Below are 104775 nucleotides of genomic sequence, written 5' to 3' on the forward strand. Positions count from 1 at the left end.
AGCGCGGCGGCCTCGCCGTGTCCCAGCTCACCTGCAAGATCTGCGTGCGTCAGGTGGAGGGGGAGGGGCAGATCTTCCAGCTGCACACCGACATCCAAGAGGTACGGCCCCGCCCCGTGTTCGGGGGGGACGGGACGGGACTATTGATCGGTTCATTGGTTCATTTAAAGTATTAGGACACTCTTTAGGTCTTTTTGTTACGGAGGTTTATGGAACGATTGACTCCGGTCTCGTTGAGGTTTAGTTTAGCACCTCTTTTACCTGGGAGGCCTGGAAAGAGATAAATATATATATGTTTATAAAGTCCAGGACAGCCATCTCCGCGTTAACATCCGTGGGAGATAGCCGCAAACTTACAAACAGAACAATAAATGACAGAGAAATACATAAAAAAGAACAGATGTTTCCTAGCTCAGCGTCAAACAACGTTAACCACTCCCAGCGTCTCCGTCCAACAGGGTTGTACCCGTCGATCCTAAGTCTTTGTGTTGTGTTGTAGCGCTTGAGCCCTACAAAGGCCCTGTGCATCACCATTTAAAGGCAGCAATGCACTTACTTGGTGAATGTTGTCGAACTTGATGTGAGTACGAGGGGGGGCTGTGAGAGAGAGAGGGGGGGGGTGTTGGAGGTTGGCGTCCATCATGTGACCACTTGACGGTACAGGTTGCCCCCCGTCGGATCGCTGGAGTTTGACTTTCCGAGTGGGTCTTGAGTCTCACGGTGCTGCGCTCGCCCGTTTGCAGACCCTGCCGCCCCACTCTCCCGTCCCCTCGGGAGGCTGCTGTCTGCCCTCCTCCCAAGTGGGACCGTATGCCTTCCGCCTACCTGCCTCCATCCGTCAGAAGATCTGCACCAGCCTGGACGCCCCCAGCGCTCGTGGCTGTGACTGGAGACTGCTAGCACACAGCCTGGGCTTTGACAGGTGTGTGTGTGTGTGTGTGTGTGTGTGTGTGTGTGTGTGTGTGTGTGTGTGTGTGTGTGTGTGTGTGTGTGTGTGTGTGTGTGTGTGTGTGTGTGTGTGTGTGTGTGCGCGCGCGCTTGTGTGTGTGTGCGTGTGTACGTGTGCATGCGGGTATGTATGTGTGTGTGCGTTTGTTATCCGTCGACCGGAGACCACGGTATTTGTGAGTCAGTGTTTGGCGGTAACATGTTTTCCCTGCTTTTGTGCTTTTTTTTTCTTTCTTGTGGTTCTGCCCGCTGACAGCATGTCTCCCGTGCGTCTGTGCTCTCCCCCAGGTACCTGAACTACTTCGCAACAAAGCCCAGCCCCACAGGTGTTCTGCTGGACTTATGGGAAGCTTGTCACCAAGGTGACGCAGACCTCGTCTCGCTTGCGGGCGCGCTGGAGGAGATGGGCAAAAGTGAGGTGCTGGTTGTCATGACAACAGAGGTGGATTGCTGATTGGTCAGGAGAGAGATTTATATATATATATATATATATATATATATATATATATATATATATATATATATATACATACACACAAACATACATATATATTTTTCTTTGCCACAATAATGAAAATGGTAGACGACCTGCCTCTGAATAAGCACATCCCTGCACAACTTATCACAGGACAAATCAATTTGGTTCCAGGATACCTAAGACCTCTGCCTCATCTCCCTCTCTCTGTGTCTCCCAATCACTCACTTTAGATATGTTTACACCGTCCCCCCATTCCCATGCTAGCCGTCCACTGATGGATCAGAACCAGTTTGAGCTTTGCAAGAAGTATATCGAGAGACATTGCATATTGAAAGAAAACCAATATGAAGATATGGTCGCCTGAGATAGGTGTCCATATATGTCTCTCAAGCACTGTCAATCATGTTCTTACAGAATTAACATGCTCTGCCGTCATCTGTGTATGTATATAAATATATATAGAATTGCTAGGAAGCACAAGACGAAAATCCAAGTATTGATTGAATCAAAACATGTTATTACATGCACACACACACACTTCCTCGTGCACACAAACACACACACACACACACACACACACACACACACATAATCAAACGCTATCTCATACCCATACTCTGGAAGCAGCATGAAAGTGCATGATTAAACACCTATTGGCAGGGGCTTTTGATTTGCAGCAGCCATGCAATGTCTTCATGTTCTCATTTTCCAGCTTTGTATTAAAGAGAGAGAGGGGGAGGGGGAGGGGGAGGGAGAGGGAGAGGGAGAGGCAGGCTGTGCTGAGCTGGGTCGATCCTGCTCATGGTATATCCACCACCAGACAGCAACACAGAAAAACTGGTCGTACGGAGACTGACTCTGAGCAAACAACATCAAGGAGAGAATTGTGTTGGGTGGTAGTGGTTATGATTTCGGCTGCATTAATAAAGGGGCATCTTTCCATGATGCAGGAGGTCGGATTGAAACATTAGTTTCAAGATGGGCTGGTGGTTTTATGTTGTATCGGCTAATGTCTCAGAGCTTTGGCACGGAATACCGCGATAACATTTTTGTTTGTCTCTCCGATGTCTATCTCTTGCTACCCTCCATTGCTCTGCCACATTCCTCCCAATCGGTCATGAACAAAAACCCTTTCAAAGTTAAGGAACGCTCCTTTCTAAGTTATTATCCATATTCGTGGATTGGTCTTTCCCCTCGTTTCTCCCTGGCCTTGCAGCGATTGCTCTGGTCGTTAAGAGTATCACTGCACAGCTCTTAGCATCGTCCTGCTGTTTAATCATGGAGTAGCCATCTTTGGCACACAGTGGCTTTCGGAGTTGCAAATAGAGGGTTATTTTTTTCTTTTCAAAACAGTATATTTATTGAAGATGTTAATTGTATTTGAAAACATGAGAGGTGGCATACATGTCCAGGTAGATATACTGTAAGCTATATTTTGTATACACTTTGCTTCGCTGTATTTGAAGCAATTCTCTATTGGTTTTAACGGATAATGTTGTTAAACAATGGATTACAATTGCCTTGTATCAACTAGCTATGGACCAGGAACTATACCTCAAGACCATTTTAATTATTTTCTACCACCCATCTTTGTATGCGTTTCTCAAGTTATACCCCCTTTTATTTCTATATGTATCTGCTTCTTTTATTTGAGATTGCTTCGCTTTTTACTAAAAACCACCTGCTTTTTGCTCAGGGTCCTCAAGCTATTTGCATTAATGCTTATATTCAAATGCTGTCATCGTTATCATCATTTTCTCCCCCAGAATTGCTATTTTTTATTTTCCTTTGAAGCAAAAAAAAAGTGTTAAAATCTCCCAACCCGAAAAACCAAAACACAGGCAGTATCCCTCCTCTATAACAGTGAGTCACTTCACTGTTTTGTGTGAATGAACTAAAAATAAGCGTGTGAGTGTTCTTGTGTGTGCGTGTGTACAAACAGGCACATGCAGACACAAGTGTGTTGGCTTTGACTTGTCAATTCTCTTTGTAAGTGCTATGCAAGTACAAAAGAACAGTGAAGCATTTTCTTTCTTTTGTTCCCTGAAAGAATAAATATATTTTTTCAGATCAGGACACTGACAGGGTTTTCTGATTGATTTGTAGCATTGAGTGGCTTAAAATGACAGTGTAACAAAAAAGAGAAAGGACAACACTTGTCGTCTCTTTGGAGACTCTCCAACTGCCTCTGAAGGAATGAACCACTAACCGAGGCAACCACAGACGTGATGGAAGTACGACAACTACGGCTGACGGAATGGCCACAAACATCACGAACAAACGCCTCCCTGAGGAGACCCCAGTAAAGTGGCTCGCAAGGTACCTTGAAGCCACGGACTGCCATCTCCAAAGCCCCAAATGTGGTGCAAAAGACTGGCTTACTGTAATCGTCAGTGTTTATTTGTTGTTGAGTTCTTGAGTACACATTGGATCTGTGGTCACAGCGTCGGGAGAGATGATCCGGGGGTTGAATCGATTTGCAATTTGCTCTTGCCTAAATGGAAAGATGTGCATTTGTTCTTAAAGTCAGTCCACAATGTTTTTACAAAACACAAACATAAAATTACAGGTTTCTGTTCAAATGTTTTCTCCCTGTAAAAACAAACAATTGTAAATATATGTCTAGCCTTCTTACCTGTATCTAAATACAATTTTTATGCAATAAATTATATTTCTTAGTTTAACAATAGTATTATGATGTGTGTTTTTTATTATATGAGCATGTCTTGATGTAAAACCAAGAATTACACAATACACGGAGCACTGATTTCCATATCCATTTGAAACACTGATTTATTTAGAAATCAATGAGCAGATACAAACCCTGAGTGGCTATTGGAGATATATGTCATTTATTCCACTAGGGGTCTTTCAATCAAAACAATAAAAGACGTTCTTTGAAGAAGTTGCACAGTGGCATGGGAACATGGGAGTTGTCTTCAGCACAATTCCAGTGGAAATGCATCTGACGTAAATCAGGCAAAAACCATGTTCCTGAACAAGATAATGTTTGAATGTCGTACTCAGGTTATGTTTTCTCGATCTCCTGCAAGTATAGTTCGATAACGTTCAGTAACGTTACCTTGCTAGTATACATCGTAGACTACCCATACAGCTGTAGCTATCGATATGTGGTGAACTAAATTGTCGGGAAACCCCGTGCTGTTATCTGTGGTCATAACAATCACACGTAGAATAGCTTTATGAACAATGCTGATATCTTACGCGTAAGCCTAGTGGCTGGGTAAAGGGGTCATGATGCCATTAATAGGCGACCAACTGAAACGCACCGTTACCAGATTTCTCTGGATTTACACATTGTTGGAAACATTTCGTCCCCCTCTTAAAGTAATGGCCTAAGTCACTTTTTTGCCAAAATGATTTTCTTGCCTAAATCAGCTCTTTGTGATGCTGGCCACCTCTGGTAAAATCCCCAACATCCTCAGTTGAACAGATCATGTGATCCTACCCCTTTAGTGTAATGGCCTATGTCAAGAGTGTGAATAAGGCCAATTTATTTTGCCTAAGTCACTATAGACAGAGTGACTTAGGCAATCTTATCATCATTATTTCTATATCAATAGTCATCTATTGTCATAACCTTTTGTTTGAAATGATTCATAAATATCCTAAAATCTATATATGGTTCAATTTTTTCTGTTTTCTGAACAACTTGAAAATATGACCTAGGCCATTACTTTAAGAGGGTGACGATTTGTGATAATGTAGCCTAATGATTACAAAACGTATCAAAATGTATAACACAAACAGTCGTTTTCAGATATTCGAATGTCGAAATGTTACACAGTCCTTCAAATGTATCTTTCCTTTGGGATATTAATACCTGAATTTCATTGAACATATTCTTTATAAAACCAAGAATTCAGTATTTTCAAAGCTACACCTGTAGGATAATTCAGCCCGAATAAACAAGATAATGACGCGGCTGTCATGTAACTTGGCTCACGCCACAAGATATGCGAGTCAATAGTGCCATCTGGTGGCCATATATATATTGTGCACTGTATTTCTATACTACTACTTTTACGTTGAAAGGGTCTACAAAAAAAACACACCAACAAAAACTTTTAATGACTCTATAAACAACTTTTAGTTTGGTAATGCTTTCGTTAAATTAGGATCATGGACATCGGTTAACGTAACGTTATGTCTTTGGAAGGATGGAACACGTTTTAACATCCTCTTTCATGCCTTGCCTTGCCTTCATTTGATAGGTTAAAAGATACTGGTTTACGTAAAGTTATATATTTGGGCTAGTCCAGTCCTCCTATTATATATTCAAAACAAAGAGACACTTGAAATTACTCAATCCTAATTGTATAGTATTTTTTTGTATTGTTTTGTAAGTGTCGTCCGTGTTTGTAAACGGAAGCTTTTATTTTGACATTGCGATACCGGAAGTAGCTGACAGCGGCGCGTCGCCGTGTTTCTGATTCTGAAGCGGCGAAAACAACTACAACGATGACATCTGTCAATGAACTAACGAAATAACCTGCAGTCATAAATTAAATACTTACATCCTGGATGGGAATCCGGTCGAGAGCTAAATTTGAATCCCGACGAACAAAGCCAGAAGGTAGTACTACTTTCAATATCCACAATGGTGTTCCTTGAAATTTGGAAGCCTTTTCTTTCACTAAATGTATTTAATATACTAATTAATCAATAGATTGTTGAATTTCTATGTTATTTTATTTGGAGCACAACTGTGATGTTGTTTATGCAAGAGCTACCTTATTTTTATAACCCTTCTTCTGGATCTCGCTTCCCGGTGAGACAATTTTAATTCATAAATATTGTGCATGTCATTGCATTGTTTTGCGTGTATTTGGTTCAATCAATGAAAACGACTGTCCAGTGGAAATGGGTTTGCTTCCTCCTCGGTACCAGCACATGACACTTCAGGGTTGCCACATCAGCCCTGCACAACTTCATGATTCAGTCCAATGATGTTTTGTCGAAAGCGGTAGCAACATCATGTGCACAAGAAAAGTACTTCCATAATAATTTTTGTTTGCTTGCTAATCCTGGAAGTCTCGTGTTTGCACAACGACCCAGTCTCTGTCTCCTGTTGCGTCACGGATTCTGACCGACTCATTCAATTGCTGACCTGCATACGAAGTGTTTTTCTGGTGAGGGACGACATTCAAAGCACTGTGACTTTGAAGCGGACAACATCTACCTTGAACATCACTTTGTTGTTCTTCTTGGGGTCCAATGCCCCAAAGAACCGCTGGTCACTGCTGAGTACAGAATTGTATATAACACATGCTGAGGTACACATTTCTGCCAAAGGACAGCAATTGTTTCACATCCTCTCATCCTATTTGTGTTGTAATGCTTAAAACAATGCTTTCAGCATTTGAAAGACAAATATAATATGTAAGATCATGGACAAGATTAAGTTCTTAAACGGTTCTGTGAGGTGGTGTACTGCAATGGTGCCCTCTTCCCTTTGTCTGTGTTATATGACATTTCCCAGCCTGGGTAATGTGAGAATACCAAATGACCCATCTCTCTGACTTGCTTGGGTCAGAAGCGACTGGTGTTTTGGAGACAATAGACTGACATGAGTGTTGTGTCTCCATAGCTGAGGATTAACTGTGTCCTCCTCAGACAACCAGTGTCCCTTGCACTCTGAAGGACTCCGACTCGTCGAAACGAGATAATAATGCTATGATTTCCCACCGGAGATAGTCAAAAGCCCCCCCCCCCCCCCCCCCCACGATTCACAAGTAGGTCTCCACAAGTAACGGGCGCTGAAAATACGGTTAAGCAACACCATTGCTGTGTCACGTCGAATTTCAACCCTAAACGCTCTCTTCCGTTGTGTTGCCTCTCACATCTCCCCCACGGTTCCCCTGGTAGACCCCTCTCCCTCGTCTCCCTTTTGAACTCACCTTCCTCTCCCTCCCTTCGGCCTTGCGTGTGTTTGTCGGGCGGGCCTCAGGATGGACAGCTCGCCGACCGCCCATCCCAGCGTCAACTCCGTGTACGGGGAGGAGGAGGACTGCGAGGACCCGGAGCGGACCTACGACGGCGAGCCGCTCCTGGGCAACGAGCAGTCGACGGCGGCGGGGCTGCCGCTGGCCGCGAGGCACAGCCCCAAGGACGCCTACTGCCTGGTGTACATCTCCTTCTTCCTGATGGGCATCGGTTCCCTGCTGCCCTGGAACCTCTTCATCACCGCCAAACACTACTGGATGTACAAGCTGAGCAACCACACAGCCGGCCGGGAGGCCCGCTCCGACCTCATCGTGAGTGTGGCTACGTTGACCAGAGATATTGATGCATATAGTAGGGCTGGGTAAAACAATTGATTTAATCGATTTTGGATCGATTTCATTAACATTTTGCAATATCGATTCATAGGGCACAAGATCGATGTAAAATTGCACTTTTGAGACTTGTGACAGTTTTGTTTCCAGCTCAAGTTTAAACTGTCTAAAAATGTACAAGTTTGCACTTAAAACCTGTTGTTTAAGGTGAAGAGAAAAAATAAAGTGCATTTGTATTTTGCAACACAGTTGAGCCATTTTCCTTATTTAAGAGCAGATTGAATCTAATCGAATCGTGATTAATTAATTGAAGATGAAACAGGCCAACTGGCAATATTGAGATTGTGCTGCATGAGGAATTTTACTTTTGGTCTGTGCACTCTTTAACTGCACACTATAATACTTATGTGTATACTATAATACACATTGAATACTGGACACGGACATGTCAATCTTTTTCGAAAGATTTTAAACTGGAATCTCTAAAGTGAATTTCTCTTAACTTTGTACACTGCCATCTCTTTGTGAGATGTCCCTGGAGTCTTGACATGGAATGTGTCTGTCTGTAAGGGTCTTATTCATTTGAATTGGTCACATTGCACACTAGATCACCGTCCAAGTCACCAGCAGATTTGGGATGCAAGAACGCATGTGTGCCATGTATGTATTTTGACAGCAGCAGAGACCCCATGACAGCTGAAACGGAGCGAGAGAATTAAGTTGAACTTCGCACATTAGTCTCCTAATTTGTATGTTCTAGAAACCCGTGCACCAAAATGTAAAACCAGGGGAAAGGGTTGAACAGTTCAACTTGAAACACTTGAAGTCCAAGTTAGTCCAGTCCTCCAAAGAAAAGCCAGTGCCTTGGCTTCTTGTTTTGTGTCTTAACACTGAACCCTCTAACACAGAGCAGAGGGAATTATGTGGATACAGTATCGTTTTTTTTTCCTAACTCTCACTTCCTTTTTTGGCATGTGTGTGTATTATAATGATTGTGTCGTTGCTCTTTGTTGTGTTTTCAGGACTACTTTGAGAGTTACCTGTCCATCGCATCTACGGTTCCCTCTGTACTGTGTCTGATTCTCAACTACCTCCTGGTCAACAGGTGTGTTGGCACAGAGCACTACAAAACCAAGACGCTACACCTGATATGCCCCTCAGACTTTGGGTGGATTAACATGAGCACTTCTTATGCATTTACTTTATTATTCTGTTGATTCCCTCATTGTGATCTCTGTCTTGACAACAAATGTGAGCGTGACACCTGGAGACGTGTGTTAAGCCCTAGCAGACATAGCCCACCTGAGGATCAAAGAGCTTTTTTGTTTGTTGTGGCACCCATTGCACTCCAAACCATCCCGGGAACTCCATGTTCCTTCCCTATGTTTTTGCATTGACAATAAAGGGGTCTTGCTCAGGGACACATCAATACTCAGCTATGAGGAGCTGGGGATCGAACTAGCGACACAAACTTTCGGTTACAAGACAACTGCTCTACCTCCTGAGCCAAGCCGACCTATGCCTTTTTGTTTTCCTTTTGTTATCTATTATTGAATTGTATTGTATGACAATGTTTCTACGTGAAGCACTTTGAGTGTGCCTTTTATGTGATAAGTGCTATAAAGATAAAGTTGCCTTGCCTTGCCTTTAAGGTCTACGTGAATAAAATGGCCTTTAGTCAAGTAACATTTTGCTGGTATTTGTTCCACAGAGTCTCCCCGCGAACGCGCGTCCTGTCGTCCCTGGGCGTGATCCTGCTGCTGTTCGTCCTGACCACGGTGCTGGTGGAGGTGGACGTGTCGGCGCACCAGCGGGAGTTCTTCGCGGGCACGCTGGCCACCGTGGCAGTGGTCAGCGGAGCCTCCAACCTGTTCACCGGCAGCGTGTTCGGCATCAGCGGCCTCTTCCCCATGAGGATCTCCCAGGCCCTCATATCAGGTATGAGGTCAGCCATCGCCACGGCCTCACCAGTCCGGCTGCTAGGCGCCCAAAACCCAACTGTAGGATGTAGGCCAGCAGAATGTTATATCATGTTCTTCAAGGAAAGAGGGGTCGAATCCAAAGGAATAGCTTTAAAGATACTTTATTTGTATAAAGTATTTTCGGTATGGTAAACTGATGCTCTGAAGTTAAGAGAGATTGAAGATGTGCCTTAGCACGTGCGAGAGTGTTCTCCTAGCTGGTCCAAGACATTAACCCACCGATGCCCTAGCTCAGCCTGAAGAATTCTCCCTGTCTCCACGATGTGGAGGCTTTCTTATGGACTCGGAGGGCCGGAAGACTTGGAGAAAACCGGTGGGACGTAATCCTCGGTTTTCCTCGCTTGGTCTGTGGTGCTGCCCTCTGTGGATAAAGTATCTATTGCAGCCTTCAGTAAGGCTCCCCTTGTGGCTATGTATGGTATTTACGGCTAATATGTTTGGTCTTCATTGGGTCTATGTGTGGGTAGCTTAGATTCTTAAAATACGTAACAGTTAAAGGGGACATATTATGCCACCAGGTGTGAGTGGGATTAGCCTTACAAGCCGTTTCGAAAATCTGCCCCATATGACATCACTAGTGGGCGTGTCCACCTATATCTGTGCTGGCTAGATGATCAACGTTTGCTACAGTCCACTGGGTAGGCTGGTAGACTGATCTATCCAGCAAAGATCTAGATGGACACGCCCTCTAGTGATGTCATATGGGGCAGATTTTCAAACGCCTTGTAAGGCTAATCCCACTCACACCTGGTGGTATAATATGTTCCCTTTATCACTATGGTTTTGAATGCTCAGGAAATTTGACCTTGTCTAAAATGTGATTGATTTTTATCTCAATGAGCCTCATGTGCTTCATTAAAAAGAAAATACTTTTAATGATGATAATAATATCTTTATTTATACAGCACACTTTTTTCAAAATAGAGTTACAGAGTGATTTACAAAACAACAAAACAATACAAATATCTAAGAACAAGTAAGTCCAATGTCAATACATGCATATGAATACAATGATACATTTGACAACAACAAAAATGCAATAGAAAAAAAGTTTACCAGGCAAAACATAGGGAACAACATTTTAACTTAAAGTCTTCAAAAGCTTTGCGGTACAAGTGCGTCTTCAGGAGGGACTTAAAAGATGTCACTGAATCGGCTAGGCTAACCTTATTTGCTCAGGCAGGGCATTCCAAAGTTTCGGACCTAAAACAGAAAAGGACTTGTCCCCTTTAGTAACAAGGCGGGACTCAGGAATTGCCAGTAGACCTTTGCCTACAAACCTTTATGTTCGATTGAGACAATAGGGCACTGGTATTTCCGTGATGTAGCAAGGCGAAAGGTCATGGAGTAAATGCAATAAAAATTGTACATTAATTCCCCAGTCAATTTGGAGCCAACGGAGAGATGCAAGAATTGGAGTAATATGTTCACTCCTGCTGGTTCTGTTCAGGAGCCTGGCAGTAGAATTCTGTACTCTTTGAAGCCTATGTATGGACTTTTGGGGCGAGGCAGGCGACGACTGTTGCAATGGTCCAGGCGTGAGGAGATGAAGGAATGAATGTCTAGAACTCATTTGTTTTTGAGCAGAAGCTTTAATCTAAAGTCACTGTGAATTGAGTTCTAGATGTGTCATTAATGAGCAGGTATGGGTTAGGCAAATTGGTGTTTCAACCCGGATGCTTTTGGCTGGGATGCAAGCAAAGAGTCAAAGTGTGTGTTGTTGTTTTTTGCTCATCATCAACATTATTAAGTTATGTTCATTTTGGAACATGAAATTCTTGCAACTGAGCCAGAGCCACCACAGAGACGAGACAATGTCACTCCCCCTTTGTGTCACACCATTCTTTTGGTTTTGATGAAGACATTGATGGGTTGTCTTGCTAACGTGCCTTCCCTCCCCCCTTACTCCAGGTCAAGCCATGGGCGGCACGCTGACCGCTGTGGTGGCCATCCTCGACCTGGCGGCCACGGAGGAGGTGACGGCCAGCGCCCTGGCCTACTTCCTGACCGCAGACGTCTTCATCATCATCTGCATCGTCACATACCTCCTGCTGCCAAGGCTAGCCTACGCACGGTAAGTGGAAAATATATAATTACAAATAAAAGATTTTCCTATTTTTTTGGTATATTTTTGCATTATTCATACTTTTAACACAACTTATCTTTTCATATATATATATATATATACATAGATAGGTATTTTATGTATCTGCTGCTCTTATAATCTCACAAATCAGACGATAATTATTACATCTTAAGTCTTATGACAGAAAGCTTGAATCTCGTTGATCGTCGCACATTCTTTCACTTCCTGTGTTTCGACCAATCCTGTGGCTTGAGGCAGGGCTCTATAAGCACGTCACTGGTGACACAAACTAAGCCAGCAGGAGTACGATGTAAAAGGTGTCTGTAAAGGTTTCAAAACAACATTGGGTGGACTGACCACTTTAGAAACACACACAATCCCATTCTGAAAGCTACTCTGCAGTGAAACAGGAAATGAGGCGTAAAGGGCCGAGTATGTTCCCATGCTCGCGCAACGACCACACAGACGCTTCGACGCACTCGTGACACCTTTATGGTTCTTCGTTGGGTTTTAGTAAGCGGACCAATCACAGCCCTTGCTGCGTCGCCTCGACGCACGTCAGGCCCTTGCGGTTGACGCAAGGAGGGTCCGCAAGGACGTAAGGGCTCCGTAACCCCCCTTGCGTTGCGGGAATGTGGGACCATAATCAGCCCTTAACCCCGCCCCTTGCAGTTTCTGGGGGGGGGGGGGGGGGGTGGATGAATAATAAAGTACCACTCTTTTACTACCTCACAGACACTACATGTCACTGGCCAAGTGCAGCGGGCCGTGCCCCCCCAGTGGGGGGACCCCCGGGGGCCCGTCCTCGGCCAGCAGCAGCAGCAGCAGCGTCTCTGTGCCCCCGCTACTGCCCATCCTGAGGAAGGTTTGGGTGCTGGGCCTGAGCGTCTTCTACGTCTTCTCCGTGTCCATCATGGTGTTCCCGGCGCTCTCGTCGGGCATCCAGTCGGTGGACAAGGACTCGGGGAGCCCCTGGACCAACACCTACTTCGTGCCCCTCAGCTCTTTCTTGCTCTACCAGACTGCGGACTTCTGCGGGCGGCAGGTGACGGCCTGGCTGCAGGTGCCCGGTCCCACCAGCAGGGTACTGCCCGCCCTGGTGCTCTGCCGCACCCTGCTACTGCCCCTCTTCATGTTCTGCAACTACCAGCCGCGGGACCACCTGCACACGGTGCTGTTCGACAACGACCTCTACCCCATCGCCTTCAACTGCCTGCTGGGCCTCTCCAACGGCTACCTGGGCACCCTGCCCATGATCTACGGGCCCAAGGTGGTGCCCCGGGAACTGGCCGAGGCCACGGGGGTGGTCATGTCCTTCTTTCTCACCCTGGGGCTGGCGGTCGGCTCGGCCTTCTCAGTGGTCATCGTACACAGCATTTGAAAAGACAAGAGGGGACTCGTACTTACAAGAGCCGTTCTGAAATGGTGCTGTGGCACCCCCTGCTGGACTTTAATGGAACAGTTTTTAGCACGGTACACGTGTATATAGTTTAATTGTTAAATTTAGTTGCAGATTCATGGTGTGAAGACAGAGTGCCTTGTAAATAAGTTATGACTGGGAATTCAGCACAAAGTCAAACTACAAAGTCCATTTATATTGTCTGCTCCTATGCCAGGCTTTAGAACGTGAAGGTCCTTAAATGTAGCATTAATTAAGCAAAGCATTTAAGTAAATGTTGGTACATTTCATATTGTGGGGTTATGTTTTAATGATTGACATGTACTTGCACGTTTTATAAAGATATTTTAAGTACAAAGTTAAGTCTTTGTTATCGGGATTCTTACGCTTGGATTTAAATGAAAGCAGGTCTTAAGTTTAGTTCTGGAACAACTCGCTGAACAACAACGATTGTCATGCACCCAGTCATTTTGTAACTAACTTTCAGCCGCAGCCCCCCCAAGTAAACTGAAACAGACCCATGTCAATTTAGATAAAGCAGTCTTCTGTCCCTAGGGTCAAAGAACACTTTGCAAATAATAGAAGATGTTAAACATTAACATTTTTCCCCACACATTCTTAAAGCAACGTTTTTGTATGAAATCAGACAATGGTCAAAGTGTTAAAAAGATGTTCTGAAAGTCCAATCCAATCATTTTAATTCAAGTGTTAAAATTTAAACCAATCACCTGACATTCCTCAAGATAAGACGCCTTCACTGATGAACGAACAAGATTCTTACAGTAAGTCAGAAATCAAATATACACACAGACTGTTGCAGGAACGTACAAACAGGAGGTGAAGGGTGGGCTGGGTCAGCGTTACCATATTCAACATCACGGCTGGACAACGAATATAAACAGTTGTTAACTCTTGGATCAGATTCGGTCGAACTGCTAAAACCTCAGACCCTAAACATTGTTAATTAGCTTAGCCATAAGCCAGCTATAAGGAGAGTTGTGGTCACAATATTACATGCCTTTTCTTTAGAATACTTCAGTGACAGACACAGACACTGACACACTAAGTCGTCCACATTGCAAGAAGCTAAGCTCCAAACCCCTACCCAGGGTCCCATCAATCAAAAAAACAAAGCTGCAAGCCTCCTCATTAAACGCCATTTCCCCCCCCCCCCCCCCCGAAAACCCAAACCTTCCCTCAACGCTTCAAGGCATTTCAAAAACAAGTGATGAAGACTTGGGATAAAAAAAAAAAAGATTAAAATTGAAAGCAGCTCTACAGTGTTTCATCTTTATTACCTAAAGACACAAAGTGGAAAATTCAAGAGTCTTCATCGTTTGTTACCAAACGTGACGCTTGCAGTGAGCCACCGCCTGAAAGACAAAAGCCAACGGGTTAAACACCAGCCCCACACCCACGACTTCACTGTTGAAGGACTGCCGCGCTGCCGCCCCACTACTCACATTGCAACGGTTCGCCGTCTCAATGTTCTTGCACCAGAAGGCAGGACCCCAGCTGCACTCCTCCGCGCCCAGGAGTTTCTGCCCTGCTTCCGGGCACGCCCCCACTTTCTGTTAAGGCACCACCACGACAGACATCAGCATGGCAATACACAAGCAGCAGCTGCCCAACACGCCTAGCTTATGGAGTCAATTTATCATGTAGTTGAACTCCCACCCTCCTGGTGATAATGCCACAGCACGCGGACAAGCAATTTAAATAAATCTCAAGAGACTATCATAGATTCAGGTTACTTGAGTCACATCCCGGTCCTTACCATGCACACAAAGTCTGGGTCCATCATCTGGAGTAGCAGCTGAACAAGCATGGGCTCATACTGCTGAACGAGCTGGTCACACTGTAGACACAGGAGGGGTCTTTAGAATCAGAACTAGGTACACACAGATAAGAAAAGCTCACAACAGAGAGGAAGGATAAGGCCAGGGCACCGCACCTCTGTCTGGACAGACTCGGGGAGGAAGTTGCACACTTTCTTCACGGCCGCTTCGATCTGGGCCTCGGTGGCGTTCTGCTCCAGGATCCCGTCCACGTAGCGCACGGCCATCTTGCACACGTCGCAGAAGCCCCCCGTCTTGTAGCTCACCAGGTCCAACGCTGCTGCACAGCCAATACACTACTCATGCCTTTTGTTTTACATACGCTCAAACGTTTGGATTGAGAAGAAATCCAAAATACTATCCAGTTTATGAATTCTAGGCCATAAAAAGAAAACTTTCAGTTCTTCTGAAAGTATTTCCTTTGAAATTAAGCCAACACTTTTAATGAATACAAGCTGCTACACATGATTAAGAAACAGGTTAGGCATGGACTAAAAGTGCTCTTGAACGCTTTCAAGATATCTCCACTGAATAGGGAGGGGTTGTGGACTAAATAAATATATACGTCATGAAGATTGATTTGAGGCAAGCGTGAGGCCGATACTAATGGACTTAAAAAAAGCTAGGGGTAACAAATAAGGATCGGAGACTAAAATCGTTTTTTTTCCAGATATCCATCTCTCCAACATTCAGATGAGCGGTGTGGGCGGCCATACTTGCCGAGATCGGTCGTGCAAATGGCGGCGTTCCAGAAAACATGACGTAGATGAACCGTATGAATATGTGTGACGCAGACAGATGCGCCCACATCATGTAAACAAACTTTTTTTTGTTTACATGACGTTTTTTTTTTATTGATTTTGAATGTTAAAACCCAAATAAATTGTTGACATTTCTAAACCGAAAGCCGGAGACTCCAACATTAAATGTATTTGTTTTCACGGTTATTCAGCTTCTTCTCCGCAAAAACACGACCGCATTGCATTGTGGTATACGGGAGTAACATGTAGGGAACATCGTATGCACACTCAAATTTTGGGTATTTTAAGTGCACTATATAGTGCATGAAATTAACCAGAGAATTCGAACACCACTACAAAATGGCGAGCACCCTATATACTGCACTTTATCCGTGACAGGGAACGATTTCGAACATAGCTAGGGAATCAAACCCTCTACCTTTCAGCTGGGCCTCAAACCAACCCTACCCACGTTCAAACCTCAGAACAGAATCAGGAAGAGATGGGAGCTCACGGATAAGGCTGCGGTGGGCGCCCTTGCAGAGTCCCAGCACGGTGCAGATGCTCTTGGGGTCAGCCTGCTGGACCAGCAGCTCGATGATGGCCTCGCCGTACGCCTCGATCAGGTCTTTGCACTGAGCGGTCAGGGTGGCGGGCAGCATGTTGCACACCTTCTCCACGGTGTGAATCACCTGCGCCTGAGGAGATCAGCAACAACAGGGTCAGACACACACCTACAATGGATGTGCTGCAGACATGATGCACGACAAGGACACAAAACCCACCTCTGTGGTCTCGTCTTCCAGCATGCCCTCCACCTCCTTCATCACAAACTCACAGACGGCACACTGGGGGGCCTCCTTGTTACGAACCATGGGCTGGAGGAGAAAGGGCAATGTTTAAAATAACCAGCCGAGGGCGACGCACACACTTTGAGTCCTAAAGGGACCACGAGTTTGATTAAATTTACTTTTTACATACATTTTCTTAATGTGGACGATTGCATTTTTTATTAGACCAAACCTGCCAGGATTAGTTCACAGCAGGTCAGATTCACAATATAATCTTTTTAAAACATGGCTCCATCGACATTGCCACACCTTTTTCAGTTTCTAAAAGGTCCGGGTGTGTCTCATGAGGAGGGCGTCACGTCGGCCACCCACGGACTTACCTTGGCCTGCTTGAGCGCAGAGTCCAGCTTGGCAGCGGGGACGAGCTTCTGAAGAGGAACGGCCCTGGCGGGCTGCAGCTTCATCATGGGAGTGGACTTGATGGACGCTGGGCAGAAGCCTACGTGGGTGCAGACGTCCTTGGGTTCCTGCGGGCAGGCGACATAAAAACATTAACGTCACCGACTCACCACAGAGGTGGACACGAGTGCCTCACCGAGTCAAGGGTCCCTTTAAATAAACCACAGGCAACCCGTCATGCAAGGAGCCAAACCCCGCTTTGTTAGTTAGACAAATGGCCTTTACATCTCCATCCCTCTCCAACCGAGAAGGCGCAGCAGCATGCAGTTCAAATGGGGAAAACTCACTCAAATACAAATATACCCCGTTAGTTACACAATCTAGGTCGAGTTAATCTAAATTAGTAAACCACTGTTTATCCAAAACCGGTATGAGTAGGGAGGGTTGGGTTTAGTAGGCTACAGTCGAAACTGGAACTCATGCAGGTTGGGGGTGAGCTGCTCTAATGATGTGGGCGAAGAGGAAGCGAGAGCCGAAGGGAGAAGATCACAGAGATCACAGAGAGACCTACCTGTTCCTGGGAAGCAGCAAACATGAACCCAGGAGGGAAGAAACAGAGCAGGAAGACGGATGAACGGATGGGTGTGAAAATAATGGTCAAAACAAATACAAGTGATTAAAGAGATGTCAGAATTAAAATAGAGAGGCAAAGGGAGCAGGGGTCTTGCAGTAACAGAATGGGCTTCATTTCACGAGCCATTAGTATCAGGAACCGTCTCATTTAGCTCAACTTAGGGTATTTCCGAATAAGCATACGTATCATTAAAAAAAAATCCAAGCAGACAAAGACCTACCATAGACAAGAGTTGCTGGATAACAAGTGGGGCGTATTGGCTGATGTACTGCTTGCACTGCAAAGAAAATAACCAAAATCCAGTGTCATCACACAGAGTAAACAAACAATATGGCCTCAATTATATCCCTCAAGGTTCAAACGAGGCAACAGTGTCGACTAAACGCTCCGGGCCCTTACCAGATCAGACATTCCTGGGCCCAGCAGCTCACACTGGCTCTCGATCTGCTCGATCAGAGAGTTGACGAAGCTCTCGTTGGCCTTGGCTTGCTGCTGGGTGTCGGTCAGGAACTTGACGCAGTCCTCGCACACGGCAGAATCCCCCTGAAAAGATACAAATCTGTTAAACGCCATTTAAAAATGGACTGCATTTACATAGCGCTTTTATCCAAAGCGCTTTACAGTGTGGCCCGACTTTGACACACCCAGCGGAGTCACCCGTGCAGGGCGACAGCCAGCTCGTCTGGAGCAGTTAGGGTTGGGTGCCTGCCTTGCTCGGGAACACCGCGACACTAGGCCAGGAGGAGCCGGTGTTCAAACTAGCAAACCCCTGCGGTCACTAGCCAACCCGCTCTACCTCCTGAGCTACTGCCGCCATGCACTCTCAATCCACACGCGACTGCGAATGGAAAGTCAGGGGGAGTCGTGTGCAGCATACCAGAGATGCGGCCTTCGGTGTGGGGACCTCCTGTTTGGGGGCCTCCTGGGGGAACAGGAGCTGGGGCACGTTGAGGAGGAAGGGCGAGGCGCGCTGGGCCAGGTCCAGCTGAGGGATTTCGTTGGACTGGATCTGCTTCAGGTACTGAGCCATGACCAGCTGCTGGGAGCGGCACAGACCCATGGCTGCGCAGGCCACAGCGGGGTCATCCTGAAAACACAGAGCCATGGGGGTGAGACCCCGCGAAGCACAGCCGGATCCGGCGCCGTCATGTCTGCCGACTCCGGTAGTAAACCAGTCCGACTTTATAGTGCTGCTCTATTATAAATATGACGAGTTGCATCATGTTAACAATAAAACGTCTAATAGAAATCATATTAAAGTACGATATTAGATGAGGCTCAACGAAGCAATGTCTTGCTGACATTACTGTATAATAACAACCCAAATTCTAGTTCAATATTGAAAGACACATTAAAAAAAAAAAAAAAGAAGTAAATATAAGGAACCAGCATAGAGTAGAATATCAGTCCACTAACACCCCAAGCTTAAAGAGCAGCCCATAGGAGTCCAAGATTTGTCTCTGCAGGTTCTAAACAAGGCAAGGTGTCCTCATGATTCATGTAAATATTTTCAGCACATTATACAAATATTTGACTGTGTGGGACATCTTATCGTAAGAAAGAAAGCCACATTGGTTCTGCAGCTGAGCATAGCAGAGATAACAAAAATGCTACAAACTGCATGAAACTCAAGTATCAAGTCTTTTTTTTTTTTTTTTATAAAGTTAAACTAGTTTGGTTTAATGGAAAAACACACAATTGTCCAACAGTGTCACAACGCTAAAAAGACAGTTAATCAACCGGTGCGATACTAAAGATTCAGGGGGAGTCACACACACAACGTTGTTAGTCATGTGCAGAAGCAGGGTTGCACAACAAGGTCCCTGTTTCCCAAGGAGAGGCCCGACTCACTTCTCCATCAATGGCCCTGATTCAATAGTATTCACTTCCCCTCACAGACACTTCTCCTTTCATTTAAGTGCCCCCCGCTTTCATCTCAATTGATGTGACAAAAAACTAAAATAATACAGGGGACGTAGTCCCTCATATGTCAAGAGGGCTGCCATGCTAGGACTGTTTTAAGGTATGGTTTACTCTCGATTCCTATTGAAAATACAGGGGATGGGTAGTCTAGTATTTGACTCTCAAATGAGGGGGTTCGTGGTTAGACACCCCATGTCTGCAGACCAGCTGCAGGCATTATTGAGTGGGAGGCCCCAGCCGCTACGTCCAAGACCGGCTGGTTCCTCTTGGACCTAGCCGGCCTTGTATGGCGGCCTTGTCTGTAACTCACCAGTTCTCCGGTGATGATCCCAATGATGATGGGATAGTAGCTGTCCACCAACTCCTTGCACTCAGCAGTCAAACCCTTGTCAGGGATCAGCTGGCATGCCTTCTCCAAGTAGCTCAGGATATCCGCCTGAAATCCGTTTTTTTTTTATGTTGTCAGACACCTTTTGTACACCCCACTTTGTGAAATTAAACATATCTCACACGTTAGTCATTAACTGACTCCAGGTGTTTTCAGGAGGACACTTCGCCCATCTCACCTGAGTGGCGTTGTCCTTCAGCAGCTGTTCTACCACCATCAACACTTCCTTACACAGGTCACATGGCACCGCTTTCTACAACACAAACAACAAGCCTTTCAGACCAACGACTGCAGCATAGCATAAAAACTTGTCAGTCGCTCAGTTACGAAGATCCTGATAGTTTAAAGCGTTGAAGAGACGCAAGCCCACATATGTATCAAAATACCACAGCCACTACATATACACAGGGTATTCAACATTTACAATTAGGGCATTTAGCAGATCCTTTTATCCAAAGCGACTTACAATAATGAGGTGGAACAATACATCGCAGTACAGTAAGGTATATGCATTGAGTTTCAACAAGAGTACACTTGTTAAACTGGGGCACGCCCATCACTTTATCACAGCTACAATGTGGGAGACGCAGGCGTGTGTCCCACCATCTGGGGCTGGTTCCACACGTTCTGCTGGCAGTGGGTCACCGCTCCGCAGATGGACGCAGTCTTGACATTCTGACACCAGTAGGGGGGTCCACGAGCACACTGCTCCATCCCGAGCAAGGGGGTGGCGACCGCTGAAGGGCAGAGGGAGATAATTAGCTTGAGACTCATGCAGGTTTCTCAGTTTATTCAAACGGGGAACCAGATGGGATAAAACCCTACTCAGCAGAAGGCAGGGTGTTGGTTTTTACATAGACAAACTCAGGATCATGTCACGTGCATGCATTTCTGGCTATGTAACCCCTGGCGAAACATCGACCGAATGCATGATGTGCAAATAGTATGTTTGTTGTGAACCCGTCTAGCAGATAAGAACAAAGGTTATACAATGACATTTGATTGCAACTGAAGGTTTAAGAGGAAGCAGGTACATGCTTGAGTCAACAAAACAATAGCAAAGCTCACATGACAACTACTCAACAAGATTGGTTCCCATTTCACCAAGAGAAGGATTATTACAAAAACCTTTAACACAAATGGCAAACTTCTAGTTTGAGGATGTAGCAATACAAATAAGGAACTACCCATCTTTCTTCAAAAAGGGGTGATTAATTTGGTAAAGGTTGAACTTCCTGGTTTGCAAAATGAATAAATAACTTGATTGGAATAAGTAACTAACACCCCACGCTTAAAGAGCAGCCCATAAGAGTCCAAGACTTATCTCTGCATGTTCTAAACAAGAGGTCCTTATGATTCACGCAAATATTTTCAGCACATTATATAAATATTTCACCGTGTGTGACATCTTATCGTAAGAAAGCCACATTGGTTCTGCAGCCGCGCATAGCAGAGATAACAAAAAAGCTCATTTAGAATCACAAAGGACAAACTGCATGAAACTCAAGTATCGAGTCTTTTTTTTCCTTTTAGAAAATTAAACTAGTTTAATAAACTGGTTTAATGGAAATACAGTTTTAAGGATTCTGTCTAACCCGAGTTTCATTATTGATGAAGCGACACTTCCTGTATTGTGGGAACATTTCGTTCATGCAGCTAAACCGCCGAGTAACGATCCTCCCTTTATAACCAGTTTCATCGAAATATTCCACATTATAGAAGACGATTCAAACAGGTGAATAGCCACTAGATCATTGTAATGTCCAAACTCTGAGTACTTGTTTACCGTCATTCTAGAGCTAATCAGCTCCAACCAGTGGCTAACGTTACTAACCACAGCTAACTGTTACTAACAAGCTCCACCAACGAAACCATTAAGGAAATATTAACTAACAACTTATTTAGGGCTCGACACTCTTCTGAGACTTTAAAAATGTATAAGAATCCTAAAAATCATTCGCGATCAAGCAAGTCAACAGAGCAAAAGATTGCGGGGGTTTCTTCATGGAACAAAAACAAGTTAGCTTACCTTAGCTTCCCAAACCACAATCACTGGCCGTGCTACGTTCACTGCTTTCCTTCACTAACCACACGTATCGGTGTTAAATTGAACACCATTAATTATATTTTTCTGTAGTTTCTATACGTTTATTACTTAACCCGAGTATCGCCCTACGGCGTCATGTTGTCGCACTACATAACCCCGGGTTTGTTACGCAACCACACGTTTATGAAACCCTTTTTTTTTCTGAACAAATTAATCAAACGCATCTCATATTACCTGAAGACACGAAAAGCAGAGCGAGAAGCAGCATGACTGCGCAGTGGTGGGGTGTTGAAAGGTGCTGTGGGTCGGGATGGACGCGGTCTCTGCAATGCAGCGCGGAGGCCTTGTTGTTGCTTTTATGATGGCTCACCGTCAGGTGACTCCGTCTCGAGACATGTGACGCGCGCCCCCGCTTCCATCTGTCTGGGGGCGCGCGCCATGGAGGGTGTGATCTCATCACTTTATCCCTATTTCGGTTTGAGAATGATTGCATGACCGATCGAGCGTGATACGAATGCATAATGGATGCAAATTGAACTAAACTTTATTTCTGCTTCTTCATTTTAAAAATCAGGAAATGAATACATTTGTTCTAAAAGATCACAACTGTAATACTGTTCAGCTTGACACTGTATATGCTGTGTAATATTTAAACGATTTTTGCAATGGTTTTGCAAAGGATCAACAGACCTTGTTTTACACTACGAGTATGTGCTCTTCGTTGCTTTATGCAGAATCAAGGATGATTAATTTCATGACATGATAGCTCCATTTACAAAGTTTATGTTCCATTCTGAAAGGATTGTCAGGATTGGTTTGAGGGGTATCTGAATCAAAGTGAAGGTTAAATTAGAAATTAGTGTTTTTTTCCTAAACTGCTCACAACTTATGTTAATTTAATATTTGGTTGATTGTCGTATTCTGCAGGGTCCACCGTGTCACGTCTTTGGAGTTTTTGGTTACATAACAAGGTCCAATTCCTTGAAAAGTGTTTGAAGACATTTTAAGATATATGGTTTGCTTCATGGACATTCTGTATTTACAGGCAAAACGCTGAACAAGAGGTGGATCTTGGTTCCTGTTATCTCAGATTAGAGGAACCTCTCGTACAAAAAAACCTCTGTGAGCTAAAAACAGAGTTAATGACCATGCAAAGAGGCAGCCATAAAAGCCGGAAAGGTAAACTAACAAGATCACAAAGTTGCACAACCTTTTTGTAGAAGTCTTCAAAATGAGGAACATTGAAGATTTAAGAATTAGAATATAGTTCACTTAAAATATCCAGTTTTATCACACAATACAACGAAAAAATACAACAACATAAGAGATAACTTGGATTCAAGCAATTTAAATAGAAAATATTTATTTATAACAACTTCCAATTCCAGCAAAAATGGTGTACGAAAGGAAGCAACAGAGCAACTGATCACGCAATGGCTCTTCTGGAGGTCACACCTGCAAAAAAACAACAAGTTAGGGCTATAGCTATACGGAAAACCACACTTAAAGGAGTCCGGCCACTCCTCTCATATCATTATTCCTAAAGATTCAGAAGCTGTTTCGCTTATTAACTGAGGTTACATTCTTTAACTAATGTTCAGTTGTCCTACACACACACACACACACACACACACACACCATTAATAATGTTTTTCACTGATCATTTTAATTGCTCTGGGTACTATAACTGGTTTCATCGCAACATTATAGTAGCCTAACGGTGCAATTATGTTATAATGCATATCATATGCCCTGTAGAATGAAATACCCATTGACTTGCTGGTGTATCAACATCAGCAGCTGCTTACATTCATCTATTTACTGACGGCTTTCTGGGACTTTGATGAATCGTCCCCACAGCAGGGTCCTTTGGCCACCACCTCATCCTTCTTCAAGAGCGTCGGTCTCACTACGTCCACATCCCGGTACAAATGATCCAGCAGACCCTTATAGATGTTAGGCGCTGCGTAAAAGTCTATCAAGAAGTATGCACCGCGTTCGTGCCGCTGGTTGTGTTTGGAGATCTTGTAGGGCAGCAGTCTCTCTCCCAGGTGCTCGAGGTCCCTGACCACGGCGCCGCGCTCCATCAAGGTCTCCACCGTCCGTCGCAGGGTGGCCACAGTTTCGGGTCTCTGCATCACCTTGAGTATAAGCGACAGTTCATAGCGAGGCATGGTTCGGTCTGTTTGAAAAGAACAACGGAGTAATGCACAGAACTCAAATGTATGATATATTTGGTAGCAATTCTAGTCGCAAGATGACATGACCATGGTTCAAAGGCGTCGGTTGTTGATGACGTACAAACTACGCGCCACTGTTTTGAACAAATAACATACAACAAGAACGTGGGCCATGGAAATGTTTGCATACAACTCTGCAAAACACGGATATTTTAAGATATATATTTATGGTTAAAACTTGAAAAAAAAATTGAAACTCAATACCCAATATCGTTATACGATTGTGTTTAAAGGACCGGCGAAGACGTCATAACTGGGCGACCAGTGTTTCGCGCACATGCGCGTGTCGCCAGCTCCAATGCCCACACGTGAGATCGACGCGTTCCTTCCAGACCTAACGTGGTGAAGATGGCGGAGAATAAATCAGTCCCCAGCGATCTTTACAAATCCGTGTACTCCTTTCTGCTGGAAAACAAATTCGCCAAGGCGGCCCAGCAGTTTCTGAAGCAGACTAAAGTGGTACGTGCCCAAGACTCATGTTCGGAGCCAGTAAGACGTTCGCAGCCGAGACTTGAGAGTTGCGACTGCGATGCAACTCCTAAGCTAGCTACATGCACACGTTTCCACGAGGGGTAGATGGATGTACTTGTATTGGTGTTGTATTTATGTATTCTGATAAGTCGCAACTAATTATAAATGCATACCGGCTTGTACTTGGAGGTAAAACGACTAACTGAAATATTAAAGATGCTTGTTAACAACAAATAAGTCACGACCCATGCATCTGTACATACTCTATACGGGGTAATATAAGACGGTACACAAAGTACAATTGCTAATAATTCTGTTTTTTCTTTAACTTTTAGAACCCGCAGGATGAAAATGAGGAGAGATTACTCGACATCTACAACTTTTGGGCAAAGTGAGTAGCTCGTTATTGTTTCCACTTTCTAACACCGTACAGTAGTAGTTCAATAGGTACGTCACAGCCTCACCTTACTAAAAAGAACATGTTCTGTTGCATGAAAAGTCATTGTCATAAGTCTGCTCCAGCAATGTACTATTATTAACGTCTTGCGCTCAAGCTGACCACTTCTTCACAAGATCTCACTATGTTCTTGTTCTATTACTAGGTCTCCCGAGGCAAAGAAACGAAAGGCAATTCCCGGCTCTGCTAAAGCCACCAACGGACCTGCCGCAAAGAAAGCGAAGGGTGCTGCAGAAAGCTCCAGTAGTGAAGACTCCAGCGATGAGGAGGTGGAAGCGGCTGCCGCTAAGACCACCCCGGCAGGTAAACGCAGTCCGGCGTCATCAGCATCACCCAGCCATTTTAAGCCATTTAAGTGGCTTTACCTTTTTTGTTCATTCTTTTCTTGCAGTTGTGAAGGCTGTGCCTGCTAAAGCTGCAGCTGCCAAAGCCGCATCGAGCAGCAGCGAGGATTCCAGTGAGGATGAGGCTCCACCTGCAAAGAAAGCTGCTAAGGCCACACCTGCTAAGGCCACACCTGCAAAGGTAGACTGAGGGGATTGTGTTGATTCATAAAGATCTGCGATGCACCCACTCTGCCCATGGCAGCCTCATGTGTGTTCTGTGGTGTTAAATGCGTGTGTCGCCTGCCTGTAGGCTCCAGCCCCGACTCCCGCGGTAGCAGCAGCAGCCAGGAAGAAGGACGCCAGCTCCAGCAGTGAGGAGTCTGACTCTGAGGATGAGAAGGCCCCCAAAGCCCCCGCCACCAGTGAGACATTATTACCCGAGTCAAAGTATTGGTGGCTGCTTCAGCATCACCGCTGATCTAGTTCGTCTGGGTTTTATATTTAATCTATATTTATCTTGTGTGATTGATTGACAGAACCGAAGGCTGCAGCAGCCACAACACCGAAGGCTGCTGTGGCGGCTAAAGCGACACCGAAAAAGAAGGAAAGCAGCAGCGAGGACAGCTCTTCAGACTCTGAGGACAAGGAACCCGCCAAGGTACCTTTCACTTCCAGGGCAATCTTTTTGTTTAGATTTTTTTTCAAACGTGTATTCTGGTCCTTTCATCCGGAGCCTTGGGACAAAATAAGCGTAGGCTTAACACTAAGAGCCTGGCCGTCGATCTTATCCACTGTATTGCTTTAGGTTGCGGTCAAACTAATCCAGTGTTACCCTAGGCTGCAGTCAAGCCGGCGCCTAAGAAGCCTGCAGCACCTGCTAAACCCGCTGCCGTCGCTGCAAAATCTAGCAGCGAGGACTCGTCGGAGGAGGAGGCGGCTCCTCCCGCCAAGAAGCCCAAAGCAGGTGTGTTCCCGCTCTTTGTGACGGATGCGTTGTCATGCACGGGTGTCCTTGTGGATGCTGACCAGCTCTATCGTGTTAGGAGCGTACAGCGCTGTCCCGCCACCTGCTCCCGCCGTCGCAGCAGCAGCAGCCGCCCCCCCACCCAAGGCCAAGGACGACAGCTCTTCAGACAGCAGCGACGAGGAAGAGGCGGCACCAGGTGAGAAAAGTACAGATGCGGCGTCGCTTGTGGCTCGGCGCTGGGTGCTTGCTTGATGAAGCTCGGCTAATGCCCCTCTTCTGCTCCCAGCTAAACCGGCCCCCGTCAAGACCACCCCGGCCAAACCCAAAACCCCTGCGAAGAAGGCGGCCAGCTCTGACAGTTCAGGTAAAGACCTAGCTCCTCTTGGTGGCTTCTTCTGTTGGACACGGCTCATTAGGGCTGTATCGAGATGCGTATCGAAATCTCGACACTCAAAGGCCACGAACCTGTCTCGCATTGTGTGAGAAGGCAGAAGTGAGTCACGCCCTTTCTAACTCCTATTATCCTCGAGTCCAGATCCAGCCACGTGATATGAGCTGTTGGTGCCCGGGTTTCTTTGTCCGGTAACAGAAAAATTTAATGTCAGACAAAATTGTATCTCTCCGGTCAAATTGTCAGATGGAAATTAGCTAATAATCTGTCTAAATAATAGTCTGCTGACACCGCTCCTCTTATCGATGCAGTAAATCTGCGACGAGATGCCCTCGCTGTGATGACAGCACTCCGTGGCTACGGAGGATTGAATTTATCCACAGCCTGCGAAGTCCTACGAGATATGAACGACATTTATCCAGAGTGGGCTAAGCGCGCAAAAATAGCCTGTGTGATCCCCTTCTCTTGTGTTTTGTGTGCTTTGACCGGCAGTTCTGCTTATAGGTCGGAATGAAGCGGCCAAAGATTATTGACAGGCTGGGTACTTAATTCTACCGGACTCGTTAGTTTCTTCACTAGACACACACACACGCTACTGCTCGCTTTCGTCGCTCGTCCACTCACTCGTTGATGTCACACACACACACACTGCCATTCTCGCACGCACACACATACCCTACTCGTAACACTATGCCTTGTTATCGCGAATCAGACCTTCTTTCCCATCTATTTGAAAGTTGGGCTGTTAAACATGTTGCATTTTATACGACCTGATTATGTCATTATTTAAGCTACATAGCCTAATAAGAAGCGATAATAGGATATTTGACCGAAAACTAATCCTATGCAGGTCACTTTGACCTGCACTGTTTGTTTTATAGCGGGAACGACAGTTAGTGCTACTAAACTATTCAAATTACTATCATTTATTTGACATTAATATATTCAAATACATAAGCCTAAACCACAAAACTAGTTGAGGGTTTTTGCCTACCTGCAAGCATCCTCCAACTGCAATCTTTGGTTATTTATTCATTTTGCTGTACTTTAATAGTATTCTTTCTGTTAAGTGTTCCAAATTATTTATTAAATGTTATATTAAGTTAATTCTTCTATAAGTGATAAAATGCTTTTCAAATGTTAAAAAAACGTGGGATGTATCAAACCGTGGTTCAAAAACGTGATACAAACCGAATCGTGAGTTGGTGTATCATAACAGCCCTACAGCTCATGCGTTACAAGTGTTTATAAAACAGTGGTCCATGCTTCTCCTTTCAGACTCCAGCTCTGATGAAGAGGAAGTGAAGAAGAAGCCCGTAGCCAAAAAGACCCCAGTGAAGACTACCCCGGCTAAGGCTGCTCCTGCGAAGGAAGACTCTTCCTCAAGTTCCGAGGAGGAAGAGGAGGTGAAGAAGACCCCAGCAAAGGCGACTCCTGCTAAAGCCGCCGCAGCTAAACCTGCGCCGGCTAAAGCCACACCTGCTAAAGCCACGCCCGCTAAAGAGTCTTCCTCTGAAGACTCCAGCTCAGATGAAGAGGAGGCGGCGGCGGCAGTGAAAAAGCCCGTGGCCAAGGCCACTCCAGCGAAGACCCCGCCGGCCAAGGCGGTCCCCGCGAAGAAGGACTCCTCCAGCGAAGGTGAGCCTTAATGTCATCTGTTTGTCGGGTGTTTTGCTCAATATGTTTTAAACACTATCACTCCCTTCTCAACTATCTTCCGCGTGGTCTATGCAATGTATTCAGAAACATTTCTTGCCCATCTATCAAATCTTCAACTAACTCAAACTCCATTTTGAATGTGTCCACACAGACAGCAGCTCTGAAGACGAGGCCCCAGCTAAGCCCGCTGCTAAGCCCGCTGCCAAGCCTGCAGCCAAGCCTGCCAAGCCCGCCGCCACCTCCACGCCCAAAGCCCCGGCCAAGGCGGCAGAGAGCAGCTCAGACTCGTCATCCGAAGAGGACGAGCCTGCAAAGGCTAAACCAGCCTCCAAGCCCGCCACGCCTGCCGCCGCCAAGCCTGCTGCCGCCGCCAAGCCCGCCGCCGCCGCCAAGCCTGCTGCAGAGAGCAGCTCTGACTCGTCCTCTGAGGATGAAGCTCCTGCTAAGGCCAAGGCCAAGCCCGCAGCGGCTAAACCAGCGGCCTCCAAGCCGGCCACCCCGGTAGCAACGCCAGCTGCTGCTGCAGAGAGCAGCTCCTCTGAGGAGGAGGAAGAGGCGGCCAAGCCTGCGGCCAAGTCACCTGCAGCCAAGTCACCTGCTGTGGCCAAGCCGGCGGCGGCCCCGGCCAAGAAGGCTGCAGAGAGCAGCTCCGACAGCTCCTCTGAGGAGGAGGAAGAGGCGGCCAAGCCCGCGGCCAAGTCACCTGCAGCCAAGTCACCTGCAGTGGCCAAGCCAGCTGCGGCCCCGGCCAAGAAGGCTGCAGAGAGCAGCTCCGACAGCTCGGAGGAGGAGGAGGAGGCGGCGGCGGCGGTCAAGCCTGCAGCAAAGTCATCTGCTGCTAAGTCACCTGTGGCCAAGCCAGCCCCTGTGAAGAAGGCAGCAGAGAGCAGCTCCGACTCCTCTGATTCTGAGACGGAGGCCCCGGCCAAGGCCACCCCGGCCAAGGCCACCCCGGCCAAGGCCACCCCGGCCAAGGCCACCCCGGCCAAGGCCACCCCGGCCAAGGCCACCCCGGCCAAGGCCACCCCGGCCAAGGCCACCCCGGCCAAGGCAGCAGCCAAGCCCAAGGAGTCTTCCTCCAGCGACAGCAGCTCCGAGGAAGAGGCGGCCCCCGCTAAGGCCACCCCGGCCAAGACCACCCCCGCTAAGGCCACCCCCGCTAAGGCCACCCCGGCCAAGGCAGCAGCCAAGGCCAAGTCGTCCTCCAGCGACAGCAGCTCCGAAGACGAGGCACCGCCGGCCAAGAGCACCCCGGCTGTCACTCCCAAGAGCACCCCGGCTGTCACCCCCAAGAGCACCCCGAAAGCCAAGGCTAAAGCCGCCAGCAGCTCCGAAGACAGTTCCTCAGACGAGGAGGCGGCGGCGGCGCCCAAGGCAGCCACGGCCCCCAGTACACCGGTCACAAACGGTAAGCCTGGATAAAACTGTTAAAGCGGGGCTAGAGTCGCGCCTAGCCACTGTCCCAGTGTCCTGGTGTGCTAGAGTGCTCGCAGATTGAACCTCTTTTGTTTATTCATTGGCTGCGGTCTATAACAGTGACCCAGTCAGTCACCAACTCAAGACGTACTTCCTGTCCACCTCCCTGTCGTACACTATCTGCAAAAAGTGGAGGTTGATCACAGATTTTATTATATTGTATATCCATCCACACTCTTAAGCCAAATTCGCTGTTTATTCAGGTTTATATCACAATGGTAAGGAAGGATATTTGCGATAGTAACAATAGTCCTTAAAGGTTGTTCTTAATGATTTGTGTCCCATGTGTTTTCCTTTTCTTTAATGAATCTAATTTGATATGCATGAGGCCACTGTCTCAATGAGGATAATAACTATGTTTTTTTTATAAAACAGGAATAAACGGTAAGAGTAAAGCAGATGACTCTTCTGAGAGTGAGGAGGAGGAGGAAGAAAAGACCCCCAAAACAAAGAAGGTCATAACGACGCCACAAACTTTCCCCAAAGTCCACGCAAAGGTATGATTAATCACTCGGACAAGTGATTGTCAATGCACACACAAACACAAACCCGCACACACACACGAATAGAGCACCGCATGAACCAAGGTGCACAGTGTAAAGAAAAAACATTAACTCAAATGAACTCTTGCCCTTGTCATTGTCTGACAGAATGTGCCTTTCCGTAGAATAAGAGAGGAAGAGATTGAGGTGGATCACAGACTGGCCAACAACTCGTTTGACGCCAAGGTGAGCGCCATTGCGTGGTCAGGTTTTCTCTCAAGCCCTCTGCTGTCATCGTTACTAATAGTAACGATGTTACTATTGGTTTTTTTTGGGGGGGGGGGGGGGGTTACTCTGATCTACTGATCAACTCACTCTAGCGTGAGTAAATCAGTTTGCTGGGACAACACGATACAGACTAAAGTGCATTTATGAGGATGTTGATTTGTCGACATCTCACGCAAAATATTTTTTGCGTCAACATTGGCGCCAGTCGTGTTGGTGGAACGTCGTAAGTGCCCTGATGGCACCGCGGCGTTGATTTAAGGCTCTAATGATCTCGACGCTCTAGTGCCAAACCAACAGTTGGCCGTGTGTCGGTGCCTCAAAATAAACACGGCGGGGACGGCCTGTTCTGGCTATCGCCACGCATGCTGGATAGGTCAACACACTTGGCAGTTATTAAGTTGCTTAATTAATAATAATCATCAACAGTGCTAGCTTTTGGTTTCACACTATGCGGGACGCCACACAGTAAAACGTGTATCTTGACGACGTGTCTTGCGCTCTCCCTTGTCCAGCGCGGCTCAAATGGAGACTGGGGCCAGAAGGCCAACGACGTCCTGAGGTACACAAAGGGAAAGTCCTTCAAACACGAAAAGACCAAGAAGAAGCGCGGCAGCTACTGCGGCGGGGCCATCTCCACAGGCATCAACTCCATCCGCTTTGACAGTGACTGAGGAGGTCCCCCCGCTCAACCGTCCAACCACACCTGAACTGTTTACCCCCCCCCCCCCCCACTAGAGTGAATCCCCATCATGGCAGGACTTGAAATATCCGAACCGAGGATTATGACACCACCCCCCCCCCCCCCCCCCCCCATTGGCTGCCCGTAGGCAACGAGAGACTCATCCTCCAAGATGACCCCATGGAGAAGGCTACAGGAGGGGTGCCCCTCTATTGTGCCTTACGTTGATGGCGTCGAAGAGTGTCACAGGTTCACACACTGCTGTGGCCACTAGGTGGCGGTAGGTCCCCAGTTAACGTTTAGTTTATTTTTTATAGTTTTTTGACTCTCTGTCCTTAATCATCCATTGCGATATCTGGAATGAGTTTATTTGTGTATATGAATGTTAAGAAATTAGCCATATATCATAAAACGTTAGTTGAGCCGGCATATAGAATGCCATGGATCTTTGTGTTAAATGGTCTGGTGGGGGAATTCAAATTAATTGATAAGTTTAACTTTAAAACTGGCTTTGAAAACTGGAGTTCTTTGTTTCCATGTTATACAGCTAGAGACCTGGCTTTTTATTTTTCAGTATTTATTGCAGTTTTAGTCCTGTTTTCTTTCCTAAGCATTAAGCAACCATGCTGAATTTGAAACTTCTATCAAAAGTAGGAGGGCCCCTCCCCACTCCAGATTGTTGAGTGGCGTACTATTGCGGTGTTAATACGTTACCATCCTGATTGACAGTCCTGGGGAATATAAATTACTTGACCCCAAGTATGTGAATTTCACGCGTTTGACCATAATCGGCCCATATCCCCCTTTCATTTCGTCTTTCTGTATTGTTTTTTGTTACTGTAATTAAAATCTTGAAAATTACGTCTTTGACGCTGTTCCTGATACGGTAAGGGTTAACGTTTCTCACTGTCTCCAGTTTAATTGGTTTCTCCCTGAACTGTGCTCACCGTGCAACGCTCTCACCTGACTGCACATCAGTCAGCATCCTGTAGTTTCAGATTGGTGCTTTATAGTCTGTTCACATCCACAAGTCATCAGCTCTGTTCTCCTTGCTAAATCAGCTGAGAAACCCAACAAATGAAAGATTCATCGTCTTGGTTTGACCTCAACCAAGTGTGTGAAAACTAATTGAGCTTGAATATGTAAAACAATGGATTTGATTAAACGTGGTTGCCCATAATTATTCTCTCGTCCTGGCATTGGCTGCTAAAGTCAGTCCCATACCTTGATTTATTCGCCTCTTCCATTTTTGCATAAACTATCCAGTCGTACTGCCCAAATCCTCCAGATGTAAGAATTCTGGACCATGGTGTGCTGCAAGCTTCTCTGCACACAGAGCAGGAAAGATTTGACACTTGTCAAGTCTGGTGTGCTCTCTCCTGGTTTACACGGCTGTGCTCTAGTCTGGAGCCCAGGGCTACCAGGCAGGTCAAAGCAGGAGTTGTAGTTGGTCAAATACTCACATTGGCTGTGAGAATCTCAAGAGACTCCCACAGCCAATGTGTGTTGCGTCTAGAATGCTTTTGAAATTCCAGATGTCCTCGGTTGTGCGGTCGCTCGGTTTCAAAGCTTTCAAAACTCCAACACCACGATTCCCACATTTGGGTTGAACCAACGTTGGCAGGGAATACTGAAGAGCCGAATCAGGCCTAATCTCATCCCCTGGCGATCGGCCCTGACAGCCACTTCTGGTCCGTCTGTCAGTCACATTGCGTGCGTGTGATTTAAAGGCGGTAAGTCTGGGGGTGCAAAGTGTACAGCACTGCTAATTTAAAGACTGAGCAATCTTTTAATGGCCACTACAAACGAAGGACTGCCCATCTTGCCCATGTCAATTAGCCACAACTGCTGACTACCGCTCTCTTTATGTGGCCATTTTCCCCTAGCATCACGTCGAGATCTTTTATCTAAACATCTAACGTTTATTCGACTGGATACAGTGACTAGTGGCCCGTGGATAAGCCTCACCAACAACCCTGTAGTGCACTGCTTGGGGAGATTAAAACAGAATACAGCGAGACACCGTACAAATTAGAACATAGATGCATCTATCCAAGAAGGCACGCAGCCACAAATGCAATGGATCATTTCTGTTATGAAAAACATTTTAATGGAGCATAACTTAGTATCAATCTTATAAAGTCACTCTGAAAGAAAGGACAACAATCACGCAGTTACACACTTTGAACGGAATATTGCAAGGAAATACAGCTGGGAGGTTGGGTCATTATATTGAGGCCCAATATTAAAAGGGAATAGTGTTGCCTTTTAAGCTGTTGGACTTACTAACCGATATACATAACATGTCGACTGTTCATACAGGTTTAAAGACCAAGATCCATAACTGTCCCTCAACACAAACCATGGACGATGTGCGGGGGCCTGGTGACTGTCGAGGGCCATCCCAGCTCCTTGACTTGATGGTATCCGTCAGACCCTTAAATTGTTATCAACAATGGCTATAAAAGTGCTCTTCTTATTCGGAACAAAAAAACAAAGCAAAGGTCACTCTCGGCTGCTAGGGTTGGCCCTGGGTTGGCAACCAAAAGGCCCAAAAGATAAATACAAAAAGTTTGCAGCGCCCAAATACCCATGATGCTTTTCCCCAGGGAACACAGAAGACGCATGAGAAGCCTCTGATTAGCCGTGGCGGTGTGGAGCATGCTAAAGGGAGCGCTGGTAAAGCTCTAGCCACACTGACATGCGCGGTAAGTAAGCCATCGTCTCGGGGCGGAGGGGACTTCATGTTACATATGCTTTTCTTTGTCCCGTTGTTTAAATTCCGAAAAAGGAATCCAGTCTTTGGTTTCCCACCCCGACGGTGCATCCATGACCCCCACCCACAAGTCCGTCCGTCCGTACCCGGGGATCTACTGCGTCTTGGGCATGGCGAAGTCCCAGGCGGTGTCCTGGGCGCACTTGCACATGGCGCGCACCAGCCGCGTGAAGCCCATGTCCTTGGGCTTCTCCAGGCCACGCATCAGACGCTGCTTCATGATGGCGATGAACTCCTTGTTGCTCAGCTCCCCGTTACCTAGGAAACGTTAAGCGAGGAGGAGGAGGAGGAGGAGGAGGAGGGGACGGGGGCAGGAGAGGACAAGGCAGAATGATAGAGTGCAGGGATGGGGCTTTTGCATTATCATCCAGCCGATTTTATTTCCATTAATAAATATAGATTTTTCCCCCGGCGAGGCCAATATGGCCGCCGTGGCGGGAGGGGGAGGGACCTACCGTCGCAGTCGAACAGGGCGAAGACGACGTCGCACACGTGGTCGGACAGCTCGACTTTGGCTACGGTGCGGGCCACCTGCTTCATGGTGGCTGTGGAGGTGTCAGAGAGACAGGTTGAATGGTTTGGAGTGGCGGTGGAGAGACACACGGGTCTAGGTAATAAGAGCGATAACAACTTTGAGGGCCTTTCATGAAACCCAAGGACTTTTTCTTCTAACAAAGGGCTAAGGGTGGAGAAGAGGAATTTATAGCTGACGAATGTATGGCTGACGCAATGTCTGTGAAGCGAGTGGACCGTCAATCCATGGCCCCGGTGTTTATAGTCTCCGTTTGGCCACAGCTGGCCACACCGTGGACTGCACTTCGCGCATTCTGCTCACAAACCCTGAACGCATCAGAGGTGAGCGACCTGCGACAGAACGCAGTATGATGTATATTTTTGGTTCACGACTCTAGAAGACCATAAAGCTAAGTTTAAGCGGGTAAAGAAATGCTGAAGCCTTGAGGGAGGGATATGCACGCTATGTATATGCGTGGCCAGGTGACGCAGGCGGAGAGAACAGCTGCATTAAGTGGGTCAAAGAGTTCCAACTGGGTGATTATAACTCGAAGCCATTACGTCAGGACTTCTGCTGGCCTTAGACAAAACACCCACAGAGGAGCCCACTGCAGCCAGGCTCACTTCATACCACGTATATAGAAAAGTGGGCATGTGTTTGAAACCTGCAGTGGGGCAACGGGACTGTGTGAGTGTGAGAGGTTAGTGAGCGAGTGAGGTATGAGCGAGTGAGTGTGAGTGAGTGAGTCTGAGAGGTGTGAGTATGTGAGTGTGCTAGCTGTCAGTGAGTGAGTGTGGCTAGCTGTCAGCAGGTGGGTGTGAGTGAATGAGTGTTTGAGGTGTGAGTTGTGAGGGAGTGAGTGAGTGAGTGAAGCGACCGTCCTGTGATGTGGTTCCCAGGTGACACATCACAAGGACGTCTAACCGAGGAAAATAAGGTTTGAGGGGAAGAGAAACGAGGTGCAGAACGGACGAGGGAGAAGGTACGAAGGACGAAGCTCAGGGTCAAAAACCAAAGATGATGAAAGGATAAAATAATTCTTCAGTACAAACTGTAGTTTCTAAGCCTTCAAAGGGGAGGGAATAACCGTGCCATAAATTGGAGCCGGCTCTGATAATGGGAATAGGGTCGCTGGTACTGCCCTTTAAAAGGGTGAGGGAAAAGTTTTAAAAAGTGCTTAATCACTCCAGCAGAAACACCATTAATTAGCAAAGCAAACTGCTGCTGTGGCATACAGAGAATCTGCTCCTGAACAGTAGCTGCGCTCGCATGTGTGTGTGTGTACACACTGGCCAAACCCAACATGAATTAATGGGCACCAAGTCGGCACACAAGCTCAGGAGCCATAGAGTGCAGATAAGTAATTAAATATACAGTCACACACACACACACACACACACACACACACACACACACACACACACACACACACACACACACACACACACACACACACACACACACACACACACACACACACACACACACACACACACACACACAGCGCTCTGTCGAGATGGCGTTGAAGGGATAGGATTATCTGGACAGACTTCAACCATCCCTCGATTCAAAGCACCGGCTGCCACCAGAGGAACCGGACCCAGGGGAATCCCTGAACAGGGACATCTGGAGCCCCGCATCCAGAAGCGCGCGTCGGCTAACTGCGAGCCCAAACGCCGGCTCGTAAAAACAGCGGCCGCATTACGCAGATTACTGCCACACCGCTCGCTCTAATTGGTCCGCGTGGCGGGGGAACGGGGCGCCGTGAGGAGTGTGAGGCGACCGCGTGCGGCAGCCCGGCTAACGAGAACAGCGTCTCCGGGCCTGACGCGAGCAAGGCGGAGCTCCACGCAGGGGGAGCGACGCCGTCTGCTTTAACGCGTGGAGATTTGACTTCATTAAGGATTCTCTTCCCTCGCTGGTGGGAAGAGGGCCGGTCTGACGCGCTCTAGCAGCAGACTGTGTTGGGCCTATCGACGTGGGCGTGCTGGTTGCACAGGGACCGGCATTGTACCGTCACCATGAAATGGGCGAGATGCTGGTGGGATGGACGGATGGATGGACGGATGGATGGATGGATGGACGGATGGATGGATACATGGGTGGGAGGACATATTAGAAAATACGGGCTGAGAGGAGGAAGGGGAATGAAAGCAGTTCCGAGGAGAAATACGATTCCGAGACTGAACTCTGGGAGATGCGGGGTTCAGCCTCAGACGTTAAGGACAAGGCTGGACATAATTTGGTTTGCTGTATTGCTGACACCTGCCGCGATGAGAAAGGGAACAACAGTGGCTACAGCGGTAGGTCGCTCGACTGCTGCAGGATGACTTTCACTGCAGCCTAAAGCACGTGGTCATAAGTCACACAGCTGCCCTGTTACCAGACGCAGCGGGCAAGTAGCCAAAAGCCTCCATCCCATCATGTGTCCAATATGATGTATTCATCATTTGTTTTCCCAACAGATATGTGTGACTGGCAAGCGGGGCGGATAGGAGTCACACGCACGGCTCTGGTACTTCAGTTACCTGGACTAACAGACGTTTACCGTTCAGAAAAAGAAACTGTTGATTTTGGCTGCTTACCGGAAAAGCCGACAATAAACCAAAGGCAATTACACCAACAGCATATTTGTTTTGCCCCGGAGACCAAGAACCGAAGGGCCGTCAGCCGGAGGACAGGACTCCTGCGTGCGTATGTTGAGCGTGCGTGCGTGCGTGCGTGCGTGCGTGCTTAGTACCTTTATCAATGGAGGCTCCAGCCATGTGGTAGAAGCTGAGCGCCGTGTCCACGTCGTTGACGTTCTTCAGGAAGGTGAAGAAGTTCTCCACCTCCTCGAACGTGATGCCCTGCACAGGGGGGGAGACAGAGGACACCTTACAGCCAGCAGCAGAGAAAGTGACCCTTCTTGGTCTGGTAGTGCCCTGTGAGCTTTGACGAAATCCGTCTCAAGGAGAAGCCCAGAAGACTACATCATCTCTGTGTTTAAGAGGCAAGAACTGAAGGAAGCCGGAATGGCTTCACTAACATATTCTCACACGCACCCACGCACAAACACACACACCCACACACACACAGACACATACACACAGACCTGCACACACACTCCGCAATGCTGATGAGCTCATTTGCAGAGATGAGGCGGAGGCAGCTGGCGTGCTGGTGTAAATAACGGTCCTCTCATTTATCTGGTGGGTGGTGTAGGGGACGACGGATGGAGCTGACGGAGGGTGGTGGTGGTGGTGGTGTAAAAGAGATGCAGTCGTTCTTCCTCTCCCAGAGCTCGTCTCCGTCACGTTTTTCGGGGTGCTAATCACCGCTTTTAAAACCATCCCTCAGCTGGGACACGTTGGGCGTACAACAGCGTTGTCGCCTTTACGTTGCCAAACAGCGAGAGGAAGGACACTTTGCTGCAGTGTCTTTGAGGTGTGCGTTGGTGTACGGCCAATTCATTGATGGGGCTATTTGTGTCAGCGCGGACCAGGCCCTGGCACGGGCGGAGCTACCGCCAGAATACTTATGAACGGGCCTTTTAGCGCACGCTGTTTAAACGTCACTGTGACTATGGAGTCATTTAGCCGACCCTTTCATCCACAGCGACTCACAGGGAAGTGTCGTTTTGTATGAGGAGCGCGAGTTCCGGGTGGGAAGTCCAGCTCGGGGATCCAGCTTACCGTCTGGATCCAAACCCACTAACAAGCAGCCGGGAGCAGAACAGCCAACCGCCGCATTGTCCTCTCCCCCCCCCCCCCCCCCCCACCCCAACACGTTATCTGTGCTCCTCCCTGAAGCTCCCAAAGTGGGCTGTCTTGGCTTCTGTGAGCTCATGTGACACACAGGCCAAGACAGCCCACTTGACTCGGCAGTGAATGGACTTGATGAAGGGAAGATGTCAGAGGGGTGAAGTGAGCACTGAGAGGGAGCCAGATAGCCGGGGCTGCAAGGCTGGCGAGAGAGAGAGAGAGAGAGAGAGAGAGAGAGAGAGAGAGAGAGAGAGAGAGAGAGAGAGAGAGAGAGAGAGAGAGAGAGAGAGAGAGAGAGAGAGAGAGAGAGAGAGAGAGAGAGAGAGAGAGAGAGAGAGAGAGAGAGAGAGAGAGTGTGATGGGCTGTGGGGGGGAGGGAGAGATGAGACTCCCCGCTGGGCCTGCACGGGTGTGGATATCCTGTGTGGGCCTGTGTGGTGCTGGTGGTGGTGGTGCTACACCCAGAGAGGGGGGGGGGGGGGTGGTGGTGCTGCGATAGTGTGATCAATCTCCTTGTGATGTATTGCCTTTCTTCCGGTCTCCCTCTCTTGTCTTTCTCGACAACAAACGCTACTGTCAGTTTCTTTTCGGCAAAGGCCGTCTCATATGGACAACCCCTCACTCACGGCGAGGGCATGTGTGTGTGCGAGAGGGAGTGTGTGCATGTGTGTGCAAGGGGGTGTGTGCATGGGTGTGTGAGGGAGTGTGTGCATGGGTGTGTGAGGGGGTGCGCTTGGGTGTGTGTGCGTGAGAGAGTGAAGAAAGGGAGGTTAGGAAGGGCGTGCATTAATGCATTATTACTATTGATCTTACATTCCGTCCGCGTTCCATAACACAACACATGAGCCTTGTTCCACCCACACAGTCATTAGACCGGGCTCCACATAAGCTTACCTGGGCATCTTTGAACATTTTCTTCAGGCCCTTCTGCATCTGCTTGAGCTTGCGGGACTGGACGCCGCTGTAGGCGAGCAGCATGCCTCCGAACTGCCTCTCACTGATCCGCCCCTCCGCAGGGTCATTCCTCTCAAACTGTACCAGAGGACAGGGGCGAGAGAGAGAGAGATTGAGTACCATGTGGGGGGGGGGGGGGGGGGGGGGGGGGGGGGGGGGGGGGGGGGGGAGAGAGAGAGAGAGAGAGAGAGAGAGAGAGAGAGAGAGAGAGAGAGAGAGAGAGAGACCAGGAGAGAGAGACCAGGAGAGAGAGAGAGAGAGAGAGACCAGGAGAGAGAGAGAGAGAGAGAGAGAGAGAGAGAGAGAGAGAGAGAGAGAGAGAAGGAGAGAGAGAGAGAGAGAGAGAGAGAGAGAGAGAGAGAGAGAGAGAGAGAGAGAGAATGTGGAGGATGAGAGATGGAGCGTTTAGGGGGGCTGCAGATGCCAGGAACAGCTAGCATATGGCTTCTGGTTGAATCATGAGCGGGCGTTGCCTGGAGCCATGAATTCTGGGATTTAGGGCTTGTGCATCACGGCGTCACGACGCTGGGACTGCCTTTATTTTGGAAGCAGAGCTTTGGGTTGTTTGTTATTGTTTTGTTGGTGGTAACGTTTTTTTGGGTCAGTGTTTTGTAATTACTCTCGAATTGATTTGTCATCACGGGGAGACTTTGTTTGGGTTTGAAACTGCCACAGCGTCTCTCATGCAAGACGTGGCTAAACAATGTGTTCATTAGCCTACGTTACAGTATATCTACGTTCATTATGGATCTTACAGTACCACTACAACTCTCCTGAGTCCTCTAAATATGGCGTGAGTAAATAGCCCAAAATAAATCCCCTGTTGCATCACCCAAAAAAACTATCCAAACATCTAGGTGGTACTTTTGATTTCACTAAAACACAGGAAAAGGCAGATTTTCCAAACAGCTTGTGATGGCTAATCACACTCACACCTGGTTGCATAATATCACCCTTTAAGAAACAGAGGCTACCTGCTTGGTAGGGTTACATCCTGGTACGTTATACAAAAGAAAAAGGAAAATACAAAAAATACACACAATACAACACACCTTACTCCTAACCAAACCACAACCCTCAAAATGCTGATTCTAGGTCTGACAGGAATGTCTGTTTGAAATGGTTTCTTCTGACTCAGTACAAGACTAATTTGCAGGGAATGTTCCGAGTGACATTCAGGAAGCACCCGGTACACGATTTGTTTTTGTTAGCCCTGCGAGAGAGTGAAGGACTGAAGGACTTCTCACGATTTTTATCAAGCTTACAGCATGCAGCTCCATTCCCAGTATCGTATAGTAGGGCTTCGCGATTAATCAAATTTTGATCGCGATTTCGTTTTTTAGCATCAAACGATCAAAAAACTAATATAATTGAGTTTTCTTTTTTTTCTTTTCATAAAATATTTTATAGAAAGTGAACATAACAGCTGGATACATCTGTACATTATTTTAGATTTGAACATTTCAAAGTTCTCAGTTACAAAGTGTTTTTTGCAAGACATGAATAAATACATGTTTTCAAACTCAAAAATAATCGTTTGAATAATCTTGATTTCATTATTGACCAAAATAATCAGGATTATGATTTTTCCATAATCGTGCAGCCCTATCGTATAGTATAGTTTTTAGGATAAAAATGATGCATCTACAAAACTGATGGGGTGTAAGTTGGAGGAGTTACACCTTACACCGTGAATCCAGATTCACCTTGAAAAGTAGTCATTTATCTCCACCGGGGGACTTACAAGTGATGGAGAAAACAAGAGAAGGAGATGAGGAGGCAGAGAGGAGCTGGCTGGTTATAGTACAGTAGAGTAGACAGAACTGCAGCGCTGGCATGAGAGACAGCCAGGTGGAGAGACAGCCAGGTGGAGAGACAGCCAGGTGGAGAGAGAGAGAGAGAGAGAGAGAGAGAGAGAGAGAGAGAGAGAGAGAGAGAGAGAGAGAGAGAGAGAGAGAGAGAGAGAGAGAGAGAGAGAGAGAGAGAGAGAGAGAGAGAGAGAGAGAGAGAGAGAGAGAGAGAGAGAGAGAGAGAGAGACCAACTGACAGAGAGGAGGGGCATAAGAGAGTATCCTTGCACCACCAGTAACAACAGAGTACTGAGATGCATTTTCCAACCCAAGTGCTCACGGACAGCAGTTTGTATCGAAAGACAGCGCGGCGGCAGCCATGCTAATTAACGGCGGCACGGTACCACTGACGGAGACGCAGTCAACCGCCCATCTGCTCCTCCCTCTCTGGATGAGGTGGGTGGTGTGGTGCCGGGGGGCCCACGGCGTGGAGACGCACGGGGACCGGCTCGCTAAAGACCGCGTCTGACACATCCACGCTCACGCCTTCGTCTGCTTCCCTAATCCTCCACTTTCCCGTCGCCCCTTCTGATAATTAGTGTCACTCGGCAGTGTTGCATTACAAACAGAAGGGACATGGGACACGGTTCTCTTGTGTCACAGGGATTTCCATCGTGTCACCAGGCGACAAAGCACAACCTGGCCCTAATTAGTAATCACATTCATGTAGATTACTCTCACTTATCCATTATTACCGCGTTTCGTCGTTTATGACTTGCATTACACTTTAGCATCGTTATCGTTGATTTATTAGGATGCTTTATTAGTACGACGATCTTAAAAAAGGGCTTGAGGAAAGGCGTGGGTTATACTTCTGCTCTTCTAAACAAGCAGAGACTCCTGCATACATTTACGATGTGCAACGTTCATTACACTCATCCATCAATTAAAAACAGACGGGTGGGTGAGTCTGTAGTCAGCGCTCATGCCTGGCTCCACCCCTGCACGTACCACACCCTTCAGCCCCCCCCCCCCCCCCACCCCCAGCCCCCACCCCCCAACCACAGTCCCCAAGCCTACCTCCAGCTTGAGCACGTTGTGGATACCCATGCATAGAAAAAAAAGACAGGTCCCGAGTCGGTTTTCGGGGGTTCCCGCCTAGCTCCACCCCTCGCTCCACCCAAGACCCCACCCCTCGCATGACCCCACCTCTCCAACCCAGCCCCAAGCCTACCTCCAGCTTGAGCACGTCGTGCTGCAGCTTCCTCTGGAACTCCAGGAAGCTGCCGATGGTCAGCTTCCCCTTGAGGTCGGCGCCGAAGAAGTAGGTGGTGAGGGCGGAGCTGCAGCCCGCCGTCTTCAGGGTGTTCCCCGTGGTGGAGCGGTCGCGGTGGCGCATGCCCATGCTGGTCTGGGAGCGGATGATGCTCTGGACCTGGGAGGGGGGGGGGGGGAGGAATGAGCGTGGAGAAGAGCGGCCATTTTGCGACGCAGAACCGGCCGTCCAAATGCAGGTCAAAAAGCCCAGCAGTAGCAGCAGAGAACCTAAATAAGAAATGTACCAATAGGAATGCTAGTTTGGTTGACTACATTTACATTCAGACCAATAGGAATGGTAGTTTGGTTGACTATATTTACATTGAGACCAATAGGAATGGTAGTTTGGTTGACTATATTTACATTCAGACCAATAGGAATGGTGGTTTGGTTGACTACATTTACATTTCAAACCAATAGGAATGCTAGAGTTTGTTAGACTAAATTTACATTCAGACTACAATCACATTCGAACCAATAGGAGTGGTAGAGTTTGGCGGCGTGTGTCCTGATAGGCTGCAATATTTGGACAAAGGATTGCACCCGACATGGGTAGGGGGAGTAACCGATTGGCTTAAAGTGTAAATCACGGTGTTCTACATCCACTGTGCTTTCATCAGCCAAACGGACAGGTCTCATCAGGCTCTCTGATAGGCTTCCAGTCATGGAACATAGAGTACAGCACCAAAATGCAGAGATTGTCGTCGATTTTCTCCAGTCTCCAGTCACAATGAGGAGCAGGGCCAATGCATCAACTGTATTTTACCCTGCGGCATTCCCATAATAGAAACGCTTCATGCATACAGGTTGGGGTTTTCCCCGGGATTCCATTCCCGACACACAGATCAGTCAGGTCGGCTGTTATTACAGACGACTCGGGGAGCAATAAAATAAGTCAGCTGTGATACTGTACAGATTCCATCGAGCCTTGTGGGAGTCTTATTGATATGGAGTCTAATTTGATTACACTTATCTCTTTCCCCCCCAAGACAAATCCCTGACAGCAATGCAGAAGATGAGCTTTATATTATAATATCAGACTGTGTGTGTGCATGTGTATGTGTGACTTTAAATCAAAGCTGGCTACAGCAGGTACTTCCATTCCTCTCCATCTCCGACAGACGTGTACATAGGTACACGACACGTATGTGCCTTATCCACGGTCCCCACCTGCTCAAACTCCTCCAGATCGACCTCTCCATCTCCGTTCAGATCAAACATCTTGAAGGCAATCTCAAAGTTCCTCTGGGGAGCTGGGGACACACAAAACACGCGCACACGCACACACACACACAACACAGATTGAGATCGTAACACAATGAATTGGATGTAGGAAAGAGTACACGTCAGATTAGAGGTTTAATTCCGGGTTTAATCCCGACTCCCTTCCGAAAATATAAAATATAAAATATCTAGATCGGAGGGTGTGGACAGAATCAGCTCAGAAGCCGACTACGGAGCCGTGGTGGGGCTGAGGTGTCAGGCTCAGATCAGCTCATCTTTGAGAATATGAAATAAGGCTCCCAGTGCGGCCTTCTGTCAGTCTTCTCACCCATCATTCACCCCTCCCACCCCGTCCCCAGTTGGGCCTTCTCGTCCCTCTGCATGATGAACGGCCGAGTCAAGCCGCCAGGACGGCAGCCCTCCGACTCTTAAGAGGGAAGGGCAGCCCCCCGTGTTATTGTCCTTTATCTCACGTCTAAAACAAAGCGCTCCACACTCCATCACCATCCAAACACTGCTGGCCCGACTTCAGACGCAGACGAGGGCCAGACGTATCCATCTGAAAACCCCGGCCGCCTCCCAAGGACACTGCGCCGGTTCTGTTTTCCTTCCACCTCCTTCAACTAGCCCAGCTGCCACTTTTGTCCAAACTTATTGGCAACTTTTGTGGCCCCATAGGGTCCATCAACTCTGCGACTTTTATTGCCTCGCTCTATATCAATTTCGTTTGCAGCGGGGAAAACGGCGAGAAAATAATCGTTTTGGACTGAAATGAATTGCTGCAGGTTTTAACCACCGACCCTTCACAGCACGACCTATCTGGCTAAAAAAAGTATATCTCTATGGATGATAACTATACAGCCTTCATGTTGACGAATTGAGACCGGTAACCCAGAACGGGCAGAACGGGAGATTGGAGTCCCCTTTCTTCTTGGACAGCTGGTACTGTATGCTGAGTGGAGCGGGCCCCACTGGCGGTCACTTACTGGAGAGGACGGTAGTTAGGAAGATGTAGTCGGAGAATGAGATGAGGCCACATTCTCCCAGCGAGAAGAATATACTGTCCTCGTCCGCAAACTTCTCCCGCTCCTGGGCTATCTTCTGCTCACCAGAGCGGAACGCACAAATGAGGGAGAGCCAGAGAGAGAGAGAGAGAGCGAGAGCGAGAGATTGCGAGCAAGAGAGAGAAATATAGTTTAGAACATAATATGTATGAAGCATAAGGAGCCTTTTTCTTACCAGGGGTCCCAGGGGTGATATTTGGGTGAATCTAGTCAGCGAGAGGCCCCTGGCCCCTGGAGTGTGCGTGTTTGATGTAAGTGTGTATGGTTGTGTGTGTGCCTGAGGGCTAAACTCGTACATCGTTTTTTCCAATGACTACCCGGCCCGGGAGAACTATGAAGAGTTGTGCGTTAGTTACACATTCAAAGCGTGCTGACCGGAAACAGTACAGCTGTCATTGTGCTAGTGTATAGAGACTAGCGTAACTGTCATTGGGCCAGAGTGTAACTGTTGTTACTCTGGCACACGTTGCAGCAAACTTAGGATTCACATAATGTATCACTCGGGGTATCTTTATGAGAAAACAGCCCACAGATTAGACTACCCTATAAATAGTACATTAATTAGATTTTCCCAAAACTTTCTCGCACTCGATACGAAAACTCCCCTTTTCTGCACGTTTTTTCCTCCCGGAACTGATCAATGGAAAAACGACGATAAACAAGATCAGCTAAGCTCAAACCCACACACCCAGCGTCACACACACACAAACACACAACAACAAACACGCACACACATAGCATCTCTACACATGTTACACCAACATGGCAATACACACCCGTTGATACTAATTCACTAGAGGGAACCACACACACACACAACAGGACAGCTAACACTATCATGCAAGTGCTGCATACACATGAAGCCAGGGAAGGGCAGGCGGCAGGCGATCACGTACTCACGAGGTCATTTAAGAGGAGCTGCTGTACTCACAAGTGTTTAATCGACATACAGAGCCAACACGATGTCACAGAAAGACTGTGGCACAAACACACACATGTACACACAAACGCCATCGATACACAACCACGTTGATTACATCGAAACAACCCCGGATGTATTAATACACAGCAATGTTACTATTCATTGTCGTGACTCGTTTCATCCGCTCTCACACACGCGCACACATACACACACACACACACTAAACAGCACTATTTTTGGTGACCATGTGTATATCCACAGCATTGCATGAGAGAGTGTCTTAATCGCATGCACATCGAACACTTGGGGTGACAACACTTGAGTCACAGAGATCAGTGCCCCCTCACTCCAAGGGGAGGGGGAGGGAGAAGGGGGCATAGTAATACACATAGTAATAGGGATTAGATAAGGGAAGGAGCATGCATGGGGGGGATGGGGGGGGGGTCACATGGCGTTACCTCCGTCTGTAAAAGGGTTCCATTTCACAAGGAGAGGAAGGGAGGAGAAAACAATTTTTTGAGTTACAGTCAAGAACGACCTCCGCCATCTTAGGCAGGGGCCTCTGGGAACAAAGAGACAACAGTGCCTTATAACAGGCACACACACACAAATACACACAAAGAGACAACAGTGCCTTATAACAGGCACACACACACAAATACACACAAAGAGACAACAGTGCCTTATAACAGGCACACACACACAAATACACACAAAGAGACAACAGTGCCTTATAACAGGCACACACACACAAATACACACAAACACACCCGCCCTTACAACTGGAACACAACGGGTTTTTTTTGGTGTGAATATCTAGGATTATACTTCTACACACGTTTGGTATAATATATCTCCCTGCATTCACCATCCATCATCTGACATATCTTTATCGCGATACTTAAATATATGATGGAAATCAATCAATCAATCAATCACATTCCCCTATGGGCACCCATCTCCTTCCCCCCCCCCCCCCCCCCCCCCCCCCCATGATATACTGGACCCGTCAGAGCACAGGGTATTGGTTTACACATCATCCGCGGCGCCACCGCCATCCCACTTGAGCCCCATACCTCCCCCGATTCAAAGATAGAAAATACACTTTCCACTGTAACATTAATTATGGATGTTCTCTTCATGCATAAGAGGTGGAGAGGGAGAGAGGGAGAGAGAGAAAGAGAGAGAGAGAGAGAGAGAGACGACGGGGCGAGGGAAGAAAGAGAGGGTTATTTCTGGCAGCAGTGCTCCTGTTAAAATATGCAAAACGAGGAGAGAAAAAGAGAGAGAGAGACGAAAGAGACGACAAGTGGAAGACGGTTGTTTAAAGCCGCTACGTGACGGTTGTGCATGTCTGTTAATGCGTGTTTGAGAACGAGTGAGAGAGAGAGAGATAAATGGAGTGTAAGTGAGCGAGTGAGAGCCCATAGCCCCGAGACCATCGCACTACCAAAGACAACGCAGAGACACAGCTCCGACCGTGACGCCTCCATCCCTCGGCCCCACCCCACCACCCACAATCACAGGAGACCAGACCACAGTGGGCCTCATTATAATGATGATCACAACAGTGGCACAGTGCTATTACAGCTCTCTGTACCGTGTCAAGGACAACCCCCCCCCCCCTCAGCCCCTCTCCCGCCTCCTCCACCCACTGGCTCCCAAGCCAAGTTCAAGGAGAGGCGATCCCAGAGATCAGAGCTAAACACTCATATTCAGTGGGGGGAAACCGACGCCACAGGCCTACAGACCCGCACACATTGACGGCAACGACAGCCTTCCAGCAGTTTCTCAATGAAATTAATGTTCCCTCTCTTTCAGATTCAGCCATTGCCCTGTGACTGACGGACTGAGAAATCGACCCTCACGCTCTTTTGGCAGATCTCCCACACACACTCACGCACACCCACACACGACACACACACACACACAAAAGCGCATGTACACGCACGTACACACACAAACGCATGTACACGCACGCACACACACGACACAAACACACACACACACCTCTGCATAATGAAAATGCCATGCAACGTGAAGCCCAGGAGCATGTAACGATTGAGTGAGCGCAGTTCTGGGAGGCATGCTCTCTAGACTAGAGCATTTCTCTAATCCGCAGAAGGCATTTCCCGCCATGCCCCAAAGTACGTGGGTCATTAGCAATTTTAAAGTAATAATTTCCTCCGAGACACAAGCTCTGCCTTCAGTACCAACAACATTTCGCTGCAGACCAGCCCATGTGCTGGTGCTTGTCTAATAAGCAAAGGATCTACAAATGGCTGTAATCCTAATTGTCGCAGCACTCAAGTTAATTAAACAGCACTTGGCTGTTGCCGAAGCCGACATATGTTTGCTGCGTGCCGTGTTTGTGTCCGGCGGGTGTGGGCGTATTGCGTAGGCGTTTGAACCAGGGCTGTAATAATTAAAATTAAGCATTGTTGGTAGAAACATCAGCAATGAATGGCGAACATCCAAACAAAAAAAATGCATCAGAGATTTTCTCTGCCTTCACACGCCGAGCTGAGCTTTACTTATTGACCGGCATGGTGAGCAAACTGCCAGCTTTATCAGTGCTCTTCATATTTCTTGACAAAATTACAGTTGTTGGAATATGTAGTGCATTCCAGTGTTCAAGGCAGCTTTTGGGCCGTCAAAATAGAAAATTGGTTTTAAATTGAATCATGTTTGCATCTGTCGACGCCTAGTGCCAACACATAAGCACATTAGCCCTTTTCCCCATCTTTGCTGGCATATGTGTGGGTGCGTGTGTTTTCATGTGCGCGAGTGCGTGCACGTTTCCATTTCTGGACCTGTCAGTCACAGTAGAGCCGGCCCTGTAGGCTGGGTCCAGTTTGACGGGGCTCTCCACAGCACTGCCACAGCACCAGTGGGAGCTGGGGGGGGTGCAGAGGGAAGGACAGAGCTGACAGGGCCCAGGCCGGGCCCCAGGCAGCCAGGGTCGAAAGGGTCAGACGGGGCTCATCCGCGGTGGACATGGGGGGGGGGGGACCAGGAGGCAGCTCAGCGTGGCTGGAATAACTCCCCTCCTAAACTTTTAGCGGGAGGTCGCATCAAAGGAGTCTCCCATGGTGAATGCAGCCGGCAGCTCGCCGTGCAGGAAGGGATGAGTCTAATTTCTGCTCATTTCACTTGAGTGGATTAGAAACCCTTTCCAGCCACACAACCCGCCATTCGGTTCGGAAACCCGTGTTGCGTAACAACTTGCGACGGGATTCAAACCAAGTCGGCGTTAAAACGCGCGGGGGTTCGGCGATATTACAAAATGATTCGGTTTCTTTGTATAATAAGTTGTGCAACGTTATGCAAATCCAGCTCCCCCCCCCCCCCATTTTCAGTGACTGCAGACAGAAATGGGCCGAGGCTTTTATTGCCACATCCCCGCGTGCCATTATTGCTTTGATGGGCTCTGTTATTCTGCAGCGGGGATGAAAGGCGACGCGTACATCGCACCGAGTCGTCCATGAAACGCACCAGACAGCTGGTCGAGCCGATTGAAATGGGATCCTCGTTAATTCGACACGACACGCCCTGCTATTCTTAATATGGGCGAGGGTTTGAACGCAGACAATCGAATATAGTAAATATACCATTCACCCCCTTTTCACCCGTGTTATTTCTCCTCCCGCCTTCATTATGGAGGCATGGCCTTTATTAATGGAGCTTGACCAGTTGTGTCCGTGTGCTGTGTTTTTTGGGGCCCTCGGAGCCAATGGCAGGGTTGGCTGGGCAGAGTGGCCGCTGTGGACATCACAAAGCCTCCTGTAATGCCCCATTCCCCTGCTCTGTCACACTTAATGGCCCCAAAGCACCCCGATAAGCGGAAGCGTTTAGAGGAAGGTGAAGAAGTGGGAGCGGGGAAACACACACCCTTGGCACACACCTTTCACCGGCCCCGTCCAAGATGGCGGACCGGGAGTCAAGTGGCCGTTAAAAGGGCGGATTATTTAACTCGGGGGAGACGGGAGGGGAGGGGAAGAGACTGCAGCCAGGCAGACAGAAGTATCTATTTTCCTCTTTGCTGGGCCCTGTGGGGCCCCACAGTGGGCTAATGGTCGACGCCTAGACCGACCCGGTCTCTGAGATGAAAACCTTCACTGCACAGAGAGGGGAATGGAGTCTGCCACTCCCGTTTCTGTCTCCACGCCACTGTGTGGGAATCTGAGCGGATCTATATGCAGTGCAACGTATACATGTAGAGTGAGTGTGCGTGTGCGTGCATGAATAATGGCTGCCCTAAAGCAGCCCAGCCCTTCTCCTCCGAGTACAGGTGTGTACGCGTGCACTACTCGTGTGTGTTAAACTCAGTGGTCCAGAGAGGGCCTAACGGGAAAGGAAAGCGGCAGGTGAAGCTAGGGCTAGTGACTGACAGGCGGCGCCGTGACAACAGAGGCGGACGGGAGCGGGGGCTGCTCTGGAGTTGCTGTATCTTTGGCAGGGACTTAAGTGGAAAAGGGGGGCAATGACCTATATAAGGAATCCTGCGGAAACGAGAGGAAGAGGAAGAAACTTGAGCCAGCGGGTTGGAGGATCAGGCCTGATCAGGCCAGGTAGGGTATCCCTCCCCCCCGCCAGACCTCCTGGAAAACCCACCCAAGAGTAATACATTAAAGCAAAAGGGAAATACTGAATTAGCCACGGGTCACCCCAGGGGTAGCGAGCAGCAGACGGGCTGTTAATAACGGGTGGATAATACTTTGGGGCGGAGTGGGAACACCCAAAAGGTATCCAAAGGCTCTATGCCCAATCGACAGAGATGGCCCATAAAGGGCACCAGAGGTCCCAGGAGAGAAGAGACGGTCACGTGGGTCAGCAGACCCCCACTAGGTACCCCGATGTACTGGTAGACGGTGAGAGGTATAGGCCTTGGTCTTTGTGTCTGTGTGTGTCTTTTGTCTATTGTGTTTGTGTTTTGTGTTTATATTTTTGCACAAGAAGGAATGAAAAGAAAATTGGATACACCAAAAAAAATAAAGAGAATCAAGTGAATAAAAACAAGATGGAGAAACAGAGAGAGAGAGAGAGAGATAGAGAGAAAGAGAGAGAAACGGAGCGAACGATGGTGAAACCGCCAACCGGACAGCAATCGCAGGCCAAACCCTGGCCCCCTCTGAAACACAAGGGGTAAACACGACGGTTGCCGTGACATCACGGCTGTAGAAGTCTCCCGTAGCATTCCTCGCGAGCGACAGGTGTCACGGGACACAGAGTCACGGGACCCTGCCATGGCAGCAGCAGCTGCGGCAGGACATGGACCCTGCCACAGACTTGGTTCTAAGGGCAGGCACACACACCAAAAAGTCCCGATGCTACAGAGGAACATGCTCCACAGTAAACATGCAGTGCTGAGGTCCAGGGCAGTCCAGAAGGAGGCGAATCAAGCACGATAGCACGACTAGCTCCCATTAGGGGGCCAGCTTCCAGCCATTTCCTGAGTCCAGACCGCCCTGCGATGCCTCCATGCGCAGATAGGGGGCGCCTCCTACAACTACTTTCCCCCGGTCAGGCACAGGCATTGAGCAGGACATGCTGCGGGGTGAGCGACAGCGCAAAAGCATGAGGGGGGGGAAAAGAGAGAGAGAGAGAGAGAGAGAGAGAGAGAGAGAGAGAGAGAGAGAGAGAGAGAGAGAGAGAGAGAAGTTTAGGAGGTAGGAACAGAACAAAGAGGAAGAGAGCTTTGCATCAACAGATACAAGTTAAGCTCCTCATGAGGGACTTCGTATAGCCGCCCGTTGCATCTCAGCTTTCTGCGAGACCCAGCGAAAAAACAAAAGTATAAGAAGACGTTTCAATAATTCAGCAAGTTCAATTCAGCGAGCGTAAGGCAGGCAGCTGTCCTCACCCAACCATACAATGGCAGTGGAGCGGTTTTGGAGCAATTAGTGTGCGTATTCAATGCACACAAACAACACAACACAATAGCGGGCGACGGCCTCCCTGCTATGGACAGGACCGGTTATGGCTCGTCTTTTTATGGGCCTGACCTACAGTCTAGAGTTCTTATTATAACAAATGGCCGCCGCAACAAACTCAATCAGCCACTCGGCCTGGCGCCTATAAATAAATAAAGTGTGTAGTCTCCCATTACACTTTATGTAACTAATAAAAGGACCGAAGCCTATATTGTGTACGTCGGTGTGGCATCGCTGGCCTACTGCTCGTCTCTTCTCATTATGGCACCGTTCGATCCCAGCCCTTTCCTCTCCTCATGGAAGAATGAAGAGAAATGTGAGGCAGCACTCGCGGCTTGCTTCTTGGCTTCTTGGCGTTATACGCGTTTAATCCATTATGTTGTGCCCTTTCTCCGACGTGCTTCTAAAGTGCCAATTGTGGAAATGGCTCTGCTTAAAAAAGACTTGAAGAAAAATGGAGAAGCTGAGATGCAATACTCGGGAGAAGGGCTCCTTGGCTCCTGGGCCCTGTTCCCTCTGGTTCAGAGCGGGGGGGCGGGCCTATTCCACGCCCCCCCGCTCTACACACCACCAGCACGGGAACAGGGCAATTGAGGAATAGAAAAGGCAGAGAGAGCCAGAGAGAGCCAGAGAGAGCCAGAGAGCCAGAGAGAGCGAGAACGACAGAGAGAGAGAGAGAGAGAGAGAGAGAGAGAGAGAGAGAGAGAGAGAGAGAGAGAGAGAGAGAGAGAGAGAGAGAGAGAGCCATAGTGAGAGAGCCATAGTGAGAGAGCCTGAGAGAGAGAGTCAGAGAGAAAGAGAAAGAGAGAGAGTCAGAGAGAACGCCAGAGAGGGAGAGCCAGAGAGAGAAAGAGCGAGAGAGTACAAGAGAGAGAGAGGAGTAGGGAGATCGGAGGTGGGTGGGCAACTATGTACACAGTGCAGTATTGTCATTCAGGGGCACACGCACGCATGCTGTTCGGCACGCGCCTCATACCTGCCAGAAGTCCTGCAGAGAGGGGGGGGGGCACAACCGCGAATGGGATGGGAGGGAGGGGGGGGAGGGAGGGGAGGGGAGGGAGGGGGGGGAGCACATGGACGGAAGAGGGGGGTGAAGTGATAGGTAGAGAGAGAGAGAGAGAGAGAGAGAGGAGGGGGTAGGGGGAGACAGCCACAGTAGTTGATGGGGAATGGTTACCACGGATGGGCGGGAGGGGGGAGGGAGGGAGGGAGGGAGTGGGAGGCGGAGGAGGAGAGAGAAAAACGGTGGGATTACTTGTTATATGACGGCGAATGGCGGCCCTCAAGAGCAAGAGAGACCAACAACTGTTAAAATAATAATCACAACGGGGAGGGGGGGGGGGGGGGAGTCACATGATGAGCGAATACACACGTCAGGGGGGAGACGGCACACACACACACACACACACATAATAGCACACACAAACACGGTTATGTATGTGTGCTCTGCAAGGGAGGAAAACATACACATTGAGTAAACACAACACTACATTAAAACAACAATATAAAAAAAGCAATACATAGATATGGTTTACCATAAAACCACATACACACAGTTTAATAATGTGGTCTACTCTGAGGGGGAGGGGGGGGGGGGAGGGGAGGGGGGCGGTTAGGGGAAGGAGGTTGCAACCTAAACAGTTTTCTTACACATTGAGCCGCCCATGCGTGGCATCACCGTATGGAGGAAGCTGCTGTTGTCTAACTCAAACCACAGCCAGCCACCGGGGCGATGGTGGGGTCATTAACGGGATAGTGCTATTTGACTCCTGCATACGCCGCCTTACCACACACACCCGCCTTTGGAAGTAAACTATTAACATGCAGGGCTGATACGCCGGCCTCACTGCGGCCGCTGTAATTGTATGCTCGGGATAATCGCTCGCTGAAGTGTTTTAATTTTAATTCACGTGCGAGTGGCGTGGCGTGGCTTCACGGGGAAAGCACTGGGGCGTCCCTCTCCTGCAGCCAGCCCCGCAGTTGCTACTTAGCCAATCAGGCGGAGGCATGTGTCAGTGGAGGGGAAGGGGAGAAGAGCCCTCCAGAGGGAGAGAGGGGGAGAGAGAGGGAAGGGGTGGGGGGGAGGACTAGGCTGGAGCTAGCAGGTCCTTGAGGCGATGTGGCCGTTGCAGGGAGAGTCCCGGGGAGAAAATCAAAGCCATAGATCAAGTTGCACTCCCTGATTTGACTCGCAAAACCAAGGCTGCGCAGAGCCCGGAGATATGGCCGCCATTTGCATAGCGCTGACCACAAATCAGGAGTGGTCCGTTGTAGCGACGATAGATCGTCTTCATGCCGGCTGCCCGCGGATGTTGATGGCCTAACAAAATCTGCCTTCACGTCTGAATTAGGATGTGATCCAGTAAGGGGGGACGCAGTGTGAGATACAACCTATAATAAAAGCATCTCTGCCATAGTAGGGCGAGCCTGCGTCTGATTATGTGCTTGGAAACGCAACGGGGCATGTGCCGATGAACGGCCGGTGCTAGGGGGGGACGTGGCTGAGGGCCGTGGGGCAGAAAGGCTCCCGGGTTTAAGGAACAGGGGGTGGAACGTTGCGAAATGAAAATCAATAGGCGGGAATGGGAGGGGAGAGGTTGGTATTGGATGACGGTGTCGCCACAGGGGGGCCGAGTAGGTCCAAGGTTCACCCTTCTGTGGTTGCATTTAAATAGGTCATTACAACTGATGACTAATGTTCGGAGGCCCTCTTTTAATGATTAAGTGTGAAGCCACACCTAATGTTGGTTGGGTTCTCTGTACCGGCTGCATTTTTAGAACTCTACTAGTACCAAACATTAATTAAAGCAATGATTTGGCTCCCATTGATTCCCAAGGACAACATTTAGTTTGTCCTCACCATGCAGACGTTTGACGTTGGTTGGGTTTAATCACATTTAAAGAAAGGAGAAAATATTTATATACTCAAGAAAGTTTAGATACTTTCTGGTGCAAGGGGTAGAACTTGCTCTGCACCACCAGATCCATTTCTTGGCTAACAGCTGTTTTAAGGAAGAACATAAAGCGAGGGGTCTAAGGCAATGACACCCCAGAGAAGAAGTCTGCAGAGTAACCGTTAGGAAAGAAATAATTACTTTTTAATAGAATTTCTGTGTTGCAGAGTATGGGAGCCGGTTAGGGGGCGGGGATAATATCTTATTAGTTCTGGGATTTGGACATTAGAGGAGATGGTCTCCACTGAGGGCACGCCACTGCCATTTTGGTGCGATTTATCCTTGCTCTAGCATGACAGAAGGCGTGTCAAGTTGTAAATCACCAGAGACACATAGCTAAGCACTGCTGCGGCTATTTGTCAAGGGGGCTCTTTGGTGGTATGTGTGCATAAGGAGTTGTTAGTAAGGCTGAGTATTTGTAAAAAGTATTTAAATTTGCAAAAGGCTAGTGATTATCTGTATTAGACTTTTGTTCAGTTTTATTCATTCTAAATTTTTAAAGATTTTATTTACCATCGTCAAACTGAAACGTTGAGCCCAGCAATAAAGCATCTTATTAAAGTTAATTGATCGTTTGTTTAAATTATTTATAGTTGGTTTAAATGACCACATAACATGAAAATAAATAATTAGGAGTAATTAATTGAGTAGTAAAGTAGAAGTTAAGAGTCTAATAAAAAGGGTAAACATATTTGATGATATCCATTTATCAGCCATGACAGGAAACAGCAGCCTCCACTTCCTGCCTCACAATTCCATTTAAATGACTTTGGTCTCTTGGCAAAGCGCCAGCAGCCGTCCCAACACAAACAAGGCCTACAACTGGTTTGATGTGTTGGGGAACAGAGCGAAAACCCATAATAAAATATAACCACAATGCAGCAGAATATTGTCTTGGTAGGAATCCAGTCAGCCATTAATTTTGGAGAATTGAGGAAAAACCAACGTGATTATGAAAGGTTTTTTTAATGAGTTTTGGATTATTCCGCTCGGTATCCCCTCTCTGCTTCCACATTGCAGCTTACCTTGCCATCGTAGCGCTTCACCATGAACTGGTCCAAGCCCAGACCTGTAATTAGGAGAGAACGACAGAGTGAGCGAATGACACTTACACACAAAAAAGTACAAAAAAGTACAAAAAAGTACCAAGACCAGCATTTTATAAAGAGGGCACCACTTTAAGATTTGGCTTTGGCTGAAATTTGCCTTTTTCTTTGCTTCGTCAACGGTCACATAAGCCAGGGTAAATTCATAAACTGATTGAAATTCCTAACACTTAATCCATAACGCAAACAGAAAAAAATCCAAACATTAAATAATAAAATGATAAACGGCAAGCCAGGGCAACAATAGAGGAAAACTTTGCACAGCTGCTGCTTTAACACAACAACATGTTTTTAATGTATTTTTTAAACGACATCCATGTTTTCACTTTAAAAGAGCATTACCACCGATCTTCACAGACAGCCACATGGCCCCGGGCATTTACTTAGAACTGGGGGAGACCCATTTCCATGATGTCATTAGAGTGACTCGTCGACATGTGCCAGAGATTAATATAAGCAATTTACAACTCATTTCCATTCTCCAATTATCCCCACCACACTGCATTCAGCTTTCATTAGTCTGATCGTTTATCGCAGAGAACTTCTAATGCTGGATATATTTGCTGGATCGCATTTTCTTAGCGCTGATGTAAGTGCGCGGTTCAGGATTTAGATGAAGGGAGGTGACGCGATCCACCGTAGCTCGGACAGGAGAATGCACTTGATGAGCTTGCCAGAGCAACCTAGACTAATTTATTAACAGTGGTGATCAGAATTAAAAGGTTAGAATTATATATTCCCAAAGTCAATGTCTTTATGCCGCATTAATAGAATGAATAATGTATCAGATTGGCCGTCGGGTCAAATTAGGAGGTTAATGGTCGTTCACATATTGTATCTTCCTCAATCCTTCACATCCATTTGATTTGACTTCAAAAGTCCCACACCCTTCTACCTGGGACCCCCGCGGTCATTGAATAGAGGAGGGAATCCCTCTTTAGTCGCTGCTCCTAAGCTATTGCGGCTTTACACACAGCAATCATGACACCATTGATTTTGAGCACCTTACTTTATCGTTCGGATGACCTTACTTTATTATTCGAACAGCCATCTCCGGTTTGGTATATCTATACATCCAACAGATTGAAAGATTTCAAATGTTCTGCTCCCGGAGGGAGAACATCCATTCAATAAAGTGCGACGTACACCGTAGGGACTTTCAGCTGTAGAGATCTTTAATCTCTATAGTGCATGTATTCATTACATTTAAAAAATGTCCCCATGTTATTGATAAATTATTAATCCTTTGGTTATCCATTGGTACACAATGACATTGAGATTTATCTGGCAAGGTGCCCTGGCCAATGCTATACATAGCATACTACATACTGCTATTGGTGATACTCCACATTGTGATTGAAGTTCAAAGAGAAAGATGAAGGGTGTGGACAGCGGACAATCATGTTCTACAGTATTTCGTGTCTCAGTGAAACATATCTTGTTTTTCTTGCCGCACGCAACTGCGTGCGGCAAGACAGCCGCACGCAGTCCACCGACAAACATAAATTTACCAACTGAAATTATACCCATAAGTTGAAATGAACCATTTGTATGCTACTTAAATATCACATTATATTGTAAAAAATGAACACCAAACACCTTTCTTTAGTTGAGCATATCGGGTGTTATTTAAAATAAAGTGAACGTCTTCTAATAATTTTACGATGGGTAGTCAAGATCAAATGAATTGACAACATGAATACAACATCGTCTGAAGCCCTTTAGTAAATGCATCTTGTTGTTTTTTTGGAAATAAATTCCCTCAGATATGTATTTGCATCATCGATTTAAAGGTGTGACTTGGGGAGTGTGCAGTTGTCCATTTTATGGCCGTCACTTGCTATTATGCTCAGAATAATTAACTAATCAAAATCAGTTGCAGTTCCAAGTCTTGGAATTGATTATCATAGTTAAGTGGATTGCAATAGGCTATAATTTCCTTGGGTATTGAGGAAATATCTTCCGATTGTACTGAAGACCTTGTAATCAACGTTTCTTTGAAATTTGGATCAGGCAAAAACCGTACATGCGCTAATAGGGGTCAGGTCGTTGCAATTGCATCAATCAGTGCAAAATCTCAATTATTCAAACCAAACGCCAATGGCACAATGACTATCTGTACACCAAATCAGAGTAGATCGTTAAAAAGGATTAATCATCGTGTCCGGGCTCGTTCATAATCCTTTTATCGTTTGATCATTCATTGATCATTTCATTTTCATCTATTTCTAAAAATGAGATGCCTCACTAAATGTTAGTAACACAGGCCAAAACTTTGCCAATAGGTAGTTGATAGACATGCTGCAAAGTGGATGAGCATTTCAGACCATTCCCAAATAATGTGTAAAATATCACAAACATACCGTTATAGCCATTATTGATACAGATGTTGTGGACACATGGACATGGAACTAATATGAAACTAAATAATAACAGGGTCCCAGTACCTCATGCTAGGAGCTCAATTAACGAGGCCAGGACTCTTCGGCTGAATGGTGCAATTAGTTAGCTGAGACGGAGGAGGAGTTGACCGCCTGCCAATAAGATGCACTGCGGCCTCTTTTTGGCGCCTTGTTCTGCTTATGTATGCCCTCCCTCATCTAATCCAATGGATCTCGACTCAGCGTTATGACATTCATATCGTTTTATAGGACAGGGCTTGGAAAAGGGTCACACACAGCTTGGAGATGGGTGTCTGGCCAATGCATGGGAGGCACTGTTGATGGAAGAAATTGCCACCACGGCGGCAGATTTAGAAGGCACTCAGGTGATGGAAGAGCAGATGCTGCCAGACAGCAGAGACGTGACGAGCCCGACCAAGATATGATTAGCGGAGCACATCGCAACAGACGGCTGCGTCGGTGGCTCCAAAGACGGAAAGGTAAAGTGACCGCATAGGCTAGCATCGAAGTTAGGAACAGTGCACGGATGTAGAAGATACTCGTATGCTACAGAGAGTGTCAGGGTAAAAGGCAAAAGCTGGTGCAGTGATATCTATGTTTGTATAAATATACACATATATAATTATATGCGCACACATGCGCACAAGCAGAGGTGATGAAGTAGTCAAGTGTCGCACTGTGGCGAACACGCCAAGTTCAGACCAGTTGCCTTCCCAAGCACTCCACAGCTTATGATCAGATATCTCTCGCCATATCTGCATGTGACACCAAGAATGTGCTTCGACACGCTCATTAATACACCCACTGCCGCGTCCTATTTCCCCCCCCTCTCCCTTCACCGCACCCGTCTGCCTGGCCTACTTTAGAATCAGACCCTCCCGGAGTGGGTCGTCCCCTGCCAAGCTGTCCCTGAATGCTCTCGACATTGGATGCGTAGGGAGGAGTCACATGACCTGTACATTGGACAGGGCGATGGATGATACCACCGACCGAGGAGGGGGGGGGAATCGATCCACTGTGCATTGCCAGTGGGGTACATTACGCCCTGGATAGTGGGGCCCATAAATCACCACGCTGCATGGAATTTCACTTGCGCGTGTGATTACACATGGACATACACACAGGCGCGCGCACACGCGCGCGCGCACGTACACGTGCACATTCACACAGACACACACGCACGCACAGAAGATGTATTCAGAACCGCTTCAAGGCCAAAATGAAAAGCATAAAGTCTACTTATTTGCAAATGAATTGACTTACTTTTTATTTAGCATAGCTACATTGTGGGTACTCCAATTTGCATTCATAATGTTACTGTATTTGTACTCTCTTGCTTGATTTGCACTGATCCTTTAAAGCAGGCAGACCAGAACATCTCTTCGGGGAAACATAACGAGTGGCCTTATGGTATATCGGCGGACGGGACCGGGACTCACTCTCAGGCTGCTTCTCGTTGGGGGTGATGGAGCGCACAAAGTCCTGGGGGGTCATGTACACCTCGGGGTCTCCGTGCTCGCTGATGACCTTCAGCGTCGCAAAGTAGCGGAAGATCTTATCCGGGGTTGAGTACGCCCTGATCCTGTTCTCATACTCCATCACCTGGCAGGCAGAGGGGAGAAAGAAAAAAATAATTGACTCATTAGTCACACGTCAACAGCGTTTAGATCCAGACAACGTGTGGATAACAAAACGGGAGCAGCATTGGTTTGGTTGCGATTCAGGGGTGAGAGGTCTCCCCCCTCCATCTATCCAAATGGCTTCAGAAAGGTAGGACGTCAATCCTGCCCCGGGGAGAGAGGGTGACCTTCCAGCCCCCCCGACTCCATTAGTACATCAACATGAAGGACTAAATCTATCTCCCGTTTTACCGTCTAGCGGGGCTGACAGGTTAACCTCTGGGGAGATCTCGGTCGCTCCCGGGTTATACTATGTCATTTGGGGAGAGTGAAGTAGATATTTGGGAATAAATCCCCCAACAGCACAGTTCAGATCGGCCATCGCTCAAATCAGGGCATCATGATGGAACACAGAGTATTGAAGTGGAGTATCACATGAAGGGACGGGTCATGGGGGGAGTCGGCCTCTCTCAAACTGGAGTCTTATTATCAGGTCTTTAAAGTCTTAATTTGGCCTCTTGATCACAAAGCATATTAGCTACATCATTAGCGACATAATTCCAGTATTGAGACTGGTATTAGCCGCTCTGAAATAGAAATGGCTGGCACAGAAGCAGCCATTTCTAATTATAGATGCAGCAATGGCATTTGACGTCGACATAAAAGTGTATTGTTTTGCTCAATCATGTAAGGCATAAAAAGGCCAGCGTGGCTAATTATTTGTCGGGTGCTAAAAGTCTGTGTAGGATGTTATCGGTTTTGCTGTAGCTCCAATGTGAATTACACATTTTGACAATGTTCTTGCCAAGAGTTTATCGCAAAACAATTCCTTAACACAGGGTGCAGGTTTAAAACACAGTCTAGGAGAAAGGCTCATGATGTTCCCTTTAAATTTTGCAAGCAAAAGAACATTGGCATTATCATTTTGAATTTCTCTCAGATGTAGGGAGGCTGTATCTTTATGTAATTTACAATAAAAAAAATTCTCATGATTTCACAGGCCTTTATGCTGGTCTCAAATTCTTTGCAGAAGGCATTGGCCTTCTCAACAAGATTTGGACAATACCGTATGGATGAGGGCGTTAGGGGACATTTGAGAAGAGGGGTTTCAACGAAGGCCTGATCGATTAAGGGCATGAGCAGCATTGAGATCGCTCTCATCTTCCACCCATCTCCTCAAATGTACAGGCCATTGATCGGGGCATTAGCAAAACCGTAGGAGATGGAATGTTCACCAACTAACTTCAGGTTTTTCCTCTTTATAATGTTTTTTGACATCTGACATACTTTCCCCATTGCGTAAGACATTCATGAATATTTACTTTTTTTCTAAAATAAACACAAAATGCATCCATGTGATGATAATGGGGCAGAGGACAATTTTCCCACAACACAGACACAGACACACACACAAACACACACACACACAGGGTAAAACTTCATCAAAGTGCAGCATCTCAGGGACACCTGCGATAGTGCTTGACAGACGGAAAACGCACTCAAACACATACAGATGCGTGCAATTTACACTCAGTGGACAGTATTCCATCAAAACTAGGCACTCTGTCTGACACAGACCTATATCCACCAAGACAAGTACCTACCTTACCTCAACTTGGATTTGCCACATAAGGGCAAACATGCTTTCAAATATCAATACAATTTCTGGCAGGTGACTGCTGTAGCCGCCAAGTTGATTGCTCTATTCATCTGCTCAATTCTCCAACGGCTCTTTTTGTAAATCTAGGCGCATAAGGCTGCCATGGCATTCAAGGTCTGGTTTGAAACATGGGGGCCTATTGTAACATCTCGTGACTTTCTCTAGCCCTCTTGCTGTTAAAGTAACGTGCCATCAGAGACACACGCCAATCCATCGTCACAGGCTAATTAAAACTGTGGTACAAATGTTAGCAGGTGGCACATATGAAAGTAGATTAGAGAGCAATTTCACAGCGGATATTGTTTGCAAATCTTTACTTAAGGTGCCGTTGTGTATAAAAAAAGGGTGGAATCTAGCGGAACGGACTTGGCAGAAAGGGAATATTATATTCATAAGTATATTTTAATTAATCTAAAATCCCATAAAAGAAAATAAATTGCGTTTTCGTTACCTAAGAATGAGCCCTTTATATCTACGTAGGGAGATATATGCACCGCCATGTCTCTATAGTAGCCAAGAACGTACAAGCCGTGTCTCTAGAGAGAACACTTTTATACAAAAAAGTATTTTGGACCAAGAATTCTAAGATGGGGGTCGTTGTGAAGGGGCGTTATAATAAGCAATGCTGTATATGAAATGCAACACACACCATGCCATTTTACTCTAAGTGTCCTACTAGCTTAACCCTCTCTTTGACGCGACATTAACACCTACCGCTGGCAGTACGGACCTCCACACATCTACACACACCGTGGTGTTATCTATAGGCTTTCTAAAAGCTTAACTCTCTCTTTGGCACGGCATCAACAACAACTACTGGCAACACGGAGCCCTACACATCAACCCACGACGTGTTGTTAGCCTAAAAGTGTCAGGGAAGCATAACACTCTCTCGGACGCGCCAAAACCGAACAATACCAGCCATTAAAGGCCGTTACAGGCCAGTACAGGCCAGTATAGGCCAGTACAGGCCAGTATAGGCCAGTACAGGCTAGTACAGGCCAGGTAGGCATTGGACAGGGAGGGGTAAGGGGGGGGGGGGTATGTGACTTGTGACCACCACCTCACCGCTAGTGGTCACATACAGCTTAATCCCCGCAAGTTTATTGGCCATAGATTAAGGCTAGTTATGAAAAAAAACGATAAAATACATTGTGGAGATAAATTAAACAGCAGACGACGGAACCGCCTCATGTTGATTGCCTATTGATTACCTTGCGGTCGCGGAATCCAGAGCGGATCTTCTTTTTCTTCCCCTCGCCGCCAGCGCCGCCCTCCTCCTCCTCCTCCCCTCCCTCCTCCTCCTCTCCACTGGTGGCCTCCACGGACTTGTCCGACTCCACGTCCGATTCGGCGTCCTTGGGGAACTCCTCGGCCTCGGGCTCCGCCCCCTCGGCGTGACGGACCGACGGGCCGGCGTCCGCGTACGCCCTTGGGTGTCAAGACCACAGAGACGCTGGGTGTCACTTACGCTGACCACAGGGTGTCCCGTGTCCACGGGGACCGAAGAGGTTAATGGGTACATGGGGATATACATTTCTCTGTTTGGCCCCAGAGCCGTAAGGGGGGAGTAAAAGTGTGTAAAAGCCTGGATGCCTCGCTGAGAAGAGGGAGTAGAGAGAGAGTGATAAAAAGCGATGATGAGGTTGGAGGGGAAGAAGAGCAAATGGAACGACAGTAAAGGAGCGCTGTGTTTTTCTTTTCTGCTGTGTCATGTTGTACGTTTGGGCATCTACCTCGGGCCAACTGTCCGGACTGAAAATTGCCGTTATAAGAATTAAGATGACTTCTCGGAGATTGCAGGTTTGAGGCCGTATAATTCAGTTTTACGAGACACTGAGGGAACACGAGGCAGGGAGCGTTCTCTCCTCAGCAGCCTCAAGACGTCCAGGAGGTGCCATCCATCGCACAGCGCCCTGTAAACACCGTCACTGCGTCTTTGAAGAACTCTCACCTCATCCTGACACCATTTGTGCAGTGAGTGCAAGTTAAATTAACACGCGACTCCGCTGTGATAGTGTGGATCATCACAAAGCAACGCTGCATAGGGGCAGTGGCTCAGCATTTCATGACCAACCCCAATGTAGCGGACAGCAAATAAAGGTTTGTGAATTTCAAAGTAGGACAGGAAGTGAGTCTTGTGTGTATGTGTATGGATGTGTGTATGGATGTGTGTATGGATGTGTGTGTATTTGTGTGTGTGTGTGTGTGTGTGTGTGTGTGTGTGTGTGTGTGTGTGTGTGTGTGTGTGTGTGTGTGTGTGTGTGTGTGTGTGTGTGTGTGTGTGTGTGTGTGTGTGTGTGTTTCAGTGTGTAAGTGTGTGCGCATTGGAAGAAAATGTGAACAACCATCCGTCTCCCCCTAATTGCTAGTGAAAGGAGCCGAATCGGGTGCCTTCATACCTTGTCCAGAGCAGTCCTGTGCTGGCCGATATCCCTGTGACCCCAGCCAGGGCTGCCAGTATCAGCCTCCGTCGGCCCTGGGTCCGCACCGGCCCACTGTGGTAGCGCCGAGACATCAGGGCCAGGCCCACAGAGGCCGCCGAAAGCGCCCGCAAGCGGAACATCCTGTGAGTAGAGTGACAGCCCATGGAAACCGAGCATCAGTCAAGATAAGGGGTAGGTGCATGCTGCAACAATGTTCAACATTTTGTTAGACTGTTAGAACTAAACTCTAGCACGGGTGGTTCTGCTGTAAAGGAGCCAAACTATTTAATTTTTTCTGGAGATCTGCCTTTCCCACTGGAGACACTAGAAATAACCCAACATAAATCGTATTTAAATTCACCAAACGTGTGCCCTGCCACCAAAACTTGAATTCTTATAAAGACAGTGATGTAATTCATTAGTGCCACAACCGAGTGATTAGGAAATAAGTGGGCTGCTGCCCTCATAGTCTGTTGATTTCCAGACTTAGAGAAAGAGGAGCTCCATCATTCTCACAAAAAAAAAGAATGATGGAGTAACCTTGTATTACCCATCAATATTACATGTGGCTATTAGGAGAGTCTTCCCCAATTTAATCAGCAAGATAAACATGCAAAAACAACATTGCTAATTGGGAACATTCAGTGTTCCGTGGCAAAGGGGACTAAGGAGGTCTCCTGAGTATGGGACTGAACGTGCTTGAATACGCGCTCCCTTCTTTCAATCTTTCCAAAGTCACAGACCGAGGCCTCTAACTGAAGTTTTGACATCAACCGAATGGACTGAAATCACTAGGAACTTTCTTCAGGCGTTCAAGCTAGAAATCGAAACAGTTCTACATCTGACATTTACAGTGTCGGCATTTCTGTCTACAACATTTAACGATAAGGGGTGTTTCAGGAGCAAGTTTGGCAACATAACCATCAAATCTCTCTCGTTTAACGGAGGTGTCAGTCAGTTTGGAAGGCTTCGCTCTGTGCAGCATAAAATCAATGTGCACAACCGAAACAAAATAAATTATTAGGATATGTATAATCGATACAACACAATGCATCCTACACTATTGCGCGGAGACAGCTCTATTGCATGGAGTATACCAACTGGGGTTCAGAAACATGTCTAGAGAGTGGGATTCATTATCTTCTAGCAAGCTTTGTACTGAACCCATTCATTTCCAGCTGATGGGGGATTTCAACTGTCTGTTCCAGGGAAAATCATTTCTGGTGTTGTTTTCAACTGAAAGCACAAATTTTTGCCCATCAGCCCACCAAAACGTTTCAACACGGAGTCCATGGAGTTTGGGAAATGTAATGGATATCCACAATGAAAAGCCACATGTCAACCTATAGGTTCAACACCATTATCTATAATGGTCATTGGTCAGGCTACAATCCCAAATTCTCAAGAGCAACTTCACATGATTAGCTTTTAATTAGGAGAGATCATTCATAAGACAGGTAGCCACTGCAGACATCTTAACCAGAAAGCTTAACCTAAAGTTTGCAAGTCAATTATCATATGGTTTTATTCGAAGGCTTTGAATTCTCTGATACATGGAATAGTGAGTATGGGGTCAGGCATTTTTCCAACAGCCTACAAATAGACAGGAACCATTTTTGTTTGAACCCATAACGTCTGATGGAAGTCAGACACCCAGCCTAACTCTATCATCCTGCCACCAATAATAACCACAAGACATGTCACCTGGGAGTCAAACCGCAGACACAGTAATAATACACTATCATGCAGCCTCCAATAATAATACAACAACCATAACACATTCTAGATGGAGGGGGAGCTTTTTAATCTGTAGTAATCCTCATTCATATGAAAACGTAACTGGTAGCATTAAGCTGGTACGTGAGGGGTTTGTAGTAGGCGTTGAGTGATACATAAAGAAACCTGCGGAAATATCTGACATTCGGGACATGCAGTCCTAAACAAACTTTGCATACAACTTAAACTAGAAGTTTGACGACTGTATGCAATAGACTAGGGGGATACCAACATGTCCCCCCCCCCCCCAACATCTGCTGGGCTGACAACAGATAGAGACACACACTCCTGCAACACACTACATTGCAAAATATGCCTTGTATGTCCCCACCGGATATCGTATGCTTCTACCAAGTGTTCACAATAACAATGTGAGAGATGCCAAAGCCAGGACTCACTCTCATGAAAAACGCAGAAGTGTATCGTGATATTGATTGAGGACCGACATGGTAACACATCAGCACACGCTGCAGTATGATGGACCTATACATGCACAGTATTCTAACACATATATTGTATGTGGTTGACTCGGGTGTCTGCCTCGCTTTAGGTAAATTAAGAGCATTACATGCCTGGCAGGACATGTCATACAGATATTTAAGACCATCGCAGATGTTAGCCTGCTAGCAAGCGAAGCAACCACTCCGTGATAACTGTGAGAAGAGAAGAGGTCATTTCGTGCATCATAAAATCGCATGAGCAGTCGAATATACGCATGGCGTGGGTTACTCACGTTTATGACAATAGGTTAAACCAAATATAGAGTTTCTTCGAAGTGACAGAAGATGCGTTTTCTTCTTTTCGCACTTCAACGACGAGTCCAAAACAACAGTTCCGTGTTACAGAATAAGCCCCGCCCCCTGAAAACGCCCCTTTCTGCATAAAGTGCCTTGGTTGGGTGTGGCCATAGGCAGTGGGACTGGCACACTATAAGCACATGCATATTATTTATAACAAGTGAACATTTAAATGCATTTTATTAATTATGTGTTAAAAGTTAGGCGGTCAAGATTGCTTGTGTTCTCACAATCATTAAAGCCCAAACAGAGCTACAATAAGTATGAGGGACAGTCAAGTGATGGTGATTCTAACAGTAACAGCGGCCTCACTTTGATTTCACCATTGGGCCTATCATCATTATTTGGCTTTATTCTTTATCTCTAGTCTTTTTTCATCCACGCCCATAAGTCATATACTCTCACCCATTCCTAACATGCCTTTAAATCATTCAATTGTATGTATTTGTATTAGCATTGTCTTCAAAGATTTGGTATATCTGTGTTGATTTGGTAAGAATATTTAATTTCATTTTAAACTGCACCGATTTTTATTGCTCAGACTTGTTAATCTGTTGGTAGTGCGCTCCCTGTGGTGAATTTATGATGAATACAGTGGACAGTTATGGACAGTGAATTATGTGATGTGTAATTAGTCAACAGGGAATGCCAGTGAGTAAAATCATGTTATGAATAACCATCTGTATTTGTTTCCTGCAGCATCTCTTGAAATGACAGTATTACTTACAACATATAGATTGGCATTTGCTTCTTAAAATGTACTGACAAGAATTACTTTTTAACTTCACTACTCATTGGTGGAATACTTGTGGCAGCTTGTTAGTGGATAAATGCAAAGATGCATATTGATTTTTGGATGGAAATGTATTAAAACAGAGAAACTGGTTATCGGCTGAGAATGTGTGATAAGTACATTTATGATTTAATGTACTTATAAAGGGAACTTTGACCTCTTTATTTTGAGACTTGGTCTAAATCAATAACTGTTTCATAAAACCGAATCAATAATTTTTTGTGTTTTTTGTTTGTACTGCTGTGTTTCTAACTGCTGTCAAGTGACATATTGCCAAAAAAAAAGGCGTATTTTTTCGTGAGCTTTTTGACCTAATTTTATCCTCGCTTCTTCTATCCAACTCCATGCTTTATCTTCATCATAATACATTTTATAATTATAATTACATGATTTGGTTAAGTAATTTTAACCATCTTTTACCAACTTGTTTCCCTCCGTTAACTCGTTACCCTCCAATAATTGAAGATAAGATAAAATAGTACTTAATTAATCCTAGAATGGAAATCAGGCATAAAGTAGAGGAAAGTAATGTGTAATTACGTTTTTATTTGGGTCATTCTAAACAGTGGAATGCTTTCTGACATGGCAAGCAACAAATGCATAGAATACATGAGCAAAACGATTACACATTATCCCAAATAAGGGCGGAAATAGGAATAAATAAAGTAACAACAGATAAAATATACACATATTAAAACACCAGCCATGGTGTTCAATGTTGAGCCATTGTCAGTGCAACTGACAATGGAGTGAACTTTCTGACCTCATGCAGGACATAGAATAACCCTGCCTTCTGGCCCTAGCGATTTACTCTGACTCTAACAGTACATTCCTTAGTTCTACTTGGTGTTCCACCACTGCGGAGCCTCATAGGCAAGGCTTGTTAGTAAGCGAGCAACGAGAACTGGTTAGGCTTGTCGCATGGAGCGGTTGGGTTGAACTAGTGCTGCTGAATGTGTTAACACTAAGAGACTTCCTTTGTAAACAGGTTGCGAAGCCGCGGGCACCGCCTTGCCGTTGTGAAAGGTGGGTAAGTGAGATAAGATAAGTCTTGCTTCACCTCGCATGGTACCAGTATATACACCACTATGCCATTACTTCTCTACTTCTCTGGACTATACGTAAATCTTTTCAAGTCGGCCTATCTCGGCCTGGATTGCTTCATTAAGCAAACATTTGTAAATTCATATGGGAGATATGCTGGCCTGCTGGTTTTACAGCAGGGAGTGGCATTTGCATGAACAGCTATATAAGTGTTGAGGCTGTATATGTGGGGGTGGGGAAGCTGCAGTGAAATGTGATAGATTGGCAGTAGCTGAGTTTAATGATGACACGTGGCACCGGTGAAGCCCTGACCTTGCATATGAAGAAGTATGTTTACTTGACAGACAAAATTCCTGCATTTCATATCAGTATGTATGTGAATGTATGACTGTGTGACTGTGTGTATGTGTGTGACTGTGTTTATGTGTGTGTGTGTGTGTGTGTGTGTGTGTGTGTGTGTGTGTGTGTGTGTGTGTGTGTGTGTGTGTGTGTGTGTGTGTGTGTGTGTGTGTGTGTGTGTATGAGGGCCTTTATATACATGCATATATGCACACACAACTCTAACCAAAGTAGTTTATTCGGCTGGATCATATTTGTGTGCAGAATGGGAATCACCTCATCTCAACAGCAGAGTGAGGGATGGTTTGGGTGCGGCCTTTATTTTACTCTTTGATATGGGCTCAGTCATATTTGAATGTAATTTAAATGCCGTGTCTTAGCTTGTTCCTTGACTACACAGACAGACGCACACCCACAGAAACACAAACACGCAATCAGACATGCTATAACCCTATTACAACAAGTTGTTGTACAAAGTAGAGATACACCTAAGTCACCCTAATGAATATAGACATAGTTAAGGAAACAGGTGTGAGCTAGCTAGCCAGTCTTTTTATAGCTCAATGGGGCGACTTGTAGGCCTAGTCAATAAAGTTAGGCAACAAACCACCGATATATCCTGTTATACCTGGCACGAATCCCATTTCATAATGGAACTTCTAACTAGTTTTTTCCATCTTCTGATAGGAGCTAAGACAATGGAGCAAAAACAGTGCCCACACGAGTGTGTTCAAAGCCATAGGGGAATTCCCCGCCCGCTAGCCATAACATGACACACTTTCTCTGTAAAATCTGTTCAGCCCACAGAGACCACGTCGGGTCATTGTCCATACAAAATAAGGGAGAAATTAGCATTTAAATGACATTGCCCACCCACGCAGTGTGCTGCACTGCACCTGAACCGGAGATGCCGATGGTGAGTTGAGGTGCAAGGAAGTCCTAGGCAATGGGGTCCCTGAGAAAGATAATATCGGAAAATCTAAACTGAGGCATGCTTATGAATGTAAACATATGCAAAACATATCTATTCGCTGTACAAAATATCTTCGTCAACCTTCTGCAATAAAACCGTTGAGTTGTTTACTATTCACCTTTGACCTACATGTGTTGCAGGTGTGGCAGTCACTCACACCCTTCTGGGACTTATTTGACTGCAAAATAACTTTTGGTAACATCCCTCTCACAGTTGGAGACTGGAAAAAACATCCTCCATATGCCCTATATCACTATGCTTACATCCGTGGCACTATATTTTATTCATGAGAAACATTATGCCCTCTGCTGCTGCTGCTTCTAATTTCTGCCATTTTTTTTGAAAGCCTTTTAAGTGGATGCACATTTCAGAAGGCAGAATACACCCTTTCAAAGTTACTGAGGATCAACACATTAGATTTGATCCACTATTCCTCAGTGATCCTCCACATGAGTGACTAGTGAAACAAACTAATAATAGGCCTAGGTGCAGTTAGAGCACTATATGGGATACAGGCCACAACTAGTGAGGCGTATACTACAGCTCTGCAGGACTTTGAGACATATCTTCCATTTTGGGTGGTGGAATTCCAAATGGAAACAAATAGTCTATATTGGTATCATATCGTATTAATGACAAAAGTGCTTAGTGTATTGATGGGCCAATTTAAGATAGTCATTGTCGCTATCTAATGTATATTGCTGATGCACCGTGCATATCCAACATGATATCCTCAAAACTCCGAATGGGCTCCGAGCCATAACGTGCCGTGTTTATCACCACTAGGTAGGCTACTTTATAAAGACGGCCTATCACTTGACTTTACCTTAAATGCAGATAATGTATCACGCCTGAAATGTGTGTAGGTTGTCTTTCAGGCACGATGCCGGAAAGTGCGACATATGTAATGCAACATTAATAGAACTGACGGCGTAAAGTGGCTTGATTTTGAATTCTGGTGCAACGCTGGCTGGGCATGTGTACGAAGCAGCACTAGTCCAGCCCCGCTTCCCGCCCACCACCCTCCCTTTTCCCCTCGGTCTGTCTCGGTCCGCCCGCAGCATTCGCCTTCTGAGCGAGCTTTCACTAGAGAGATGGCAGGGAAAGTGTGCAGATCGATGCTCCTCTTGTCCAGGAGCAGCGGAACGGTGGCAGGTAGCCTCCCCGCACTTGTTGTCTCTTCACAACGACACCATCAGCACATAAGACCGGTAAGTCAACACAAGGACCACCCCGGCGTGTGTGGGAGAGGTGTAGCAGCGAGCCGCCGGACGCCAGGAACCTTGGTGCTCTGCTGTGTTGTATTGGCTGGCTAAGGAAGTGAGGCTAACTAGCCCGGAGATCTTCGATTCTTGTATGGTTTGCTTGCTTCGCTGGTAGACCATTTAAAGCAGTTGTTCGTCTGTGTACGTGGCTCCGATTCGGGATCTTTCCATTGATAACTCTCACAATGGGCGCAATGCATTTTCGACAGTAGCAATGCAGATTTTTTTTAGGGACGATTTCTGGACGCCCTGTAATATCCCGCTGGCGCTGCCCCGCCGTGTACTGTACGAGGCTTTCCGACACCCTTCCTCACATATTCTGGACATCTCATGTTTCCATGTGCTCAACAACTTCTAGCTATGACCGTATTTGTAAATCGCTGTCCTGTCGGTGGTTCTGTTTGGTGTGATCATGTTGTTTTCATGGGGTTGCATTTAGTGTTGAACAACACTTATGTTAGAAGGGCATCTGGAACAGCTGCAATCGATCGGAGCTCTTTTTATTGTCAGAGGGGTTTAGGGCAAGGGGAGCAATAATTTGATTACATTCGGTCGTTCAACTATAATCCATAATGATGCTAGTTCTAATTCGCTTTTGGGTTGTCGCCGTCGTTTCTGAGATGCCTTCCTCAATCCGATGGGTTCTTCTTATGTTATGCCATCTCTCATACAGTATGTGAACTGCAGTATCTGTAAGAAGTGGTGCATCTGTGTGAGCTCAAAAATTGTGCAGTCGCTATAGAAAGAGGGGTGTGCGTGTGTTTGTTTGGCGGGGGGGGGGGGGGGGGGGGGAAGGGAGAGAGATTCAGTTAGAGACTCGCTCTTCATAAACACATCCCTTCACTGAAACATGGGAACCCACAATTTCATGATGATGATGTCAGACTCGCCAGCTAGCCCGGTATTGCCCTCCCCCCTCCATGAGGGTGTTTCCCCGTCGCAGGATCTCCTCTGCTCTCCTCCAAACTAGGGGCAATAAGCAAACCATTGTGGACGTACACCTAGCCACGCGAATTACAATCGCACGTAACCTATTGGGGGAGCAGTAATGGCTCTTGCAGTGCTGCTAATTATGTTATACAGTGAAATCATTGAATGCCGCCCGACTCACTGACCGACTCTTAAGATGCAAACGAGCAGATGTTTCACTGCTACCTGATGGAAACTAGAGCCCAGTATGTAAAAGAATGAGGAAGTGTAGAGTGGCAGGACGGGCCAGGCCACTTCACTACTGATTGGGAGATAATTACATCACTGCTGTGATTTGGAATGCCTCCCTGTTGACATCTTTTTTTTTTGTTCTTTCTCACACACACACACACACACACACACACACACACACACACACACACACACACCTCTTCAATTGTGAACAATCCGACCAGGTGGACCGGAGCTTGTCGTATTTTTCAGACTCGTACGCTAATAACTTTTTATTTAACTTTGATCTGCTTGGTTGTATTTCTGTTAGCCTGTCATATAGTTTGTCACAGCCCATCGAGGCGTGTCTGTCGCGGCTCCGTTTCGCGGCCCGTGACAAGCCAAGACGCCTCTGGTTCGCTTATTGCTCAGCTTCTGCAGTAGGAGAATTCTGGAATCTGTGTTTTTTGCGCCCTAAACCTTAAATATGCGGGGAGGAGTGAAGCCAAGCTAGGCTACGCTCTGTAGCATCAACTCTTAAAGACGACACCTCTTGTCACCTGGAGCTGCTTGTCTATCGCGGCGCTCACGCCATAACCCGAAGCCACACTCATTAAGCGACTCCCTTAATGACTGCAGCGCGTATTATGGACTCTAGGGGCAGACATTTAACCCGCGTCTGATCACTATTGACCTAGCTGTCTTATAAAACGGTCCCCTTTTCCGACGTGGCAGGAGGCTAGAGTCATTGTGAATAAACATAACTTGCAAAGATGCCCCATAACTCAGTTTTCTTTTTTAATGCTTCAACCAGCTTCCGTTTCCCGTCACATTTCAAATAGCCTGCTTGGTTCAAAGAAGAAGGCTGCTGCAGCTGCAGACTTTTCCTTGTTCCTTTTTATATTGTATTCATGTGGATTCATTACTCAAGATTTAAGTTATTAGCATTTACGACTGACATATTAATTAGAATGGAGCCTTAATGAATTTGTCGGGCAGCAGTCTGTCTCTGTAGGGGTCAGGACCTGCCACTGCCCCCTAATCCAATTAGGACGGAGGTAAACAAATTATTTCCACTCCCACCAACACAATGGGTTCTAATTTAAATCCGGATAAGCATATGAGAGCCAACGTCGACTCGTCTGCTTAGCCTACAAAGAAAAACAACTGCGCCCTGAAAAGGCGATAAGACATTGCAATGATTGATGAACCTGTCTACACATGCCTCCTCATTTGATGGGTGATTCTGATTTTTTTATTATCACTCTCACAAACAATGTGAGAGGGGGGGGGGGGGGGAGTGATTCCAATACACTAGCCCGATGTGCATGATTGATTGTAAATCAAGAGTTTAGTGAAGGGATGGAAGCTCTTTGTGACACAACATGATAAATGTCATGCTACATTGGCTGTGTTAATTAGGGTGATATTGGTTATTTAACGATTACTGTGTCAACTTCTTGTTTCATGGCTCTGAAGACGGTTTTTGCAATCTTGTCTTTCTCTGTGATTGATTAGTAAAATTTCAGAGGTCAGACTGTTTTCTTTATCGCCTCAGTTTTTTTTACGACTTGGTGCCCAGACCTGGGTACTAATTCTGAAATCCAATCATACCAAGTAGGCCGCTTGCTGTGGCCGAATCGGCTCCGCTCCACTGTATCAGAACACTGTGATCACCGGCTTTTACCCATAATATTCATATCATGTATTCATACGACCTTGGGTAGGCGTATGCCGATTGAATTCAACAGACTTCTAAAACATTTTTATGTGATGGTGAGATAGGGAAGGGAAGACTGCTTGGAAATTCATGAGTAGACTGGTTTGATATTTTCAGGGCTCGGAGTGTACAGTTACAGGAAGAGATTGATTAGTGTGTACATGAGCCACCATCTGATTGTTGCACAACCTTGTATGTGTTCCATGTTCTCTGCTTTACATGTTTTCATCTGCAACAAAGGCCCTACTAGACTTCCGAGTTAAAGTTGAAAAGGGATACCAGCATATTGATGTGTTTATAGATAGCAGTAATCTGTTGTTGTTCTGTTTTGAACAGAGCAGGTAGAATTATGCAATAAGATGATTGTAATATTAATCAAAAGGGAAAACATTTTCGTTCTCACTTCCTTGTGTCCGCGTTCCCCAATTAAAAAAACAATTGGATTACGGTATTCTTTTTTGAATGGCTAGATCTTTATTTAGTCCTCTGATTATTGAAAAATAGTTTAGTGTTTGCCTCTGCGTGTGTGCCGATGTGTGCATATCCACGCTCCGCCGAGACGAGGCATGAATGTGAAAGGCTTGCTGCATCGCCACAAGCTGTTAAACCATTGAAGTTCAGAGCATCTCGCCCTGCCCGTGTTTTTGCAGTCTTTATTAGTTTGTCCTGGTTTTACTTTTAAATAGGAGTGGACTGATTGATTTGACGTAAAACAGGGCTATAGACTAAGCCCATGCAGTGGCAGCCAATCTTATTAGATCGGACGGGTATTTTACGCTCTACTATGGCAGCAAATCACCACCCATCACAGGCTTTGCTGAGCGACCACTTTTTCATTATTCCATATTTTTAATGTCATCTGAACCCAGTTGACATGTGTTCTTTTTGTTAGGATTGGAGGATTGTGGAGAAGTTTAGTAAATATTACTTGTGGGGTTGAGTTTGGCTCACAATGACTTTTCATCAACAGCGGTTCCACACTAAAGCAGACTGATTCCTAATCCTCAACCATAAACAAGATTGCTTTGATCATTGTAGGGTTGCAAAGGTATCTTGCTCATCCCCTTGTTAATCTAAAAAACCTGTTTCATAATTCGATTGTCGTGTTTTTGCGATGTGGTTGTTGTCCTCCTAAAGTCTAAGACTAGTGCCGCAGATCGTATATGTGAATATTGGTGGCTGGTACTTTTCATGTATAAGCATGTCTGCTCTATGTCATTGCATAATGGGTATCAAATTGCATTGAATTGCTTTTTTAGTCTAGACCTTAAAAAATAATGTTGGGGAAAAAAGACTAAGAAAGGAAGCCTAGAAAAGAAGGAAATGGACCTGCTATGGAACAAGTAGTTTTCTACCAACATCATTAAACCCACTCCAAGAGCAGAATGTTTTAGACCTACGGTCTAAAGTTGTCTCGAAGTTGTTTCTGTCTCGTTAATTCACTGCTTGAGCGGCAACTCATTATTTCCTCTTCACACCGCTAGCTTTGGGCCCTGTTTCTGGCTGTTTCCTTAACCATAGGCCGGTGCGTGCCCGTGTCTCCCCCATGTCTGAGCTTCACCGTTCCCCCCGTGGTCTCCTCCTGCATCACACCTCCCCACCTGCTAAGAGCCTGGTAGTCCTTCTCACGCTCACCAGCTGTTGGCCCCCGTAGGCAGAAGAAGACTTCCTGAAGATTCACAGGGGCTGACTTGGAGTAGCATACATTCACTTGAGAATGTGCTCTGTGAGTAGCATTCACGGCCATTGTCGATAAGACAGTTATTATCTGAAATTCCCCCCCCCCCCCATAATTTATTCCCTCTTAAACCCGTCGATGGCTCAGAGGGCTACATTGTCAGATTGGTGGTTGCATGCTCCTATTTATTACAAAGTGGGGGTGCGGGGTAAGATCATCTTGACAAAGTCATCGTTAGTACGCAGGCATGGATTCTCCTCCTCGGTGTTGTGAATGACAGGGTGAACCTCTCACATCAGCTGCAGAGACTAATTAGGCCTCTTACCACCGGTGCTGTGTGGCCCAGTACTACCAGCCAGGCATCCAGTTATCACAGAAACGGGATGTTAATCTAGGCCAATGTGGGGATTGGACGACGGATGGATGGACGGACGCACGCTTGGTTAGCCCCACTCATCTGTCGGAAGTCGTTCCTCGGCGGGGGCTAGTGGGGTTGGTGGCGGAAGAGGGGAGGCAGGTGAGAACGGTGCTCGGTTTTGAAGGTCGTCCACAGCCAATGGCTGTGGACGACAAATCCCGGCTCTAATGGCTGTCAGCCATTAGAGCCGGGATTTGACGTCACTAAAGTGACAAGCGACAAGCACAAATCCCCCACAATGCCAGTTCCTCATCAGAAGGGCTGAGTCATCAATGGCAAACAGATTTGCTTAAGGAGCCCCCCGATTACAATTATTTTACCCATTTTTGACACCCTTTTGTTCAGTCCCCTCCCCCGTTTACACGATTGCTTCACGAAACAATGCTCATGTATGACGTGTTTGTTTCAGAATTGAAAATAATTCTGTGCGCCGTCCTTGCATTAAAAATTAATCTTGTGCTCTTTCATATTCTTCATACATTGTATTTGGAAGTCTTCTTGAAAGTGAAAAGGCAACAAAATACATTTGTAGAGAAAAGCTGTTTGAGAAAGTTTGCCTGATTTAAAAGTAAAGTTTAACATTTTAAGAGATTCTGTATTATTATTTATTTTGTTTTGTAAACCTATACTTTGTGTTGTTCCTGAGGCTTATAAGCCTCCCTAGTGTTGGTTTTTGTATTCTGTGTGCCCACACACAACCCCCATATTTCCCAACCATGACCCCACTGCCAGGCTTAGTTATCAAAACCGAGAACGACGTGCAACATTAAAGCTGACTGATCTAAACGTACTCCATTTCATAATTTCCAAATCTCTGCGCTTTGTGTATTCATTTCTTCTTGGTTAGCAGAACAGATGAGAACAGGAAGCAGATCGTGGGAGATATCTTTCGCTTTCGCGCCGACCAGAGATCCGTAGTGTTTTCCTATAATTGAAATTCGCCCTGCCATCGATGCTGCCGGTTAAAAAGCAGGGGAATATACACAGCAGCGGCAGGTTTGGTTTCCGCAAGGATTCCCCCAGCCCTAGGCTCACCTCTGCCTTTTGAAGACTGTCAGTGTGAGCAGGAGCCTTTACTCATTACGCTGTGTCTGCGTCTCCCGGGACAGCTCCATGGAGTTGAGGAGATCCCAGGCTCGGCATGAACTGTAGCAGCCCCATCGCAGCAACATCTTCACTCGACGTGAATTTCACTGCTAATTTTACCTGTTAAGAGGGCCCGGTCGGAATTTTCTATTCGATAGCACAGATGATGCTGTATCTTCTTTATTTCTACTTCATAACACTATACTACGCTATAATAACACATGTAGACTACTTGGAAAGCTCCCTCAGTCTAACAGCCTCTCTCATTCGCCTGCTAATGAGGGTGTACTCCAGTTAAACATTTATCCTTGTTGTTTGTTTTGCAGCAGCCATGACTGTGGAACACTTATGGTAATCCATCAGCAGGTTTCAATGTTAATACGTAGCCATTAACGTTTTCAACATGCCCTACACTGACCTTGGAGAGGGGGGGGGGATGACAAACCAAGCACACATTATTTGAACAAGGGGTGTTGGTTTCCTCTGTGTTAAGGTTGGTTGTTCATCAGTACTCCCGCTGACTTTGCATGTGGCTAATGGTGGGAGGGCGTGACATTTTGGAGCAAGTAACCTGTTACCTGCACTAACGATTCAAAGAGACAGGCCATTTCTTATTCCTCAACAAGCCAAATCTGCTGCGTCCTGTGACTTGCAGGACAGATTGCGGTGTGTGTCTGTGAACCACTTCCTCTAACCATCGCGTTGCAGACTAGGAGCCGGGACATACACTCTGCATTGAGGTCATTGCGACCAATATGGCCGAGGTCAGTGCGGCTCCTCTTTGGTAGTGTGGTCCCGGTGGTTCCCTGGTAGGGTGTTGCACCCTGGCAAGGGCTGACCGTGATGATGCTGATGTTTGACTGCCGCGTGCGACTAACTTAATCCATTGTATTCCTTGAAAATAAATATTGACTGGTTTTATGAGGCTGTGTTTGCTTGACCTTTTCCATTTCATATTGACTTAAGAACTCTTGGGGTAATCAACGTTGAAAAAATGCCCACTATTGGAATAACACCGTAAACAATAAATAAAGGAAATAAAATGCATGAGGTTCTAAAATGGCTTGTAAAGTGCCAGGTATTAAAGGTTATAGATTAGACGCATGCCAATAATAAGCCGATATGACCGGGCGTACCATTGCTGAAAAGCATGCTCTGTAACCGCAAGCAGTGTGGACGCATGCCTGTATCTGTATCATTTTAATAAGCCAGATTCCCCGGTCCTCATGTCTGTTCACTCCATTTCATCAACGTGTTCGAACAATACCCACGGGTCCAATCAGCCGAACGACTCTGTACTGCAAAGGTCATGTTCAGCATACAAACCGGGATTCTTCCACGTTTACCTCTGTTGATGGACCTTAACCAAGTCAGGTACCAGTCATAGTCCCTTTACCGGGGAAAGGAAAATCTGTATTTAACAGATGATTGATGTGGTGACCTGGGCACACAGTCGTAAACGGTAAAGTGGGTCTTCACCGTGATGGATCAGGCTCTGGGCGTCCCCCCCCCGGGGCCCTACCTCTCTGTTCCTACTTGCGCCCACTTTGTTTGTCTTGTAATTACACAGACCCTTGCTGTGCCATGCCAGACACACACGGGGGGATTCGCGGGGGACACCCCCCCCCCGTCCCCTCAGACAAACAGTGACAGACAGACACACCTGTGGCCAATGTCTGGCTGTCGCCGCCTGAGGCCGATGTGTGGGAGACTGGCCTTCCGTTTTCTCCATTTCCAACCCTTTTCTTTTTAACCTTGTGTTCTTCACTTTGTTTCCCATCATGTGTTGGTGTGGCTCAGGTGATTTTGTGTCCGTCCGTGCATGTCTGTTTCGTGTATTTGTACTTGGCGGTAGGGATGCACCGAATATTCGGTCACCGAACATGTTTGGGCGAAAATGGCCCAAAACATAATGTTTCGGTTTCGGCCGCATGAGTAAAAAGGCTGAACATAATACACCGCACATTTTTATTTATTTATAAAAAAAAAAAAAGTTTTACTCATTTATTTAAAGGTGCATTGTTCTTAAATTCTTGCTATAATGTCTGCCGGAATGTTAGAAAACGTTCAGTATTAAATAAATATTTTGTATCAAATTTGTAATTGTTTTTTTTTATAGAAAAGCAAGACAAAAAAGTTTATAAAGGACATTTAATTGTTTGATTTATGCAATGGTGAAAACTAAAGCAAAATGAATGAAAAACATTAAGAGCCACATTCGGTATTCGGTTTCGGCCTTCGGCCAACTGTTTCAGTATATTCGGTTTCGGTTTCGGCCAAGTATTTTCATTTCGGTGCATCCCTACTTGGCGGCATTACGGGAACTGTCATGCGCTGCATAATGAGGTTGCACCAATTTGCTGCAGTTTGGGTGCTTAGTGTCAAAAGGCCAGCCCTTGTGCTGTACGGCCCAATCCCTTTTAATTAACTTTTATTATGGTTACAGGAAATCAATGAGCAGAGAGGCATGCATTGAATAAGAATTGTGTGTGGAGGACGAGGAGGAGGGGGGGGGGGGGGGGGGGGGGGGGGGGGGGGGGGGGGGGTTAGGTGAGAGGGTGAACGGCTGAAGCCTTTTTTTTTGCTGCCTCAGCAGATGGTACCGAGTTCAATTGAGCTCCATGCCATCCATCAAAAGTCATTTTTACAGCTTAGTAGCACCGTAGAGACAGTGTGACCCTTTCCCTATAGGAAGACCGCGTGAAGGTTATTGAGCAGTGTATATATATATATATATATATGTATACACAAACGTAGTATGACATGTTATATTTGATTTGTTATAGCCACAGGCATTATATGAGGAGTAGAACAGTTAACTGCTTTGGGGGGCTTGGGTTTACATCCTCGCGACCGTGACTCTCTTTTGACTCAATGAAGTTGCAGCGATGCACCCAATAAAGGGTGCTGGCTGGGAGTCCTTCAGCAGCCCGCACTAAATGAAGACTAAATAAACAAAGCAGGCAGAAAAATGTATACAAGGCTTGTACTTATCCTATACTTTCAGCTTTAATGTATGATCGTTTTGTTTGAATCCATGGCTAAACACTCAACATATGATACTGAACGATTCTAGAAGAAGTAATGTAAACTGTGTAGCACGGTGAACATTGGTATCTGTACATAACCTTTGAAGACGATATATATCAGGTATGTTTTCCACGGGTCAGCAGAAGTGGATGGGTATCGTGGACCCCACGACACACGTCCTCCATCATCTGGCATCTAGTGCTCTGAGTGAGACGGCTGTACACCAGAATTGATTTAAAGGGAAATCCACTCTACATAATCAACATGCTAAAGCATCCCCCAATGTGTGGATATTGCCTCAGGACAAGGGAAAATCAATGAACTTCCAATACAATAGTATCCGTCTTGGTTGTAAAGTTGTTTAGTAACATGCATTATGCCCAACCTTATAGTGTGTTATATTATGTGAAGCCAAGTAAAAGTCTGTTTAAGTAAAAGTCTGAAAAAAATACAACGGAAAACAACGTGCCATGCAATCCTGGAGGGTCTCAAAAGCACCTCTTGGCAGGCAAGCAAATTGCTTATGTTAATAAGCGTACGTCAGCCGTGATTTATTGTCGCTGAAGAACCTGCGTGAATGCCAAACAAATAAGGTTTGAGGGTTCCTTTGTTTTTTTTGGATTAACAGGGCTCAGTACTTTACTCCTGAGTCCCAGAGGTGAAAATGGCTTTTTACCGTGTCTATAACTTTGAGCTTACTAATGTTGTTGTGTTTTTAAATAAAGGCCAAATGCGGGCTTGTTAGTGGTCAAAAGGAGCTAACTATCTCTTGCTTAACAACTGCCATGAGTGCTGCTCTCGATCATTGAGCAGACAGCATGCAATTTGTAAGAGGGGTTGCGCCTTAATGGTGTCAAAGCACTGTGGTGTAAAGCATGACATCCATGTAGCCTAATGCTAATTGCCAACATCAGGGCTTGAGAAGCACGATAAAGCCACTCCCTTGAGCTCATTTCAGACCGTAGCCGTCATTTCGAAGCCACTGAGGTGACGGTCTTTTCTTTTTGTCACGCTAACTTGGCAAGCTAAGAGATAGATAAATACACAGATGGATAGATAGATGTCAGGAGCAGGTCTGTGCTGTGTGTATTCGTTCAATCTTTTTGTGTGTATACCCATCATCGATAAACAAATAAAATAACCAGACAGTAAAAATAAATAAATATTGACATCTCTGAGCAACTGCTGGAAAGCCGGTGAGAGCTAATGAAGCCAATTGATCCATTTGCATTCGCACCCGAGAATACAAATGTTCCCTCTCCCTGCTCCTCCTTCACCTCACCCACCCCTCTCGCCTCTGATCTGTGACCGAGATGGAGAGGAGATAGGATAAAAGAAGAAAATGTCCTGTGTGGTTGTTTTTCCCCCACATTCGTATTCTGTGCACGAGAAGGGGCGCACGCGAGGGAGGGACTCCGGCAACCTTGGTGTCAGAGAAGGTTGCAGGACACCGATCGTCTTGCCTCTTCCCAGTGGCTGGACGCCTGCAGATTTCCGTCGTCTGTGCATATTTTTCCTGCAGCTGCAGCCCACAAGCTCTCACACCACACCCACCCATGTTAGTTACCCAGTTTCTGTGCTGGCTCCTTCCACATCTTTGTGTGTCCGTGTTATTGATGTCCTTTAAACTTGACTATAGAACCGCCTTTCAGGAGGCAGGAGGAGAGAATGTGTGTGTTTTCTCTTTTTAAATAAAGGTTGAGATGGTATTTTGGTCGTTTCGATTTCGCACTGCTCCCGTGCTGCTCGTCCCGTTGCCAGCGAGCTAGCATGACACCGCTCTATAAATAGGATGGAAGGAAGAGATGGTGGTGGAGAGAGGGGATTTGTTGAAACCTTCATTTCCATGGAGACAGGATTCCCAGTGCACCGGGCTTTTGGCTATATCAGTGGTGAGAGAGAGAGGAATCGTCACATGAACTGGCACGGCGTTGGAGGCATTGTCCCCAGTCTGCGTGACGATGTAACGGTCAGGGTAGTAACCCTGCTCCAGCTCTCGAGACATTGACCTTGGGGTAAAGCTGGTGAAGGCTCGGCACGGCCTGGCTGCTGCTGCACCCTTGCATTGTGCTGGAGCACTGTCAAAGTGGAGCGTGGCGTAGCCGAGAGCTGTTCGTCCTGCTCGTGTAGCCAACACACCAGCTTTCCTCACTTCCACAGACAAACATTCCCAAAGGCAAACACAAAATAATGGATTGGCCAAGATTTTGAGTTGTCAGAAAGTTTAAACAAAGGAGCAAACGGCTTGAATTAAATTTCCGCACCGTTGCCTGATGGGGTTTGGGGGCTGTCGACCTTTGGAGAGGGGAACAAACCGCCTTCCAGCCAGAGGGGATTGGACAATATTGGAAGAACCTAACCCACTTACTACAAATTTAAAGTGTGTATTGTCGTGCCAATTGTATGTGTGGCTGCTGTGTGCCTCAGTCACACCGGCCACCACAACACTGTGTGTGTGTGTGCACCAGTCTACCACCAGGGATCACATGCTCGAGCTATTAAACGTAATACGAGACGCTCCGTTTCAGCCCTTTGCTGTCGTTTTGCTTTTTCAACCAGTGAGGAGGACCGACCCAGCGCGTGACTCCTGATTTGGTAACTGGGTGGGGGGGGGCACCCTTTCATTCTGGGGTGTGGCCAAACTCAAAGGGTGCTTTGTTTCCACGGTAACTGGCGGCAGCATTAAAAAAAGAAAAAAACGGCATTCTCACGACCACTCACGCGACCGCCGGTCGGTATTTGGCAGGCCGGCTCCACGGGCCGTCTGTTGCCCATGCAGACAGCCACACAATCACCTGGTTGTCAGGCGTTTGCATTATTTTCCCTCCCTTGACTCGCATCAAAGGGATCCTGAACAAACATGACACAAACACCCATACAGACACACACACTGGCTGACTGTCACTTGGCTCAGTCAGTTAATCAGGTGTCTGGTCCTGGCAATTCCATCATGTTTTTCCTCTTTATTTTCTCATAACGCAGACCCCTTAGTGGGTAGGTGCCAGGGATGATGTGTGAGCTTCAGAAGACCTCAGTAGCTTCTCACTATATGTGGGGCGGGGAGGCACGGCATGAACCCACATTTATCCTGTCAGGGAACCCCAGGGATGCACCATTTTGTAAGGCGCGCCGATGCTGAATATGATGCGTAAGAGGCTTGAGGAAGTATCCTTGCATAATGAGGGGAAAATTGTGTGAAACGTTTTTCTTCACAACGTTATGGCTACACACGGGAGAGGTGGTATGTCTGAATATATACATATTTGAAACCACAGTAATTTTCTGTTGGCTTTTGGTGTTTTTCTTCTTTCTTTCGGTCTATAGGGAAGGAACTCAAATCTTTATCGATAAGAAATAACCGTTTCCTGATTATCTGTTTTATTGACATTATAGACTGGTTTGTAAGGCGCGCCAAGGCTGAATATGATGCGTAAGAGGCTTGAGGAAGTATCCTTGCATGAATGAAATTATGAAATTGTGTGAAACGTTTTTCTTCACAAATCACAACGTTAACTTCCTGATTCTCCTTTTTATTGACATATAGACTAGGAATGATGGATCAATTAAATGCAGAGCCTTTGTATTCGTTGCCCTCGAAGTTGACACTGTTGAATTAAGGCAATTGATCCAAATCAGTGCTCTTCATCGTTCTGAGGGGACCCTGACAGCCCCGCCACATCGATAGTGATAAAGATGTATCTTTGCAGTGCGAATTCCCGGTTGGGTTTTCCGTCGCAGGACAGGAGTTGAGGCTCGATGGAAAAGGGATGAACGTGATGATTTTACAGGATCCCTGACCTTTTCGAAAGCTCCCGAGAGCTGCCCAGGTGTTGCAGTTGCCTGGGTAACGTGGTACACTTAGAAAGGAGGCCTTTTTTTTTCTAGAACTGAAGGTTATCCGTCTCGCTGTCTCATAGTTTCCGCCTACACATGCAGCCCTTTAGTTCTCATGGAATTGCTTCAGCTCTCTCTGTGTGGCTGAGGTTGTTGTTATTTGTGTGGATTTCAGCCGGGCAGGAACAGAACGTCCACTTGGACACCGGTCCATCGGGCCTTACTGGTTACCGGGTTTCCTTCGACGTTGTTGTGGCTGCTGCTGTTGTTGTTGTTGTTGTGATTTGAATTATTGATTTACCGTGTCTCTAAACACGCCAATGTCGTAAGGAAACTTAAAAAGCTGCAAGAAGGAAGTTGTAGTATGTTCATCAAGCAACATTTTTCCATTAGTTTACCAAAGCCTATATAATCACAGCATATTAAAGTTTATATGCGCTTATACGGACTGTATGTTCTTGTAGCTCACATCTCGACTGTTCCCTCATGCAGGGTTCATCCATGTTTGCTTAGCGGCGAGTAAGATGATAGGCATGATAGTATTTGTTTGCTTTAACCAGCTAAGGGACTTGGGGGATGGCTGGTTTGTTGTAGGATCACATTCCAGCTGTGATGCATTGTGGGAAACATCAGTAGTAGTTAATACCCCAAAATAAGTGTGTGTGTGTGTGTGTGGCCCTGCGACTAGCCTCATGCAGTTATTATGAGCTTCTTTATTGTCTCTGTGCTATTAGCATACAATAGGCCCAGCTAGTGGAAGATGATACAGATGAGCTGTAATAATGCTTTGGTGTTCATTGTAGCTACGGAGGCGCGTGTGCCTTGTTATTAGAAGAATTAATTCAATGGTTTCCACTAAGACTACAACAAGTCTTTTGTCATGGTCTCCTTGACACCAACCACACACTCGCTACTGTCCTGTTTTCACAGCGGTGTCAGTTAAAAGAATCGTGTGAAAACCACTGAAAGAGCGCAAAACAACACTGTATATATCAGAGTTAGCATAAACAATGGGGTTTCTGTGGTGGTATTTCGGGTGGGCAACATAGTTCACACATAAAACCCTCACATTTCACAATCAATTATTTATAAACTGGAGTACAAAATGTAAAAAATACAGCATAGTTGTGGGCTCCGGAAAGCAAACAGACACGCTTGTGTGTTCTCTCTGTGTGTCCATCAAAAACTGTGAACGAGAGGTCTGGTTTCTCGTATCAATTAATCGATCCTGGGGCTGTCACGAGAAGCCCCGGGACACTCGGGACAAGAACCAAGATGGCTAACACCGGGCCGGGACGGGACCCATCTCGCGAGTCGCGACGAACCCTCGGGCTCTCTCAGGAGAACTGCTAGCGGTTGCACTTCCGACGACCGGCCCGTGAAACGGGAGATGGACGTGGTTAACTTGAATTACAGTCGGGAGAGGGTGCCGCACGACACGAAAAGTAACCCGAGTCGAGGATAAACGGTGGGGCGTCTCACTCAGGACCTTATCCCGCGGCGCGGTCGAGTGGGGCTAATGCAGGTGGGGGGGGGGGGGGGGGGGGGGGGGGGGGGGGGGGGGGGGGGGGGGGGGAGGGGAGGGAGAGAGAGAGAGAGAGAGAGAGAGAGAGAGAGAGAGAGAGAGAGAGAGAGAGAGAGAGAGAGAGAGAGAGAGAGAGAGAGAGAGAGAGAGAGAGAGAGAGAGAGAGAGAGAGAGAGAGAGAGAGAGAGAGAGAGAGAGAGAGAGAGAGAGAGAGAGAGAGAGAGAGAGAGAGAGAGAGATGCGGCCCGCTAGTAGCAGCTGGCTGACTGCTCTGACAACACAGCTCAGTAACAGCAGCAGAGACAGCGCCGCTGACACGGGGCTGTCACCGTAGTCCCTCGGGGTGGGGGGGGGGGGGGGGGTAGTTGTCATAGGGAGCTACCTTGCCGTACACACACACGGACAGCATCGACACACGGGTTGTTTTTTTTGGCCGTTTTGCATTTCAAACCTATTCATTGAGGACTGACGCAAAGGGGATACCCGTCAGACTTCTGCGTGACATGTATTTTTATTGTTTTATGAAACCTCCTTGTCCAATGGTGGGGGTAGAATACGAGGTGTATTTTTTTCAAGCGCAAATGCGGTATTGATCCGGTGTGCTGGGCCCTTGTTTAATCCGGCCGGTGCCTTTTTGAAACCGAGTCTGTACTTAAGCTGCCCGTGCATCGTTAATATGCAAAAAGAGGCTCAGGACTCTTTTGAGCACGTTTTGAGGGCCTGTTTTGGGCCCACCTCGATACTAAAGCTGTGCACACTGGACCGCAATCTCAGCTTCTTCATATGCTTCTGACGCCTGCCACATCCGGCCAATCTCTCCATGCTCATCAGCAGCTTTTATCTCGATATGAGAGGATGTGCCTGCGTGCTTAGCGGCGTGTGTGTGTGTGTGTGAGTGTGTCTGTGGTTAAATCAGAAGACGAGCTAAATATTTGCATGAATGGCTGCATCCTGCAGACTATATCCTGAGTCTAATCTATTCACCGTCTTCAAGTATGCATTGTACTTTTTTTTTTACACACAAAATTCACAGGAGACAGTGAGACATAGTTTGTGCAGTTGGCGTCCTAGTGTCTGCTATTTAGCGTCGGGTCACAACCAGAGACAGCGCCGCGTGTGTCGCAAGGCCTCGCTGTGTTATCTCATCGCCGGCATTAACGGCAGCTCTCTCCTCCTCACCCCGCTGGGTTTTATTTTGGGTAACAACCAGCGTTGATTGATCACGATTCCGTTCTTTGCGGTGCACGTCGTTCATTTTGTTGCAATACGGAACCACAGGAGGCCTAGGCCTTTTGGCAGCTGTCTGTCTGTCTGTCTGTCTGTGGCTCTCTCGCTCTCTCACTCACTCTCTCTCTCTCTCTCTCTCTCCCCCCTCCTCTATTGTCTTCCCCTCTACTGCCTGCTTTGCTGCAGTGCTGCTCGGCCGCTCAGACACCTGGGGGCCGGCTGCATTGTTGCTGCTGCTCTACTCCATTATGAATGAAGGCCGTTTGCAGCCCATTCATCTCCGCTGTGGCGGGAGATCTGTTAGCCCCCCCCCCCCCCCCCTCCCCTCGCCCATGCTCTGTACCCCCCTCCCCACCCTGCGTAGCGGGACTCTGTGTTTTTTCGATCCTGGTTTTTACATTTCAGTTGGGAACCCCCAGTGCATTATGCCCAGTGGATGTGGCATCACAGCAGCTTCTCCCTGGCCTGGGGGGGCGGGGGGTGGGGGGAGGGGGTGGCAAAAAAAGGAGCAAAAATAAAATGCCTTCAGCGGCCGTTCAGCCTTGAAGTCAATACCCCCAGGCGTGGTGTAGGCATTGGGCAACAAGGCCGGCCTAATGTGGTGGAAATTTCATTTAACTCTCTATAATGCCCCTATCTCACTCTACTCATCTCTCTTGTCTCTCTCCCGCCCTCTCTCTCTCCCACTCACTCTCTCTATTTAGCCTGGGAGAGAGGGCTGTTGGCTGTAGCCTGAGCCCCTTTCTCGCACACACAGACAGACAGACAGACACACACACACACACACACACACACACACACACACACACACACACACACACACACACACACACACACACACACACACACACACACACACTGCACATCCCTTGGGTTTTGGCTATCTTTGTGACTGGAGAGGGAGATGCAGAGAGAGATGGAGCGAGCCAGGCCTGTAAATTGGAGAGATGGTCACGCCAGAATCAGTCAAGGATAATAAATGGACAGCCATGGGTGCAATTGGTGTGCTTATTTATAACGTTGTTAGGCCAGAGTAGGGCTTGTTGGCTAGTGTACGGTAGGCCAGCTAGTCAACAAATCAGATTACTCAAGAGAGTAATTTGATTACATTAGAGCTATGGTAGGCAACTTATTTTAGAAGCATTTTTTTTTTATTCTCTTCACACAGCAGTCAATACATTAAATGCTGTGAAAAAAAAAAAATTATCTGGTTTCTGTGGCTGTGGCAGGCAATTTAATAAGCCCGTCCAATCAATTCATTCAGGCCCGATGAAATGATTGAAATGATAGAACACCTGTCCAGTTGTTTACCCACTTAACCACACGATGAGTCTTCCACAAGGCTAGGCGTAGACCTCGTGCTAAAGCTAGCGAGCTGATGATGTGTATTTGGGATGTGCCTTTGGATGGAGAACTTCAGCTTTTTTTTTTTACTATACTCAATATCAATATGCTCAATATCAATATGCCATGACAAACATGATTAGGGAAATTAGTATGATTATTAATCAATAACAGATTTTTTTGTTATTGTAAAAAAACAGAATTTGCAAAAACAAGAATGACTTGATAGTCAGTTTACAGATACTTATGTGATGTCTCTTTGCTGTAGTCGTCCGAATACACACTAACCCTTAAACTTTAGCACATGGTACACAAGTGGTAGGTGTGCCCTCAGGACAGTGTTGAAAATGCAAAGGCAATAGGCCTCCACGAGACACTCTTCTATTCACTGTTTGATGGTGAGTAGCTTGGAGGACAGCTAATGTAAAACCACCTACGAGGACTAACATGAAGGAACGACCAGGGCTCGGTCCTTTGAACGGTCTACAAGCATCGATATGACCTCAAGGCTTCTCGATAGCTGTTCTGCCTGCCATCTGCCTAGAAGCTCCTTGAAAATAGTGGATCTGGTGCTGAGTTGCCTGCGTTTGACCTCCAGCTGTACCCCCCCGGGTGATCGAGGAAATTCTGCCGACACACTCACAAACATACTGTCAAATGCTCTCCAATTTAGGCCCCTCTACACACCCTCCCCCGTTTTCGAGATGTCTCTCTGAGCTTTTAGTACTGCAGCTTACTGGTCTTGTTTTGTGTTACAGTGGTGTGAATGTGGTACAGTGTCTTGAATACATGGTTGATGTGACTAGCCAACGGTGTATGCTGTAACAAATCCACTGTATGTCCACATGGGCTTATTACTTAAGCTTACGAAGCGGACACTTGTATACTTAACCACCTTACCCAAACTGGGGCGTAGTTGGACGGAGACAGGACTAGACACGCCGACCATTCCACGCAGGCTTCCTACGGGGTTTGGATGAGTGTCCAACAGGATATTTATCCAAATCCTGTTCTGGTTTCCCGGCTCTTGGTTTTGACACGGTCAAGAACATGGGTCAAACAGCCAACATGCGTGGGCCAACGTCAGCCCAGAGATATTTAACAGTAAGCAGACACTGGAGCACTGCCTTAGCTGGTTTATGACATGCGTGATGGCTGGTGAAATGATCCCTTGGTGCTTCCCCTCCGACTCGTGGTCATATAAAGAGCGTTCTGCTGTTTCATATGCAGGGCTCCAACAAGTGAACGACTGCTCAAGAGATGACCTGACCGCTTCCTGACCAGACCCGTAACAGGGCTCGTCTTAGGTCATTTGTCGGGAGTTGAAATGACTCTTATGTCTGAAATGACTCTATCGGGTCATCAGACACTGTGCCAAGAAGTGTCATCCGGCAGTTGCTAATTTTAAGACTTTAATGAAGAATTCGACGCATTTCTGTGGTGGTAGTCTTTGGGCGAGACCCTGGTAACGCACCAGAAGCTAGTAACGCTAAGATCAACTGTGTCACAACAATCCATTCGGCGCCTGCCTTTTCCCCCGAGCGTGTCCCGGTGCCTGCCGGGACTCGTAGCGCAAGTGGTAATGAGACGTACCGTGTTTGTATCACACTTAATCCCCTGAGAGAATCGCAGAAGAGAATGTAGCCTTGTTGTTAACCGAACTTAACAACAAATGCTTGACCTGTTTTGGCTAAATGGAAAGATGATATTGTTTATCCATTCGTTTGTGAAAGAAACAACTTATTTTTTCAATGGGATATTGTAACTATTGCAGGAGTATCAGGTGTGTGTGTGTGTGTGTGTGTGTGTGTGTGTGTGTGTGTGTGTGTGTGTGTGTGTGTGTGTGTGTGTGTGTGTGTGTGTGTGTGTGTGTGTGTGTGTGTGTGTGTGTGTGTGTGTGTTTTTAAGTTAGTTATTGTGTCTCGTATAGTGTGAGCAGCTAATGCCCTTGTTGGCAATCTAATCAACACAAATAGTCACGGTGGAGTCTTCCATGGACTGCTGCCACAGATAAGTTCAACCAACCCAAATGTCTCCCAGAGCACATGTCCTGTCTCATTCAGCGTTCAGAAGAGGACCATGTAATGCGTTAAAACAGTGGCAAATTGATTTCCAGCATTGTAGTAAATTCTTAATGTAACCTTTCACTTTCTGTGATTTGTTTATTTAGAGGCACTGCTTATCCAAGGACAAACGTATTTTCCTCCCCCACCATTTATTGTCAGTGCTCAACTAAAATGGAAGTTAAACTACTATTCACATTATAAAATTGACAGTGTGGAGAAATCCTTGTCTTGGTGGTGGATCCAAACACTGACAGTGATTCGCATTGCATTTTGAATATACATTTGTGTCAAGTCATAGTTGTGCTACATGACCTTGAGTGAACATGAACAAGTATTTTACAACTGATCTTCCTACACTGCCCATGCTGCTTATTTCTGCCACAATCACATGACGTTGAAACCTTGACCAGCCAACATGACCTCACAATAAATAATCCTCTTTTCCTACAATTCATATATTTTATTTTGTTTACTTTAACCTTTACAGAAGCAGAAATCTGTGTGTAGGAGGTGGGGTTATATCAGTTTAAGGGCAATGCTGCCTTCTTCTAAACAGGCTCTTGGAACTCTATGAATTTCCTCCTCACGACCGGTGTGTCAGAGCATGGAGATGGGTCATCGTAATAATTCATCATGTCAGCGTATCTGTGAGCCTTGAATTCTCAAATACCTGGCGTTCTAGTTCTGTGGTGCAATTTCGTTTGTTGAAGCACACCCCAATCTCACTGGTTCACGAGGGGGTGTACCAATCATGCTTTGTGTATGAGCATCCAGACACTCCACGAGTGAAATTGCGTTGCATCCCGTGTGGCCTCAAACTATTTCTGCGATTACACATTCAGCTCGTGTATTGTTGGAGTTGGAAGGAATCCTGAATGCCATCGATGACGGCAGAGCGAGTGTGACTCTGCGGTCTTATGAATCCGAAGAGCGTGGTTTACACATCCAGGATTTGTGTGTAGGTGGTGTTCCCAATCTCATCCTTCCGTCTGTCCTTTTTGGCAGTTTTTTGCTTACTGTAGCTTGGCCTTATTCAAGCCAGGCGCCTGCTTGTTGTTTGGTGTTGTGGCGCTCACTGTTGACATGGCGATAGTGACCCTAGTGACAGGTTGTGTGGGAAGCACAAAGCAGCGCCGCTGTGGAGGTACATCGTTCAACGCTTATGCCGACGTTAGAGGTGGTGAACTATGAGGATGTTTCCAGTGGCCTTGTACTGTGTATCGAGAGTAGCTCTCTCATACTTGCAAGCACGCACGCGCGGCGCGCGCGCATACTCGCTTGCTGACTCACCCGCAGAGCTCACTAACTCACTCACTCACTCACTCACTCACTCACTCACTCACTACCTCACTCACTACCTCACAGAGCTCATTCTCTCTACGTATATGCATACAGACCTGTTGCCTTACCTCAGCTGTTCCCTTCTGCAATCACCGGTACATCCGAACGGCCCGACAAAGAGAGCCCCACCAACAAACCGGTTAAATAAAGCGGGACAATGGGAGATCTACAGCCTGTGCAAAATAAATGACCATGTGTGACCATCTGAAAGCCCTACGACAATACAGAACGGGAGAGATTTCGTCTTCAATAGACCTCGTCCATTCAAAGCAATCTGTGTACGTCGCCTTAAGTTAATGGCATTGCTAATGAGCAGATAGTCACTCTGCAAGTATCATCCGTGGCTAATCCGTTAGCAAACAGAACACAGCTGCAGGGGCCGGCCAGCCTTCCTCATTGTGGAGTGACGGGAGACAGCAGTCGGTGCACAATGACACGCTCCTCTCATCTGGTTACACAGGCTCACGGTTGCTTTTGAATTGATAATGTGTATCGAGCTCCTGGGTTTCACAACGAGTTGGCAAACAGACTTTCCGGGGCTCAGCGTTTAATGGGAGTAAAGAATAGCCGCGAGATTCGCGATTAGAGCCACGTCGCGTACTCTCTCTCCCGCGCCCAGTGAATTGGATCCTCTGTTTAAGTGAACTGCACTCTGTGTTTTGTAATGGGATGGTTTTAAGGAATGGCACGGAAGGAATTATTTCTTTCCCCATCTGCCGGAGCAAACGGGATAATTTGCCTCTCCCTTGATAAGTTCTGACGAGTGTGTGTGTGTGTGTGTGTCTCTGTCTCTCTCCAGGAGTCCCTGTCTGCTCCACACGCACAGCAGACCGTAAGGAGGGCACATGGACTACGGTCGGCCTGCCACCCCAAACTCTTCAGCCAGCCGCCCACTGCCATCTCTCTACAGGTGTGTGTGTGTGTGTGTGTGTGTGTGTGTGTGTGTGTGTGTGTGTGTGTGTGTGTGTGTGTGTGTGTGTGTGTGTGTGTGTGTGTGTGTGTGTGTGTGTGTGTGTGTGTGTGTGTGTGTGTGTGTCTGTCCACTTATCTGTTCTTTCTGAAAGTGAAAAGCAACCAGGTGTCTCTCATTTTGAACGTTTCTAATTCATTTATTTTTAACGTTGTTGGGCGGGGAAAATGTGGGATTTGTTTTTCTGGAAATTTTTCCGGCCTTAACAAAAAATATTTCGGGAAAGGCAGAGAGGATGCATCACTGTTTTGTCAACATCGTGGCTCTAGCTGTGATACAGCTGGACGCGATCCACCATCGACCGCGCGCGTTTGTTACCCGGTGAAACGCACATGGAATCTGCTGAGTAATGGTACGGCGCGCGCTGTAATTACTCAGCTGCCTCGTGACAGGGAACTCCGGTCCAGAGACAAACCCTCTGCAACCGGCCATTCATAACACCGCCGTCGACGTCTGACTGAGGTCGAAAACATTGAGATTAGGAAACTCCTGGGTACCCGACATGAATCACAATATAAAGAGTGTTTTCTTCAGGGGGGTTTTATATTCTTATCGCAGACTTCCCTCCAGGGCGTCCGTTTGCATTCAGTCCCCATGCTGGTTGTTTATGAAGGACGGCCTAGATGTTATTTGAAAGTTATTTCCCTTCGGCTGTTTATGTGTTTATTCACCTTAGTTCCCCTTAGAGTTAGCGTGATGATTTAATCATCAACTGACTGTTTCTTCAGTAATTGCACAAGATGTTATTAAGGTGCCCGTCCATCTGCATCATCAGATCAGTTTTAGTTACAAGGATGCGTGTGTGTGTGTGTGTGTGTGTGTGTGTGTGTGTGTGTGTGTGTGTGTGTGTGTGTGTGTGTGTGTGTGTGTGTGTGTGTGTGTGTGTGTGTGTGTGTGTGTGTGTGTGTGTGTGTGTGTGTGTGTGTGTGTGTGTGTGTGTCGCTGAGGCCTAAAAAAAAAAAAAAATGGCTCCTGTTGGTTGTCAGTTGAGGTCATGGGTAGGTAGGGAGTTATTTTTTTATTTTATTTTTTCCAGCGGCAGCGAATGATAGGTAGGTTGTTTTCATTTAAAAACGAGAAAATTCGCTCATCCTTGTACAGAATGAAGAGGTGCTGTACCAAAACGTAATTATAGTTTGCATCAAAAAAAAAAGTTTTTTTTTTATATATATTTTTTTTTATAAAGCTCATAAAATAATTTGGGTCGCACATAAATTGACAGGGTCGGCCTTTTTAGGCCTGAGTGTGTGTGTGTGTGTGTCGCTGAGTGTGTGTGTGTGCTCTGGGCTGGGCTTGCGTGTGAGGCATAGGTGTGAGGGTGTTTTCGAGGTTGGCGGGGGGTAGGGTAACAGCTCCAAGATGTTCCAGCCACAAGGTCTTGTGTTTGAGAAGTCCTTCCCCCAAAGGGTACGACGACCCTGTCACAAGATACGAGGCCAAGACTCCCTCCCTTTATCCGCCTTCCAGGGGGGGCGGGGGGGGGGGGACCTCTCTCCAGTTCGAGGCCAAACCTTTTCATGCCGGGACCCAGTGGCGATACTTTAAAAGAGCTCCTCTCCTTTAAAGTATATTTTGTGCACTAAAATAAGCAATTCATTTTAATTTATGTGTCTCACATTTTGATAATCACCAAGTTCATTCAGTGACATGTTTATTGCTGCCACTCGGCTGAATTCCCACTCCTGGCTCATGACCTCTACTACTTGGGGAGCACATATAAGATGGGTGCACAGTGTTATTATAATATATGCTGGGGCCAGCCTGCGTCCTCTAGTAAAGCAGATGCATTCTGGTATATAGTTAACGTCAAGGTTACGTGTGTCTATTTTTCAATAGGAAACGCGAAGCCTGGAATGAAAGTTTTATGACGAGAATTTAAGATTTGTTCCTTGAGTCTTTGCAGTCGGGTCGTCTGGTGGGGATGCATTAACTGTCCGGCTGCATGTCTCTGCCTGTCTTCCTGTTTAGTGTGTGTGAACCATTGTTTAGTCTTGATGGTAACTCATGTCGCACTATACTGCTGAATGCCTGTGGGGTTAATAAGAAGGGATACAAATGCAAAATGCTGGCAAAGTGTGTGTTTGTCGGTCTCCCTCTCTGTGTTTATGTGTTCCAAAACGGATTGTGTGTGTGTGTACGGTGCCTGAATGTTATGGTTTGTGTGTGTGTGTGTGTGTGTGTGTGTGTGTGTGTGTGTGTGTGTGTGTGTGTGTGTGTGTGTGTGTGTGTGTGTGTGTGTGTGTGTGTGTGTGTGTGTGTGTGTGTGTGTGTGTGTCTCTGTGTGACTCTCTCTCTGTCTCTCTACTATTAAATATCTTCGTGAACAGATTATGTGTGCGTGTGTGTACCTGAGTGTTGATATGCCTGCTTGGCATTCGTGAGTGTGTGTGTGTGCGTGTTTTTGCAGGTGTATTGTTTACAGTCTGGACAGGGAATACTGAGGCTTCCTGGGTCGTTTACATTCTACTGCAGCAGTCGGTCACCAATACGCGTTCAACACCAGAGAGGGAGGATGAGGAGGGGGAGGAAGAGGAGGAGGAGGGGGAGAGGGTGGAGGAGGAGGGGGAGAGGGTGGAGGAGGTTGGGGTGGTGGTGGAGGTGGAGGAGGAAGGGGAGGAGGAGGAGAGGGTGGTGGTGGTGGTGAGGGGGTTGCTGTTGTTGTCAGTGGCAGCCCCAAACTTCCTGGTCGTCTTGTCTACAGCGCACAGCGTACCGCATCGCGTGTGTCTGTTGGGGGCTGGTTGCTCCTGACAGGGCAGGTGCTCAGGATGAGGCTGTCGTCAGCGCTGCGGCGGAGGAGTGAGCTCCCGTCCACCACAGGCCCGGCCACCCTGGCACACACCTGGGCAGACTGAGAACGAGGTCGCCCAGATCCAAAGACTTCCCCGAGATTGATAGTGTCTTTTTTTTTTTTTTTTTCTTCACGTTTTGTATATTTTGTCACCCCGGCTCGTTGAGCTGTTAGCATGCGAGGCGTTTGACAAACGGTTTGTTATTCCGCGGCGGGGACGCGGCGACTCATCGATACCTCCTTGTTTCCTGTGCCGTTTCCCCTTTGACGTCCCATCTCCTTCACTCCCGCACTGTGCTGCAGTCATGGCAGCTCTCTCTCTCTCTCTCTCGCTCTCGCTCTCGCTCTCGCTCTCGCTCTCTCGCTCTCGCTCTCTCGTTCTCTCTCTCTCTCGCTCTCGCTCTCGCTCTCTCGTTCTCTCGTTCTCTCTCTCGCTCTCTCGTTCTCATTCTCATTCTCTCTCGCTCCCTCGTTCTCTCTCTCAATCGTTCTCGCCCTCTCTCGTTCTCTCTCTCGCTCTCGTTCTCTCTCTCGTTCTCATTCTCATTCTCTCTCGCTCTTTCGTTCTCTCGCTCTCTCTCCCTCCCTCCTTCCCTTCCCTCTGTTCTTGCTGGCATTCATCAGTTTGGATACACACACACAGAAAGAGGCAACCTACTCCCCATCTGTCTCGTTGGCATTACAGATGGTAACCGTGGTAATTGCAGAGAAGTTGTCAAATGTCGCAAAGACGCATGATTCGAGAAATGTTTAATGTTTCTCAGGTCTCTGAAAGTGGCATAAATATGGAGCTAAATTAAACTATTTAGATGGCGAGTCAACTGAATCGTAAAGTTGTTTTGGTTTATAATGAAATGTTCTACACTTACTGCATAAAGAAGAAGGCGAAATGTATTTATTTAAATCCTATAGTAATGCAGTGGTTCATTCATATTTCATCTTCCCTTAAAAACTTTCGTTTTTCCTTTTTATTTCCCCCCAATGCCCATTTAGTTGGTTAATGATTCTCGCTGGCTCTGAGAAAGCCAAAGAGAACAATAGATATTTTACCAACCAGATTTTTAAACACGACACCCATGTCAAACAATAAGCAGCGGTTTTCTTTTGTACTTATTCTTTACTGCCGGTTACAACCAGATTTAAGTGTGTGTGTGTGTGTGTGTGTGTGTGTGTGTGTGTGTGTGTGTGTGTGTGTGTGTGTGTGTGTGTGTGTGTGTGACTGTGTGTGAGTGTGTGACTGTGTGTGTCCTCTTGCTGTGTGTACAACATTTCTGTCTCTGTTTCAACAGCTCCCCTTTATGGGTGCGGCTCAGTGGAGTTTGTGCCATATCTTCCATTAACGCCGATGGACCATAAACTGTTTATTAAAGGGAGCCGGCCTAAAGCACACTTAAACTGGCTCTTCACAGCCAGTAAGGGCCAGGCAAGGAATCCTATTTTGAAGGGATATGGAGTTCTCCATCCCATAAAACAGCTGGAGCTTGAGGTTTTGTGTCTTGGAGAGCACGCGTTATGTTTTGTGGACGTCCTTGGCGGGTAGGACCACGTGTATGGGTGGATTTGTGTGGCTGTCCTTGGAGGGTAGTTAAAGTCAGGCTTGAAAGTGGGTCAAGTTGACGTTACCCACCTCCTTCACAGTTAACAATGAAATAGCAAATTTCAGGGACTCTCCAATGGCCCAAGCATCGGCCATCCTCTTGAGTCTTTAGACACAGGGTCAATTCCACTCGGACGCCTTTTATTCACAGAATGGACCGAATACGATTCCACCGATAGACCTACAAACATGTCTACAAGGCTATGTATGTATGTGTGTGTGTGTGTGTGTGTGTGTGTGTGTGTGTGTGTGTGTGTGTGTGTGTGTGTGTGTGTGTGTGTGTGTGTGTGTGTGTGTGTGTGTGTGTGTCTGTGTCTGTGTCTTCTCGCGTGTGTAAGTAAGGCGGGTGTGTGTGCGGTATAACACGACAGATCAAGGGCAGGGTCCAACGCTCTAAGCTGATTAACTGTGTCCTCTGGTCCCTATTGGGGCCCCCTGCTGATAGGATTGGAGCGTCTCGCTTGCCAAAGGTCTCTCCTCGTGTTTCTGCAGAGGGCAGACCCGCCTCACATATCGTCAGCGCATGGGCCGGATGCAATCTGTTGACAATTCTGTCGTTTTCTTATTTCTTGTTATGTGTTTTTTTTATTTAAGGCTAGTAGGGCAATATGAATACAAATCGAATCACACGCACACTTACGCACGCACAAACATACGCACACACACACACGGATGGACAAAAACACAGACACACAAACACACATGGACGGATAAAAACACAAACATACACACACACACAGACAAAAACACACACACGCAAAGTCGCAAACGGATAAAAACACAGACACACGCATACACAGACGGACAAAAACACAGTTGAACACAAAGTCAACATCACCTTTCCCGCTCCTGTCGCCAACGCGGCGAGAGATTGTTTCGACGCTGGTTCCATCGCCTCCTGATGGCTCAATTCTGAGCAGTAACTGCTGAAATGAGGCTGCTCGCCTTGGCTTTTGTCCGACACACCATGCAGACTAGCTGTGGGGGACTTGTATCATCCATACTAGAATATATTAGTCCAATCCCCCTGCAGGGCTAACCTGTTGAGTCTACACCGTTTAAATGGAACAAAATAAAAAAAGAAGTATAAACTGCCATCACTTTGGATTATAATCCTAAATCGTCCCCCGTGTACTGTGGGGAGGGCGGCCTCCCGCTAATTCCACTCTGTCTGAATCAGTCTTTTTACACGTCATTCTTTCACTCTGACTGGGCAGTCTGGAGATTACCCGTAAACTCTTTCACCCTGTAGCATGGCATGGGCCATGACATGTTTGACATGCTGGAACAGGTTTAGGTTCAGTTGACGCAAGGAAATTGTTTGCCTGTGATGTCCTTTGAGGGTTTTACATGAGGAGGGAGGATGCATTCCTTTTTGTCTGCGTCCCAGACATTGTGTCACAGACGGCCGAAACAAGGGCCGTGTTGTGATCTTTAGCCGTAATGGCTTTGACCTTTCGCCCGCTTGCCCGTGGCGGGCTAGGACCCGAATCTTTACACCGAACGTATTAATATGTTTTCTCCAAAATTGCATTCCCCCCACAAGGCATTGTGAGGATTCATTTTGTTGGGCCTCGACGACCCAGGCTGGCCTAGCTGTTGCATAAGAGAGACGGATTGAAGGGAATTCGGGTGACTCGCCTGCCCTTGACTGGGCTTATTCGATCAGGAGAGCGGGGGAGATAATAGGGAAGGGCGCGAGGGGGGGGGGGGGGGAGAGAGAGGGCAATACGGGAGAGGGAGAGTCAGCAAGGTGCAGAGCCCTCGCGCGGAGGCGTAGAATCAAATCACATGCAAATTGAAATAAAATGGAGAGTTTGAGAGGTGACAATATGAAGGGAATAGCAACCGCACCGGTTGAGATATTTGTAAAATGGCAATCCGTGCAAAGAGAAACATTCATTACTGGCTCTTACTCTGCGACAGACGGGGGCTGTGAAGTAGATTTTCATACACTCTCAAGGCACTGGAGTGCATAGGCAAGGCTATAGAGCGAGCGTTGGCCCCGCTAAGCCCATGCTTAGATTTCAGGAAGTGATATCACTTTGAAGGCGAGCTCCGCAGCAGAGCGTCATACACTGTAAGTCCCCAGAGTGAGTGTGATGCATAGGCAGCAGGACTGTATACTATATCGGTGCTGGAGTTGTCGGCTTCCTCGTGTGTCAACGCACTCAGGCTTCCCGTAGGCCGTTCCCATCTGCTCCACTTCCTGTTCGGTGGGGGGAGGGGGGGGGGGGGGGGGGGGGGGGGGCGGGGGGAGGGGGAGTGTTGCCGTTTGTTGTCTCAGTGCAGGCCCGAAGGTGGCGACGATGATGATGGTGCTTGTGAAGTTGATGGCTGTGGATACAGGGTGAGGATGATGAAGATGATAATCCTAGCTGTAGATAGAGGGTAGAGATGATGATGATTATAGCTATAGATACAGGGTGATGAGGATGAAGGTGATTATGGCTGAAGATACAGAGTCAGGATGATGAAGGTGATCATAGCTGTAGATACAGAGTGAGATTAATGACGATGACGATAGCTGTAGATAGAGGGTGAGGATGATGAAGGTGATAGCTGTAGATAGAGGGTGAGGATGATGAAGATGATGATCCTAGCTGTAGATACAGGGTGAGGATGATGAAGTCAACGATCGTAGCTGTAGATAGTTATTCTGATGCTCAGTCCCCAGTCTGGGATCAGAGAGTTGGGGCTGTGTGCTAATTTGAACGCTGCTGTGATAGCTGTCCCCACTACCCCTGATGTAGATCCAACCGATGGCGGCTTCCAGACTCATGCCCCACTTTCCGTGTGTGTATGTGTGCGTGTGTACGTGCACGTGTGCGTAGAGAAAGCTTAGAAGAAATATGAACTCTAATGTTTACTTTGCGGCTGTCTTTTAAAACTCCCATGGGCAGGATCACAAAAGTAGATTAAAAATGACATGCGCCCAAAAGAAAATACCCTGTTTTTATGGGAAACTAGATTTATGACTCTCTTGACAGAATCCTATAAAAGTTAAAGGGGAGGTATGATAGTCGTTGGTCAGTAAAGGCCGGAGAGGGAAAAGGACCCGTTAAGACAAATGTGGTTACCCACCACGCGATAGAAAACAGAGGCTTTTTACGGCTCGGACTCACTTCTGCTTCTGACTCTATGCTTCTTGAACAGTGGTCTAGTCTGGCTTGTTTGTTAAGGCTGGCGTTCGTTAGCCTTCTCTCAGCCTTGGTATTGCTCTCATAAGCCCTGTGTCCCATAGCGGCTGGTTTGTGGTGTTTACGTGCGCTCGACAGAAGGCTGTCAAAAGGTGTTCTTGTTGAAGTGCTTTGTGTGCTGAATCAAAGGTACCCATCGACTTATTTCTCACAAACCTAAAGGAAACTTATCCTGCTCTCGGCGTTCACTTGTTTACAAAACCTGATAACAGGGCAACAAACGTCAGTGTAAGCAATGAAGTTTCCTACTTACACTCGCATTGCGAATAAAAACTGCATCCACCCTTAACCACAATAAGAACTCTACCAGGTCAGAAATACGTATTTGCTAGAGTTACTGAACCTTCGATGACCCAACATATCACAGTAATAGGCTAGGCAGCAAGCGGTGGCCGTCCCAGCTACTCTACAGTCGACACCCGGTGTCGACTTGGCTTCTGGCCTGCGATGAGTGGCAACGAGGTGTGTGCTTGTTCTCGTGCCCGCGTGTGGACCGGTCAGGCCCGGGAGGGGTCAGCGTTGCAGATGAGTGGCAGCATTCTTGACATGGCGTAAACGGAAAGCTTTCCAGGCTGAACTCCAACCAAAGAGGCCGTTGTGAAATCCTGCCTCTCCTGCCCCGAAGTGTCAGCTCACGTCTTCGTGATAGGAAGCCACAAGTTCGGAGTTACTTTTCAAAAAGACGAAACGCCCTTATAACAGCATTTTTTTAAGGTATGATGCTGAGGCTTTCACATTAGTAGTTCGTTTAGTAGCGACTAGTTTATTATTAGTAGTTTATCTGAGTTGCAACATGCATTCATCCATCCATAACCCACTAATAACTAATATAAACATGGTATTTTTTATCATACACTTCTCACCGTTTACCTCCAGCAGAAGTTCCCTTTTGAGTAAAAGGCAGCCGGAAACACGATGCGAGTAGTGTTTGTCGTGCCTGAGTCTACCGGGCCTGTAATACCCCGACCTGAAGCCAAATCCTCAATGTGCTGTAGTCAAAGCAGAGCGTCGTTGTGTTTGTGTCCCCCACCGCTACGTCTGACAAGCTTCTCTCTTTTGTGTTCTCTCTGAAAGGACGCCAAGGCGTCGCAATGGTAAACCCCAAAGAGAAAAGAAAAGGGTTGAGGCTGGCATAATGTTCCCCAATTTTCAAAACGAGGGGTTGTTTGAAAGCCACGGTGTAATTGTGTCACACAGCCAGAGAGTCAAAAACGGAGGTAGTGGCTGGCGCTGTTTGTCATTTAGGTTGGTGTGTGTGTGTGTGTGTGTGTGTGTGTATATACAAGTAACAATGGAGTACTTGTGAGGAGAGTTGACGTTGAATACACTGGTGTTTGTGGTGATGGTGGTCATGTTGTTCCCAGGCCAGCGATTCGCTGTCTAAGGGAAGGGGGGGAAAAGGCATGAGAGTGGTGGAAAGGTACGCATTCAGCAGCATTGATCCGTCGGTGATGTGCGGTATGGAGAGGCTGAAGACCTCCGGTGATGGAGGTCCTGCCCTTACCGGTCAAACGCTGGGGACGCATGTTGATGGAGGTTCCCTCCAGGGTTCCCTTCATCACCGGAGGTTCCCTCCATCACCACTATAGCATGATCGGGGGACAGTTAGAGAGGTGTGTGCGTGTGCGTGTGCGTGTGCGTGTGTGTGTGTGTGTGTGTGTGTGTGTGTGTGCGCGCGTGCTTCTGCAGTTGTAATCATTCTGGGAAAGCGCTGTGACCCGGCTGAGATGGTCAAAGGGTCGATGCCTTTGACCGGAATAGGAGGGGAAGTTTCCGAAAAAGGAGAAGTGATTTTCAGAGGAACTTATGAGGTGGTGGCAAGGTTAAGGAAGTGTTGCATGACCCCTGTGTATAAATGTCAAACTGTAGCTGGTACCAATCTGCCAATAGCAGCTAAAGTAAAAGCCGGCTAACCCAACCACAGAATGACCACGTGCACAAATGCACTCTTTACACAAATGCTACACAAATACAGCTGTTGACGCTTCGCTGGCCTGGCAGTCAAATATGAAGGGCAAATTAGTTACTCGGAAGGAAGTGAACACAAAGAAGGCTCACATGTGCTGTTGGTATTGTATCTGTGGCTCGGGACAGCTAAAGCGGTGGCGGTTGACTTGCTTAACCGTAGCCTTGTTGCTTGTTGGGACTACCTAACAAATCCCCCCACGCACACACAGGCACACACGCACGCACGCATGCACACACACACTCAGACACAGACACACACACACACACACACACACACACACACACACACACACACACACACACACACACACACACACTCAGACACACACACACACACACACACACACACACACACACACACACACACACACACACACACACACACACACACACACTCAGACACGCACACACACACCCTCAGACACGCACACACACACGCACACACACACCCTCAGACACGCACACACACACACTCAGACGGACACACACACACACACACACACACACACACAGTGACACGCACATGCACGCACTCTATGAGCGGCTTCCCCTTCTAGGTCGAGATCTTATCGCCTGGATTAATTCAACCATTGAGCGGGCATTGTGTAATCAGAGTGCGTCCACACACTGAAGGAGTTTTGCCGCTTTTGGGACTGAAATTGAAGATGAGGCGTGGATGTATTTATAGCGAGTCGTTTCTTTCGCGGTCTCCCAGACAATCAAAGGCAGACAGACGCTGCAATGCAGTGGCAGGCAGCGCTGGCGCTTTCTTCCCCACGTGCGCCGCGTGTTCACTTGTCATTCCCCGTGTGTTGTGTTCTGACATGCTGTTGTCACATAGTGTAAGTGCAGATTGCGTATCGCTAAGTAGCCAGTGGAAGGAGGAGGAGGGGGAGGGGGAGGGCTGCTCTTCAATAGATCTGCTGGTTACCGAGCTGGAAGAGCTGACAGCGACTACTCAATCCCCTTCTTCTTTCTGCGAAGCCTGAAAGGGGCTTTAATCTAGGTGTGTGTGTGTGTGTGTGTGTGTGTGTGTGTGTGTGTGTGTGTGTGTGTGTGTGTGTGTGTGTGTGTGTGTGTGTGTGTGTGTGTGTGTGTGTGTGTGTGTGTGTGTGTGTGTGTGTGTGAGAATCGAGATTTCAGAGGACCTTTTGTTCTTAAAATTGAAAATAATTCCCATAATATGTGGCATTTATTTCCTCACACATAAAACACATTCACATATATAGGCGACATCATACATACATATATAAATAGCAGCAAAACGAAATACATATATGTAATATATATACATAGCAGATACAGGAATGTCCTTTACTGGCTACGTGTCTAATGCTAAAGCCACGTATCTTGCGTAACTCAAGTCTTAATTAAGCTTCGGTCTTAATTCAAGACCTTTCATCGTTCAGAGGGGCTGACGTGCAGAAGCCCAAACACTATTAAATGAGTTTAACGTAATGAACATGTCACACTCCGTTGGGTGATAGGAAGGGTCATGCACTTTGAGTGGCCCGGGCTGACAATGCTGGTAGGTCGGTACACAGACAGGCAGTTCGGCCGGCCAATCGGTTCACTCGGGCCAAATTAAACAAATTTGACCAAAGATTGCTTCTCGACTGAGCTTTAGGTCAGGTTCGGCAGAGGATTCGCCTTATCTTCGCTCTTCTTGAGTTGCCCTCTCATGGATGGGCTTCGTATTGATTAAGTTACCCTCACCCCCGGCCCCAGTGACCTGCCCCTGACCGGGTGTTGACTGCAGTGGACCCCCCCACCCCATGCCTGGGCATTGACCCCGCTGTAATGGAGCACTAAGCCTCTCCTTGACCCCGCAGGCTTTATATATTTTTTTTATCACTGCGGTTACCATGGCAACGGCAATGGGAAATTGATCAGGCACCACAGACCCCTCCCCGCCGGGACCACCCCCGGTTGTAAATCTAACCTCCCCAGGGGCTGCAGGTGCACCTATAAAGTCACGCTTCAGAAAGAGCCTTTAATATAAGATCACACTTGGGAGTGGTGCATCATGGGAGGAGGGAAGACCATGTGTGTGTGGGAACATGTGAGAGAAGACGGTGTGTGTGTGTGTGTGTGTGTGTGTGTGTGTGTGTGTGTGTGTGTGTGTGTGTGTGTGTGTGTGTGTGTGTGTGTGTGTGTGTGTGTGTGTGTGTGTGTGTGTGGAAATGTGCGTCAACACTGTAGGTGTGTATGTGTGATTAAAATTTATTGATGGAGCACATTTCTAACAAACGTTAGTCTCTATGTACCGTGCCCCACAAATAGGTCATTAAAAGAACACAATGCGTAACGATAACAGCCAAACACGAAAGTGCATCGTTTATCCCTCTTAAAACAGTTAGTGTTTTGAGTACCCCCAGGGAGTATTTTGTTTGTGTCTGTGTATCTGTGTTCTGCCCTGCCCTGCCCTGGAATTATAGAAGTTTATTAATCCTCCTCCCTGACAAACAAGTAACACACACACACACACACTCACCATTCCATTCATTTCTAAATCCCCCTTTTCCAGTGGAGGGAAACCTCGGTAGATAAGAGTGAAGTTTGGGAGACCTTTGAAACTGCTGTGTCACTGTGTATGCCTCTGTGCCCACCCAGCCACCGAATCCAGCTACACCGTGCTCTTTATCGCCAGGAGTTTCTCGAAACGGAGTCGCTAAAGCTATATTCCTCGTTTATTTAATGCAGCACTTTGTCACTTTATGCCTTTTGTTGGGTGCTGCAAGCTAACTCAATTCGTGCCCTTTTTCCCCGCGGCTTTGTTCAATGATTAAAGTATCGCTGTTTGTTATCTCCTGCGCTAGTGTGTTCCAGGCGCCGCTGGTAGTGGTGTGTTCATTCCACCCAGGGGTTGGGGGACGGACTGTTAAAACTATAAATCGACCAAATACCTCCTTATGCATATTCAGACGGGAAAAAACAAGCGCTGGTCCCCAGCTAGGCATGTAGAACATCATTACACTGCAGACATCGCTGCCTGCACTCAGCAGCCGGAGACTTGGCGTGATGGAGGGAGAGAGAGGGGGAGAGAGAGAAAGAAAGAGAG

General features: G+C 47.0%; 6 protein-coding genes and 1 non-coding gene across 10 annotated transcripts in view; 4 read left to right on the plus strand and 3 right to left on the minus strand.

The window, feature by feature from the left end:
• unc5b (unc-5 netrin receptor B) overlaps nt 1-1446 on the plus strand; it is a 38234-nt gene extending 36788 nt beyond the window's left edge. The window contains exons 14-16 of the mRNA XM_056609880.1: nt 1-101; nt 744-922; nt 1237-1446. The exon at nt 1-101 is cut by the window's left edge and continues 64 nt beyond it. Coding sequence (XP_056465855.1) covers nt 1-101; nt 744-922; nt 1237-1402 — 446 coding nt within the window. The 3' untranslated portion in view covers nt 1403-1446. The remainder of the gene's footprint in view (nt 102-743; nt 923-1236) is intronic.
• A 4392-nt stretch (nt 1447-5838) lies between these two features.
• Nucleotides 5839-14356, plus strand: slc29a3 (solute carrier family 29 member 3). Its single transcript, XM_056609158.1, has 6 exons — nt 5839-6023; nt 7398-7704; nt 8748-8830; nt 9437-9663; nt 11619-11781; nt 12529-14356. Exons 2-6 carry the CDS (start codon nt 7399-7401, stop codon nt 13172-13174), a joined length of 1425 nt encoding a protein of 474 aa, XP_056465133.1. The 5' UTR covers nt 5839-6023; nt 7398; the 3' UTR covers nt 13175-14356.
• Nucleotides 14357-14449: 93 nt separating this feature from the next.
• On the minus strand, nt 14450-22385 carry psap (prosaposin). 2 transcript variants are annotated; one of them, XM_056609153.1, is made up of 14 exons: nt 22187-22385; nt 20509-20642; nt 20084-20158; nt 19828-19953; nt 18472-18681; nt 17994-18137; nt 17815-17871; nt 16942-17088; nt 16556-16648; nt 16285-16468; nt 15147-15310; nt 14970-15050; nt 14656-14763; nt 14450-14565 (listed from the first exon to the last, which is right to left on the minus strand). In XM_056609153.1, exons 1-14 carry the CDS (start codon nt 22218-22220, stop codon nt 14533-14535), a joined length of 1590 nt encoding a protein of 529 aa, XP_056465128.1. In that variant the 5' UTR covers nt 22221-22385; the 3' UTR covers nt 14450-14532. The 2 variants fall into 2 exon arrangements, with proteins under 2 accessions (XP_056465128.1, XP_056465129.1); XM_056609154.1 differs by having other exon boundaries at nt 15147-15307; nt 22187-22323.
• Nucleotides 22386-23235: 850 nt separating this feature from the next.
• On the minus strand, nt 23236-24256 carry mrps6 (mitochondrial ribosomal protein S6). Its single transcript, XM_056609161.1, has 2 exons — nt 23761-24256; nt 23236-23407 (listed from the first exon to the last, which is right to left on the minus strand). Exon 1 carries the CDS (start codon nt 24124-24126, stop codon nt 23767-23769), a length of 360 nt encoding a protein of 119 aa, XP_056465136.1. The 5' UTR covers nt 24127-24256; the 3' UTR covers nt 23236-23407; nt 23761-23766.
• A 36-nt stretch (nt 24257-24292) lies between these two features.
• On the plus strand, nt 24293-31495 carry nolc1 (nucleolar and coiled-body phosphoprotein 1). Of its 2 annotated transcripts, none has more exons than XM_056609149.1 (14): nt 24293-24651; nt 24999-25054; nt 25266-25423; nt 25512-25645; nt 25757-25868; nt 25983-26104; nt 26284-26410; nt 26490-26609; nt 26700-26777; nt 28083-28442; nt 28615-29871; nt 30315-30436; nt 30607-30667; nt 31222-31311. In XM_056609149.1, the coding sequence occupies exons 1-13, from the start codon at nt 24541-24543 to the stop codon at nt 30625-30627; spliced, it is 2778 nt and encodes a 925-aa protein (XP_056465124.1). In that variant the 5' UTR covers nt 24293-24540; the 3' UTR covers nt 30628-30667; nt 31222-31311. The 2 variants fall into 2 exon arrangements, with proteins under 2 accessions (XP_056465124.1, XP_056465123.1); XM_056609148.1 differs by having other exon boundaries at nt 24295-24651; nt 30590-30667; nt 31222-31495.
• LOC130405265 (small nucleolar RNA SNORA3/SNORA45 family) lies at nt 29895-30030 on the plus strand. The gene has a single exon (XR_008904327.1). It is a non-coding gene; the product is annotated as a small nucleolar RNA SNORA3/SNORA45 family (small nucleolar RNA).
• Nucleotides 31496-33459: 1964 nt separating the features above from the next.
• On the minus strand, nt 33460-66470 carry micu1 (mitochondrial calcium uptake 1). 2 transcript variants are annotated; one of them, XM_056609156.1, is made up of 13 exons: nt 66302-66429; nt 63769-63933; nt 62581-62797; nt 59527-59689; nt 55605-55648; nt 52602-52613; nt 44693-44807; nt 43653-43735; nt 42400-42600; nt 39316-39453; nt 37419-37527; nt 34620-34709; nt 33460-34422 (listed from the first exon to the last, which is right to left on the minus strand). In XM_056609156.1, exons 2-13 carry the CDS (start codon nt 63930-63932, stop codon nt 34259-34261), a joined length of 1500 nt encoding a protein of 499 aa, XP_056465131.1. In that variant the 5' UTR covers nt 63933; nt 66302-66429; the 3' UTR covers nt 33460-34258. The 2 variants fall into 2 exon arrangements, with proteins under 2 accessions (XP_056465131.1, XP_056465132.1); XM_056609157.1 differs by lacking the exon at nt 52602-52613 and having other exon boundaries at nt 66302-66470.
• Between the last annotated feature and the right edge of the window lie 38305 nt (nt 66471-104775).

The sequence above is a fragment of the Gadus chalcogrammus genome, chromosome 15 (assembly GCF_026213295.1).
Source record: "Gadus chalcogrammus isolate NIFS_2021 chromosome 15, NIFS_Gcha_1.0, whole genome shotgun sequence".
Lineage (NCBI taxonomy): Eukaryota > Metazoa > Chordata > Actinopteri > Gadiformes > Gadidae > Gadus > Gadus chalcogrammus.

Bases quoted from the DNA above. Each gene is read 5' to 3' on its own strand.
- slc29a3 (XM_056609158.1), top strand. From the start codon at position 7,399: ATGGACAGCTCGCCGACCGCCCATCCCAGCGTCAACTCCGTGTACGGG. The intron at 7,705-8,747 runs GTGAGTGTGGCT...TTGTGTTTTCAG, and splicing joins AGGCCCGCTCCGACCTCATC to GACTACTTTGAGAGTTACCT. The intron at 11,782-12,528 runs GTAAGTGGAAAA...ACTACCTCACAG, and splicing joins CCAAGGCTAGCCTACGCACG to ACACTACATGTCACTGGCCA.
- psap (XM_056609153.1), bottom strand. From the start codon at position 22,220: ATGCTGCTTCTCGCTCTGCTTTTCGTGTCTTCAG. The intron at 16,469-16,555 runs GTGGGTTTTGTG...TGATCTCCTCAG, and splicing joins TGGAAGACGAGACCACAGAG to GCGCAGGTGATTCACACCGT. The intron at 15,051-15,146 runs GTGCGGTGCCCT...CTGTGTCTACAG, and splicing joins CCGAGTCTGTCCAGACAGAG to TGTGACCAGCTCGTTCAGCA.
- mrps6 (XM_056609161.1), bottom strand. From the start codon at position 24,126: ATGCCTCGCTATGAACTGTCGCTTATACTCAAGGTGATGCAGAGACCC.
- nolc1 (XM_056609148.1), top strand. From the start codon at position 24,541: ATGGCGGAGAATAAATCAGTCCCCAGCGATCTTTACAAATCCGTGTAC. The intron at 25,055-25,265 runs GTGAGTAGCTCG...TTCTATTACTAG, and splicing joins ATCTACAACTTTTGGGCAAA to GTCTCCCGAGGCAAAGAAAC. The intron at 25,424-25,511 runs GTAAACGCAGTC...CTTTTCTTGCAG, and splicing joins CGCTAAGACCACCCCGGCAG to TTGTGAAGGCTGTGCCTGCT.
- micu1 (XM_056609156.1), bottom strand. From the start codon at position 63,932: ATGTTCCGCTTGCGGGCGCTTTCGGCGGCCTCTGTGGGCCTGGCCCTG. The intron at 62,798-63,768 runs GTATGAAGGCAC...TTGACACCCAAG, and splicing joins ACAGGACTGCTCTGGACAAG to GGCGTACGCGGACGCCGGCC. The intron at 55,649-59,526 runs GTGAGTCCCGGT...TCCTAATTACAG, and splicing joins CAACGAGAAGCAGCCTGAGA to GTCTGGGCTTGGACCAGTTC.